The 126,647-nt window shown below is 40.2% G+C and overlaps 7 protein-coding genes across 7 annotated transcripts; 3 read left to right on the top strand and 4 right to left on the bottom strand.

The window, feature by feature from the left end:
• The first annotated feature begins 5,231 nt into the window (after positions 1-5,231).
• On the top strand, positions 5,232-12,114 carry hopx (HOP homeobox). The gene is made up of 2 exons (XM_085366782.1): positions 5,232-5,437; positions 11,878-12,114. Exons 1-2 carry the CDS (start codon positions 5,288-5,290, stop codon positions 11,953-11,955), a joined length of 228 nt encoding a protein of 75 aa, XP_085222908.1. The 5' UTR covers positions 5,232-5,287; the 3' UTR covers positions 11,956-12,114.
• A 10,574-nt stretch (positions 12,115-22,688) lies between these two features.
• Positions 22,689-31,630, bottom strand: spmap2l (sperm microtubule associated protein 2 like). The gene is made up of 8 exons (XM_085366779.1): positions 31,612-31,630; positions 31,490-31,520; positions 29,909-29,965; positions 29,330-29,464; positions 27,304-27,432; positions 24,142-24,283; positions 23,513-23,647; positions 22,689-22,820 (listed from the first exon to the last, which is right to left on the bottom strand). Exons 1-8 carry the CDS (start codon positions 31,628-31,630, stop codon positions 22,689-22,691), a joined length of 780 nt encoding a protein of 259 aa, XP_085222905.1.
• A 1,882-nt stretch (positions 31,631-33,512) lies between these two features.
• arl9 (ADP-ribosylation factor-like 9) lies at positions 33,513-37,452 on the bottom strand. The gene is made up of 4 exons (XM_085366775.1): positions 37,041-37,452; positions 35,336-35,513; positions 35,013-35,188; positions 33,513-33,999 (listed from the first exon to the last, which is right to left on the bottom strand). The coding sequence occupies exons 1-4, from the start codon at positions 37,326-37,328 to the stop codon at positions 33,823-33,825; spliced, it is 819 nt and encodes a 272-aa protein (XP_085222901.1). The 5' UTR covers positions 37,329-37,452; the 3' UTR covers positions 33,513-33,822.
• Positions 37,453-38,944: 1,492 nt separating this feature from the next.
• Positions 38,945-40,042, bottom strand: LOC146638184 (snRNA-activating protein complex subunit 1-like). The gene has a single exon (XM_085366771.1). The coding sequence runs from the start codon at positions 40,040-40,042 to the stop codon at positions 38,945-38,947; it is 1,098 nt and encodes a 365-aa protein (XP_085222897.1).
• Positions 40,043-41,415: 1,373 nt separating this feature from the next.
• On the bottom strand, positions 41,416-50,370 carry srp72 (signal recognition particle 72). Its single transcript, XM_085366760.1, has 19 exons — positions 50,254-50,370; positions 49,679-49,799; positions 49,345-49,465; positions 47,628-47,771; positions 47,358-47,469; positions 47,228-47,259; positions 46,800-46,924; positions 46,600-46,657; positions 46,363-46,494; positions 46,149-46,277; positions 45,571-45,643; positions 45,241-45,305; positions 44,997-45,092; positions 44,723-44,826; positions 44,500-44,577; positions 43,973-44,110; positions 43,763-43,800; positions 43,292-43,451; positions 41,416-42,439 (listed from the first exon to the last, which is right to left on the bottom strand). Exons 1-19 carry the CDS (start codon positions 50,351-50,353, stop codon positions 42,259-42,261), a joined length of 2,007 nt encoding a protein of 668 aa, XP_085222886.1. The 5' UTR covers positions 50,354-50,370; the 3' UTR covers positions 41,416-42,258.
• A 508-nt stretch (positions 50,371-50,878) lies between these two features.
• LOC146638182 (leptin receptor overlapping transcript-like 1) lies at positions 50,879-57,917 on the top strand. The gene is made up of 4 exons (XM_085366748.1): positions 50,879-50,934; positions 51,574-51,649; positions 53,591-53,777; positions 55,920-57,917. Exons 1-4 carry the CDS (start codon positions 50,919-50,921, stop codon positions 56,034-56,036), a joined length of 396 nt encoding a protein of 131 aa, XP_085222874.1. The 5' UTR covers positions 50,879-50,918; the 3' UTR covers positions 56,037-57,917.
• A 2,754-nt stretch (positions 57,918-60,671) lies between these two features.
• LOC146638181 (uncharacterized) lies at positions 60,672-78,457 on the top strand. The gene is made up of 8 exons (XM_085366736.1): positions 60,672-60,768; positions 63,074-63,231; positions 64,425-64,681; positions 66,209-66,296; positions 68,774-68,886; positions 71,457-71,606; positions 71,715-71,805; positions 77,410-78,457. Exons 1-8 carry the CDS (start codon positions 60,672-60,674, stop codon positions 77,446-77,448), a joined length of 993 nt encoding a protein of 330 aa, XP_085222862.1. The 3' UTR covers positions 77,449-78,457.
• Positions 78,458-126,647: the final 48,190 nt, after the last annotated feature.

The following is a 126,647-nucleotide window of genomic DNA, read 5'->3' as shown; positions in this document are numbered from 1 at the left end:
CAACGGCAAAACTGAATGCAACCACACACAGATGGGTGGCTGAACTCGCTGACTTCCAGTTCTCCATCAAGTATCGACCTGGTAGAGCTAACAGGGATGCAGATGGTCTCTCACGAATGCCCTTGGATATGGAACACTACATACAAACGTGTACAGAAGCAGTGACACCTGAGGTCCTAAACAGCGTGACTCAGGCTCTGGCTGTTCAGCTGCAGGGAAGTGAACCCTGGCTCTGCCCGTTAAACATCTCAACTGTGGTAGCAGAGCAAAGTGAGGAGGTAGGGATGTCAGGTCTGGAAATCCCTAAGGCAAACTTAAGAGATGCACAAAAAGAGGATTCTGTGATCGGGGAAGTCCTGAAGTATGTCATCTCTAATCGGTGGCCAAAAGGCAGAAAACAGGCAGGCAACAAGGAGATCGCTGCTCTGGCAAGGGAAAAACAGAAACTGCACCTTGATAATGATGGTTTACTGTACAGGAAAACACTCAGCCGAACACAGCTACTTCTGCCTAAGAAGTTCCATTCGCTCATTTATAAAGAACTACATGAAGACATGGGTCACTTGGGGGTGGAGAGAGTTTTGGCCCTCATTCGGGATCGCTTTTACTGGCCTCACATGCAGAAGGACGTGGAGCACTACATAACACAGGTGTGTAGTTGTCTAAAAAACAAGCGTCCCCACAAGCCCACCAGAGCCCCACTGATCAATATCACTACAACGTACCCGTTTGAGCTGGTCTCCATTGATTTTCTACATTTGGAGAAATGTAAGGGAGGGTATGAGTATATCCTCGTGGCCATGGACCACTTTACACGATTTGCTCAGGCTTATCCCTGCAGAGATAAAAGTGCCAAAACAGCGGCAGAGAAAATATTTGGAGACTTTGTGTTGAAGTTTGGTTTTCCCACACGGCTCCATCATGACCAGGGAAGAGAGTTCGAAAACAAACTCTTTGCCAAGCTGGAGGGATACAGTGGAGTCAAGGGGTCCAGAACCACACCATACCACCCCCAGGGAAATGGTCAGGTAGAAAGGTTCAATAGGACACTGCTGGCCATGCTTCGGAACCTCCCAGAGGGGGCAAAAGCAGACTGGAAGGCATCCCTGGCAAAGGTGGTCCATGCGTACAACTGTACGCGCAGCGAGGCTACTGGATATGCACCTTATTTCCTCTTGTTTGGGAGAAACCCCAGACTCCCCATTGATATGATTTTTGGTCTCACAGCTAATGACCAAAGCCCTTCTCATCAAGACTATGCTGAGAAGTGGAAGATTCGCATGAAGGACGCTTACAAACTGGCCTCAGCGACAGCCTGTAAGGAGAGTCGACGGGGAAAAGTGCTCTATGACAGAAAAACACATGGTGCAGAGCTGTACCCAGGGTGCAGAGTACTGGTCCGGAATTTTGGTGAGAAGGGAGGACCAGGGAAACTGAGATCCTTCTGGGAGGACCAGGTGTTTCAGGTGACACAAAGGAAACATAAGGAGAGCCCAGTATATGAGATTAAGCCAGAAAATGGCAAGGGACGTGTCAGAGTCGTCCACAGGAACCTCCTGCTGCCGTGTGACTTCTTACCAGCCGGAAAAGTCAACTCACATGCAGAACTGGGAAAGCAAAAACAGAAAAACAACAAGGACAGACATGAGCGGCATGAGCAAGAGCACAGTTCGGAGGATGAAGATGACTGGAGGGCAATCAGAGGACTGGCAACAGAACAAGGGGAACGTGGTAGACTGTCCTGGTGGACAGAAGCATCAGAGTTCAATGCAGAAAGTGGAGCAGGCAGTAGGGAGGATCTCTGTGATGACAATGACAGGGAACACCAGGAGGATTGCGAAGAAGAGAATCTGGGCGTGAATGATATAGAACACCAACGCGACCAGCATGACGAGGATACAGAGGCACAAGAGGACATTAAAGACACAGAGCAGACGCACCAGCTCGAGATGGAGTGCAGTGACCAAGAGGACACTGACCAGTCACCTGCCAGTGTGAAAAAGTATCCTTTCAGAATGAGAAAACAAAAGCTAATGTTTACTTACCACAAGTTAGGACAGCCAACGTTAGCACTTGAATAAATACCTCAGACACAGTCATATGTTACATATTGCAGTAAAGCAGTTATAACAGTTACATTTTCGGGTTTTTATTAATGCTTATTAGAAGGATAGAAATGTTAATTCTGTTTTGTTAGCTATAAAGAAGACAGTGGAATGACCTGTAATGAGAATGGCACCCATGTCATGTAGCGAGGTTATGTCCAGGTGAGAGCACCTTACTCAGTAAAGATGCAGATACCCGTGATATGGATGGAAAAGCAGTGGACTGTTATCGTGCACAATAACACCTGCTGCGACATATGACATGAAGGGGAGATACATGTCATGTGTTTCACTGTGGCTAGCAGTGATGCTGAACTCTGACTCCTAAAGGGATGTAGCCTCCTACGAGCAATGTATAGTTGCCACATAAGGACTGATATTGGTAGAATGTCGGGACGCCATTAACTTTTTGAGGGGAGAGTGTAAGGACAAGAAAGACATTGTGGACAAAACAAGACACCCCCCATAATCTTTAGTGACAATATTGTAGTTAGTTAAATGGTCTGATTGTTCACATCTGTATTTTCTTTGATTGTGGTAAAATAATGTGTGCCCCAGTCTCCAAAAATGACATAGTGCAGGAAGCGTAGTTATTCCTCCGTTACACCACAAGAGGGAGTATCCCCTAAAATGAGCAGCTCTAGCGGGAGTAAAGAAGCCAGCCACTACCCATAAGGCAGTGCGCCTATAAGCGTTATGTGAGACTGCAAAAGTGTGTAACGCTGTGCTATGTCCATGTATATATTTGCAGGTAAGCAGATACAAGATGGTAAATAACTTAAAATGTGTCTACAGATGAGTCCACGGGGTTGCAGAGAATGTGGGAAAGTTGGCCGTTAATCCCCACTATGTGTCATTAGTGTATAAGTTATTGGTAGCGATGTGAATTAGCTGTGATGCTAACGATTAGCAGCTAGATCTGATTCATTAGTTTGTGTGGAAACCTCGTGGCACTTTTGTGGATTTATACCTGTACCGGGCTGTAATCACAGCAGATGTAGACTGGTGGATCACACTACCTTGTGTTTATGTATATTTCATTGTTCCACTGTAAGAAATATTAGTGATTTGAGTTTAAACACTACCCATAAGGCAGTGCGCCTATAAGCGTTATGTGAGACTGCAAAAGTGTGTAACGCTGTGCTATGTCCATGTATATATTTGCAGATGCAGTAAAGGCGAACTCACAAAGCCACACTGGTTTCAATTCATTTTAATTCAAGTGTGCAACAAAATGAACTTAGGAACCTGAAGGGCTTACATAAACTAAAACATCAAAAATGAACTAAAACTCAAAACACTGGGTCATAAGACCCAGGATCGTGACACTCAGAAAAGTCAAAAATAGTGAGATATCTTGCAGAGGGATGCAGCAGTCTCAAAATTGCAAAGCTTCTGAAGCGTGATCATCGAACAATCAAGCGTTTCATTCAAAATAGTCAACAGGGTCGCAAGAAGTGTGTGGAAAAACCAAGGCGCAAAATAATTGCCCATGAACTGAGAAAAGTCAAGCGTGCAGCTGTCAAGATGCCACTTGCCACCAGTTTGGCCATATTTCAGAGCTGCAACATCACTGGAGTGCCCAAAAGCACAAGGTGTGCAATACTCAGAGACATGGCCAAGGTAAGAAAGGCTGAAAGACGACCACCACTGAACAAGACACACAAGCTGAAACGTCAAGACTGGGCCAAGAAATATCTCAAGACTGGTTTTTCTAAGGTTTTATGGACCGATGAAATGAGAGTGAGTCTTGATGGGCCAGATGGATGGGCCCGTGGCTGGATTGGTAAAGGGCAGAGAGCTCCAGTCCGACTCAGACGCCAGCAAGGTGGAGGTGGAGTACTGGTTTGGGCTGGTATCATCAAAGATGAGCTTGTGGGGCCTTTTCGGGTTGAGGATGGAGTCAAGCTCAACTCCCAGTCCTACTGCCAGTTTCTGGAAGACACCTTCTTCAAGCAGTGGTACAGGAAGAAGTCTGCATCCTTCAAGAAAAACATGATTTTCATGCAGGACAATGCTCCATCACACGCGTCCAAGTACTCCACAGCGTGGCTGGCAAGAAAGGGTATAAAAGAAGAAAAACTAATGACATGGCCTCCTTGTTCACCTGATCTGAACCCCATTGAGAACCTGTGGTCCATCATCAAATGTGAGATTTACAAGGAGGGAAAACAGTACACCTCTCTGAACAGTGTCTGGGAGGCTGTGATTGCTGCTGCACGCAATGTTGATGGTGAACAGATCAAAACACTGACAGAATCCATGGATGGCAGGCTTTTGAGTGTCCTTGCAAAGAAAGGTGGCTATATTGGTCGCTGATTTGTTTTTGTTTTGTTTTTGAATGTCAGAAATGTAGATTTGTGAATGTGGAGATGTTATATTGGTTTCACTGGTAAAAATAAATAATTGAAATGGGTATATATTTGTTTTTTGTTAAGTTGCCTAATAATTATGCACAGTAATAGTCACCTGCACACACAGATATCCCCCTAAAATAGCTAAAACTAAAAAAACATTCAGCTTTGATATTAATGAGTTTTTTGGGTTCATTGAGAACATGGTTGTTGTTCAATAATAAAATTATTCCTCAAAAATACAACTTGCCTAATAATTCTGCACTCCCTGTATGATTGTTGGGAGCAGTTCTGATTGTACAGTCAGACAGTTGCAGGGAGGAAGGACCTGCCGAAACGCTCCTTCATGCATCGAGGATGCAGCAGTCTGTCACTGAAGGAGCTCTGCGGTTCAGCAGCAATCACATGCATGGGGTGGGAGACTCTGTCTATCAGAGATGTTATTTTGGCCAGGGAAGAGTTATAATCCAGAACTGTGTTGTTTGCACAATATTCTGAAAAAGCTTTTTGTTTTTCCTGGTGTTGACATGTTGCAAAGCCCATTCAGTGGGCCGGTAGGCGGGTTCTAGCCCGTGGGCCTCATGTTTGACACCCCTGGTGTAACATTTGTATTTCTCCGCCTCCCTTGTTCAGGGAAGGGCTCTGCTCTGTTGACAGTTGTAAACCCAGCGCTCACATACTCACACACCCACACTGCTCACAGACTCCCGCCGAGCTGTAAGTACGCGCTGCTTCATCTCTGCGTCCTCTGCGCGCACATCTGAGCTCCAAATCAGGACCGAAGCAAGAACCCGCCGGAACCACTGGCGAGCAGGAGGAGACTGGAATATGGGTTCTAACGCAATGGACAGTATGAACCTGTCTCAGGATCAGATTGCTATCCTGGAGGAGAATTTCAACAAAGTCAGCAAGCATCCGGACGGCACGACGCTCATGCTGATCGCGGCGGAGTGCGGACTGTCAGAGGAGGAAACACAAGTGAGTAAAACCGAAAAAACTCCCGCAGCCTCTCTTTACTGTCGTTGTGAGCGGGAATGCTTTAAAACAGTGTGGAGTTCAGTTTTCCCGATGTTACTGATCTGGGAGGCTTATCGATAAGGAGCTGTTTAAACGATAGTGTTGAGCAAACATAGGACACCTTTAAGTTATTATCTCCATGGAGATCACCGTGACAGGCCTGTGGAGACTGACAGTGGTGATTATTGTTATTCACGCATTTAATAATAGTCATTATCTTATAACATAAACTGGAAACATTTTAATAGGAAAAAGTATAAAAAATACCTGCATTCCAACTTCTACTAAAAATGTACTTTTAATATTTAAATACTGTTCAAGGCTGAAAAACGCCCGTTGATAAAAAGCATTAGTCTTTTATCATAATACTTTTTCCTATAGTAGGAAGTACTTTGTTTCATTCTGAGATGTATTAAAGTCGTACTTTATTGAATGTACTTTCCGTTTGTGCGGTTTTCAGAAGTTTAACTTTACTCAGAGATGTTGAGTCTGTAAATCTGACTTCCTTTACAGCTTTAGTGTTTGAGTAAATCCTATCAGAGGCTCAGTCAGGTGACCTTTGAGGAAATAATCATGCAGTGTCTAAGAAATAAGACTTTGAATTTGTGGGGCAGCTCCGCTGACACCGAACAGAGCGCTCAGTGTTTCTGTTTACATCACAGTGTGATGAAATAATCCTCATCTGAGTGTAAACCAACAGTGACCACAGCTGATCAGCAGTGGAGCAACTCCAAGTTGTCTTTCCTGATGAAGTCACCCCAGAGTCAGGGGGGTCAGCTATTGTTAACACTCATAACACTGATTCATCTGCGCAGGGTGACTTTCAGAGGAGCCCTGGGCTCAAACAGTGAGGGCGGGACTGCTGCGTCTGTTTCAGATGATATCATTTCTGGTGATGTGGTCGCTGCTCATACCTGTGCCAGAGTAGCGTGTGTGTTCAGATGTTAGAAATGCGTCTTCTCTGGCTTACATTTCAGATATCAGCACAAAATACATTTAAAATCAATGCTTCAACGTCAATAAATGCTTTTTATAATATAAATCTTCTTTAATCATAATCAGTTAGCTTTTCAAACAAAAATGCAAACCATTTCCTGGTTTTTGCTACTTTTAATTTGTTTCTGCTGTGTAGAAAAACCCCCTGAATATCATAGTGGCTATGGGTGTTTCACAGGAATGTTTGACACCTCACTGACAAAACAAATGCGTTATTTAAGGGATAATTACTAAAGCCTGACTGATATTGAATTTTTAAGACCTATACTGATATTTTTGGTTAAAAAAACCCCCCTGATATTCTGATGTATCGCCTGATAATTTTTTCTTATAGAGACATAGAGTTATAGAGCTTTTCTTTTATTTAACTATCACTCTGCATAAATCTGTTCACTGCCCTCTGGTGAGCAAACTATGCAACATCAGCACTGATAACATGGTTGAAGGGTGTTTCTCCCGTCTGTTCTTTACTTTTTAAATGTTCATTATAAACATCAATACTAACAATAGCTAATATTGGCCCACAGTATTGGCCCATTGATAAATCAAGTTGGGCTTTAATAATGCCTAACCCATCAATTATACATTTCTTTGCAGTATAACTTACTGTCTAATATTTTTATGATCTTTTAATTTCATCTTCAGGTACCCCAAATTTGAGCTAGACCTTGTTACTTACAACATTTTTAATAATTTTGCCAATACATACCCCTCACCGGTCTATAGAGCTCAGTGTAACGGTACCAAATCTCTTATTTATAGCCAGAAAATCCAAAGTTAAAATCTACTTTTTGCTTAATTATGTTAAGAATAGAAAACACACACCGTTTTTGTTTTTCATATTCAAGCAGCTTAATAAAGAGAATATTTGAATGAATTCTTGAAAATTTCCTTTTAGTACTGCCTCCATTCGGTCTCTGTCTCTGCTCCTTTCCACATGTACGCACTCCCGCCTTGACTGTATCTGAGGAATGCCGTAGCCTACTGTAAAGTCTGAGCATCTGTCACATCTGCAGCCAGATGTGAAGCTTCAGTGCTCTGATAACAACACAAAGTGCACTAAAGTAATGCAGGCACCTCCTCTTTGCAAGCAGCACTCTGAAGCTGCTATCCATGATGATGTTTTAACTTTGCAAACGGTGGGATGTTTCCTTTTAGAACAAGTTTCTTGTTCGTGATTTGGCTGGCAAATGACCTGGCTGTTTGCTTAGCTGTACTCAGCAGGAGGCGAGGCCCAACCTGTGGCTCTGTCATCTGAGCTGATGCAGCATCAGTTTCGTTTTGTAGGCAAATTTCTGCCCGTGTTTGTGTTTGTGTTTGTCAGGAGTGATAAAGCTGAAGACATGGCATGTACATTAACAGTTCATGTATGACAGATTTGTGCATCCTGCCATTTTTTCTGCTGTAACCCAACAAACCAGTCCCAGAAGATTTTTCTGGACTGCAGTAACACAAGCGCAGCAAAAAAATGAAACAAAAACCCCCAAACTGAACTCAAGTGATTTGAAACAGCTTTTTAAACCAAGGATCATTCTCACTCCCACCTCATCACAACTCAGTTTTAGGTTTAAACACAATTTGACAAAAACAAATAGCCAAAGCAACAATCAGTGATGCCAGAAGATGCTGTCATTTAATGTCTCTGTTACTTGCTGTGCCGAAAAAAAGTAAAACAAATATGAAGAGGCAAGAAAAATAATATTAGTCAATTATTTAATCACACACAAAGAAAACATTCCCATGGGCCCTTTTTATAAAATAAACTAACTTAAAATGTTGGCACGACAATCAGTTTGGTCTTTCCTGCTTTTTAAATAATGTTGTTTATAAAGCCGTACTCATGTTGTTGCTGTGACATCAAGCAGAAACATGGAGCCATCAGGGTAGACTAATAAGCATTCATAGTCCTTTGAATCAAATGCTAAAAGCCAGTAAATATCTTTGGATAATGCACCAGGTGAGCAATCTTCATGAAAGATCTTGACAATCTCTGTTTGACTGTAAGCAGAGAAGAGTGTTATGAGTAATCAAATAGCTTGGAGGTGTGCAGGATGATTGGTAACAGTGTAGAAGCAGAAGACAATAGCCGTGTAAGTGGTTTTGTGTGTGTAATCCAGAAAAGCCAATGTGTTTTTGCCCCAGGATGGAATATAATGATCCCACCTGCGTCCTCCTGTTACATACAGGGGGTAATTTTTATTTAGCATAGGCCACATGAGGAGGTGATGATAGTGGGAAGAGTAGCGGGTTTGTCAGGAGGAGACTAGGAGGTTTTTTTCTTTTTACCTTTTTTTCACCTGCTGGTTGGATTTAGGTTCTGCAAACTACTCAGTTAGGTTAGAGCACCCTAGACTCATCAGGTAAATTTAGGAAAACATTGTGGTTTGGATTAAAATCCACCTCTTCACATCATTAATGACATGTTGGGAGAGACACACTCCACCTCCACCTTGTATGTAAATGAACCACAACAGCTTTGGAAAAAATGGCATTGACCCACATCCCCAGCCTGGAGAAACAGACACTCCAGGAATCTATGCAAGTGCAAAGGTCGAAATGTCCTCCTACCTTTTAAATCCCAGATATGAATCTTTTTTTCCGAGTATGCAGAGAAAAGGCAAACACAGGTCTTCCTTTGTAACCAACTTCCACTTTAAAGGATTAGGTTTTGCACATTTAAAGGATTATTGCTAACAGTAGTAATTCAAGGATCCAGAAGTCTGCGAGAAAGTTTATTACAAACATCAAAACTAAAGAGTAACTCGAACCATCGCTTCATCCTGCAAGATGTGGACGATTTATGGCCTACGTTTCACTTTGGCAGTAGATCCTTGTGCATCTATTAGGAGATGTCCTTTATGGAAATAAAGTGAAGGAATTATAACCAAGAAAAGGTTGAACTACAGCAAACACATGTTGCTGCCAAGGCTAATAATCAGGCTATTCTGTATTTCCATTCAGTGCACACAAAGGTGCTTGGCCAACCTGACAGGGAAGCCCAGTCCAGGCAGGGTAATGTAAAGGTCTGGCCTCTCATCAAAAAGTACTGACTCAGTCTCCAGCTGATCTTTTTTTTGTGTCTGCCTTTCTTTCTCTTCCTGTCGACCCTCCTAAGCGTTTTGTATTTGTTAACAAAGCTTTCATTGGAGAAGGTTTAACTGAATGAACTCACCCCGGCTACCACTCCCTGTTCCACATTAACCTTTACAATGTTATGGGCTCCGTGCTGCATGTTTGAGCTCCTTTCAGTGAACTCTTTCTTTGTTTTCACTGCTGCAGGGCCAAGAGTCAAGTGTGAAAGACCGTCTTACGTAATCCACTTAAAGTCAACAGGAAAAAATGACATAAGCACCATTGTGTGGTTCAGCAGGATTACAAAAAGTGACAGCTTCCATTGAAAAGTGGGTGAAGAAAATTGCATTGTAATGGACTGGCTTTACAGACGGGATAGAGCGCGTACAGCCGAGTTCAGAGAATAGTTCTTGAATTTATTTAGTCTGATCATGTTTAAGTGCAATCCCAGATGACTCCAAATGGGAATCTTGTGTGTTTTCAGTACAAAATGAGGAAACCATCCCTCTCGCCAGGCACACGGCTCAAACATCCACCCTAAGGCCCATGTTAGAGGGTCTGCATCCCTCCCCAGATTACATCAGCACTCTTGTGAATCCCAAGACAACATGAATTTTAAAACAGCAATGCAATGGGTCACGGGTGTGTGCGTGTGTGTGAAAGCACTCCGTGCAATCATCTTCTGGTCAGAGTTTTAGTGTAGCAGTTTTTGGCAGAGGGGTCAGAGAAACGGGCCATGACTACATGCTGTTAAAATTAGATGGAAACATTCGTTTTGTGCGGTTGCCCTGAAAAAACTTTGCTGTGGGGTCACTGCTCTGCCACGATGAGTCAGCGACCACATTAACATGCACTGAAAAGATGTGACTGTAGTGTGATTGTGAAGATAATGAGAGTCAGATGGAAAGGGGCTTTTGTTTAGTTCGGTGTTGGTTAATCATATTTCCATGTGGGGATTCTGTATGATGATTATGCTTTGGTCGCAAATAACAATTAATATTTACCTCTGATAATTTGAGTTAAGTTGCTTCCTGTGATGCTGTCCATAGACTGTATATAAAAGATGTCTGCAACAACCAGCTTCCTTATCATACACTTGTTAGTTATATCCTTTTTAAAGCTGTGAGTTTTGAAACTGGACATGACTGAGCAATGTCTTAATTTGACTGTGAGACCAAAGACAACATGTATATGCTGCCTAGCTTACAAATTTTAATTAAAGTCCCTTCTTTTAATTAAATAAGAGCCACAAGCTAATATTAGCACACTGAAATGATATATTTTTTATTATGCTAACTTGGAAAACGTTACCAGGTCAATGTTAGCGTGATAAAATTTTAGATGGTAAATATTATTATTATTATTATTTATTTATTTATTTTTAAATTTACTTTTGCAAATGCTGTGATGGTAAAAAAAAAAAAAAAAATAAGAATTTCGACCAGAATCGGGCTAGCCAGTTTTAGCTGAAGCGATAAATATTAAAATATTGATTTTATTACAATTTATTAAATTTATTGATTGTTAAAGATATATTAGGCTAACATTAACATGTACAAATGTTAAATATCAGCATGTTTTACTTTAGATTTTTTTTTGTCACTTAATCTTAGGCTTTATGTCTGGCTAGGCTAGCTTGAGAGTCTGATGTAATATTCTGCACCATGTGGCAACACATAAAAATGTTGGCATGCTGAAATGATGAATACTGAACATTATATTAGGCTAAATTTAATAAGTGTTATTAAAAATGTAAATAGGCTAGATAGTAAACATTGACAGTTTAAGTTTCTATGCTAAGCCAGGCTAACTATATCTTTATGGTAAGCTAGGCTAGTCACGTCCAGACTCTAATGCCTTACTAAATCCACAGATAGGAGCTCAGTAGATTTAGGTGGTAGTGTCTCATGAGAAAAAAACAATTATTCTCTAAAGATATTAAATTATGTGATCCACCACTATATTTTTAACAGTCAAGTTTAAGTTTCACATACATATCATATTTCTTTAGCTCATGTGTCTTACTTGAACACACACAATGATAATAATACACACAAACTGGGTGATTAGATTACCAGTTTAAGAGACCCATAGAGTAATGTGCTCTAGTTGGTATTAGTAGTGGTTAGGTTATTGTCTACATGTAGGCTTGTAACCAGTAGCCTCAGGCTGAAAATGCATTTAAAGAAGCCTGTATTTAATTCTTGGAAATATGAGAAGTCCAAGAGTTACATCATCAATCTTGTGTTCAGGCTTTACATTAGTGAACAAAACCCCCTGCCACCTGTTCTAACCCCACCCATGGGTGTGTTTGTCCTGTTTGTTTCTTACAGAAATGGTTCACGCTACGTAACGCACAGTGGAGGCAGTCAGAGGGTCTTCCAGCTAAACAGGGATCTGTGCTGGACTGAGATTTTCCAACCACCTCTTTGGATGCAGGGAGCTACTTCCTTCTGGACGAACTGACTTCCCCTCCTATTCCTCACGTTTCCCTCTCTGTTCGTTTTTGTATCTTTGAAGCTGTTTTATCTTACAGAATGTGAAGGTTTTTGTGTGTTGCTGCCAATATATCTGCCATGGTTACAGAAATAAACATATTATTATTGTAAGTTAAAATGACTTGGAGTGTGTTTTGCAACTATTGTACATTTGGGAGTCACATTCACTGAGGGAGCCAGGTTATATAATGGTGGGCTGTGGTTTGAAAAGGATGGGGGCATTGTTTGGTTAGTGTACATGCAATTCTGTCAGCAGGGACCGGAGCTGGACGCAGAGCTGTTTATTCGACTATAAAAGATGTAAGGAAGCGCTGGGTTTACAATAGATGCTGCTGGCATCAGCTGCCACTATCCAGGAACTTCTGTGGACAAACATGGAACATTTCCATTAGTGAAAGAGGAGAAAAGAGGAGGGGGCAGGACATGACTGAAACAAGTCACACGGTGGGCTAAACAAATGCAGGTGATGTAATTTCATTGTTCAACCTCCTCCGCATAACTAAATGCAGTAAAAAGGATGTAAACTCACCAGAAAGTTGGAGCTTTAATCCTCAAAAAGGGTCCAAGCTGCCAGTAGTATATAATTTCACTTACTGTAAACAAGTCCCATTATAAAAAAACAAATCCAGTGCGGTTGGCATCACTGCCAAAAAAAACCCCCATCAGTGTTGTTGTACTACACACTTACGTTTAATTTACCTGAAAAAATATAAATTTTTAATTTGTTCTTCTCTGTAGAGCCTGTTATACATAGATTTCACAAAGTCTTTTTGCTTTGTTTTTGTTTTGCTGAATAAATTTTTACAATTAAAATAATTATCATGATCTTTAGTCTTTATTTTTAGTGAAATCTGGTATTGCTTTTTAGAATGTTATATAAAAAAAAGGATCACCCTGCAGATTTTTAGTTTAAAAAACCTTTGAATTCAAATTCACTTCTTTTCTGTCAGTCATTTACTTTTATGGGCATCTTTTTGGTTGTTGTTCTCAGACATCATGACAGAAATAATTACGGACATTCCTAATCCTAAATATCTTACAAGACACAGGACTTAAGCTCTTTACGACTCTTGTTTACAAAATGAATGATTTTTAGGTAAAGTATCTATTCATATAAGTGAAGACAGTCATGAAGCATCGTCTCCCAGGCTCCTCCATACAACAGAAAGCAGACCTGTATTTCTGTCAGCTTTCCTCAGATTTTTTTTTGTCAGACTAAGCGACTGAGCCCGCACTCATGTCACACACAGACATACCTTGACTCCATCGCTTTGCAGGGCAAAATCTAGCCACAAGCAGTGATATGTGATATATCGCTGGCTGTTGCTCATAAATAGATCGTTTCTCTTGGAAGGGGTGGTTGGGATTTTTAAGTGCCTCTTTAGCTTGCTTGGCATAGACTCAGCAACACCCAACCTCTCCTGACTGATGATGCACTTAAGGTGAGGGAGGCTGGTGTGCCTATTGCAACTGAAAGAACTGGACAGGGAACTTTTGTGATCCTGCCTTCAGAAAGCATCTTTTTTTCTCCTTTCTTGGGTGTTGGGTCATTTGCACTGGTATTTAATTATGATTAGACAACTAATTAACCTTCTTGCTGTCAAACAGAGCCCTTGATGCTCCCTTAGTTCACATTCCATCTTATTTACCGTCATCCAGCAAACTGTGCAAACAGACTTCAGTTCCCTTTAACAGAAGGGTTTAACTTAAAGGGAATTTAATCTGTAAAGTAAGCAGCAGTAAATTAGTAAATTTTTAAGCAGTTATATAATGCATTAATATCCAAAATATCCTGTGACACACCTGGCTTTGTCTCAAGGTACACCATTTGGGGGCCACAGCTCTGCAGTAGCCTGTAGTTAAGCTTAATATAGTGATGCCATGCAACCACGTTAACCTTTTCTCGTCATCGTATGAAAGCGCGTTAAAGTTATGAGATGACGCGAGTGAAAATGCACTATGCTACTGTATGAACAAATGCTGAGGAAAAACAACAGAGAAATCTCACGTCAGCTCCTTCTACATGATCAGGAGATGAGCAACCAAAACTGGTGCCCATTAGGTCCCCGAAGGTTCTTATCTATATCAGATGCTATGATGTCATTGTGTTGCCTAGCAAGCTCCTACAAACAAGTTAAAATCGCCTGTTTGTTGCAAAAAAACCTTTTAAAGACACTATCTCTACTTTTAAGATTAGGCTTAAAACTTTCCTTTTTGCTAAAGCATATAGTTAGGGCTGGACCAGGTGACCCTGAATCCTCCCTTAGTTATGCTGCAATAGACGTAGGCTGCCGGGGGATTCCCATGATGCACTGAGTTTTTCCTTTCCAGTCACCTTTCTCACTCACTATGTATTAATAGACCTCTCTGCATTGAATCATATCTGTTATTAACCTCTGTCTCTCTTCCACAGCATGTCTTTTATCCTGTCTTCCTTCTCTCACCCCAACCGGTCGCAGCAGATGGCCGCCCCTCCCTGAGCCTGGTTCTGCCGGAGGTTTCTTCCTGTTAAAAGGGAGTTTTTCCTTCCCACTGTTGCCAAAGTGCTTGCTCATAGGGGGTCATATGATTGTTGGGTTTTTCTCTGTATCTATGAAGCGCCTTGAGGCGACTTTTGTTGTGATTTGGCGCTATATAAATAAAATTGAATTGAAAGGCATCTTATCATTTTCATCTCATGACAATAACTTCTATCAATTATATACACAAAACTTTCATTATACGTAAACTAAATTATGACATCATCATGTTGCCCAGCAACCACATAACAATGTAATAAAAAGCACAGGAAAAACAATACAGCAGCATGAGCATGTATTAGTACAATGACAATGAAAAAAATTAAATTTAAAGTCTACTCTGAGCATTAACTTACTTATGCTGCTGACGTTTTAGATATGAAAATGTGTTCTGAACTTATCTGAACTGAAAATTTGGTGTGAGAGAAAAGGAAAGGTCGTCTCCTGCCAAGAGGCCAGGAGCAAAAACCCTGATCGTGGGAACTTTCTGCAGAAACCAACACCGACCCAACAGGTAGTTCCACTGCTCATTAACACAGCTGCTTTTCATAGTTGATGTTTTAACTGGCACACTCGTGAATTATGACCTATTAGCGTTTACATTCACAATTATTGAGAGGCTTTAGAGGACTTGTCTAGAAATACAAAGCACACACACACACACGCACACACACACACACACAGTGGTGGTGTCTGTTTCCTGAGCCTGGGGGTGTTTTCCTCTGTTCAACCAAGCGTAAAAAGAAAGAGAAAAAAGTCACACCCACCAAAGAAAAAACAAGCGCATTTTTTATAGTCCCTGTAGAAAACACACATTGTATCACAGACCCTGCTCCTCTTCGCCTCCTCATAAATCTCCATCTTATCTCACAGTTTGGATTGCTTAAAATTGTAAATTGGTTTCAGGAGATATATGTGGTTGACTTTTCTTTTCTTTACTGCCTATAACAGTACAAAAGTTCAGCAGGTTTGTTAGAAGATTCACCAGGTTTAAAGGGTTAATATGAGTAGTTAACCATAGTTACCTCATAGGGTTTGCTCTTGAAACTAAGCTGTGTAATTGGCCTGTCTGTGTTTCAATTTAGACGTGTTTAAAGCTACACTTTATTTACACGTTGGTGGCACCATGTGAACAAGGTGTATGGTGCATGTTGTAGGATATTTTCTCCATGTTCATTTTAGCACATGTTCAGTTTCCAACATCAGTTTGTGTTCCTTTAGTCTCTAATCTTCACTCTCTTCTTGTCTTTTCTCTAAAAAAAACATTGTGATGGTTTGAAAATAGGACACTTGCACCTGTTTCTATTCACACCGTGGCTGTGCAGAACAGTCGGTTTGTGGGTGACAATACTTTAGAACAGGGGTGTCAAACTCAAATACACAGTGGGCCAAAATTCGAAATGGAACAAAGTCGCGGGCTAACATTAATATTTATTGAAAAAAAAATCTTCCTTCAGATATAAGAATGAATCTTTTCTTATGGACTCAAACAAGTTTAGCTGAAAAACTGAATATGGAACAAGCAAAGCTTAATACTAAACAATATATATATTAGCTGTATAATACCAGTAGGCCTGCTCTAATAGTAATTTGGTATGGCTTCGCGGGCCAAATGTAATTAGGCTGCGGGCCAAATTTGGCCCGCGGGCCAGAGTTTGACACCTATGCTTTAGAACTACTCAGCCAGCATGAGCAAGTGTTTGAGGTTATTCGTAACAGCAAACCAAAGATAATAAATAGACACAATCAGGCAGATCATAGACAATAATATAGTTTGTGTAGTTTTATAAAGTTGCGATTGTGAGAATCAGTTTGAGGTTTTTTCTCATACCCCATCACAGGACTCGATTTAGACATAAAGTTTTTTGGGTTCTGGGTTTCAGTTATGATGGTTGTAAGATGCTTGGGTATGTACTTGAACGTCCTCACATAGCCAAACAAGCATGCCTGTGTGTGCATGCACACAGGGTGGAGCAGGCAGCAGTCACTGTTGGTGTAACAGTGGCAATTTACAGCCATAATGTGAGAACTGCTCATCCAAATGGCTTGAAATTCATCACTATAATCACTTGTGTGACCAGTAATGCACAGGCAGACTTTATCTAAGGGAAATACCCACAGTGCATAGTGTTGTGATGTAAAACAGAGAGTTGTAGTGTGAGCTAAAAGTATCCGGTTGTTCAGTCTGACGTCACTAGCCGTGTCTGGGTCTAAACTCCGCTGCAGGTCCATATATCAAACGATCACTATGGCATTACTGAGAGTTGAAAAACTGTCTAAAGTCTTTCATCTTTAATAAAATGATCAGTGTTCTGCTCTACCAGGTGTAACAATTGAGTTTAACATCCAGGCATCCATGAAAACGGAATTTATGACATTTAACGGAGTTAGAAGTTAGCAGGGAGTTAGCTCGCTAGCTTCTATCTAAATACAATATAGCATGTCCTGACTGCGGGGTTTTGGAAACAAATTAAAACGTACAGCTCTGTTATCACTTCCAACATAAATGAAGACAGAAAACTAAACAGCAGTGACGTTTGTAGGGTTACTGAAGTTGGGCTAGCTGGTATATAATGATGTGCTACGTGATCGCTAGTGACACAGCTATGTTAGCATAATATAAACAAGCTAACTTTATTTCCACTCGATAAATGTTAACGTGAGTGTTCTCGGTCAGGAACAAATGTAATCGCATGGCAGGATGCTGTAAAAGGACCAAACTTCAACCAGGAGAACAACTGAGATAATCCATCCACAATACGAGGTTAGTCATTCATATACTGCTGCATGGGCTGGGCTGTAGTTACATCCTAAGGTTTTAAAAACTGAGCTTAAATAAATGATTAGTGGTAATAAAAGCCGAGCGAGGTCAACAGTGATCACTGACTGTTTTAGGAGCTTTTTGAGATTAAACAGAAGAAAATACATAACATTGAACATGTTAACAACACAAAAGCCATATTAAACGCCGACTACTTTAGGCCCGGAAGTAGGATTCGTCACGTCATCACTTAACGACCGGATTTGCAGATCATAATAAGGAAAGCCAAAGGAATGCTGCACATTAGATAGAAATCACTTAGGTGAAAAAAAGGCATGAGGCATGTTGTGCAAAGCGCTTTGAGTGCTCAAGTAGAGTAAAAAAGTGTTATATGAGAAGTAAGGTAAAAGGCTGGTGGATGCTCGGATCACCCATAACCAGTGTTATACCAGGGGAGTAACAGAATACATGCACCGTCATGACGTATTTAGAATACAAAATATGAGTAACTGTATTCCGTTATCGTTACCGTTTAAAAAGGTGGTATGTAGAATACAGTTACTTTGTTGAAATAAAGGGATTACACGGCGGTCTTTTCCTGTTTCATATGTTCGACTATGCCCTCTCTATTTTTGGTAATTCCATACCGGTGGAAACCCAAACAAAACACGCATTAAGAGGCTCAAATCCCTGCAATCTCGCATCTCATAATGACGTGAAGAAATATTTTTTAAATTATTTAATATGAAGGCAATAGGCAGAGTGTTACAGGCATTGCTCAAAAGAATGTAGCCTCATGGGCCTCACTTAAGTAATCCAAAGTATTCAGAATACGTTACTCTCATTGAGTAACGTAACGGAATACGTTACAAAATACATTTTGAGGCATGTATTTTGTAATCTGTAGTGGAATACATTTGAAAAGTAACCTTCCCAACAATGCCCATAGGTTCCTTGGCATTAAAATACTCACAATACTAAGAAATATGTTTTGGTGCTGTAACACCAAACATATGTTCGAACACTTCATGAAGTCTCACATTCAGGATTCACCGCTGTGTACACAGGTAAAGTAATTTAAGTGTTTGAGGGCCGAGTGCTCAGGTTTGCTGGTCTGGGCCAAACACTTGCAGAAATAAACATGAAGACTTCGGCTGATGTTGTAAAGGGTCAAAGGTCATGGAGCTGTGGAAGTGAGGCTGATGTTCTTGCTCTCATCATGTTTGGCAGAGGAAATGTTTGCGCCTGTCCTCGAGTCACTCCAGCGAAAGGATGTTCTGCCTCCCCGATGAGCGTGTGAGCAGAATTTGAATGGAGTCTGGTTTTGTGTGTTGCTAAGAGGACTCTGCAGAGCTGCGAGGAATCTGCACTGCTCAGTTTGCAACTCACTTTTTTTTGGTCCAGTAAAAGGGCAACTGTTCTGATCATTTTAACCACCAGGACAGAAAAACAAAATAGATAATCTCTTTTAGCTTCCTGAACTCTGACTGAGACTTCCTGTGTGTTTTAATCTTTCTGGTTGAGTTGTTTTCTGTATCTTAAAGGCCCAACTTGACGTTTTATTAGTTTAACAGCAGTTAGTTTTAGACTGAACTGATTTCAAATTTTACAGATAACTGAAAATTCATTTTTGGATCATTTGCATTATAAAAACTAACAAAACTGAACATCACTTGATGTTATTCAAAAGCCAAACAGAAGAAAAAACACAGGTAGCCATAATCTGTCATCAATCCAAGAATCGACACCTTGTATAAAAAGCTTTAACTGAAGATAATCATTGAAATTAAGAGTCAGCTTGGTGATCCTGTGCACACAGAAGCATGGGATACTTAGTCTCAAGCGCACACAGTGATGCTTTAAAGACCTTCAGCAGGGTGTCAGACTTAATGCATGTCATTGTTTATGTGCTATTAATAGCAAAGTTCTTTCTGAAAGAACACTCCTCATTTTCTAATAGGTCCAGCACCACTCACTTACTCAGAAATTTCACCCACATATTAAAAGTCAACACATCACAGAGAGATCAGCACTTATATTTGTAAAGATTTGTCCTTTTAAATGGCTATAAAACTAAAAAACAACAACAACACTGAGTACAGATATTTAAAATGCATTTTGCAGTGCTGACCAATGTTACATGATTGCGAAAAGACATCTACACTAACGGCAAACCACCTCTGAACTACTTGGGGATATTAACCCTTGTGTGGTGTTCGTATTTTTGTTACTCAGCCAGTGTTCATGGGTCTGGTGGACCCGCTAGAGTTTTGGCTTTCCAAATTAACACTATCAAACAATTTTATGTTAAATTACTCAACAGATGTTTACTTCATCCCAATTACAAGACATATGAACAGCAAACATGGTTAATTTTTTCCCTTTACCTTTGTTAGATCACATTTATGAATTAATGTGCTTCTCATTTTTCTTTTATATAAAATGTTATAAATAAATCAGTTATAATCAAGTGGAGTGAGTGGAAAGACACAACACATTTACACGTGAAAAAATAATTAATTGTTTAATTTTTCTTTTGAAAAAAACTGAACACGGGTCTCACAGACCCGAACACCATACAAGGGTTAAAGGAAGTACACAATCCTGTTTAGACACTTGTAGGCCCGCAGACAGACCTCTAACCCGCTTTCCAAACTAAAATTTGAACATCCTTGGACTTATGACACACTTTCAGGCACTTGGGATTTACACTCTGGCATCCTTTCCTCCTCCTGACCATTTTTCACTTATCTGTTTTGTCTGGTTCTGGAACATTTACTCAAAAGAAATAACCCAAAGTGAACTCATATAGAAGTTCTGCTTTTACCTCAACTTATATGCATATAAATGGTGGTTGATTAAAAGAGTTTGCAGACTGAAGTCCAGCAGATGTATTAGTTCAAAACCACAGAAGCAGCAGGCAGAGCTGCTGCTGTGGTTGCCAGGTTCTCACTGCTCTGGGAAATATTTACCAAAGGGATTTTGTTTGTAGAAAGTCCCTGTAACTCCACCCTGACACAGTTGTTTGCAGAGCAATGCCATGCAAACAGGAATGAAAGAGATAAATGAATTCTTAAATACTACGATTTATCTGTGGTAATTCTGAAGGATCTTCATAACCGGACTGGTAAATATTAGTTTTAAACTCGGGTCTAAAACAGGACGGTTTTATAACATGAACATTGTGCCATGAGTGACTGCATCATCACCCTAAGAACATCTCACTTTAACTGCTTCCTGTATTTAGCAGAAGGTGTGGACTAACCATACAGCAGCAAAACATCCTGTGTCAGGCTGCTGGCAAAACACACATGTGAGAGATAAAAGTGAAGTGAAACGCAAAGACAGCAAAGACACAGAAACAAAGTCCCGGCGGCAAAACAAACGTGGGCGTGGACATAAAATAAATGGACTCATCATTTTATTTAAAACGGCTCCGTTTATAAGCTGTAAAAAAAGAGGAGTAAAGAAATGCTCACACCCTTCAGGACCTGACGTGCTATCAATATTTCTTGTTTAGTCTCAAAGATTTGCATATTTACACTTGCTACTTTGAGCACACTATTGTTAACCTGGAATCACGGTACAACTCGCATGATAGTTCAACTCAGGAGAGCAAAATGTACCCGCCTCAGCCAGTTGCTGTCTTTTTACTGAAGCTTTTGCTGCTACTTTTTCAGAAAGTGTTTTTCTCTGGCTTTTGCTGTTTTATCCCACCCATTTTCAGGTCAGTCCTGGGATCCTTCAGTTGATTCATCTACTGTTCACTGAAGCCTCAGCAGAAATAGTTTCAGGGTGAGGGTTAAAGCCTGAAAGAAGACATCCTTATGGGAGGGAAACAGGGAGAAAAGGTTTTTGCCAAATTACACAAGAGCTGGAATGAAATCAGGACTCATGGAGTCCAGATTAAAAGTTTTTGATTTAAATCATCAGCAGTATTTCCTTGCACGGAGGAGGTCAGGAGGAGAGGTACAACAGTGAGTCTCTACAGCCATCTGTAAAACATGGTGGTGGCTCTATTGTGGTTTGGGCTGCATTTCAGCCAGTGGTGTTGGGATTCATGTCAAAAGCGATTGAATTGTAAATGCGGAAAATTATCACCGTGCAATATCGTCTGGAAAGCATCCGATTGACTACAGCTTCATTTTTCAGCACGATCCCAAAGACTGTCTTTGGGTGTCTAATATGACAAAATGATAAAGCAAGTCCTTTTTGTATCTGAAATGTCAAAGGTCATATCAGGACAGATGTGGATCTAAACAACAATGTAAACAGTTGCAGAGGTGGAAATTCTTATTTTTTGCTTTACTCTCATGAATAAATGTTTAAGGTAAATTAAGGGGGAACTGTTTAAAATCATGTTAAATGCAAAGCATAAATGGAGAAACTAAACGATTTTTTGACTCCTCTTGCATCTCAGTCAAATTCCCACCTCTGAGAACGTTTTCTCAGCTAACAGGATTTCTACTTTTTATTATTTGCTTTGCCTCCATCCTCGCCACCTCCTCTGCCTTCTTTACACCTCACGGTTGGATGTCGTGATTGCAGCCGGCTAATCCCTGATTAGCCTCACAGTGGGTTGTAGGTTCACTCTAGAATAATGGATGAGCAATTTTTTACAAAGCGCTTAGTTACAGCAGCCAGTGTTGTAAATAAGATAACAGCAGGATTTTCACGATGATGTCCCGGCACCCTATGTCAAAGTCATGACCTTTGACATAGGAGCAGCTTCTGAATAGCTTCTACTTTACCCTGAAAGAAAAAATCCAGAGATTTGTGACATGACTCTGAGAGTGTTTATAGATTCATACACACATGGTTGTAATAAAATGCAGAATCCTGCTCGGCTGCAAAGGCAAAAACCACGTGGATCGCAGTATCGTGCCAAGGCTCAGACAAAAGCTGCAGACTGTAGACAGAGAGAGCCACAGACATGTTTTTATTCTTAACATTACTCCCTCAATCTGCCAAGGCATCAGAGATTTAAACCAGCAATATATCATGTCAGCCATATCCAGTCCAACGCTAACTCATTTAAGATTTCATAGACATGCTGATGATGATGACGACAGAGCTACACAGAGACAGACACTCCAGTGTTTCCCTGTTGGATCTCTCTGGCTCGTCATTAATTTCACAGTAAGTCGGGGGTTCATTCTTGGTACTACTTTTTCTGTTCACAAGCTGTGATAACTCGCTCGAAATAACTGTCATAATTACCATTAAAGAGGCTGTGAATGTAAATAAAGCACAGAAACACGAATACAGGATCTGAATTTCGACCTTTAAATGTTTCTGCTTTAGTCTGGGGTGGAAAACACAAAGAGTTCAGTCTGGTGAAACACCGACTCGATGGCGACGCGCACTCAGATGGACTGGACGTTTTTCCGGCTCCACTCTGGGTCTCGTGGTGGGATGTAGTCCTTGGAAAGCTGCTTTGGTTCTGCCAGCATCTCAATGCGAGCGCTCGCTGTGGCTCTCCTCGCTGCTCTTGAAACCTTATTATTGAGATTCAAACATTAAATTCCATTAATCACAGCCACTTGGAAAAAAAGAATAAGTGAGCAATAAAAATTTAAACTCTAGTGGTAAAAGCTGGTAATTATGCTGCATTTTTATGACCTTCATCAAAACATAAAAGGCATCCTGCAAAACAACAAGTCCCAGAATTTCTCCATCGGCAGAACGACATTAAGTATTCATTTGCCTGATTATAATTATTGGAAAGTGTCACAGTTCATTAAAACAAGGTTTTTATGATGTAAAACAACTGGTTCACACAGCTGGAAAATATTTGAATTGACAGTGTGATGTTGAATACACAACCCTAACAAACAGTTTTAATTTATGCTTTGCTGAAAGACTTTTCTAGTGTTCCTTAAAAGCCGCACATTACTGGTCTTTGAGCCTCCTGATGGTATTTATTTGGCATCATAAACTTGGGGTTAGACTAATGTTGGTGTTATACTATCTGTAACAGAGTATGTGAGGGTTTGCTGGGGAAATTTCAGAGGTTGCAAAGGTGTAAAATAAGGCCACCAGCAACACCGGCTCTTTTAAGTGGCCTCCAAGAGGATGAAGAAATGATAAAATAAGAACACACTTCTTGTTCTTGGAGTCTGCATGCTAGACTAAAAGTAGTACAGTATTTAGTGACATGGGGTGATGCTGTATTAGTGAGAGCACTTACAGTCCAGATGGATTCCTCTGGACGTCCAAGTGTGCAGCAGATGTTGCTCTCCTTCAGTCTGGGCAGCGACAGCTGGACGAGTCTCTGCGAGATGCGAGCTTTTCTGGATGAGAGAGAGACGATGGAAGCAACGCTCTGCAGACGAACAGAAGGTATTAGTTTCTACTTTCACAACACATCCCTGCAGAGACAGAGGAAGGCTGATTTGTTTATAAATCTGCTCGACCACTTCACATTTAGGTGCAAAAAATTTAAGAGCCCGAGGTTTAAAACATTTAGTTTAGATCAAAGTGGCTGCTAACGATTACGTGGAAGAAAAGTTCCTAATTACCCGAACCTCAAAAGATTTTATCTTTTAAGCTACAAATATGTGGCTTTTATTTCTTTTTTTCCTATTACAGCTAATTCAATGCAGTGTAAACCCCATTAAACAAATTCTTTCACCACCAAAAAAACAACAATTTTCAAGCTGAATCTATGCCAATAAAATATTGAAAGCATATTTCACAAAAGCGTGTGTGATTAAGCCTCCCTGTGATTACACAAGAAGCCATGAGGCACCAAACTGAAAAAGAGCATGGATGTTTGCACGGATTTGTTTCTGAAATGATCTGCTCTGCTCCTCTTACCTCCCTGCTCCTCTGGAAGTCCGGATGTGCGAGTTTGGGTTTGGAAAGCTGCAGCAGTCGAGGTGTGATCACGGCACTTTTCACCCTGGGATCGGTGTGCCACACAGGACAGTTTTTTTCACACTGAGGCGTGTGAGGAGGCCTGTGGGACAAGCAGACGGCATCTTATACCGTGAGAAATAAACCCCTGATAATGCAGAGCTTCGTAATTCTCACATTCTTCTTACATTAGGCCTCGCACAATCGTGTTCCTCAAATAATCCTCAAAATCTTTATCATTCTTGTCAGTACCAGCAGCTCTCTGCCACGCAGCTTCAAAAAATATGCAAATACATGTTAAAGATAAGCTGATAAGTATTCTAAACACTATGGTATGGTGAAACTTTCATTCCCATTGAAGGCACGGATAAGGCCAAAAGCTAGAAAACAAACAGACAAAGCTAAATGAGTAAACCTTACTGGGAAAGTGACTAAGATGTGCGTCATGTAAGTACAACAAAACTCTGTCACAGCCTAATAAAGGAAAAATGTAAAAAAAAAAAGAGAATATTTACAACATTTAAGCTTTTTTGGGTAGTTTATTGCCTGATCGTGTGTCCAGTTTGCTTGTTATTATTCAGTCTTTGTGTGCTTCCATTTATGTATAATTATTGCCTCAGTAGTTCAGCTTATCTTCACTACAGGATCAGATACAGAAATGCTCCCAAATCATTTTGGCTTACTCTGCGCTTTTTTTCTTCACAATCTCCTTTTTGAGTTTGATTTTATCTGCTTTGTTTTGTCTCACTCATTTATCCGTCTGTATCTCTTAGAGCAACAAGATGAGAGTCTGGCAATTGTTACTTCTTATACAGGACATTAAAACAGCAATCACTGTGATATTTGTAGCCTAAAAAATGCAGACATCAACTTGTACTGATTTGAAACAAACAAACAAAACAAACAAAACCTGGGATGCATCTCACTCCATCCAACTACATGTTCAGCTGCTGCCGCTGGGCTCGGGATTTATAAAAAGACTTCCGCGGCAGTCTACGAGGGTCCCAGAGGTGCTGAGCCTTGGACAATAAGCTCTATTGTCTCGTCTCCTCGCTCTTCCACAGTCTGTCACTGAAATAACAGATGTACGAACGCTGGCTTCCTCACACTGCACAGTGTTGGGCCTGATCCTCTGCTCGGCCTTCTCAGATTTAACTTTATGATTTGTTACATTCTGCTGGAATTAAACTTGAGACTTTGGTTTGCATGTGAGCTCCTGCAGGGAGAATAAAGGCTTTGGAGTTTGACATGTGATGGGGGGCCGTGGAAATATCGTTTAAAACAGACAGCTCAAAGAGTTTGTCTGGCTGCTGCTTATATGCTTCTCAACGCCGAAGCAGTAACGAGCAGTTTGACATAATGGCAAATGGGGGAAATATATAAATATACCATGTAAAATTTCAAATCCACCAAACCAAACTGAGTCACATAAGCTTTTACTTAATGAAAATGCATTTATTTATAAACTTCTTACTACACAATTGATTTAGTGTTTAGTCTTAAAAAGCTCAGAGTTGCCAAAGTATTGCAACAAAATAAAAGACTCGTGATTTTATTTGCATCAATGCAGGACTAATCTACGGTAAGTAAGCTCCATGTTAAGACACCTCACATCTGGAAAACTGGTAGACGGTAGGTCCTTAATTGTGTGATATATGATAAATTGTATTACTGATCATGTTAATCTCTAAAACAGCAGCATGGCTCATATAACAGGCAAAGAAAGATTCCCTCCGCAAAAAGAAAATCTTTCAGCTTGTCTGCTGCCCCTTTGAGGCCCTCTCCTTGAGCACCTCTGGACAGCTTCCAGTGGTGACCAAGGAAAGATATTTTAACAGTGCTGTGCACAGTTACGGCCATTTTTTGTTGAATGTCTTCTCTCAGACTCGTCAGGATGTTATAGCCCAAACGATTTGGGGAGAAAAGGTTTTTTAAAATGTTTCATTTGGATGAGTCTTGGTATTTAACCTGTGGTGGGGTTATCACCTTCGAGGTGGTCCTGAGGGTCGTCATGTGCAAAGATGTCTACCTCACTAGAGGTTAAATACCTGGGAGTTGCAATCGGACATCTAGCTCTCTGTTAATCTCTGAAAAGAAAAATTATGGTGTTTGTTTCCCAGACTAGGATTAAGCCTAGTCCTAGACTAAAAAGATTATCAGTGGTGATCTTTGTGGCATTTTTCCTTATAGTCTGGGACTTAAACCATGACTGGGAAAGTTGATCATGGTCGCTCATTGTGTTTGATACAGTGGTTGATGTTTGCCCTCTGTGCTAATTTGATGTTGCAGATGACGCAAAAACACCAGGGACCTTCAAACACCTTCAAACCGTTTGAAGCACTTGAGGGGAGATCAAGAATAGAATAGCCCTTTATTGCCATTCTACATGTAACATGAAATTATGGGTGCTCCACGCCAACTGTGCAGGAGTAAAAAATTTTTTATGAATAGTAAAAACATCAGGAAAAAAATAGCAAACAGAAGAGATATATACAGTCTAGAGGAATACATATAAACTGGAGGAATATATACAAAACAATGGAAAGGCACACATTGGAGAGCAAAGTGCTTGGAGGTAGTGCAAAGAAAAGACTTGGTCTGAATGGAGTCTGTATGTGAGTGACATGAGTGATGAGATGAGTGCTGTGAGTCTGGAGGTGTGGGACCTGACTGCCCTGAGGCACTGACCAGGGTCAGTGGTGGGTGGGGTGCGAGGCGTCACCTGTGATGGACCTGGTATTCCTGAAACAGGACGATCTGGCGATAGCCTCCAAGGAGACAACCGTGAAGGAGAAGGTTTTGTGTTTTCATTTTTTATGACCAGAAACAAAAAACGTTTCCATCCCATCTTGTGTTGCATAAAAACATTTAAACCAAGCACGGGTTTGATGCTTCTTATGCCTAGACGTCAGAGGAAATAGTATCCCTTGAGTGTCACTGATTGACCTGTAGGTTACATGTAACAGCTGTTTCAGACAGATCATTTGGAAATGGTTCACATTGAAATAGAGAAGTAGAAGTAGAAGATGCTTATTGTGCAGGGCTCTCCAGCTGCAAAGATAATATGTTTGCATGTAACATGAACACACATGGATTAAGTTTAGCATGCACTGAGGCTTTTACCCTGCATCCTGGGAGCTTCGAGTCCTGGTTCTGGGTGTCGACAAACGCAGGGTGTTTTCGTACTGGGACGTCTTGGAGGAAGGTCGCTGGGTCTTCCTGAAGAGGCTCACCGTCGCCTCCTCCTCCTTCCTGCAGGAAAATGGAAGCCATTAGCGTGCCCATTATGTGCTGTGTTGTGTGTCTGGAACAAAACATTGTCTTGAGCCAGAAAGAAGAAAGTAGGAGGAGGGGATGATGATGAAGGGGCAATTCAGAACAATGGTTAAGTGTCAGTGTTCAGCTGATGACGGGGGAATGAGTGGAAAATGCAGCCGGAAAAACATTTAAATTTCATTACGCAGCCGAGACTGCGGAGTGACACTCGAGGTTAAATGCTCGCTTCGCATTGTTTTGCTCCTCGACGGTGTGTCACCGATGCAGAATCCTTCCTGATTCAAATAACGAGGAAAAAATCTGATCAAACTTTTTATATCAATAAAAAAGACGAATGGCACATAGAAAGATTAACAAATTGGTTTTGGACTTTTCATGGCATTTGTTGACACTAGCAATAAAAAATACAAAATCTTACTCTTTTGTTGTTAATGCCGTTATCTTGAACTAACGATCCACTCCTCTAATCTAAAAAAGCTGAGTAAAAAGTACAAAATTGCCACCACAAACAATTTATCCACACAACAGTTCAAATTTGAGCAATTTTCTCTTAAAAAGCAGAAATCAGAAAATATTTAATTGTTAAAGGTAACTATTGTAAATTCCTGAGCTTAAAATAGTTATAGTTGTCACTATAATGTGAAGAACCAACTGCTATGACTTCATGTCCATAGTGTCTATGTATTATGTATTATGCTGGAGAGACGTTTGCTGAAGTTGAAATGGGGCTGGACTGTATTTTTGTGCAATACCAATTTATACCACAAGATGGTGTATTTAAGTAATGTAGTCTTTTTTCAGAAAGGTATCTTAACTTAAATGGTGACCCGGAAAAGGCAAAAAACTGAGGGCGAGCAAAAAGAAGCTGCACATTTCAACACTGCCCCTTGTGGTGAAACCTTTAATTAAAGGGTAATTAAAGAACATACCTTTGATTAATGATTTTACATGTTAACATATTAATTTTCCAATACATCTGAAAAGATTTTCAGTGATTACCTATCATCTTTTTAGGCTGTTTTTCTTTACAGATGCCAAAAAAGCTTCTCAAATATATGGATTTGTTGATTTTCTTTGTTTTATATTAACACTGACATCATCTGTCTGGATTTAGGGATCATCAAGTCAAATAGTGATTATAATAATAATAAATAATAATAATTAGCTGCACACCTAATTGGCCTGAAAAATTCAAAAGTTCCAGCTGCCAAGTAAAATAATTAACGTGACACTATTGATAAAGAAACCTTGACCACAGAGCCAAATAATCAGATTAGAAATGAACAAAGCGGACTAGACATCTTGCCTGCACTCTCATTAAATTAGGCATTGAGGCTAATTATCAGATACAATAGCCCTGTAAATACATTTAACTGATGTAGCTTACAGCAAATCAGAGGCAGGGAAAAAAGGATCAGTATGTATGCAGTGAGCATCGGGAATCAAGCTCCTCTATAGCTGATGGTCTGCACCAAACCAGCAGGTGATCAGTGTCATCTTCCGTTACAGTGAATTATTACTGCAGTTCAGTGAGCTGCACTTCCTGCGCGTGGGTTTCTGATTGAGTTACACTGAACATCGTTGCTCCTCTCATCCGACAGCTGATGCAGGAGAAACAACAAACAGAAGAGCTGTGGACCTGTAGCTAGCACTAATCGAGCCTGACCGCTCTCGAGGGTGATCACCTGGCATCAGTCCCGAACATCACTTTACTCTGTGCTAAAGAGCTCTGCGAAGATTTCCACACAAATATGTTGATGCATCACAACATAAAAAGCTTGTGTACACTGCTCTGATCACAAACAGCCCTCCCTCTCATGTCTTTTTGATAGAGTCATCAATAATGTTGGAGGAACAGCCGGGCTACAGTTACCTCCGGTGGTCCTCCCTTGCTGAGAAATCTCTTTTGTGCCTGGATAGGTATTGGATTCTTGCACTTGGAGCGGCTCCGAGCGCTGAAGCGGAGATGGGCCATACAGGCCCCTGGTTGCCCCAGCTCAGCTTCTCACTGATCAATGGAAAGGTTTCCAAAAAGGAGCTGTGATGATAAGCATCTTTGTGCAGAGGCAGAATAAATATTTTCCCAAAGAAAAAAAAAAAGATCCATTCAATCAACAAACCATAAATTCTTCTCATTTCTCTATTGTTTTTCTCTTTTAAACACACATTCGGTGGGTGCCAGACATCTGTCTTTAATTATGCACTTTGGAGAAATTGCACTCAAAAGAAGGAAACACTGACCACATAGGCTCCTGAATTCTTGGGAGTCAGTTTTAAGTCAATTTTCAAATGATGTAACAGCTGGAAGAGAACTAAGTATGCTCAAAATGTTTAGGGCTTTAAAAACAGACGTGTGATGAATAGTGGCCATTGTGGCGTTACAAAAAGTCTGTGTGCAGAAAGAATTCGGTTTTAATCAAGGGGAAGATGCTCGTGTGAGTCAGCTACTCACCAAGGAGTCGTGGCCCAGACTGTTTTTGAGGTTTTGTGTTGAGCCAACTCCAAGATTCTGTCAAACGACACAGCATTCACAAAACAGCAAAAACTAACAATAAATACGAGTGTATTTCAGGGACTGTGGGCCCAAAGCGGGGCTGTGCAATCGCTCAGCGAGTTTCCCTTCTCTGTTTAGGGTTTTCCATATTTTGGCTCCCAAACAGTCTCGCTCATTTTTTTAAAATCTCTGTTTCAACTTTAAATCTTTACCACCAATCAAAAAGCAAAGACGCGAATGCCAGAGTTTGACTGTGAGTCATTCATTTTCATGACAGTGGTTTCCTATTTTGCACCACCACCTCCATTTAACCCCTTTAATATCTGCAATGTTCCAAAAATACTCCCTACTAGAGGTTACTGATTATATAAAACATGGATTTTTACAACATAGCTTTGAATTTTCAGGTGTTGGTTTTAAGCTTGCATCAGTATTAGCATCAAAAGCTTAATCTAAAACTGTAGGCAAACTATTTCCCCCATTTATTCATTATGTTGGTTTCAGCTGGTTACACTTTTAGCTCCTTTAAATGGTTTAATCCTGACTTTTAGCTTAATGTTTCTATTCTTTCTTAATGACTTTATGTTAATTAGATGGTTTTATCATGATTTTACCTAACCTGTTAAGAGTTTTGGTGTTTTAACTGTTTATTGCTGACATTTAAGTTTCAAATTTCTTTGCCAGACTTTAAGCTAAATTTTTCTTCCAGACTTTTTATTACTTTTAACTTCATTCCTGCCTTAAGCCTTTTTATTCTCAACACTGAGTTTTTTTAAAACTGTTAGCTACTATTGAGGTTTTGTACTCACATGAGCACTCGCCATGTTTAGAATAAGGCCCCAACTACACAGGCCTTGACTGGTCCACGAGTAACATTTTAGCAGTCGCCCACAGTTTGTATGGAACACACCAACTTTACCTGCAACTACTCTCAGAGTGTTAGTGATACACCCCAGAAACTGGAAACAGAGACCTTTCTACTTCATAAAAAACTTTAACTTTTATTTTGCAGTAAAGTTGCGCCACTGCTCAGTTTGCAGACAAGTTTGTATCTTCTATGAAAATTATAGGCAACTGCAGCAATCTGCAAGCAACCAATGCAATTACAAAGAGATTTTTTTTTTGGAAAAGTATCGTCTCTGCAACCGATTTCCCTTCGCCAACCTATCGGGGGATATTTTTTCCCCCTCACAACCTACATTTTGTTACACCCGATATGGTGGAAAACTCTTGAGCAAGAAAATGCTGTTTCAGCTGTTTATTCCTGAGTTTATAGTTAAATGGCCTGTATTTGTATAGCGCTTTTACTAGTCCCCCCTAGGGACCCCAAAGCGCTTTACACACCCACTCATCCACCCATTCACACACTGGTGGAGGCAAGCTACAGTTGTAGCCACAGCTGCCCTGGGGCAGACTGTTGGTAGGAATGTTGCAACGCACAATATCTCCTTATAGTGGTCAATATTTTACACAAACACACCAAATCTATTGAGAATGATTAACTTTCTGAGAAAGGCATAAAGATCAAAACCATTTCACCTCTGTGATGGACCAAATGTGGACTGAACAGCTGCAAGAATAAAAAACAAAAGCAAAAAATGAGTTAAGGCTACCCCCCAATATTTGATGACTATTTTGCATGTATAAAGTGATAAATTTACCTTGTTTTCCAGACACCATCTCCCCTTGCGGCTGCTGTGAGCTGGATGCGTCAGCTTGATGTCACATTACTCTCTCCATAGCCACAGCAGGAGTCCTTAGCAACCAGCTCCACACCTGAGGACGCCCTGAAACTGGAGTCTGTGTGGTTAACTCAACCATCCGGCCCACTCAAGACTTCAGAAGCTGAACGTTATAAGGAAAGTGGACACTTCTAGGTCAGTTGGGAGGCCTACTGTTGCTGTGGCATTCTGGAGAGCTCGATTCAAAATATAAATGTGCTCCAATGGTGTGTCAAGCTAAATGTCAAGCGCTATGTTTGTGATGAGGCTTTGTGCTCACATGAGCAACGACACAGAGCTGTGCTGTTGTAAACAAAACTATGTGAAAGGTCAGTGGTTCAAAACACTAAAGATTTAATGCAAAAGAATAATTCAGTGGAAACTGTTTATTTAAATGTGAAATAATGGCCAATAAGACATCATCAAACTGTTTACACATTACTGTAAAATGCATGTTTTGGTTTTGGAAAAATAGGAGTCACAAAAAACAAAAAGTAATGCGCCCTTTTAAATCACCAAAGTGTTACATATGAAGGTGTTTCGTTTTATTCAGTTCTTAAGATAAAAAACCAAACTCCTTTTTAAAGCATTAAGACGACACACAATGAATAAGATAACAATGAACGCGTTACATACGTGTGTTTTTAAAGCTGTAACACTCCTGAGCGATAATAAACTCAAAATAAAGCAGCAGTATTGCAGCAAAGAGCCATGTCTTTTAGTTTTTTTCCGTTATGCTTAAATGTTTCAAGATTTTGATATTAACGGCAGAACAGAGTCAAAGTTTGCACTTTAGCGGCCCCACATGGCAAAATGGTGTCACTTTCAGACATTTTAACAGTTGAACCTTTCATGAATTTTTTGTTGTTGTAATTTTGCCTTTTCCCATACACCACCACAGAGGATTTTAAATCAAACAGTCCAGATGTGTTTGAAGAACAGACTTTTATCTTAAATTTAAGGGCTTCAACAAAAAATGTCAACTGTTTAGGAATTACAGCCTTTTAATACACAGTCCAGTCTCAAAAGTAATTGGACAGTTGATGAACAATTCCCTGCTCGTTTTTCAATAGAAAGCAGATAAATGATTTGAAGTTGCTTCCAAGTGTTAAACTTGCATCTGATAGCCGTTCACTGGATTTCTCAATATGAGGTCCAAAGAAGTGTCGATTAAAGCGGAGAAGGTCTTCATTGATCTGAAAACCAAACTACACCTATCAGAGAGACAGCAAACACTTGAGGAGAGGCCAAATCAATAATGCGGTATCGGCCAGCTCAGCAAAACCTAAAGGCCTGGAAGACCGGGGAGGAAAAATCAGTGAGAATGATCCCAGAGTTCTTTCCATGGTTACGAAACAGCATTACTATCTAACCAGTCAAGACTGCTCTCAGGGAGGTGGGCAAATCACTGTTAGTGTACAATCCAGGAAAGCCCGATCATACTTTGTCAAAAATCATATAAATATATATACGTTTGAACAGATTAAACCAAGACTAACTAACAGAATAATGGGTAGAGAAATGTATGGAGAAGGAGGGGTGTGTATAAAAATGGCTGTAATTCCTCAACAGTTTATGCAGCACTTCTATTAAAACCCACGAATTAATACTGAAAGTCTGGACTTGATGTTCACTGTGGTGGTGTACAGTCCAAAAGCACAAAATTTTATGTTTTAATTTGAGATCTCAGTCAGTAAAAGTTAGTTTGGGCCACTTGTCTCAGCTGATATGACGAATTTAAGCAGCTTGAGATTTGTATGCAAGTATGAAATACGCTGACACATTTAAATCATTAAGATCGATTTGAAAACTACTGCAACTGCAGCTCCAAACAACATTAGAAGGAATTAAAAATTTAAAACACAGTAACAGTCTTGTAAATGTTAACATTTGTGGCTCCACACATCACCTGCTGGGACAAAAATAGAGATAATGGTTTTGTGTTCTCCCAGTTTGACACAAATCAATAAAAAAAAATTTAACAGGCCAACAAACAGTGAGGGTTTTTTTTCCTCCTCACAAACGTGAAATACCAACAGAAATAAATACCAGAGGTTTAGCCTACAAAACGTAGTGAAAACAGTAAAGTTAAAAAAAAAAGTGCAAAGAGCTCACTGAATGTGATTAAGTGACAGGAGTTAACAGTGCGTTTCATAAACCGTCACAAACCAACTGGGAGATCAGGGCCTGAGCGTCCTGCACGCCAGAGCTCAGCTCCGTCTCGCCCTCCTTCACGTGGGTAGCGATGAGGAACAAGCGCCGGTCGCCGAGCTCGGACAGAGACAGAGCGTCGTGGAGGTCAGTGATGCCGCAGGAACCTGGAAGGTCCTGGAGAAAGAAAAAAACATTGAGCATTAAGTAAGATAAGGATGATATACTCCTATATTATATAAAAAAAATATAAAGATGAACTTATTTGAAGGGCGTAATGTCTGAGAAATCTTTGCTGACATTTTATCCACCACCAAATTACTGCAGAATAAAATTTGCAGGGTTTGCTGCTTCAGTGATTTTAACCCAAAATATGAAAATGAGAAAAGGATGGAAGCCATCTTTCAGATTTTATTTTGTGACATCTAAATCGACATACGTGCTTTTCAGATGGACAGAAACACCTGTCTGTGAAGGTTCTCAGTCATCCAGGTCATCGTAGTGAAAGGAGCTTGCAAAGAAAAGCGTCTGGACTTCTTTAAGTTGCTTGAAGACGTTTCACCTCTCATCCGAGAAGCTTCTTCAGAGAAGGATCAAAGAAGAAGCTTCTCGGATGAGAGGTGAAATGTCTTCAAGCAACTTAAAGAAGCCCAGACGCTTTTCTTTGCAAGTGTCTGGGCAAGTTGCTCTCATGGCTAATCGGTGCATGGAGTCTGTTGACATCACATTTTCAGATCAACTTAGCTCGCTTTGAACCCTGGCCAAGGTGTTCTATCCTTTAGATCGCTATCCACAGCTCGTGCAGAGGGAAGGAGCACACATCTACCAGTAACATCACTGGTGCATGTTAAAATGTTTATGTGGCACAGACATGCCTTTTATTAAAAAGCTGAACATGTCGTACAGAGGAGCTTAGTGAGAGTGATCACAAGACTGTGATGAGGTGTGTTCATCGAAGCCTAATGCAGCCTTCTCCAAACTTCAGGCAGCTGCAGCTTAGCTTGATATCTGAAAATCTCTATTTTGTTGTTTCCTGCTGTTGACATGTTACAAGATAGGAGTTCAGGATAGAAAATAAATAAATAAATGCAATTCTTCACATTAAAAGCCAGTTCTATTTTGTGTTTACTTTAGTTGCATCAGTTGCAAGTCTGAAACAAATCAATTGAACTTGTTTCTTTCACGCCCACCTGTTTGTTGGCCAGCACCATTAAAGGCAGGCTTGGACGAGAGGCCAGCAGCTCGTGTAGGTGTTTCTTTGCCACTGGAAAGAGCTGCGGGTTGGACGAGTCGACTACAAATACCAGCAGCAGTGCTTTAGGGATATATTTCTGCCAATATGGCCGCAGATCCTCTTTACCTCCAACTGTCAAAAGAGAGAGACAACACACACTGTTCAAATACAACTCCCGTGTTTATTTCTGTTACATTTTATGCATTATACAGCAACACATATGTGATTTTCAACTGGATCATATGAGACAGAGCATACTAAAGATGGGCTCAGGCTTACTTTCCAGAAACTCGATATAGCAGTCATCTTTGTTGATGGAGACGGCGTTGAAGCCCTGTGTCGGCTGTATGTCCTGCTCCAGGCGGCCGATGGACAAAGACTGCAGCAGGCTGGTCTTTCCGGATCCATCGAGACCCAGAACCAGAACCTGTGTTCCCTTTGACTCCACAGGCTGGGACTGGAACACAGACCACACTGGATCAGAGCCTGATATTCACACCAATATTAAAAAGGATTATTTCCTCTATGATGTCATTGGTTCAGGAAATGTAAATGTAAAAATTGAGTTTTATTTAAAAAAATTATTTAAGTCAAAAAAAGATGTTTAATTATTATCTTAAGAAGAAAATCAGATGTTAGCTGACAGAACTGATATTGCAGGTTAGTAATTAAAAATAAATCTCAGGCTAGAAGTACTGTAGACAGTTTCTCAATCTCAAAGAAACGCCAAAATGTATATAATTCTTTAGAAAAATATTATTTAGGAACAGCTAATATTGATAATATATACCAAACAACTGTCTTAATGTTTCAGATTTTGTTTAGTATTTAAAAATACTGTGAATAGGTCTAATATACGACATAGTGTAGAACTGTGCAGAAATAAGCAGTTTTTCCTGTTTCTCATGTTAAATCTTGGAAGGAAGGTCCTTTTTACTCTTTATTCATAATCATGCCAAATAGTGTCTCTTAACTTGTTCCAGGCCGAGTTATCATAGTTTTGTATTTTCTTGATTAGTTTTTATATTTATTTCACTTTGACTTTTGTTTTTATTTCAGTTTAGTTTCAGTTAATTTCCAGAGTGTGATTGCTCATTTTAGTTTATTTTTATTGTCTGAAAAATTATTAGTTTTAGTTTAGTTTTTGTAAGTTTCAGGGCCAGAGTTTTAGTCTTTTAAAGTATTATTGTATTTGGGGTACATGCCAGATGCAGGATTTAGGAAATTGACTATAGATGTTACAATATAAACACAAAACTTTTTGAAAGCAGTTGATTCCAGTCTTAACCAAAATAACAAAACTTAGCACATTTAATTGGTCTTTTTTTTAAAAAATACTTAGTTTTTCAAATTTTTTTCTTATTATTTTTATATTCGTTAAATACAATTAGACAGATTTTTTTTAAGTTAACTATAATAAGCTTCCGTCCAGTAGGTCGAGCTCAGACATTATTTTAGTTTAGTTAGTAAAATGTAATATGCACTAATAATAATAATAACCTAAAAGAAAAAAAAATCTCTTTTTTGGTTTACACATCCCATATTTTATTTTAGATATTTCAAAATGTCCATTTACTCAGTGAAATTTTTTTTAACTTTTGTATTTATTTAATTATTTTATTTAATAACTTCTCTTGGGATGTAAATAAAAAAAAAAATGAATTAATATATAAAATGTGCAGATTAATCCAGCCGCTGCCTCACTAAACTGTCCCGAAAACCGCCTTTGAGTTGAATGGAACAGCCTACATTTCCCAGAACACCACGTGGGAACCCCAAAGAACGTGCCTATGCATTTGCCGCTGAAATATGTACAACTTTACGCAACATGTAAAATAAGTTATTTTACCGAAACGCTTCTTCGTCTCGTCTTAAGTGTAAAACCCGGGGGGGGGGGGGGGGCAGCTGGGGTGAAGGCACAGATGTAGTGTTTTAGGAGCAGCAGTCTGAACATTTCCACACAGGTGTGTCCGGTGAACGTTACCTGTGATGTGTTCCGAACTTCAGCAGCTGCTACAGGTTCAACCACGGCCGTTGTGGGCTCAGCACACTGTGTCTGCTGCTGCTGAGCTTTAATCACCGGAGTCTCTTCCTCTCTTATTTCATCCTTCTCTCCTTCCCGCTGCTCTCTGTCACTTTCACCGACCTCTCCCAGGCGTGTTTCGGGCTTCTCCTCCCCGGAGGAGGACGCATAGTTCCAGATAAGAAAAGCGACTCCTCCCGCCACAGCGACGGAGGCGCCGACGATACCAGCTCTGCTCAAACTCAACATGGTGCTCAACTGCCGGCTTTGCTGCTCTGTCTGGGCGCCGTTTACCCGTTTGCCTGCGACATGATTGGAGTTCTGGTGAAAATGTAAGTCCGTAAGCGCTTCCCCGCCCCTCTCCTCTGCTCAACAAGTGGATTAACAGACCGGAAGCTCCGGAGGAACTTCTCAAAACGATATTTCCGGATAAAGTGCGCGGAGGTGTTGATGCAGTTCTGAGACCGGCCGCCAGATGGCGCAAAATAATCTTGAAATGTTTTAATGCAACCATTTCTTTAACGCTGTTATTCGCACTCTGACCGCTAGGGTGTCCAACTACTGTATAATACACTTGCATTTAAAATATATAAATTACTAGTAGCCAATATAAAGTTTAAATTTTAAGAACAATTACTGCAGTAAAAAAAGAAGCGGTAACTGTTCTAATTATCCTGCTTAGTCAAAGTATAATTTTTTATTTAATTTGCGATATTTGATGGTTTTATGTATTTTTATTTTTACCCCATATTTTTTCATTGTTTTGTCATTATTCCATGTTATTTTATTGATCACTTATTTGAGCTAAGTGCTAATATTAGTTTAACTGTAATTTTACCCAATGTCACACCTTCTTTATTTTTAATGTTGGAAAAAGTAAATATTTATTTTCAAGAATAAAAAAAATTGTGAAAATGTTGAAGGAGGGATAGCAAGCTGGGGATCAAATTGGCTACAAAAGGGTTGAATCCAGACCGCTAGGTGGCTTTAACCCAAGTGTCATTAATAAAATGAACTACTATTCCTGCAGTGGAGATACCTGAACTCATACACAAGAAAAAAAAAACTGAAATTAAAATGTTTAACATTTTAATTGCTTAAATAACAGCGCATACATAAAATCCTTCCCTTCTTATTTAACATCTAAGCATTTTGTGATTTAAAGACTGGGATCCATACATTTTAATTAAATATATATTTAAAAAAAAAACACTCTTAGTCCCCCCCCCTTTCTTTTGCAAATGGATAGGGCATTAGATGCATTCTCAGAATTTATTTTATATTGTTCTTGTTATACAAATCAAAGGAGAAAACTCCAGAGGTAATTCAGACTTTATATTAAATTAAACTCAAAAAGGTTACAATGTGGTCCTTAAAAATGTAAATAAATCTCGCTTAGTAACACAAAGACAGGCTAAATCAAATAAATAAGACGAAATTTATTTCATTTTACAATTCTTATAGCCTAATTTTAACTATGATAAAAGTTTCCTCCTCATTTATTTTTTTTCCCCATTGCAAAGGTGGTACCTATTATATTATTCTTTCTTTCTATTTCCACCCGTGGTATTAAAATACACTTCTGGGTGATTTCAGAGGCTTTAAAGCATGTAAGTGATTCATTAAGGATTACAAAAGGATTCAGACCTGCAACAGTTTAACATGAAATTAACACAAAACACAGTTAACTGGTTTCTAATGTTAGATTCGAAAATGTATAGAAAAATTATTTTAGATATATTGAAGCCTTTCAAATTATGATTTTTATAACAAAAACATTTATTTATAGTTTCTTAACTTATTCCAGTTGAACAGTGACAAACATAGTAGATTAAATTATTTTAATGATCTTCTCTCCTCCTCCTTCACATCCTGTAGGGCTCCGCCTGGTTGGTCCTCCTCACTGGCACCCCGTCCTCCAGCTCAGGAGCACTCAGCAGCCAGGGTGGCAGGTTGCTGTCCTGTTGTTTCACCCCGAGGTTCTTCCAGGTCCGGGCCCGGAGAGAAGGTGGTCTTTTTTTCTGTGGGACCCGCTGGACCTGCTCAGTCCCCAAACTGGACAAGTCCGCTGGCTCACCCTGCCGGTGCCTCCTGGACTTGGGCGCCTTCTGAACATTGCTGTAGCTCTTCTGCTTGATGGAGGACAGAAGCCTCGCTCTTTTGCTGCAGGACTCCTTCTCATCTTCTTCCTCCTCTTCTTCTTCTTCCTCCTCCTCTTCATCTCTTTCCTTCTTGTCTTTGAGTAGCTGTGAGGTGAACGTTTTGTTCTGCCAGGTGATGAACTCTGACATGCAGTCTCTCAGGCGTGAGGTGAAGTCTCTGTGGGTCATTGTGATCTGGGAACCCACATCCTTGGTGGTCTCCTTCAGCTTCTCGTACAGGCCCTGGAGGTTGGCTATCTCTTCCAGGGTGTCTGCACTGATGAGCTCACGCACCGCGGTTGTCCTGCTCAGAAACTCAGGGCACACATGGTCCTTCTTTGGCTTCTGCTGCTTCTGGAAGGTCAGAAAATGCGGCATGGCCGTGTAGTGGATGGCTTTGGATGCCACAAGCTTCTTGTAGATATAAACTACATCAAGATGGCCGGATTCTACAGATTCCTTGAGAAAGGCTTGCACGTGGGTCCAGTCCTTCAGAGCGAGCCGGATCATCACAGGTGGTTCGGCGAGCTGCGTGTGGTAGAAACCAAACATCAGGTACAAGCCCCCCACTCGGATCTGGTAGCTGTATGGAGGTAGGAAGTACTTTACAGCTGTGGCCAGAGTCACCCTGCAGAACCGCTTCAGTTCACCCGCATTGATGGTGCCAATGAAGAGATCAGAGAAGCCCATCTCCCTCCAGAGGGCTGAAAAATCCTCATACCTGACCGAGTCTATCTGCTGGAAGCGCCCCAGTAGCTCCTCCACATCTTCAGTCAGAGGGCCATAGAAGAAGTCTGAGTAAACACACGGCAAACGAGGCATCGTTTCATCCAAAACCCACAGAGATTCACTCAGGCTGGCTGCTCCACAAGTGAGCTGTGGTCAAAGCAGGTGTAGTGCGTTGATGGCAAATTACCAAGCAAGAGCGCCCAGTAGTGGCAGGATGTACCAAGTAAAAACCATTTAAACCAGGTGCATCAAACATACTGGGCCCTAACTTAGCCCAGGGGATGACTTTGCACAATGAGAGGCTGGGTTTTTCTTAATAACAGCTTATTTTGACAAACTTAACATTTCCTTTTTTATGACATTTTGTAAGAGTAAAGCAGTGCTATGGCAACCTCATGCCATACAGGTAGGTAGGCAGGAATAGGACCAGCATGGAGTTGTACTGGCAAAAAGACAGGAGGGTGAGCTGGACATGGCAGAACTGAAAATAAGACTGGGAGTAACCAGGGTGGACAAGATTAGACAGAAGCTTATCAGAGGGACTGCTCAGATTTAGTGGATTTGGACCAACGTTAGAGAGGCGAGGCAGAGTCCAGGCAAGAGCATCAGGAAGTGAACCAGCTGGTTGGTAAATTGACATTTGTTGCTGTTAATCACTTAGAAATGATGCACCAGTGACCTTTAGATTATGTGCTACTACAGCAAGTGAAATCCATGTTTATTCTGTTGTTTTTTTTCAAAAATGCTGGATTAAAATATTACAAGCACACCACGGTAATCTGATTTTCAGTATAATAGAAGTTCCTCCTATAATAACAAGCAAAAAAGGGATTTTTGGAGATTTTAAATAAATGGCTACACATGTAATTTTTCTCTGTGACCACATGATGGCTTCATATCTCACAGAGCAACAGAGATTATTAAGTATGAGAAAATTTAAGGTGCAGTTTAACTTCCTTTACTTAAATTATAAAAAATGACCTGCGTTAACCATTAAAAAACCCCCCCAAATATTACATTAACAGGACATTTTAAAGCATTGCATAATTTAATTTCAGCTACATTTAGTCTTAAATGTCAAAGTTATGATCTTTTTCTTCATCATGATCTGGATCATTTGGCTCCATCTCACATTCATAGCTGTGGTCTTCCTCTTTTCCAGCACATCCACTATTCTCCATACACGTTCAGTGTATGCTCTAATGACCCCAGGAGGTATGTTGTCATGGAAAATTTGCCCCTGAAAAAAAGCCTCTAAGGTGAAATTTTTTTTCTAATGTGTGAGAGTAAGAACTTTGGAGTGATGGATAAAATTTAAACAGCAACCCATCTTTAAGAAGACCAGCAGAGAATTTTCAGTAAACATAAACAAATACATCCAGTCTCTTCTATAAACATCTCCATTCATGCACAAAGCCTCAAAATGAGCCATACTAGGAAAAAAACTCACAGCAGGAGCATCGCTGTTCAGTTTTATTTAGACTTAACAAAATGAAAACCTGTTTGGCCAAAATAGTGTCTTTCTGAACACATGCATGTGACAGAATCAAAATCCTTTTGCTTGAATTCAGACAAATAAATTCAAAAATAAATATCTGTTACTTTACTGTAGCTAACTGAAAATACATTGAAATATTAAAGAAAGGTGAAACTATCAGGTGGAGCTGGACACGCTAATACTGAAACTCAACAGGTTTAAGCACCATTACCCTAAATTCTGAACTTTGAGTTACTCTGCAAAAGCAGTTTTATAACTCCCCTAATTCTAATGAAGGATACTCGCTGTTTTAAGAGTACTTAACAATGCTTAAAATGCAATAAAGACATGACTGAGCTCCTTAATGCATACATGATTTAAACACTTAATTCATTTTTGATTGATCAGAATTTGTTTTTGCTTAAAAATAAAGAAAAATGCTAAATACAGTGCAACTGTTAAGGTGTAGAAATATGCAGCCAAGAAGACAATTCAATGGACATTTAATGAGAATATGGATATCTGTGGTGTTATTGATTCAGTGAAAACAAACGCTGGTTTTGCAGAGCAACAAAAAGTCAATTTCAGTGGAACTGTCCTTTCAATCGTCAACTCTTTTTTTTCTCCTTTACTTTGTAAAAAAAAGTCAGATTCATGGTGTCGATGAGCAGCGGGGAGGATTTTGGTTTGATCAAATGACCTGAACAGAAAAAATAAAAGAAAAAAAAAAACAAAACTGAATTTTAAAAAAACGAAGGGAAAAAAAAAAAGCTTCTAAATTCTCTGCTGCTCAGATGCCAACAGCCTTCTTCCTCACATTGCTTCCCACTGTCTACCAGCCTCCTTTGCCTCCTTTCTTCTTCTTTTGCGGTGCTTTCTTGCGAGTGGCGCCTGAGGACGACGGTTTCTGCTGTCGTGGGGGAACTACGCCGCTGGCGGGGGCAGTAGAAGAGCCGGACGCAGACCCTGGTCTCGGTGAGGTAGGGGGGCTGCTGGCAGTCTTACTGGCATCCCTGAAGAGAGAAAAGAGCCACAGTGCAGTTAGAAGGGCCGGAAAATTATAGCGCTGAGTTTGTTTATTCAGGATCTGAGTTTCCTTCTGTGACGTGGATGAGTGAAATAAACGTTTGATTAGCAACAAAGCTTTTGTTGGACAGTGTCTCCCACCACCTCCACTTTTCATGTATTTATAAATTCAGGTAGCAGCATGATGTTTGATAAGTTTATCATCCATGTTTGAATAACTGACTTTCAACAGTGACCTGCTCAGCCTGCCATTAGGGTCCAAGTCCAGCTGGTTAACGGCGACTGAACTTTCAAAATAAGAGCAATAAGTTGCATCTGCATCTTCAGACATCCTTGGGTGGTGCAACAACAGCACAAACTTTGTTAGGATTATTAATAAATAATTTTAGCTTCTGTAAAAGAGAAACTGGAGGGCATCAAAGAGTAACCTGCTCAGTTGCTAATAGGGAAACTCAAGCTCAAGGGCTGTAAGTAGCTGGTTAATAGCAATTGAAATTTCAAAGTAAAAGTGAGGGTATGTGCAGAAAAATCTGTTGTAGATGGAGTCGTTCTCTCCCCTGTTCTGTTTTGGAGCTGCGGTAGTTCAGATGAATGGTGGCAGATGGATTTCTCCTTTAGGAGAGACTGAGAATAATTTTGTTCTCAACAACAGATGAGCCCTTCCTCCCGCAAAGCAGCTGCGGCTCTGATCTGATTTCAGAGTTCATTGGCATGAAAACAAAAGAACAATCTCAGTTGCTTTTCCTCCATTAGTGCCGTTAATAACTGGGTTTACAATTACAGGAAATTGCACCCAGGCGCCTCGGCTGGTTGTGCGTGTGACTGCGGAGTTTACTCACAGCTCTGCTGAAGCTCCTGCCGTCGCTCCCTGTGTGCCTTTTCCTATTTGATCCTTCTTCTTGCCCTTCTTCTTCCCTCTGTAGTAGGAGCGCTCCTTCATAGGAAGCCACCTCTCGGGGTCAGGGGTCACTTTGGGGTCATAGTTCTTGGGCAATTTTCCTAAAAGGAAGATGGTATGGTGTGAGTACTTTATGAGCAATAACTAGACAAAATATCTTCAACAGAGAAAACAAAAAAAAATCAGAATTATTCTCTTTTCCTAACAGTGGTTTTAATGTTTTGGCCGCTCAGTGTGCATTTGAATTTCCTACATCATTAATCAAACTCTTTTTCTCTAAGGAGAACAAAAAAGATACAATTAGATGTTTTTGCTCATTTAGAAGAAATAATTTCATGGCCTTTTGTATGTGTAAATAAAAACTTCCAGAACAGATTCAATCTAAATCTTAGCAAGTGATTGAAAGACATACCTTTCTTTTTCTTCTTCTTCTTTTTGATTTCACCATGGCTTTTAAAGAAAATAAAGGAGAAAAAAAACAAAGAAACTTGTCAATGTGTCCCTCGTTCTTTTGAATGTTTTGTTTACAACCCCCCCCCCAAAAAAAACACAACAAAACACAAAAACACAAAAACAAAAAAAATAACAAAAGTAGCCACAGAAGAGAGTAACAGACATTTACCCTTGTTCTTTGGGAGGGTTTTCTCCCACGACTTTAGCGGCTTTTTTCCTGACGTATGTGGCTCCGTGGGAATTCTCCAGCTCGTCAACGTCCACGTTGAAAGACATGGTGTCTGCAGACGGTAGGTGTTTGCTGAGCCTGTAGAAAAAAGCTAAGGATGCAACAACTGCTGACATCCAGATTACATCCTGGTCTTCCTGGGTTACATTTACTTCAATAAGGTATGGATCATTTGTAAAATTAATAAACTATTTTGTCAACATAATACCAAGCTTTGTTGAAAATGAGCTAAAGAAGGTCTTTTTTATCTTTTTTGTTTTCTCTCTGACTTCCAAGCACAAAAACATTAGTTTCCCACAGAGAAAAATAACAAATCCTCAAATTGAAGGAGCTAAAATCAGAATATATTTGATATTTTTCACAAAACAAATGTTATTTGAGAATCCAAATATGTTCCAGTTAGTAAAAAAAACAAAACAAAACCGTTTAAGCGTCCATAAGTTGTATTTAATAATATGAAAGGATACGATTTGGCTTTATCCGTGTCCACTAGAGAATATGCAGAGATGAGTTGTGCCAATGTGTGGACGTCCTTGGTGTTTTGTCTGTTTTGAGAAAAGTGATTTTTATGAAAACTGTTTGATGACATTTGAGGTATATTTTATAAAGAAATAAAACCAGCATCTGTGAGATTTAAAAAGACTTGACACATGTTGAACCAGCCGAGTGTTTAGCAGGGATTTAACTCACTTCCACAGCTGCTCCAGATCACTAATGGCTTCTTTTTTCCGTCCATACTTCAGCTTGAAATTGGCAGCTTCTCTTACAAGAGCCAAATGTGTAGCAGATCCAGGCTGTGTAGGAGAAAAGACACAGTGGGAACACGTTCACACGTCTAAAATGAAAGCTAACTGAAATCAAAATGCACACTTAAAAAGTGTTTGACCTATACACAACAGAAATTAAAGTGTAAAACAGTGGTTCAGACTTGCACAACACGAACCACCATCCGTGACACACAAACCTGTTCAGACTGGTAATGCTCAATAGCTTGTTTGAAAACATCGATGGCGCTGTCGATGTCTTCTTCATGGGAGTACATTGTTACCAGAGCTGAAACCTGAAGAGACGATGACATGGTCAAAATAAATATATGAGAGAACAAAAAACATAAAAGTCAACAATTTTGACATTAACGGGGCATTTTAATTAAGAAAAACAACAATTTAAGAAGAAAAAAAAAGTCAAAGTAGCATCTTTAGTCTTACCATCCCTGGTTTGTGCTTGAACTCTTCAATGGACCTCAGGACATCACAGGCTTTTGTCACATGACCTGAAGACCAAACCATTCATTGGATTATAACACCTAATGAGGAGCATGTATCAAAATTAAACTGCTCAAAGTTTAAAGGTAAAAAACCTTTTGAAGTTGTACTCGTTTGTTTCTTTATTAATTATTGTTGTTTCAGTACTCAGGCGATAATAATCAATGTGCGTGTTTGTTTTAGGAAGCTAGAAATATGAAATACTATCACGTCCACAGAGAAAAAAAACAGTAAGACAGAGCGGGGTGTGTGTGTTCGAATGCAGATCACTACCTTGTACTAAATAGAGTTGTGCCATTGTCAGTTTGATGCCAGACGCACTCTCTGGATTCTGATCGGAGAATTGCTGCAAAATAAAAAAAAAGAAAAGAAAAAGATCAGTTAACAGAATTAATGAAACTATTAATTACTGAAGGACAAAATACGAACATTTTCATCCAAACCCAATAGTGTTGTAAGTGTTTTAGGGCATCTTTTTTTTGTATCCCTTTTTGTATTCCCGTCTTCACAGTTAAGCATCACTTTTAACTGTGAAGACATTTTTCAGTATTTTTAAAAACCACACAACCACAGTGAAAACATTTCGTAGATGAATTCTTTTAAAAAACAAACAACAAAAAAAAAAAACTGAAAAAAGCAAATCTTTCAGTACTTTTTTCTGCTTCTATACTTTTTAACATTTTCATTGAAGGATTTTTAAAGTGCGATATTAACTATATATTCAATCAGCTTTCACCACTGTGATTTTTTAGGTTAACTGGTGCATCATTTGATCATTTTCTCATAATCAGACAAAAGGAGGAGAATGTGTATCGGTTCTCATAATAAGGAGCAGTGTGCATCATTAATACCTGGAGCAGCTCTATGGCCCTGCTGTGCTGCTTCTCTCTGCACAGCTGAGCCACCTGGATAAGGACCGGCCGTGGATGTCCTGGATTTTGAGCCTGAAGACTGGATGACAGCTTCCTGCACTGGTCAGCCTGTTAACGGGCAAAAGCACCATCGGTGTGAAAATAATTACCTATTATTAATTATTTTTCATTCCTCCTCCAATCACACCCGTACCTGATTAGTGTACATGGCCAGCAAGGCTTTGTTGAAGTCAATGGCCTGCAGCTGTTTCTTTGCCAGCTTGTACTCAACACCTTCAGCATTTGTCAGCTTCACCTTTTTCTTTGAGTCAAACACGTTTTGGTCCTGAGGAAAGAGACCGAGCCTTAGCACCAGCGTCGTGGCTGAAATTTTAGTTTTATGATCCCTGTTTAGCGTCTGAAAGTGGATTTCAGGGAGGTTCAAACCCACCTTGTTTATGGTGATGATATTGTTGGCAGTCACAGCAAGCAGCCCCACGTCAGATGGCCTGAAATTAAATCAAAGAATTAGAGCAAGCTGAAAATCTATTTAACAACTTAATGCCTGCCTCTAGATGCTTCTGAACTGTCTAAATGCATCCCCATCATCTTTTTTGAGACTAAATTTGATGCGATGATGCCACAACTCACTTGAGCTTGATGACCTGGTTGTAGAGCTGCAGAGCCTCATCTGTGCGACCCTGCAACTGCATGACGTACGCCATCTGAGAATGGATGACGGCCAGCTCCGACTGGATGTCCTCCTCAGTCATATCCTGAAAGGGACAAACAAGAAATGATGGTGATTAGCTGGAAAACGGTGAAAACTAAGTGTTACAAATACAAGATAATTATGAACAAGCTTAGCATATCAATATACATATATGGCCAAAATATGATTACAGCAAGGTTATTCCCATACAATTTTTATGTAAATAATGCATAAATGTAGAATATTTTAAGACTTAAAAGTATGTTAAGAGTGGACTAAATTTCACTAGACTTGTGACATACTTCTGGACCATCGTTTAGGTGAAATTACTAGAAGTGAAATTGAAATAGGTCTCAAAAACACTTACAGAATCATCTGCCAGCGAGACTCTGCAAAGCTCTGTCAGAAGAAATGATCAGTTTATGTCTGAGGTCATTACATCATTTTAAAAATACATCAAACACCAGCTTGATAGCAGAGACTGAATATAAACTGACCTTCTGCTTGCTGTAGTTTATTGAGGGCCTCTGTAAGCTTTCCTTGGCCAATCAGAGAACAGGTAGCATTGTAGCAGAGCTCATACGTTGACTCAGGCAGACCCAGATCTTCCTGCAAAAGGAAAACATAACATGTTCAAACATGAGTTTATTCTAGTTCTACTCAAACAGTCCGACTCCAGTTCTGTGCAACAAAGTGGAGGGAGTAAGTTTTTGATTTAAAAACTCAAATGAAAAGCTGACTGATGAACTGTGCCAATGAATGCTTACCATTGGAGCCTTCTCCCACTGACTCATTGCAGCCACCACAGCGGCGAGGTTGGTCTTCCTCTCCTCTTCGTACTCGTCCTGGGAGTTCCTGATCAGATCCGTGTAGACAGACTTGCACTCATCGTAGCGCTCCAGTCTGTACAACTGCACAAAGAAAAGAGCTGGTTCAGATTAGCAGACGTCGTCACTCTTCTCACAACAAGACGAAAATAATATCCTGTTAGAAATACACAGAAATTGCCAAGCTGACCATTTATTACAAATCTCTCATTCTCACTCACCAACCAACAAAACCCAAAACACTTGTGTTCTCAAAAGAATGTCTCACTGTAATAAATAATAATAGTAAATCATACAGACTGCATAAAGATTGTAACAAGCTGATATTCACAAATATTGGGGATAGTTTTAACAACACTGAAGTTACTTTAAGACAAACATAAATAGAGCAGTGGCGTTAAGAGGTGAAAATGCTTCGCTCTACAACCCTGATGTCTCCGTTTCAGAGAAAAATTGCTCAATTACACTTTTGCTATCTGCTTTTTTACAATGTTACTTAACAACATTTAAATGTTTTTACAATCATGTTTCAAATACAGAAGCCACATATTCAAACAGCAAGCTGTTTGCATTTATTGTATACCGTTTAATTTGAATATGATTTGTTTGCAGTTCTGATGCTAGATGATCAGATTTTAAAATGCCACATATTAACAATCAGCAGCTTTAAAGGCCTCAACACTTTCTTTTCTTCTAACTTTGCTGCTCTTTTCAACAAGTAGATGACCAATGACTGACTTCTTTAGCACAAACAGTAAATATACACTAAACTGTATAAAAAAAATGTAAAATAAATAAATAAATAAATACAGTAATATAATCTACTTCTATCAACAGCTCCCTTTAGGGATCATCTGCTTCCATCTCACCATATTCCAGCATACTCTACTGTCAGATCAACCCTCTGCATGCCCTCCTTCACTACCATCCATGAAACTTCTCTGTGGTCTTTCTCTTTTCCTCCTGCCTGGCAGCTTCTTGTTCATCATTCTTTGTCCAATATATCCACTATCCCTGCTCTGCACATGTCCACACCATCTCAGCCTTGCCTCTCTAACTCCTATCTTGGTCACTCCCAATGAAAATTTTAACATCTTCGGCTCGCTCTCCGTTCTTTTGGTCAGTGTCGCCAACATCTTCAAACCATACATCATAGAAGTCCCCACCATCTTGTGAACCTTCCCCTTCCCTCTTGCTGCTATCTTTCTGTCACAAATCACTGCAAACACTAACTCCACCCTGCCTACACTCTCTTATAAAGCTCTCTGGTGTACTGTGTGTTGCTTTGGATGACTGACAAATATTTAAACTACTCAAGATACACCTCTGCTCCTTGCGTCTTCACTGTTACATCATATATTCCGTTTTGCTTCTCTGTCTTGCTGTATTTCTGTCTTACTACAAATCAGTCTTATTTGTGAACATCAGTCCACTGAGGCTCCTGCCTGACCTCATCTGTCGACCTGCAAGTCTCTATTGCCACCTCCTTACTGTCCTCATACATGTACTACACTACCCTCACATATTTCTCTGCCGCTCTTAAAGCAAAATTCTATAGTGCCTTAAGGTCTTAACCTAGCTTCATCAACTCTTTCCTACAGCTTCCATCAACTGCATGACTACAAACAGTAATAATATAATATAATATAAGCCTCACCACTTGACCGTAAAGCTCCTTCAGCTTGTCTGTCTGCTCAGGAGCACTCTCGATGGTCTTCAGGGAGCTCTCCACTCTGTTCAGCCGGTACTCGCAGTATGCCTTCTCAAACACCACCTCACTGAGTGGAAAAAAGACCCCCATCCACCCCCGAAAAAGGGTTTAAATGTGCAACACACCATAAAGAACAAACCTTACAAGACTTTTGTACGTTTTTCTTAGAGCATGGCAGAATTGCTGTGAAACTATACACCGTTAGACACTTAAATGTCAACAGTGAACTACAGGAGTAATTTATACGTCAAGCACAGGTGAGTGACAGCGTGCCGCTTACCTGCCGAGCACCTTTGAGTGGGTGTTCATCACATTTAGCGCCTCTTTGAAGCTCCCATTCTGGATATGGCAAACCACTTTACAGTGCAGTGCCGTCACATCGTCTCTGTTTTCGTGTAAAACTGCGACAGGACAGAAAGAAAACAGCAGTGAACATCACTCGCTACGAACAAAAAAAAGATTTTGCCCTGACGCTGATGTGATTGTGCAAGGACAGAGGAGTGTAAAGCAGCCGCTTAACGTTTCCAGGACAGCCGCCTGGCTAATCATGGGTTAGCTGTCGTGGTTGGCTAGGGACACGTCAGTCATGAGACAGTGGATTTAGGGGGCTAAATATTATTTAACGATGGCTCAAAGTCACACAACAAATAGCTAATTCAGCAGGTATATATATATGTTTATTACACATCGTTAATCAGAGCTTAATACACGAAGCTCCACGGGTGTATTTAACACCCTGACTGCCGTTAGCTCAGACACATGCTAACAGCTGGTACTGCTCTGCGGGAGCAGAGGGGAAAATCCGCCGCGTGTCCGCTCTCTGGTTCCGTTTTCAGAGTCAGCCTGTATACCTACTTTTAGTAAGGGCTTTGAGGGCTCTGGTGTAGTCTCCATTCTGTCCGCAGCGGTTGACTTCGGTCCAAAGAGAAGCCACAGATACTCCTCCACTCGCCATCTCCGCTGAGTGGACGCTCTCGGTGCCGGAAACAGAATGTGTTTACATCCGGGACAGCAACAAATACGTTTATTAATTTTTAAATAATTTCTGTGCGGAATAAATGAAACGTAGTCATAAATTGGGACGCTCTTCCAATGTTAATAAAAGCCTACTATTTGGGGGGCATGTAGTTTTTAATTTCAAAATGACGCATGCAACTGACGCATTCACGGCTAACCCTACTACACGTTAAATTGAAGTGCAAACATAGTACTTTATATTAAACTACATTTATTAGCCTACACATTAAGGAAATTATATTTATGAATACTTTTGGAGGAGTTTATAGAATTCTAAAACGAACAGTTCTGCGGTGTCAGTGCTTTTAATTTGGGTGCTTTTAGGATCGTAGTGGTAATTATCGGAATTCCTACATTTGTGTCAGCATATGAAAGCAGCACGGTGGGCAGGGTAGGAGCTACGGGGAGACTCGGTTGGCTTCGGTCGGACTCGGCTACCGAGCAAAGGAGGGGGGACTGTTGTCATTCGTCCGGGCTGTGTGGCGAGCTTTTGTCCAGCAGAGATGGCCGGGATTAAAGGTAAGCAGCAGGGGATTTTCATTCCCTTCAGAAAGCTTCTGAACTCAGCCTCTGTTTATATAATTTCAACAAAATGTGCACAAGGCACGTTTGTCACGCTCAGATAAGTAACGATAGAAGGAGTTAGCGCAGGGCCAGTACTGACAGACGTTAGCATTAGCTCGGTGATGAACCTGCACTGTTTCGGTAGAGGCAACCGCAACCGCAACATAACAAAAATAACCAAACCAACTTCTGCGTTTCGTAATGAAAACAATGTAGCAGTGCAGCGTGCTGCATTCTTGCGCCACAGTTAACGCCATTCTTGTTTAATACTACAACAACGCAGAAATAACCGTAACGCTAATGCTAGCTGCGCCTTAACTTCCCACAGCCGCTGACTGATTCCAGGCAGCCGCTGGGATTTTAATAGAATTTAACCAGTGGCCGCACGGACTATGGCTGTCTGGGTTTAACGTGGACCCATGTTAGCAGGGTTTATGCTGCTAACGTAGCTGTCACACACGTGAAATCAGCTGATTCATCACATGGTAGCCCCAAATCTCCAGGGGCCCTGCAGCCACCATGAGATTAGTGATTTCCTGTGGATAATACCCTGTGCTAACACTGGGGTCCCCCTATCCTCTGCTTCTCTTGCAGCTCTCATCAGCCTTTCCTTTGGAGGGGCCATCGGCCTCATGTTCCTCATGCTTGGATGTGCCCTCCCTGTGTATGAGTAAGTATAACCATCACAGACCATGTGAGCCTAGTACTTCCTGGCACCTTTGATGATCCCGTCACAGCTTCACAGCTTTAACTATAGCTGCATTCATGACCAGATTAGCGTTCTTAGAACATCTAGAGCATAAGGACACCATATAAAACCAGGGAAGTGTGACAGAACCTGACCACTTTTAGTGGAGGAAAGCAGGATTGCATTAAATTAAGCAATTATCAGAGTTACAGGCTCTTGAAGTACATAAATGTGGGCTGGAATTTGGTACTTTTAAATTTACTTTATTTTCTCATGCCTTTTTGAACAATCATAACTTTAGGTTAAATGTGACTCACATCATCTTCACGTGTCACCCCCCTCCTAAAAAACAGAATAACAAAAAAATAGAGGTAAATTCAACATACCCAGGATATCTTTACCTTTTGTGGCTTAATTCATCCTAACATTGCCAATCAGATGTAGTGGTCATATGAAGCTGTTTGATGATTAAATAATCCTGGTTTTTCAGGTCTATGAATGTACACTGGCAACAAACAGAGAAAATGATCCTAGTGGAGAAGAGTGAAGAGGTTAAACATATGATGTATGTGATAGGAAAAGTGCTGTGTTAATGTGTTCATGTGGCTTTTAGTGTAAGTGCAGTTAGTGGTTTGTTAGACTGGAGAAACTCTACACATGCAGTCTGTGTAAAGATAAGAAGGTAAACTGGAAAAAAAAAATGTTGCACAATTGTTTCGGGATGGGAAGATGTTGTAATAAAACTGTATCATTTTCATTAAATTGATGTGCTGCTTAGATGTTTCCCGATGGTGTTCAGGACAGTTTTAGTCTTATTCTTGAAGCTGGAATCTTGATGGTATTAAATGTTCGAAAGGTGCGATTTAAACCAGTAAGTAGGCTGATTTACTGATGCTTTTATAAAAGTAAGGCTGTTCAGTTTTGAAATCACATTTAGTTTGGCCATTAATGAGAAATGGTTATTTGTTAGAATTACTCACACTCTGGAAAAACAGTGGCTTTATTTAAAAGTACAAGCTTACTTTTTGCCATCAACGTTAATTATAATTCACCTTAATAAGATAAATAATTAATTAAATATATGTGAACTGAACTAAACCTGTAGAAAAAAATAAATAAGCATCTATCTCAGCTATATTGTTATAATAATCTGTGTATTATAATTTTAAGTGATGTGTAATTGCACAGCCATAGTACAAAGCCTGTTTTAGAATTATAGCACTTTATATACACTTTTAGGTTAATAGAAGTTCTTGCAGTTTGCAGGATAATTATACTCTTTACTTACAAGACAACCTGATCAGTTTTGTGTGTGTGCACACCATCACACCTCTTGGTTATTATTCTAATGAGTGCAGACAGTTTCTCGTTTGCTGTATGTGGGATGAGCAACAGCAACATATTTGGCCTTTTTTCATCTAATTTGCATTTCAGCCATTGTATTTACAGTAAATAACAGCTTCACTTCAGCATAATGCGTATTTATCAGCCTATAAGTGACAAGAAAATGCGTAATTCCTTGGATATATATATATATATAGCACAATGTTTTCCACACAGTTTTATTTTTACAGTTTTATTTTTTTTGTTCGTTTTTCATCAGTGAAATATCTCCCCAGGTACAGAGCTTTCACGCAACTGTATAATAATCTAGCTCTTTGAGATTCTTGTCAAATTACATGCTAGTGTTAAAAACAATATAGATGGATATGTTTTTTGCAGGCCTGCATCTGATCTGTATTCAAATCTAGAGGTTACAGAAACGTAGCTCCTGCCTTATGAAAGAAACCCCTTAAGTTGGCGTGTGGAGTGCTCAGCAGCGATTCCTTCTTTATCCTTCGATTCACTTCACTGCATCCTTTGTCATCATAGCATGTGGGTGTTTATGCCCCCTGTTTCTCTCGCTTTTTCGCCTCTCTGCAGCAAATACTGGCCTTTGTTCCTGCTCTTTTTCTACATCCTCTCTCCCATCCCTTACTGCATCTCGCGGAGAGTGGTCGATGACACAGACTCGGCCAGTAACGCCTGCAAAGAGCTGGCCATCTTCCTCACGACGGGCATCGTCATCTCAGCTTTCGGCCTGCCAATCGTCTTTGCAAGAGCTGAAGTAGTAAGTAACTGAAACCTGTTAATTCAGCGTGTACTGCATGGTTATTTAAGCAGTGGTTCCCAAACCAAGGGTCTGGATCCTCTGCGTTGGGCTTACTTTAAATGTTCTGACTTTTGTCTATATAAAGTACACACAACTATATAAGGGCTTAGTTTTAAGATAAGCTAAAAGCAACAGCAACCAAAACATGAAAAAAAAGTGCCTTGCTCAATAAAATAAATACAATGACATAAAACAAGATGGCTAAAAAAAGCTATACAAAAGTATCACAGAAGTATGGAAAAATGGCGAAAGCAGAAGAGCTCAGTTAATCAAAAATCTAAGTGTAAAACAATAAAGAGCTAAACTCTGACAGATAACTGCAAGTATAGTGTTGTGAGGTCATAGACTTCCTGTATCTTTCAGTATTTACGCCCAATGAAAGTGACAGTTTCATTGTGTGGTCAGCCAGCAGGGCCAATTATAAACAGATTATATTCACCACCAGCAAGTGATAAATGACTGCAAAGGTGCTGTAAACAGCATCCAGTGTTTCAAATGATTATCAGTTGTGCAGATAAATGCAGAGGTTCTGCATTTCTCTATGAGCGACATGCATGCAAGCACATCATTTCTTAGGACATTTTAGGTAGAGTGCTGGAGCTCAGTCATTAGTTTGAGGAAGTCTGATTTGACTTTCTGGTCCTTAGCAGTCTCTGTAGTTTCTCCAGCCATCCAAAAAAAAGATAGTAGACTATATTATATGCAGTTTGCTTTAAAGCATTCATGACACAGCTTGTTGCAAAGAAAGAAAAAAAGATTATAACCATTTTTGGGTTATTTTGGTTTTAAACTGGCTGAAAGCAGCCAGCAAAGGGGCCTAAATAACATAATCAGTTGAATTAATTAAAAGAACAGTAACGTATGCTATGAAATGATCAGGGTGCACAACAGCATATATAGTCTTTAATCTGATTTTTAAATATGATTTCTTAGTTAATGTTAAGGGGCGATCGTGGCTCTAAGAGTTGGCAGTTCGTCTTGTAACTGGAAGGTTGCTGGTTCGAGCCCCGACGTTGTGTCCTTGGGCAAGACACTTCACCTACCGCCTACTGGTGATGGCCAGAGGGGCCGATGGCGCGATATGGCAGCCTCACTTCTGTCAGTCTGCCCCAGGGAAGCTGTGGCTACAACCATAGCTTGCCTCCACCAGTGTGTGAATGTGAGAGTGAATGAATAGTGGAACTGTATAGCGCTTTGAGGGCCCTGAAAGCGCTATATAAATGCAATCCATTATTATTATTATTATTATTATTATTACTGCACCAACTGATAGGACAATTTAGCAACTGCTAAATACTGCTTGTCAACGAGTCACCGCCTTGTTTCGTAAAAGGTGGAAAAAAGTGCAACAAGGGTGTGTGAACGATTGTCTAACTTTTTTTTTTTTTTTTTTTTTTTTTTTTTTTTTTTTTTCTAAATGACATCAGAAACAGCAGTATGCGACATTACGTGATGGCAGAGCTTCAGTTCATCCTTTGTCATTTTTTTTTTTTTTTTTTTTTTTTTTTTAATAAATAGGACAGGGGGAATGAATGAGAGAAAGAGGGGGAGAGAAAGAAAGAAAACCAAAGGGGAGAAGAGACGGTGAGAAGGGGGGGGAAGAGAGAGAAAAAAAAAAAAGAACTCCTGGGTCACCTGTATGGAGAAAAAAAAAAAAACAAACAAAAAAAACAAACAGAGGAGACAGCAAACAACAAAGAGCAACATAATAATAGAGAAAACAAAGCACCATCACAATAAACTAGCTAGTCATAGATATCAATATTTACTAAATAATACACGATATTGTGCAGCACGCAAGATAGACAGCGCACAGTGTGCTTTGAGGCAGCAGCCAAGAAAGCTTTAGTCCGCGTCTGTGAATACCCATGTGTGCATACCTGTGTGGATCAGCATGCTTGCATTCCAAAGGTTTCTCCATGTAACTTTAACTGTCAGTTCCTTTTTGTCCAACTCTGAAAAAGTACTTTGCATGTTAATGATTTAGAGCTGAATTCTACAAAAAGCAGGTCTTTAAATCAGCAAAATAAAATGTCTCAGTTACCCAAATAAGCTCTGTAGCATTCAGCATTCACCTGAATTTCCTTTATCACTTTACAGATTGCCTGGGGAGCATGTGCGCTTGTGCTAACAGGTAACGTAGTCATCTTTGGAACGATCCTGGGCTTCTTCCTGGTCTTTGGATCCAACGATGACTTCAGTTGGCAGCAGTGGTAAAACGGCAGCTGGAGGGGACCTTAGTCTGAACTGTTTTTATTAGCGTTACAATTATTATTATTATTATTATTATTATTATTATTACTACTACTGTTATGGTATTACCGTTCTTGGTTCTTGTTGTTATTTATATGATGACCGCCCATCCATAGACTCACATCAAACCAGTGCAATACTTTTTTTTTGTTTTGTTTTTTTTACCACTCACATCATGCTGAACTGACACAAGTGAGATGGAAAATGCTGACTTTCAGTTGGATTTTTTCCCATTTTTAAGTTTCACTCTTTCTGACTTTGTGCTGTGAGTCTTTGTTTTCCATCTTTTTGTATGTGTCCACTTTTATTTAAAGGATTACAAGCTGGTGAACAACTTTTACAGTGTAGTATCTTTGAAGATGTGTTAAAAAGATTTCAAAATGAATGACCAAAAGGATACGGTCAGTAATGTCTGGCCTTCTTTTTGCAATTAAAAACACTGGAAGGAGCTTCTTCTTTGTGAAATTAATGTAAGTCAGCTGGAAATTGAGGAAAAATCTGCACAATATGAGCCAAAATTTCATCAGACACGTCTCTGTTTCATACAGGTCTTACTGGATTTGAGTGTCAACAGTTCAGCTGATATAATGCAGGCTTTTCTCAGCTTTCAGTCAGTAAAATGTGAACAACACTAAGCTTGAGTGTTCTTGTGAAAGCAGCAGGCTGTTATTGCCACCAACAGTACCTAACATGTGAACTCCATTATGTGTAAATGTGATATAAATTTTTCTCATGACACAAAGTGAGGAGGTGGTGTTCAGGAGCAGTGTGCAAGGATTCATTTTAAACTCCCTCTCTATCACACCAGAGATCAAATTAAACTGACTTAGTGATTTCCCAGGTGCAAACATGGCGGGCTGCTTATTCACCAGGTTTTTCTGCATCCAATTGGCTCGTATTCCAGTTTGTGTGAGTTAGCGTTTTTCTGTTAGGTCAAGAAAGCATGCAAAGCCAGTAGCAGCCGCCAGCTAGCATTGGATTAGCTCAAGGACAGCAGCCTTGTTGGAAACTCGGCCAAGCTACCCTAAGAGCCAGGCTACTTATAACTGAGGCCCAGTCAGTCATTTAACAGCCTTTAAGCTTTTGAACGCGACTCCCTCAAAGTGAAAGAATCCAGTGACTTTGCTCTGCATTCCAGCTCTGGCACATACTGTATTTCCTCACACCAGCAAAACAAAAAAAGAACAAAAAAACACACCGTATGATTAAAGTTTGAAAGTACTGGGTCGTGTAAAAAAAGTCTGCATGCTGGTTTATGTAATCTGCTGCAGCTTCTTGATAATCAGGGCCTGCAGTCAGTCAGGTGCAGCGCCTCAGACTGCTGTTACATTTAAACTGCATTAGTAGTGACTAAACAAAGAGTAAAGCAAATGCTACCCTGTAAAGAACTGCAGTGACTAATGGAGCTTCAGGTGTGTTTTGTTGCTTTCTTTGGGTTTTTTCTTTTTGGTTTTTTTGTTGTTTTTTTGTAGATGGCACTGTTTGAAAATCTCTGAGTTTCTCCAGCCATTACAAGAATCCAATGTTTTGTTTCCATGCAAATTTCCAGTGGACATCTTCACACGTTTTGGCCGTCAATCAGTTTAATTTCCATATTTAAATCGTATTTTTAGGGTTTTAGAAGCACACATCCAGCAAATAAAACAGAAACAGTCCTACAGGAATTGTTTAGCATTTTGGTGAACTCGCTCACATGTCTTGCATATGAAGCTAGACGTGATTGATTGCTTATCATAAGAACTTTCACAGGAGGACATCTGGGCTCTGAAAGAAAACCAAGCCTGTCAACAAGTCCAAAGTTCAACATTAATCAGAATTTACTGAATTTGTTTTAATCCATACAACTAAAGTTTAAAGCTATTTGTGATTTTAGAGTTAGTTTTTGAGCTCTAACTACTCTTTGTTAAGAAATATTGGTAATTTTGTATTTTAGTTTAATTTCCCTTTACTTACAATTTAAAAAGTAAACTTTAGGTATTTTAGCAGAGCTGTATTATAGCTGTGTACCCCTTTGTTCCAGTCTTTAATGGTCAATTAATTAGATCTGTATTTGAGCTTTGTCAAATCAGACTTCGAGTATGACTCTTACAGTATTTCCTGCATTAGTCAAAGACCATCCAAGAAAATCATTAGGAACCATTTGAGTGACCCTCTGGCTGAAATATATGGGCTGACTGACCTTTGCTGGGTTAATTTGAACTTGTGATCACAGAGCTCATATTTCCGGCCTTCGTTCAGCCCTACGAAAGATACAAATATTTTTAAAAGCAACACATTGACGGCAGATTTTTGTTTTATGTTAAAAACATGCTTTAAAATGTACTACTGACATGATTTGTGCGTATCACGATGTAATCCCATGAACGAATCCTCTGGTGGTAGTCTGTGAGCCTGTCTGTGGTTCAGACAAGCAGGGTAACTCTGCGTGGTGTTTCTGGGACGTGCGCATCTGTATGACACGTTTAGCTAAACGTGTTCTAAATGTTCTCAGATTTTCTGTTTTGTAGTCTGCCGTTAATTCTGAACTGTCAGTCTGGCGTGAAGATGTGGGATTATTCTTAGGTTTCTCTCACAGATCTTTGAAGGATGTTGTATTTATTTATTTGACTGAATGCTTTGTGTCAAGGTTCAACGCCATTTTCTATCTCAATTGTTATGTTGAAGATGAGGAAGTCAGCATGGTGGTTTCTTTTTTTTTAATAAACGCCATTTTTGAAAGTCTTCTTCATTTGAATGACTACAGATGCACTTAGCACAACTGTATCAGGTGGAGAGATGCTGATTTGTCTTCAGAGGGAATAACTGAGTGAGTTAGTGATGCTGTTAAGAGACGCTCATGAGTGTGAGAGGGAAAAAAACAGCGAAAACGTCTCATAAACCCTCTGTAGGTTGCAAGAATAGTATTCTGATATGCTTAACATTTCCATAGTTATTTTTTAAAGACACAGAAACACGGACTCCGATGTCTTCCAGTGTCTTATTTTTGTCTAACCTACTGCACAAAATCCCCCAAATATCCAGTTCACTCTTGTGTAAAATAATAAAAAGAAGAAAGGTGTCACTCCTCAGAAGTTTGGTAAATATCTCCTGCTTGCTTTAATAACTTATCAAAAAAAATCTCCCAGTTAATTTTCTAGCTCTGCAGTTATGAACACAAATTTTGATAGTGGCAGAACTTTTTGTTTCACTTTCACTTTTTATTCAGATGCATTCAGATAATCAAATCCTGATTGATGGCGATCCATGCGTGGTTATCAGTGCTCCACATTGATCACTTTGTTCTTCTCCTGCCTTTTTAGGCCTGATTGTAGATCCAAAATGGAGATCTCTGAGCCTCATAGCTATCTGCTACATTTGCTTTGGGACATGGTTCTCCATTATGGTGGAAAATGTGCAGATTGTCACCAGAAAAAGCAAACTAAATAAATAATAGTACCAGTTAATTAATTAAAATATCAACTTATTTTGATTATGTTTTTTAAAATAATTTCAATATTTTATTATTTATTATTTTCGTGTTCCTTTGCTGGGCTTGTAACAAGCTTTGCGGCTGTCTTCATTTTAAATATCCATGAATGTAAACCTAATCCAAAAAATGTCTTCGATTGTACACACAGGGGAGTGGCTCTTAGAGGCAGTGTGTCCCCCTCTGGTGGCAGAAAAACTGGACCACAGGTTCGAGAGCGAACCACAGTCCCCTCTCGAGGTGTCCAGCTCTATTATATAAAGCAGGAGAAAGGATTTAGGAAAATAAAGACAAAGCGTCTCCTTTATGAGCACCAATGCGCCGTGGCCTCACACCGCTGAAGGTAAATTTGTCCTAAAAAGTTCAAGACTTCCTGTACATGACCTCAAATAAATGGAAAAGCTGTGTATCACTTACAGAGAAGGCTTTTCCATGTTGTTTGTAAAGTAAATAACAGTCAGTGACCTGAACACGCTCACCTTCACCAAGGCTGCACAGTCCTCTGGATTTTTTTACTTGCTAGCAACAAAATACTGAAAACATAGTGAGCTCATCTCCATGGCAATATATCAAACCTAAACCAACACATAGACACTTTAACAGAATACATTTGATAAAGTTCTAGATTTTAATGCACATTCATGGGATTTTCCTTTATTAAACCTCTTATGCAGTCATATATAATAAAGCACTAACCTGAGGCTGCTGCCATAAAGACTCCTGTCTGCTAGATACAACATGCCCAACCTCTTCAGCTCAGCCACTGCCTCGGGGGAGAACTTCACAACACAATTTGCATATAAAATAAGATCAGCCTTTTACTTTGTGCATGATGCAAACTTTAGTTTTCCCTCTTTATTCAAGTAGCAGGCCAGATGGCAAGAAAATCCACAGAGAGACACCGCAGCAGCACTCGCTTCCATGTTGTGACAACAGCAGCTTGTTTTAATGCTGAAACCTGCCCCTTGTAGGTGTGCACCAGGTAGGAGTCCTCTTTAAGACCTTCAGGTAAGGTTAAATATTGCGGGAAATGTGCACGCTATGTCCTCTCAGACCATGTGGGACACACCCGCCCTGCCCCGAGGATCATGGGAAGGCGGTTTTAGGTCTTTCAGGGAGCAGATGAGACACAGATGATCATGAGGCGGTTTTTCCGAGCACACCGGGACGAGGACTTCAGTCAGATCCAGTATCTGACGGCCAAGTGCACCCGCCTAGCTCATGACAAAGGTAAGTCACAAAGGTCAAGACGGGTTCAGCTGACTGTTAATCTCTTATCTACATGAAAACTGCTAGTTTACTACAAGGGAAAAAAAACCCTCTTCTCCCTTCAGGAAGGTTATAATGTTGAGTCCACTGAGGCGTTCAGATTATAGTCAAGTAGTAGATCAGATGAGCACCACACAATGTCTATACAGCTAACAGTTTAAATAAGATGGAAATTAATATTTAAAATGTCATCAGAACTGCAGAAAGTGCTCCCATCCTTTTCTTTAGTCAAAGTATTGCTGGCTTTATTATCATGCTTTGCTACAAGTCAAAGTCCTGCACAGAAAAAGTTGCTTAGTATAATTATGTGACTGTTGAAAATGGAAGTGCTGCTGCTTACTTATAGATTCATGAGTTTTTAAAGATTGCTTTGTTTGTAAAAATAGTAAAGGTAATAAACAAATGCCCGTCACAAATGTCCATAGTTAGACTTTACTAATAAATCTGAAAAATAAAGTAATAATAATTTGAAAAATGTCTTGGAAAAAAAGAAAGAAAAACTACATGAAACATGGCAAACATGTTTCAAAATATAAATTGATTAGCTTCAGTTTAGCTTAATTTCTAAACTTAATTTAGCTCAGTTTATAAAATGTATTAATTTTATTTTACACTATGATAAAGAGCATATGCTGAATGCATATTAATACATTCTGCATTCCATGTATAGGAACAGTCTGACCTGCTGTTTCATCTATTTATATGTAAATATCTCTTTATGTGCTGTTGCATTGTGTGTGTGCATTGGAATCCACTTGACCCAGGGTCAAATTTCCTGAATGGAAAAACACGCTTGCCAAATAAACATCAAATTCAATCGAAGGTCACAGGTTTGTTAGAAGAACCACACATGTTTTGCGTGAAAAGAAATACTTTCATCTTTACGCTGTCAAGTAAAATGTGACGAACTAAAACACTGATCTTTAATGAAAACAGGCTTTATTGCAGGGTCGCTGCATTAGTTTGAGCCCGGTGTTCTTAATAAACAGAAAACAAAGTGCATGTTTCCTGCAGCAGATTACACTTTAACAGAATCAACTTTATAGTCATTGTGCAACAGTTTCCAAGTCAATGCAGTCACAGTTACAGGGTATCTGACTAGAGCAAAGTTTATTTACAGAAATTTCTGGTAGTTTTTTTTAACATGTAATATAACTACAGTTTGTATTATCTGTTTTTATTGCAATCTGGGTCAGTGTTGATCTACTTAAAGCCCATACTGAGTTACAATGCACATTTACCTCTGTAATAAGATGTAAGAGTAGCGAGTGGTGACAGTGGTGTTATCTACTTTTTTAATTCAATTAAATTCCATGTTTAATTAAAATTTTATTCCATGTTATAAAATTAAAAAATATTGTAACAGGCTAAATCCTACATTAGTACTGATGTTAGTACTTGAGAGCCTTTCTGGTTGTGTGTTTATTGTTTTGGTATCATAAGGATTTAGAGCTGTACTGACATAAAAACTTAACAATGTAACTAAGTATATTTACTCAAGTACTGTATTATAGAAAAATATACTATAGAAAAAAATCAGAATGTAAGTATTATACTCTACAAAATTGTGCTACATTACAACTTTTTACTCCTTAATTAAACATATCACACACAAAAATAAGTACAAGCAAAACTAAAACAATCAGTGGTTAAAGTTCACATCTTAACTTTGTTTTTAAATTTTATTTATTTATATTCATTTATTCTTTAAGAAAATGTTAATCCTGAATAAAAAATAATTTGTTGCAGCAAAAACAATTATTGAGCAGCTACATCAATAAAACTACAACAATTCAGAGTTTACTTACTTAATGGTTTAAATATAGAACTTTTAAATAACTGAGCTAATTAAGTATAACTGACGGAATCGGTATTTTTAAGTATCAAAAGTAGTCTATGCAGTAGATTTTCTGCTTGGTAAAACTGATGTATCAGTTTTTAAGCAGAATTTATTTATTACATTAAGTGCATTAAGTATTATAATAGACATACTGGCAACTGTTATACAAACTACAGAGAAGTTCTGATACACTGTTCATATTTTATTTTTAAAATATGATTTATTTTTTAGTTAACTTACTTTTTTATTTTTTTCCCGCACTAATCAGTTAATGAAATGAAACCATCAGTGATTAATGTCTTTGGAGTGATAAATGTCTGCAGTACAAAATTGACTGTTTAACATTAAGTATTTAAGTAAAGTCAGCCACACAGTTACATCTAATGTGCTCAGTTTAACTAACTCTTCTTGGTTTTGTGGCCTCAGCGGTGTTGGACAGAGAGTTTCTGGTGTCCCGAGAGAGGGAGAGAAGGCTGCAGAATGATCTGGAAGCTGTGACCGCCCAACTCCTCAAGCAAGACCAGCTCAATATGGACCTCAGGATGAACCAGACCCAACTCATCAGCAGGATCCAGCAGCAGCAGGTGGACCGATTATGACTTATCTTTTACATGTAGACAGAACAAGGCTGTCTGCTATAAATGTTACATTTATATATTCAACATAGATCAAATAGAGTAAGTTGCTAATAATTTACTAATAAATACACCGTAAAGTTTTACCTTCACATCTTACTTGCACAAAGCTCTGAGGTATTCGCTTTTAGTTGAATCTGTAATCACTGCCACTTCCCAATAGTTCTTGCTCATTCATACGCTACTCATTTTACAGTAGAAGTGGAAATAAATTACATTTTGCAGGATGTAAGTATTTGTTGGATTGTATTTGTTACTTGGTTGAAATTTAAACTGTCACTGAGTGTTGCTGCTGAGTGACATCTGTGTATATCTATAGATTTTCTTATTGGTTGGTTTCTGTACAGAAATCTCTCTCTTTTAAATATATTGCTTCTAGTTTAAGTCTAGTTTAAATCATTTAAACTAGACTTAAACTAGTTTAAATATTCTTAAGAAGTAGTGGATAAATACAGCTTATGAAATGAATAGGAAACTTTCCATTTATCCACATAATCTGTACCTCTGACATCAACAAATCAGCTCATCTTTGCTGTCTGTTAGTTACAGTGGAATTAAGTTTACAGTAAATGTGTTTGCACATGGAAAATGCTGATGTTTTGGCATTGGTTACTTACAAACTGCATAAGTATGAGCTACAAGAAGTAAGAGTTTTGAACCACAGAGACATTTCACTGAACTAAAGAAATCTAATGAGCATCAAAACAGCTTTCTTGTCATATTAATTTCCCTGGAACTTCTAAAATTAGGTTAAAGTTGTTTCAGCAGCTTATCAAAGTGGTCAGAAGGATTATTTTTCATGCTTTTAGAGACACAAGTCATTTTTCAGCAGGGCACAGCTCAGCATTTATCCTGTGTCCTACTTTAAGGTTGCACAGTAACAAATTATCAGGCCTCTTAGAGACATCAGTGGTATTTATTACAGTTTTGGAGAGCTTGACTCCTTCACTTTCCCCTCAAAGACAGTATCAGGTTTAGGCTTGTCCCAAACTCTTTGACCTAAAGGTGTGTCTGATATCACTTATGCAGACTGTATTGGAGCATAGCATGTCTCCAGTGAGATTTGAAAAGGATAGGAAGTGCTGAAGTGTTCACGTGAGCACATCTGCAGTATTCTCAGTATGTCCGTATCTTCCCCGCAGGACCTGGTGAACTTGCTTCGGCAGCGCGTGGTCCTGCTAGTGGAGGCGAGCTCCTGGGATGCAGAGCTACTGCGGCAGGTCGGCGCAGAGCTGCTTTGCCTGCAGAGCTCTGAGGTGAAGCTGGAGAGCCTGGTGGAGGAGCTGCAGGCTGAGGCCCAACACAGAACTGAGGTGGCAGAAAATCTCCAGACAGAGCTGTACGCTGAGGCCCAGCACAGAGCTACACTCACTGAGAGCCTCCACGCAGAGCTGCGCAGGTAAATCTTCAGTCTCTCCAGTATGACAAAACACGGAATCATGTTTTCTTTCTTTACTTTACACAGCACAATTTGGTTTACGTTTACTTAGAAAAACTTGCAGAGGTAAGCCGCAAAACACACAATGAGTTCATGTAATATAGGAATACATTTTTTTAACTTTAAGTTAATACTCTGACATGCTCCAAAACAGACGCACATTTAGACAGTGGAGGGGTTCGGAGACATGAAAGCATCTCCTTATGTTTGATGAAGACAGTAGTTTTGCATCTTTTTCACGTTGTTACATTTTCTTTGTGCCATTTTTATATTATATTAAGGTATCTTTGTATTAACTTTTAAATCTCTTTGTGGCCAGTTTGCATCTCCTGTGGTAGTTTTGCATCTCTCTGTAACTGACACCAGCTAGTTCTGAAACAATTTATACGTTTTGTGTCTCTTTGTGGTCATTTTGTTGCTCTTTGTAATTGTTTCAAAACTCTTTGTTGTTATTTTTAATAGAAATCTTGGATTACTTTTTAACTTTATTTTCTTTTTGTGGTTGTCTGGAGTCATTTTTGCCATTTTTAACATACTAACATTTGACTTTAGATGTAAGAGGCTCAGGACCTCTACTCTGGGCTTTAAAGCCGTCATTATAATGCTGTGTTCTTACTTCGTATTCTACACAAAAAAAATGGACTAATCCACTAATTACTGTGGGTGGCACAGTGGTACAGTGGTTAGCACTGTCACCTCACAGCAAGAAGAGTTTTAAACCCCGTCTGGGACCTTTCTGTGTACAGTTTCCATTTTTTAAAAATTGCATAGCTCTGGAGAAACTAAAATAGCCGCCTGTCCTCTGTATTGCTGAATTGTTAATGACTTGATTAAAACCTTATCGACATTAAAACATACACAATGAACATTAACCCAGATAAGGCTGCAGACAGAAAAAGAAAAAACATTAAAACGGTTGACTTTTGATTACCATCTTGTGGAAACTGAAGCCAAGTAAAGCTGTCACGGGCTGCCCGGCACAGAGAAGAAAATTGTCTCAGACTGTTGTTTCAAGGCTGAACAAAAACATCGAGTCTGGACCCGCGACTTTAAATCAGCTGAAAAGTCCTCCGAGCAGCGGCGAGCTTCAGTCTGCTGACGTTAAATCCCTGCAGAGTGTCGGCTTAGTGTCAGAGTTTGTTATCACATTATGACTCCAGAAATGCAGATGAAAGAAATTTGGGCGTTCGCAGAGAGCAAAATATTTACCCTAAAACTTTTATCAAGACCAACATGTTTCCTTATCTGATGGCTACAAAGAAATGAATAAATGGAGTGTGAAAAAACAAAATACATCTAAGCACACTACGATAAGAGTGAGTATTTTAGTTACTTTAGTAATGTAAATTTTAAGTATGAGTGTTTATCTTACAGTAAACTTTACATTGATGAAAGATCAAATAAAGATACTAAAATTAAACTGGCTACAAGCAGAGTTTAATGAGCTGACACAGGTAAATAAGACATTTTTCTAATTGTCATCAACAGTAAGACAGTGGAGCTGGAAAGGCTAGAAGAAACTAACAGGATGCTGACAGAAGAGCTGACAGATCTCCGCAGAACTTATCAGAAGGAGGTGAGAAGGAAGAGTTTAGGAGTGACGTGGGTCAAAGCTCAGAGTTTACTGCATATAAATTCGAAACAAAAGGCTGAAGGTGTAATATTTGTGGTGCAAAGACTCTGAAAAGTGTCTCTGAAAAGTCATGCAGAGACTGTATACAAAGGATGGACACAGCCACTGTGTTGTGAGGTCCTGTTTTGAACCATCGACTTTTTCAGGGTGGTCATCTTCATTCTTTGAAAGTAGATATCACAGGTGAGGGGGCAGTGAGGGGAAGCTGCACACTCATGACGTTAGTAACACTCAACAAGCTACTCATACTTTCCAAAACCTTCCATACTTTTAGTTCTCTTTATTGTGTAGCAGTTTACACATTTGCCAAATCTCTTTGGGGTTTGCGTCAGGAGGGGAATCTGCTGTAAGAAATCTGGATACAGTACGTTTTATTGAAATCGCTGGTAAATGTGCAGGTCTATATTTTGAATGTAAAACTATTTTAAAAGTAGTCGGCACCAGCCTGAGCTCCTTTGGTAATTTGTTCCACATTTGAGCAGCTTCACCATGTTTTTGATGAGTAGTTCAGGATGAGCCAAGCGGAGAGAGCTGCAGTGTTTGCACTGCGTCTGGAGATCTGATACGCGTCCTTACTGATGATTAGGATTTATGGAAAAAGCAAAAGTATTTTAAAATGATTCTCTGCTGTGATCTGAGAACTGTTAGATAAACACTGCTGAAGAAACAAACTCATATCAGGCCTCTGAAGCAATAAAGTAAATACTGCTGTCGGTAAAAGCAAACTGTCCATAGCATCATAACAAAAAGTACACAGTGCTTTATTAAACTGATTGAATTTAAATAAAATAATAAAGGAGGCAAGAAGTTTCCTGTGTGAAACTGTCCATGTGTTTGGACATTGTTGAGTGTGATCTTGCTTGGTATGCGCAAAGCCACAGGTTCAAATCGTGAATAAGCTCACTCTGATGTTATAAAGATGCTGGACCCACGCGGCAAGAATTTTAATTACGTTAACATTTATTTAACAAAGTCAAACATTTCTGGCTTAAACAAGAAACTGCAAGACAATAAAAAAAGAACGTTGAGAGGCTCATGGGTTTTGTCAGTTATGTTGATTGTTTGTTTTTAATGATCTTCAGATAGTGTGTCACTTCGACTTATGAGATAGCCTTACTGCATTTCCTTTCATAAAGGATGAGCCAGTGTGTCTTGTGGTAAAGCAGGTAATAAAGGAAGCATCAGAGCAACATTCCTTAGTATGTATATACTCTGACCAGCTCTTATTATGGCTGCTACGCAGATACTCATGGGTCACTTCATTCAATTAGGAAAATTCATAAGCAAAATTGACTATAAACTGCACATCGAGCAAGTAAAGTAATTTCCTTATTGAGGTAAGAGCAGTCAAGCATTTGTACCTGAAAGGTGCAGCATGCAGGCAAAACAAGGAGGGCTCAGGACTATCACATATAACATCAAAATCCTCTATTCTTGGACCCTGAAAAGAACCACCCTCTAAAACAACCTATTAGCTGTACATGATGGGAGAAATCTCAGCAGAAGCACCGGGGGAGACATCCCTTCATCAAGACAAATGCTGCTGGAAAAGAAAAAAAGTGTAAAATGCAAGACTTTGGCTAATGAGGAGGTTCAATAAAATCATCAGTTTAGTGATTGCAGTGCTGATTTTGTCCAGCAGATGTCAGGATCAGACACTTATTTAAACACTGCTTTGGCCTTTTTTTGGGGTTGAAACACAAATAAAACTGTTGATGAGTGACAGAGCTTTAATGAATTTGCCGTGAACGGGGATTATTTCTCTGTAGCCGGCTCCTCCAATCAGAAGTAATGGATTAACACTGTTTGTGCGGTCTCAGGTTAGTTCAGGTCAGTGTGGCAGAGTGCCAGCTGTGAATAATGATCTGCCGCTGGATTCCGAAAACCTCACGGTTCAAATTTATGTACTGTGTCCAAATTTTAAAAACTACAACCACCCAAGTGAGAGCACTAATTCAGATGTTGCATTAGGTCTGCATTGGTGTGTGTCGGTGTGTTGGGTCCAGGCATTAGCGGAACATTCCTCATTTATTTACACTCGGCTTCAAAGACTCACTCCCGCATTGGCGTCTGCTTCATCCAGTCCATCAAACAGCAAACAATCCAGGTCTACAATTATCTTTCCTTTGAGACATCTCCACAAGGCCAAGAGAAGAGAACAACAGACTGCAGAGTCAGTGAGAAACTTCATGAGAACAATTATTTGCAGGGGATAAGGCCTGTAAATTATTGTGAAAGGCCTGGGAGCAGAAGATTAAGTCTGACTCCACTGGACCCGCTCATCTTTCCACATGACATGTCGTCTTTTCCTGATTTATATTTACACGCCCACATCATAATTTTCTAATTTTGTTGTCTTGGTCACATCCTGGTTTTGGGAGAAATATATTTATTTATTTGTATTTTTTTTTTTTTTTGAGGTGAGGGAACTGCAGCAGGAAAATGAGGGAAGCCTGAGGAAACTTCAGGAGACAGCAGAGCAGTTCGAGTGGCTTTGTCAGCAACAGCGTTACTGGATGTCTTGTGTGAAGAGGTGAGTAGGGTTCTTTTTTTGTTTTGCTTTGTTTTTAAATATATCTCAGCTGTGTGTACCAAAAAACATAACAGGATCAGATTTTAAAGTCTTTATTGTCTGCACACATGCTCAAAGTTGATGTAAACGAAACCCTGAAAACCCCTTCTTAATATAAATAATGTGGTTCTGCATAGAAAATACATTTGTAAATGATTATTGGAAAGGAGACTTATCTACTTGCGTTTTTATCTAGCTGGAAGTGAGTAAAGTTCTGATTTCTTATAATATACAAAGCATCTACCAGAGTTAATGCATGTCAAATGTGATTAAAATAAACAAGCAAACTATTCCAGTTGTTTAACTGACTGTCATTTACTCAAACACAATTATTTTTTATTTGTATAGAAATACTTGATTTATTCTAAACAGTGATTAAAGGTACTATTTGCAATTACCTTCTGCAAATGTCATTAAACATTTCACCACAAGATGGCAGTGTTTTACCAGAAGGTTCTAGTGTAGTTGTCCACCTAAAACACAACAAAAGTGTGATAGTAACAAGAATTCTTTAAAATGTTGCGTGAATACTGCTGTAATGGGTGTTTTTGGACTTAAATCAGATTAGACCATAGGTGTCAAACTCTGGCCCGCGGGCCACTTTTGGCCCGCAGCCTAATGACATTTGGCCCGCGAAGCCATACCAAATTACTATTAGAGCGGCCTACTGGTATTATACAGCTAATATATATATTGTTTAGTATTAAGCTTTGCTTGTTCCATATTCAGTTTTTCAGCAAAACGTGTTTGAGTCCATAAGAAAAGATTCATTCTTATATCTGGAGGAATAAATATATTTCAATAAATATTAACGTTAGCCCGCGAATTTGTTCCAGTTTTGAATTTTGGCCCACTGTGTATTTGAGTTTGACACCCCTGGATTAGACACTCAGTGCACCATCATGTGGATCAAAGTGGTATTACAAGAGAGCACAGTCCATCCTGATTTCTTGATATCACTGCAACACAATACAAAGACATCAATAGATGTAACATCATAGCTGTTTTTGAGAGATTTGGATGAATTTAAAAAGTTTTTAAACTATTTTTTAAGCATTAACATCTTTGATCTGTCTGTTTCTTTGTGGCAGAACTACAAAGCTACCTAAAATTCCCATGGTATGATTTGGCCTTGTTATGATGTTACTGGTAGCACTGTGTTAGTATGAGCTACACATACTCACAATAAGCAGACACAGAGGGACCTAATTGACTTTGTAGTCTGCTTTCTACCCATCTTATTTACTTTAACTCCGTCTTCACCATCTTCTCTGGGGAAAAAAACTTCAAAATTCAATTCCCAACAAGCCTCTGACTGCATCTTTGTGCTGCCATGCAGGTTGGTTTGTCACAGCTGAAAACAGCTGTCTGCACCAGCTGGAAACAGCAGTGAGGGTGCACCACAGCACATAAGCTGCTACAGGTCGTAAAACTGAAACAACATGCTTAAAGGTGCTAAAATGTTACGGACAAGAGATCTGGAAAGAGTGTTGTAGCTTCCAAAAATGTCACAAAAACCTATTTTTAATACTTTTATATGTCTCTTGTAATTAAAGAAAGACCAATAAGTTGAGATAGAGGTCTGACAGCTGAGTTTGCTAGAAATTAACTAAGTACTATAGTGTATGTGGGTAGGATACCACTCATCATCATGCATTTAGGTCACAGAAGTAACCATAAGTTTCTTTAAAACTAACCAGCAATGTTTTTTCATCAGTCAGAAAGCTCTGCTAGAATCCCCGAGGCCCTTCTAACACACTGGATGATATTTTTAAAGCACCTCCCATGTTTCGCCTTTATAACTGAAACAAGAAACATTGCAGCCTTAAGGAATCACTTAAAATCTGTTTTCGTGAGTCACTAGATCAACTTTATACAAAAAAATAGAGATTGATGATTCTTGAAGAAAGTTAAGTGCTTTCAAACATCTCCCCTCTGTGACCCAAATGTTTCCTGTTAGTGTCCCAGCCTTAGGCCCCAGAATTCCTCACATTAAACTTTCCAAAAGATTAATACAGATTTCATGTTTAGGATAAGTTGGATCGTATGACAGTCTGTCAAGGACAGGGTAAGAAACTAAATTGTATTGTTCTGTTGGTCTGGTGTTTACATCAGAGGAATTTTGACTGAGAGCGTAAATGTGCATTTTCCCCCCCTATCTTTTCACTTCAAATTGATACATTGATATATTACAAGCCCCGCTCCAGAAATTTCTAATGCAATCAGTACAGGTAGTGCACATAATTCATATTCTGGGCCCTGCTTATGCACATTGCATTAGACACATTGGCAAACTCGTATCCAAAGCAGCTAAAATTTAGAAAGCACACGGGGGTTCAACATCTTGCTTTAGGACATTTTTACATGTGGATAGGAAGGTCTGGAAATCAACCCTACAATTTATAACCCCCTCCTCCAGCCAGGCTACATGCTGCTGCTGCTTCCTTTATAGATTAATTAGCAAATATTTAGAAACTCGTGAGATTATGTACGCTGTGCTCGAAGAGTTGCTGAGTTATCATATTCTACAGGTTCAAAGACTGCCTCATGGAGGAGAGAGAAGCTCTGCTGCGACAGGTCAGCAGGTTGGAAAAGAAAGCTGAGAAACTAAAGCGTTCACACGACGGCAGTCCAACACGGAGACTTGTCTGCCCCCTTCAGGACGCCGAGGGCTGTGACAGGTAGTGATAGATGAACAGATTTAATGAGGAACTAGTTCATTATTATCTGAGTGTCTTTTTCAACTTTTACTCACCTTATAACACATTTAAACTTCCTGTCTCTTAAAGCAGTATAATATCATGGGAGGCAGACACAGTGACCAACCTGGAGTCTCAGGTGGAGAAGTCAAACATGCTGTGCGAAGAGCTCCTCGACCAGGTATCACTTTAATTTTTTCTTCCTGAATGGTTTTCTTATCGAAATTTGCTGCAGAAGAAATCTTCTCACGGCAGCTTAAAGGTTACTCAAAATGTCTCCACGCCTGTTCGGTCTCGTGAAATCTCTGATGACACGTGGAAACCTTGGACGTGAAACATTAGACCTTCATTACAGTGCCAATATTCATTCGAGTATGGTTGCCAGTCCCCAGAGGAGCTGCCGTGCTGTCAGTTCTTCCAGAAATTACAAGTGTGCTTTGGATAAACGTGTCTAACATCTCTGCTGTGGATCGTCTAAAGGGCACACTTTAAGGTACCTGTGTGGCTCTGTTACTTCTCATGTGTGGAGCACGGCGGTGATTATTTTCTGTAATAATGTTATGAGAAACTGAAGTTTCGTGGCAGCTCGAAGTTTCGAATGCTTGCTGGCTCTCTTCGCGTGTCACTGCAGCCCTCAGATGAACCTTTATTTTAAGAAATCTGGTGGTGATCTCAGGACTGAAATAGAAGACATGAAAAAAGAGAGCTAACATTCATCTGGATGTGACTGCCAGTCCCTGAAGGAATTGTCAAATATCCAGGAGACTCACAGTCTAATAATTGTTTTTTTCTTTTTTACTTTTTATGGTTGAGTAGTCTTCAAGTATTCAGTGAGTAACTGCTGCGCGTTCCCCAAATAACCAAGTTTACATACATACAGTTCTAGTGTCCTCTTCATGAAGAAACTGTGACAGTTGGCATAATATGTGCATGTAAATGTGTGCTTGTATTGTCACTTTTACTGACCTTTCTAATCTAATAATACACTGTAACTCAGCGTATTTCAACCCAAAGCACCATCCTTCATTGAATCCTTGTATTGGGACCCTTGTGGGGGCAGTCAGATGTACTGCCTCCTAGGTCAACAATCTCTGCTTTAACACTTCTGTATGGAACTACAGAAAAAGGTCCAATTTAATCATATAGATGGAGTTCTTGTTGGCTGCTAAACGTAAAAGTAGGCTGTTTGAACAATCGGCTCGTGCTGTGCTTTCTTTGGGACACCTGAAACATCGGCTGTTTCCTTTGGCCTTAGAATTCACGAACCAGTCTGTAGTTCCCCCCCTTTTCCCCCCTCCAATGTCACCTCTATCTCTACAGCCATCTTTTCAGTGTTTCGAAATATTTGGATCAAAAACAAGAGCAGACTCGTGTTGAAATATTAGAAATCCAAACCATATTCATCTGGTCACAGCTGCCAGTCCGCTGTGGGCTCATTGCAGTGCCAGAGAGTTTTCCAAAAGACTCTGAACATTCATGTGCACTGAAGTATCATCAGTGTTTTTAAACATGGACACACGAGTCTGTACAGCAGACTGCATGCATATAGGAGGACTAAATAAGCCAAAAAACAGAACATTGAAAAAATAACAATCTGGGTAAAAACTGGATTTACAAATATCCACTCAGCACATAAAGTGGAACCATTCAAAGTTTTAGAAAGTCACCCTGCAGGACTGCTTCCAATAATAACTGATGACAGTCGTTGACTTTTTAGGTCTTTGGAGAATCCAATAGTGAAACACATCTGAAAAAGTTGGGGTAGCATAACCAATGTAACAGATGAAAACAGATAGAAATAAATTAGTTATGATTATAGGCGGTATCTAAAAGATGGTGTAGGCACAGTGACCTCACCCACTGACTTCTGGATTTTTCCATTTTGAACCATCAGCTTTAGTGTTTTTGGTCACTGCCATGTTGTTTTTGTTTAAATGATGTTGTTGAACCATCTAAGCTATCTCCTTGTAACTTGCTCTTAAGATGGGAACCAGGTGTGCAACCACTTGCAATCAGTTGTTATCGTCAAACCGACTTTGAATGTAAATAGTTGGCAGCAGACTGTCTCACTGGTGTTTTATCACTGTCTTAACACACCGGAGTCCAGTAAGACCTCATAGATTTTGAAACAGAAATTCCTCCACAAATAGTGACATAGTTGATGCAGAGCGGCAATTTAACTGCAACACGGCACAGGTGCTTGGTACCCTTGTATTTATACAGGAATATAACCACAAACTGGTTACCAGTTGGTAATATTGCAGACAAGTTGCATTCATTGACACAAACTCACTCAAACCTTCACCAGTCTGTCTCAGAGTGATTGTAGTCAGTCTGAGACAGACTGCAATTGCCTCCCACCAGGCAACCCATGCAGTCGCCTTGCTATCGACAATAGTCACCTAGAGTCTGAAGATGATGCATTTCAACCTCTGGGCGATCAGTTATTTGCCACATCTGCTTGAAAACTGGTCACAAAATGTGAAAAAATGCAATGCAATCACCAAACCAGTTGTTGGAAGGGAGTTCTTCTTTCCCACTACCTAATTTTTATGCACTGAAAGTTGCAGCTTAGTTTATGACATGTTCATTGCATATTGGATTTAATCAAAGTACCAGTTTAGATTGTGTTAGTAGTTTTTAATTCTTTGTATAACTGGGGCTTTTATTATTTTATTTATACACATCCATAGTATGCTACACTCAGAACTGAGTACACACAGTTTTCTGTTGTTGTTGCTGTGATGGCATTGATAGGGGCATCACATTTGCTGAATTTTCTGAAATGTCTTTGATGCAAATCGCTGAAAAGCTGAATTGAAAGAGGAAACTTGTTCAGGAGGATTCATATGTCTGACGTGTTGTGTTTGTTAAAGTTTAACATTTTGAGAGATAAGCTTAATGGGTTTATTTTCAAGGGTTAGTTGAAAGCATTGAAGCCTCTTTCTATTGAATATGAAGCTGGAGCGAGCAACTAGTTAGCTTAGCTTAGCATTCAGAACCGAAATACAAGGAAACAGTCTAGTTTTGTGCGCAGGTAGCATAATCTACCACTGGCTTTTCAGCTTACTTAGTATTGTGTTTTATATTGGTTGTTTAATCTATAAAATAAACAGTGTGAAAACAACAAATATGTCATTACTGGGATGTTTTCCATCACTCAGCAGATTCACCAGTGAGTCACTGCTCCAAGCCAAGAAAAGTCCTCTGCTTAATGCCCATAAAACCAGAACGTTATGTTTTTCCAGTTTAGTTTTTCCAGTCTTTATGCTAAGCTAAACTAACCATATTTCTCCTGAGTGTATTCATTTGAAGAGCAGTGTGCAGATAGTAGCAGCCTTGGGATTGTTTGAAAGGATTCTGTAAGAGTGACCAGTGTAATGTTTTAAAATCTTTGGATAAAAGAAGAATGCACAACTCAAGAGCAAAACAGACATTCAAAACAGCGATAGTCATGCGAGGATGGCTGCCAGTCCCCTGTGGACTTGCAGAACAGCCAGAGCATTCATATAACTGATACTTCATGGGTACCAGAGTCTAATCAGTGTTTTGTTTTTCTGTCTGCAGCATGCTTTAAAAAGTTAGAGGGCTTTGAGGAACTTGAGGTTTCAAAGCCATTTTGCAATCAAATAGGAACCCCACGATGTCTCACAAAGAAGTCCTTCAGGAAGAGCTCACAAATCCTGACAGGACCTCAAACACTTCATCCTCCTGCAGGATTTTTATAGTGGAAGGTGTCTGCCTGGCCACTTTGGGGATTTTTCAAAGCCCTCACATCTTCAGAATGACAAGTTCAGTGTTTTAAAAAATGGGGATAAGAGGAAGCCTGACAGACAGAACATAAGGCTAATAATCGTGTGCGGATGGCTGCCAGTCCCCCAGATGAGCTGCCAGGCTGCCAGAGACTTCAGAGGTGGCTGATATTTTTTGGGCTCCGGATTCACATCAGACCTTTTCACTGTCTGTCTGTCTGTCGGCTGCACATGGCTTCCTCCCAAGCCATTCGAGTCCTTTTCCAAAGCAGCAAAGAGATGACTAATAATGACTGGAGGGAGGTGATTGCCAATAGCCTCTGTGCTTCATTCCCCTCACCTCTCACAGACTCTGCAGTGCATTTCTTGGGATAATTATTCTGATTGAGTGCAGATGATGCAGAGTGGGTTTTTTTTGCAGTCCTTGCTGAGCTGAGAGAGGGAAGAAATTTAGCTGGAGGAGCAGGGAGCACCGGAGTCATAGAGGACACAGCCATGAAAAAACACATTACCAGCTCTGACATGATTTATACAAATGGGAGATTCACATTGTGTAGACATAAGTATTGTTAGATGACAGAAAGAGAAAAGGAGGACGCTTACTGTTCATTGGGCTGACATCTGCAGAGATAGAGAGATGTGCTATTTCAGACAGAGTGGTGCTGCTGAAGTACAGGTGAATAAAAAAGTCTCAAATTCTTGGCTAAATATCAGTGTGAATCTTCTTCTAGTGTTTAGATTAAGTAACTTATTGAGAGACCAATAAGTCTAACTCTGGTTCTCTGGGTAGTTTTGGAAATATAGGAGAAGATACTCTGCCTTTAAAAAAAGAAACCCTTTTAAATCAGAGTATGGCATCAACTCAGTTAAAATTCTGGGATATTGATCTGTTCAGTTGAATAACAGAGAGGATTGTTAAATAAATTCTGGTTCTTTTATGTTAATTAAATTTACAACAGGTCCACTAGATGTGGAACAATGAGACAACCCCAAAACAGGAATGGTTTTACAGGTGGAGGCCACCGACCATTTTTTCCGATTGCTCAGTATCAATACGTCAATACATGCCATTGCAAGGTTTGCTGTGTCTCCCAGCACAGTCTCAAGATCACAGAATATACCTGATACCATGTAGTCTGATTGGCATTTGCCACAGAATACCATAATTGGCAGGTCCACCACTAGTGCCCTGTGCTTTTCACAAATGAGGGCAGCTTCACCTTGAAGACATGTGACAGATTTGAAAGGACCTGGAGAAGCTGTGGAGAACGTTATGCTGCCTGTATCATCGTTCAGGGAGGGACCACGGAGGGATGCACTGACCTCTACAGACTCAGCAAGTGGCATCCTGACTGCCATTAAATATCGGGGTGAAATCCTTGGCCCCACTATCAGACCATACACTGGTGCAGTGGGCCCTGGGCTTCCTCCCGATGTATGACAAAGCCCGACCTCATGAGGCAAAACTTTACAAGCAGATCCTGGAAGATGAAGGAATTGATAACACTGACCCCCACGCACATCTGACCTAAATCTAATAGAATGCCTCTGGGACATTATGCTTGTCCATCTGACGCACCAGATTGCACCTCAGACTTTCAGGAGCTCAGTGATGCCCTGTCTAGATCTGGGAGGAGATCCCCTAGGACACCATAGGAACAAGTGCTGAGTGCCATTTTGAGTTTTGAATTAAATTACAAAGCAGACTAACCTGTTATATGTACAATTGCGTGTTTTGGAAAGCTGCAGAGAGCTTGCACTTTTTGCTATAATATATGCTGCTTGGAAGTAGATTTGCTTTTTACAATCGGTGTGGAGAATACACAGAGTTACGACAGTCACATTAACAGGAAAATACAGCTGGTTAAAATAGAAATATCCCTCAATCTCACTTGTAGCATTCATTTCCAGCCATCCTTTGACCTGTACTTACTTTCTTTGAGGTTTTTTCTCACTCTCAATTCCCTTCTTGTGCACTCTTATGTTTATTGTCTTTGGTCATCTTCACTTACATTTTATTTTTCTGCCCTCAGGCAGGGAGCCCTATCGACGGATACCAAAAACCTCCATGAGGACAGAAGCCTGGATGTCTTTGCTTTCTTTTCTCACTTTCTGCAAGCCAGGAGATGCAATGTTTTATGTGTTTGTGGTTAGCTTACCTTCCAGTCATTGTTTTGAAAAACCAAACACCCTTGGAAAAACACACCCGTGAAACCACACACGCATTGTTTTGTTTCCACTATTGTTCATCGTGATATATGACCGAATTAAAATACAATGTGCTCCTGTCCCGCTTTTGGTGTCACACATGCACATCACATGTGCCTCGACTCTGTCTGGTCACATTTTTCAGTAATTGTCCATTGTTCAAACCTTGTAATCAACACCACTAACAAGAGCACAAGCACCTGCAAATGTTCTCTTTTGTTGTTTTGCCAATGAAACGTTGCAGGACAACCAGCAGCTGGCGTGCAGAGGAAGCAACAAATGTTCTTTCAACCAAAATGAAGCAATACTGATTATCCCCCCACTGGTACTGCTTGACTCTGATGAGCAGATCGCTTCATTCATCAATTTGCATGTGGCTCAGATTAAACACGGTGACTCAGACGCTTTATCATATGTGAACCATATGATACATGCTTATTGCAAACGCAGTTTACACACGGTGAGCCAAGACATTTAAAGTATGCATTCTGTCACACCACAAACATTACACTGCAATCAACATGAGGAGCTACACGTTTATTCAGGACTACAGCAAACTTTCAACATGCATAAAAAAATCTTAACAACACTAAACCATTAATGATACAGGAAGCATCATTATATTTCATCGGCGGTGCTGGGACAACATTTTTTGTTAGCATGACAGGGGTTCGTTTGACAAACAGCGGACAAGATGTGTGATTTAAGTTTTGACTCCATGTTCAACAGGCTTTACACAAACTACACCACAGTCTCATAGCTTTAATGGCACGACCACCAAGCTCCTGCACTCAGTCCGATGATGCTGAATAGCAAACATTTGTTTGCAAATATCAAACATATAACTAAAACTTTGGGTATATTGCTACACATTTTATGTTTAAAGCTCACAACCAAAAACCTGCTGACTTCATGATGAGTGAACCATTAAAGTACTTACTGGTTTCAGGGCTTGATCCAGTATTTGAGGTAATCAATTTTTAGCCTGGAAATATCACTAATTCTCTATGTGAAATAAAAATTATATATATATATATATATATATATATATATATATATATATATATATATATATATATATATATATATATCGCCTAGCTTGGGAGTCACCACTAGGTGCGGTGACTCCCAAGCTAGGCGAGTGGCTCCAGCAGATCCCGGGAACAACATCGGAGATCTCTGTCCAGAAGAGCGCAGTCCTGGGAACAGCTAAGATACTGCGCAGGACCCTCAAGCTCCCAGGCCTCTGGTAGAGGACCCGAGCTTGAAGGATAAACCGCCCGCAGGGGCGTGCTGGGTGTGTGTATATATACACTTTATATATATATATATATATATATATATATATATATATAAAGTAGTAAACTTTGTTTTTGTGGTAGAGTTTGAACTATATCCAGAAATCCTACCAGTGGCTGGACAAAGCTGGACTGAAAGACAGCACAGAGGCACTAATCATGGCAGCACAAGAACAAGCTCTGAGCACAAGATCCATAGAGGCTGGGGTCTATCACACCAGGCAAGACCCCAGGTGCAGGCTGTGTAAAGATGCCCCAGAGACAATCCAGCACATAACAGCAGGGTGCAAGATGCTAGCAGGCAAGGCATACATGGAACGCCATAACCAAGTGGCCGGCATAGTGTACAGGAACATCTGTGCCGAGTATAACCTGGAAGTCCCGAGGTCAAAATGGGAGATGCCCCCAAGGGTGGTGGAGAATGACCGAGCTAAGATCCTGTGGGACTTCCAGATACAGACGGACAAAATGGTGGTGGCTAACCAACCGGACATAGTGGTGGTAGACAAACAGAAGAAGATGGCCGTAGTGATCGATGTAGCGGTTCCGAATGACAGCAATATCAGGAAGAAGGAACACGAGAAGCTGGAGAAATACCAAGGGCTCAGAGAAGAGCTCGAGAGGATGTGGAGGGTGAAGGTAACGGTGGTCCCCGTGGTAATCGGAGCACTAGGTGCGGTGACTCCCAAGCTAGGCGAGTGGCTCCAGCAGATCCCAGGAACAACATCGGAGATCTCTGTCCAGAAGAGCGCAGTCCTGGGAACAGCTAAGATACTGCGCAGGACCCTCAAGCTCCCAGGCCTCTGGTAGAGGACCCGAGCTTGAAGGATAAACCGCCCGCAGGGGCGTGCTGGGTGTTTTATATATTATATATATATATATATATATATATATATATATATATATATATATATATATATATATATATATATATATATATATATATATATATATATATATATATATATATGTATGTTCATAACTTACATGATTAAGTTATGATTAACTTACATGATTAAGTTATGTTGGCCCATAGCCTATCAGACCATAAATTTTACATGGTGTACTACAGAGGAGAGATAGTTGGGCATTAACCTATAAATTGTGTTATAAAAATGAAATTCTATATTTCAGAACTGGAGGACATATTCAACTAAATCACACCAGGACCACATCCATCTTGGAGCTCTGCCTTTGCTTAATTGTAAACCCACAAATTGAAAGGTTTCTTGACTCTTTTGCTTAGTTGTTATGGTAACAAACTGACAGAAAAGGAAGTGACTTATTTGGTAGTTTATGCTATTATAGAATTCTTCCTTTTGCCAAATGAACTTATGCTCTTTAAAAATGAATTTATAACAGGTTACAAGCCTGTCTGACAGCAAATAAACCTCTGAACATCCACCTCAGTACTACGAAGCAGGACTTTCTTTTGTCCAGGTAACTTTAGGGAACCCTGGGTTTTCTGGTTCACTTCTTTCCAGGGTGGTAACTTATTCTGCGACCATAACCTATTCCAAAGCAGGTTATGTATGTAGGGATGTTAAGAGGTTAAAATCTACACTGAAATGTGTGTATTCAACATAAGAGTAGAAACAATTTAAGGTTTCACGTAAACATTGCCACTAAAATTTTAGCTACTGACATAATGATATTGATAACATCAGTGTCAATTAGAAACTTACGAAAAGGTTAGCTTTATGGAAATAAATAAATCACAAATACTTTTGCTAACATTCAATTACATTTTTTTTTTTACATATTTGTGAGATATATATTATGTAATCTTTTTGGATGTACTTGTTTGAATTTGAAAGGACCAAGACACACCTGGCAGATAACTAAAGACAGTACCATATATAAGTAAGATCTATATTAATGCTTAAGGGTGTGTGTGAATAATGGATAACACTTTGTACCTTTTCAGGGGATGTAATACGATTAACCTTCGAGGCCGACCAAAACTTTTTAAGCAAATACTTTCTACTGACTCTTTATTTTTCAGTCTGAAGATTAGTTCAGCATCTTAGTCATCAACCAAAACACTGAATTTCATCACCTCTTCCTGTGTGATAATTAGACCACACACCAAAGTTAATCCTGCATATTGAGGTCGATGTACACTGAGGCTGACTTTGCATGAAGTTGAATCACAATCATTGTGTTCTTCATTTACTCTCCAACTGATGCCAGATGGGTCACACATCTATTAAGCACCCAACAGCAGGGGAATGTGAGGATTTAAAGAGGAGTTTGATGGGTCACAAAAGTGTAAATATCTTCGAAGAAGTACCTTGAAAAAAATGAAAAGCAAACCAGAGAAAAGGAAAAGAATCAACTCCTAACAAAGTGGCAGATTTTTTTGTGAAAACACATTTACACAAAGTGGAGATACTGGAGTGAATACTGACGATGGATACTCATTGCTCAGGCATTAAAGTCTTTTTGTCATTTTAAATGATGAAAGAATATTTATGAACACTTCAGCCAAGTCTGTCTTTTTTTTCTATTATCCATGTGATAATTAGGCAGATTTCCATTTGAGGATCTTATATGGTGGCATTCAAGGTCAAAGTTTCCCTTCATCCACTGGATGGCTTATAAATTTTGGACTTTTAACTGTGTACATGCAGCTATTCCTACTAATAAAAACTCCTCCGATGGCCATTAATACTACACCAAAGTAACTAAGTAATAGAAACAATAATATGAGAGAAAGGTTTGAAATTTCTACAGTAGATAGTGAAAAGTTTTTCAATTTCAGGCTGTTTTTTAAAAGGCCATTTGACTTCAGTAACACAGGTTTAGAGACAGGTCAGTCACCCTCCTACCACCAGTTGCTAGGTAAAAATGTGGATTCCCTCAATGGTTGGCCAGTGGGTGCTGACAGTCACAAGGGGAAATTAGTAGCAAAGCGATATACAGTGATTGCTTTGGTCACTAGCAGATTGCAGTGGTCACCTGCTTTTTGTTGTTTCCAAGTGTTGCAGACGAGTCAGAGTGTTAGAGGCAAACTGCAGCAATGTGCAAGTGAACTCTCACGATTTCGTGTAGGGCAGATAGTGTGGAGAGAATGAATTGGACCCAAATGCAGAAAACAGAGAGATGAAGGTGGATGTCTAACAGAAAGTGAGCCTTTATTGTTGGCTGCACAAAACACTACAAAACATAAGGCGACGGGGAACTAAGATAAACAAACAAACAAAAAAAAAACCTAAATGAGAAAAACTAAACAAGAAACCTGAGACATAGAAATAGATAGAAAAAAACCTGGAAACGCAGAGGCAACACGGAGGAAGACATGCAGATGACAAGGAACACAGGAAAAACGCACTACAGGGAGTGCAGAATTATTAGGCAAATGAGTATTTTGTCCACATCATCCTCTTCATGCATGTTGTCTTACTCCAAGCTGTATAGGCTCGAAAGCCTACTACCAATTAAGCATATTAGGTGATGTGCATCTCTGTAATGAGAAGGGGTGTGGTCTAATGACATCAACACCCTATATCAGGTGTGCATAATTATTAGGCAACGTCCTTTCCTTTGGCAAAATGGGTCAAAAGAAGGACTTGACAGGCTCAGAAAAGTCAAAAATAGTGAGATATCTTGCAGAGGGATGCAGCAGTCTCAAAATTGCAAAGCTTCTGAAGCGTGATCATCGAACAATCAAGCGTTTCATTCAAAATAGTCAACAGGGTCGCAAGAAGCGTGTGGAAAAACCAAGGCGCAAAATAACTGCCCATGAACTGAGAAAAGTCAAGCGTGCAGCTGCCAAGATGCCACTTGCCACCAGTTTGGCCATATTTCAGAGCTGCAACATCACTGGAGTGCCCAAAAGCACAAGGCGTGCAATACTCAGAGACATGGCCAAAGTAAGAAAGGCTGAAAGACGACCACCACTGAACAAGACACACAAGCTGAAAAGTCAAGACTGGGCCAAGAAATATCTCAAGACTGGTTTTTCTAAGGTTTTATGGACTGATGAAATGAGAGTGAGTCTTGATGGGCCAGATGGATGGGCCCGTGGCTGGATTGGTAAAGGGCAGAGAGCTCCAGTCCGACTCAGACGCCAGCAAGGTGGAGGTGGAGTACTGGTTTGGGCTGGTATCATCAAAGATGAGCTTGTGGGGCCTTTTCGGGTTGAGGATGGAGTCAAGCTCAACTCCCAGTCCTACTGCCAGTTTCTGGAAGACACCTTCTTCAAGCAGTGGTACAGGAAGAAGTCTGCATCCTGCAGGAAAAACATGATTGTCATGCAGGACAATGCTCCATCACACGCGTCCAAGTACTCCACAGCGTGGCTGGCAAGAAAGGGTATAAAAGAAGAAAAACTAATGACATGGCCTCCTTGTTCACCTGATCTGAACCCCATTGAGAACCTGTGGTCCATCATCAAATGTGAGATTTACAAGGAGGGAAAACAGTACACCTCTCTGAACAGTGTCTGGGAGGCTGTGATTGCTGCTGCACGCAATGTTGATGGTGAACAGATCAAAACACTGACAGAATCCATGGATGGCAGGCTTTTGAGTGTCCTTGCAAAGAAAGGTGGCTATATTGGTCACTGATTTGTTTTTGTTTTGTTTTTGCCTAATAATTCTGCACTCCCTGTATAAACGCAGAGGGCAATGGTAACAGGAGGGAGACACAGCTGAATCTAACTAGATGAGACGAGACAGGGAGGAAGCAAAACAGAATACACTGACACAGGACACGAGACTGTCAAACTAAATCAGGAAATACACGAACATCAAAACCAGGAGCACTAGACGTAACACAAGGAAAGGGAGGGAGGCACAGTGACAAAACCTAAGGGCTGGAAAATCACTAAAGTACTAAAGAATAACTAAGGAATCTAGAAGTGCAAAAGACATATTCATGAAGAATCACTAAATAACAGAACACTAAATAAACAAAACATAAACACGAGGTCACCAGACCATGACAGTGAACAAACAACCAGTCAGGGAATACAGATTTTTACCTAGCAACTGGTGGATGCTGGGGTCGTTGATTGGTCTTTGGGCTTTTGTAACTGAGATGGACATTTATTCAGTTTGTTTCTTTTTTGATTAAGAAATTGTGAATTATGAATCTTACTACAGGTTGTGATTAATTATGGCAGGTTTTTGGAAAGATCCTTTGCCATTACAGGATCTCCAACACTGGACACATTGTGCCAACTTCACAAATATTAAAATGAAATGAGAGAAATTGGAAGACATCATCTTCATTATTATCAAGAAATGAAGTAATCTTGCTCTCAACCGTCTGGTTTGTGGGAATTTTTAGCCTTGGCGGCGATATGTGGTCTTGGACTGCTCTTGTTTTACTTAAGCTTATTTATGTGTAATCATGCAACAAATTCACACATGTTCTCGTGATTGACAAAGATGCTAATGAGCATGCTCTGGCTCAAAACTGGGAAACTCCAATCTCTCTTCATCATCATGTACCTGAATGTTTTTTGCAAACTTTTTTGGCCTGTGCACCACTCAGCAGTTTTTTTTTTTTTTTACTGAAATTAATGAGTAGCCATCTTGTAACTGGAATTCAGTTCTCCCTAATACATCTATCCCAATCCATTCAGGATAGTTGCCGGCAGTATACACAGGCCAGCTCTCAAGCTTAATAAACAAACCTATTGGGTCATACATTAATAATCCAATTACATCCCTGCTGTCTGTAGGTCAGAGCCAATTGCAGGCAGCTTGTGAAACTACTGTCTGTGTGGCTCACAGCACAAACCTTCAAGCAGTCATTTATAATAAAAACATGCATAGAAAAAGACTAGTACTCTTCAGCCTGATTTTAAACACTCGATAACTTCTCCTGAAAACCAAAAATTCTTAACACATTCTTACATTTCAACTGTGTCGAGTACCAGTACAGGTGGTCCATGTGCGCCCCTGCCACTTAAACCATGTGCATGTCACTGGAAAGCAATGTGCGCACATCGGAGGGTTTTGTAATACCGAAACCTGAGGGCATAGGTAACTCCGGCGAGGTGATGCTGTTCTCAATTTATCGTACGTCTCGTCAGAAAGGTGTGGCCCCGGATTTGCGGTGGCGCCCTTTACCACGAGGGACATCAGTGGCAGCGGCAGCAGCCTGCCCTCTGACTGCAAAGCGCTAAAAGAGTCTGACCCAAATGGGCTGTGAACGGCCGAGGTGTAGCCAGAGATTAACAACGTGTGGCAGCTGGAAACGGGTCGCCTTTGCACACAGTAAATACTCTTGCACCCTTCCATGCAGAACGAGACTCAGACGTTATACGTGTTATTAATAGAACAATTATAGGTGCGGCAAGAATAGCATGTTTATGTCCGAGCGTCGTCACAGCCAGGGAAAACACATTACAGACATTTAACACCGGGATATACCCATTAAAAAGTGAGGCTTGTTAAAACGCAGAACGGGAGACTTGTATTTCCACGTGTGACTTTTGTCTGTGCACTTGCTTGTACAAACACAGATTATTGGGAACAAGCATGTGGTGTCCATAGCTTATGTGGATTATAAAGAGCACCACATGGGCTTGGAAATGGTTCGGTTATTGCAAATAGAAAAGTGTTTATTAAACATTTATGAGTGCTGGGGTCCATTTGGAGAAATGTCTCCACTCACAAAACACACAAAAGTTGTTTGCGGTTTGGAGCATAAACTAAAATACAAAGAGTTGGTTCAACACGGAGTCACGACTTTGTCGTTTCTCATGGAGATGAGACTCGAGTCCAGCGGCGTTAGAAGTTGTTTACCCCTGTATCCTCTGTGTATATAGCTGTTTGGTTTCTTCAGATTGATTACTATGGATGCTTTGGGACTCCTTTTTGGAGGAAGAGTCAAACTGCTTGGTCGCATGCTAATGCAAAACAGAGCGAGATGATTCGGCTCTCCCGCTGACACTGTTTGGACGAGTATGTAAATGTTTAATAGTGGCGTGAGTAAACGCACATGAAGGTTAGGTGTCGGGATTTGAGAAGGCCTTGTTTGGCAGCTGTTGACAACCAATGCCGAGTACTTGCGAGCAACCTCGCAGCACAAAGCGTCATGTAAACACGAAGCTATCGTTGCCTTAAAGAAACACTGATGTCACATGGAGAGGAATCCTCAAAGACCAAACAAATACCTAAGATGCAAAGCTGGCAGTGTAACAAACAGGCAGTCTTTACTTAGCAGTTTGGCAGCAAAAGAAAAGCAAACAGCACACTTTAGGCATTTATGACCAGTGTACTTTGTGTTTTCAAATATGGATGCAAAGAAGAGGCATAATAGAAGTTCTCTACAGACACAGACAGCCTTGACTAGATGGCAATAGTCAAGGATGTCTGTGTCTTGATTGTAGATTTAATCTTGAAATTACTTTTTTTTGGCCACCTGGGAGCAGTAGAAATCTGGCATATTTTAAACATAGACTGTAAATAAATGACTGATGTCACCTTGTGCTTTCTGGACTGGGCATCTTTAAATCTTATTGCTAACACTCTGGTTTTTTAAAGCGAGAACTGACCATAGAGCAGAACACAATGAGGAAAAACCAACAAAAATAGAGACACAGCTCACAGAGAGAGCACAGATCATTGTAATGGTCTCTACCTCACAGCAGGCTGTGTTATGTGTGATATATATTAAAGACGACCCAAAAGGCATCAACAAACAAACATGACCAAGAGGTCCAGTTCAGCAACTCCAATTAGCTAAAGTCTATTTAGTAGCTGCCTGTGTCAACATGCCTTGACGAATTCCAGATGGATGACTAATAAAACTTTAAATGTTTTATAAAATAATCATTAAAAAAGTTATACAGACCACATCTGTCTTTGTACCAGAGAATAAACATGTTTTTCATATTTATAGTCAGGTATTTTTAAAATTGAAAAATATGGGCAATGAGGAAACCCCAACTGGCCATTAAAGGAACTACACCCTACTTTTTAGAACCTCCACTTGTTTTTTCAGTCTTCGACAATGCCGCTTGATATTAAAAGTTGACGTCTAAACTTTTAGCTTTAACCTTAAACCAAGTCTATGGTTATGAGCACGTACCAGACTGTAAAGCAGGGCTTTTGGACATCTAATTCATTTCACTTTAAAATCTGAGAGTAGATTTAAATTCAGCTGATATTTCTCTGCTTACTCACCACTGTGACATTGTTCATATGAAAACAACTAGCCACTTACGTTAGGCATATACTGAAATCACATGATCCGTAAAGTCTATTCATATTTTTTATACAGTTTTTTTTATAAAACCACATTTATATTTACCACAGTGGTATATAGATACATTTTACATATAGTTTAAAATGATACAAAACCTAAAATTGTAATTTTAATCAAAAGGGGCTTGAGTTTCGTAACAGCTAGCCCTACTAAGCTTTTACTTATTTTATTATCAAATGTATACTGTTACAGTGTATATTCATTCATATTAAACACAAATAATGAGGTCAGCGTATTAGCAAGTCCCAGTAAACCAAAAACTCAACTTTAGGCGCTGTATGATATCAAGGAGAACAAATATTCGTAATATGGTCAACTGAGACACAGAAGCCCCGCCCACCAGCTATTCAAACAATCTGTTTGGGAGGGGCAGCCAATCACAAGAAAGATGACTTAAAAGGAAGGTAGTCTTACCAAAAATCACTTGTTCAACATTTTAGGCAACGTTGACTAGGGGCCTGCAGTAGGACCACTATAACTAAAAGAACATATATATTCTTTAGATTTCTTAACAGGGAAAACTGCTCTAGTAATCTCTCTCTCTCTCTACCATAGCATGTCTTTTATCCTGTCTTCCTTCTCTCACCCCAACCGGTCACGGCAGATGGCCGCCCCTCCCTGAGCCTGGTTCTGCTGGAGGTTTCTTCCTGTTGAAAGGGAGTTTTTCCTTCCCACTGTCGCCAAAGTGCTTGCTCATAGGGGGTCATTTGATTGTTGGGTTTTTCTCTGTATGTATTATTGTAGGATCTACCTTACAATATAAAGCGCCTTGAGATGACTGTTGTTGTGATTTGACCCTGTATAAATAAAACTGAATTGAATTGAATTAAATAATAGAGCTTAAGAATTTAAAAAAGACAATGATAGTCCTTTAAATTTAGCATACCTGAGATGGCAATGCTACCCTGCGAAATGTACAGGAAGACACCCTCTGCTCTTTGATAAATGAGCTGAAGATTTCTTGATGTGGTGACAGGATGGTAGAAATATGGTATGAAATATCAAAGATATCAAATGAGTGAAGTATCTGAGGTTTCTGACAAGGTAGGGGTTTCTTTAACAGGAGAAGGAAACTATCTCACTCAATGCCCCTTTGTATTGAGTCTCTGCACACGAATTATGGGTGACGTCAGGTGTAACAGTGTCTGAGTTGGTGTTTTTTTCCCCTCCTTGGTGAGGTCTTTGTGGTTCTTCAAGTAGCATTTACAGGTTTGGACTTGGGTTAGATTTAAGGTAAAAGTTGTGGTTTTGCATGTAGAGCTGGAAGGAAACTGGTTTGACGTTAGTGTAGTAATATAAGCATGTGTAGCTGCGTCTTCTTGCTTGACAGAGGCAAGACGCTGACATGCAGTTGACCCCTATCTGGCATGTGGCAGTGGCTTATTTTACACCCCGTGAACTGACTGAAAGGTGACTCTGTGTGTATGCGTGTGTGGAGGCAGCGATGAGCACCAGATGGATGGCAAAGCCACTGGGACCATCGAGTGCACAGGTGAACCACAGCGACGAGGTCGATCAGGAACAGCCTCCCTTCGCTGTCGTATGAGACTAAATATCAGTGGTCTGGAGGACAGATGTATTTTATGTTGAGAAATGTTCTTTCCACTCTATTGAGTGTTTACACTGGCAAGACTGTTTGACTGACATTATGGTGGCTGTTTCTCATTGTTATTGCTCTGTTGATATTGCCAGAGTTCTTGCTAGATTTTAATAAATGGCTTTTAGGGAGATTTTCAGGATGACCCGTTGACCAGATGGATGGAGGCTAAAGCTTTAATTTGATTTTCAGCTATTAAATCAACTTTTCATGATCTCATTCACACACAGATGATGTAGATAAAGTTTTTCTTCAGCCCCTTAGCGACATAAATTGTGAAAACAAGGGTAAAGGTTCAGCTATTGAGTCCACGTGATTATTGAATGATTCCCATTCAGCCGTTTATTTTGTTATTCTTGACATGCGACTATACAAATCTGGAGAAGTTGTGATTCTTTGTAGAGGAATAGTTTTGGGAAGTAGGCTTATCTAATTTCTTACTGAGAGTCAGATGAGAAGATTGGTCCCACTTTTACATCCGTTTCATACATTTCATCTATGCTGAAATTTAAGTGTTGTTTAACAAACTTTATGGGTGTTAGTTGACAGATTTTTCTTCTGGACTTGAGCAGCGAAAAACATGGGATTCTCTGTCAATTTGCATATCTACGTAATAATTAAAGTACGGTCATGGAAACTGAAGACAGGAAATAGTTTTCCATTTCGGTCTGCAGGGAGCACTGCCTGCTCCCCACAGTACTTACTGAGGGGCAAAAAAGAAAAATAAGTTGTCAGCAAATAATTTTCAGATTTTACATGTGGTCAGTCACATATTTCAGATCATACTCAATAAAAATTTTAATTAAGTAGTACATTTAGAATAAAATAGAATTTTATTAACCCCTTGGGGAGGTCCCCTCAGGGAAATTATGATTCCAGCTGCGTAACACCAATTCACATTACTGGTGTGAACTGGTGTTGTGCTTGGATCATTCTAAGTCTAAGAAAGTGGGATTATCCATGATATGCTAATTAGCTAACAACCTGTCGATCACCTATCAGCCAGTGTCTAAAGTGCTTGAACTGGAGGCAGCTGGACTCGTTCTGGACTCCTGAAGATGTTTTAAGTCACTGGAGAAATCTTGATGGGCAAATTCAGGTATATAACCTTAAGGAGACGAGTCATCCTGGTGGTATTTTGACATGCCATCAACTTTCAGAAATTAAGAAGCATTTCGAACAAGTGATAAAACATCTCAAGAACCTAAAAGACAATTTACCTTCAACTCAAACTACTATGACCTGGATAACTGAAAATCTATACAGACATCTTTAGCTGATGAGAGTGCAGATTATCACAGTTTGTGAGGCAAAGCATGTGGAGATGATGGAGAGTGGACCCAAACACAGACAAACGGAGGTTAAACTGTAAGTGGGTGTTTATTTACAGATACAACAAAAAACATTACAAAGCAACAACAACAACATGAGGAACTGAAAACACTAACAAAGCCTAGACTGGGAACAGCTAAACAAAGGAACAAGTGAAATGTAGAAAACATAGCAAAACCCGACAACCAGGAATGAGGAGCCTGAGACATGAAAATATCAAGGATGATTCACAAAGGTATGCAGGGGATGAATCACAGAGGCAATATGGATGAAAACACGCAGGAGAAAACACAGACGATCCAACACTAAACAAAGGAAAGCACAAACTGTATACACACCAGGTAACGAGGCAGGAATGCACAACAGGAGGGAGACACGGCTAGGATTAATCGGACATAACGAGACACAGGAAGTAAAGCAGACTACACTGACAAAGGACCAGGACTATCAAAGTAAAACAGGAAACACACAGGCTGAACTCAAGACACGTAAGATAACACAATGACCGAGGAGACACAGAGAACATAGAGACCTGAAACGTGGGACAGGAAGACAAAGAGCAAACACAACACGGAACACAGGGAAGGCACATAACAAAACCGGAAAACTAGAAATAAGGAAATACAAAAGAACTATGGAGCTAGAAATACTGAGACAGAAACTAGCAGTGGTAAATCATGAACTCAAAAACTATTTAATAAATAAAAAAATACAAAACACTGGGTTACTGACCCAGGACCGTGACACAGATTCATAGTCAGATCCTTGTTATTGTCACAACAAGATGGTGATGGTGCTCAGCCTGAAGCTTAGAGTTCATCAACCAGTGGGTGATGTCACAGTGGCTACATCTGTCTTTTGTACTACACTGTCAAGAGAACTAAATCATGAAGAGTTGTCTATAAAAACCTTTGACAGGACGTTTCCAAACTTGTCTTCCAGCACTCACCAGTGAGTTACAGTTTAGTTGCCTCATGGAGACCACGAGTGCTGCAGGAACCTGCGAACAAAGCAAATCTCGAGAAGCCTGAAGACTTGGCTCATGCAGCCGGGGAGCAATTTGAATTATCCAAGGTACAACCAGTCAGGAAACACAAACAACAAGCGCACATACTGTATCTTTATTAGCTGACTTTCCTACTGGATCTGTAGAGAAAATAATAATAACGAGCCCTCTTTAAAAGTAGAATAACAGACAAAAAACGAATAGAAAAATATCCTAATAACAAGAAACAGCGTCTTAATTCCATGAAAAAAACTGAATCTCATTGTTGTCAGTCACACTATTATTTATGTTTAACTTATTCTTATTCTCTTGTATATTATATTCTTAGTCTTTTGCCAATTTTTTCCCAATTTATTGGGGAATGAAATCCATACAGTATTTCTTGCAAAATGTTGAGTGAATTAAATACATAAATATTAAGTTACAGAAGGATAAACTACAGGACTGTATTTTTTTAAAAACATGCTTGAGGGTGACAGCCTCGCATGTAGCGCAGATCTTTGCTTGCTTGTTTAGAACATTAAGTTCTGAAAAACATGATGTTTCAATCACAGTTTAGCTTTCCTGTATTTTGCTGGAAGCAAAACGTGAAATAATAAAAATAATAAAGACATTTTATTTTTTGGCCACATTGCAGAGACCTGATTTGTACAGAGTCAGACTTGTTTCCCCGTTTCCAGTCTCTATGTGGTAAACTAACTGTCTGTTGCCCTTGGCATTGTATTTACCACAAAAAACATGAGAACGGTATCTGTCATGTCGGTGAAAAAGCAAATAAACACATGTCGAAGCAAATGTCAAACCGTTCCTTTCAGGAATGCAGAGTGTGATTTAGATCTGATGTCATGAGAAAATGACGCCATAGAGGAGAGAAATGGCCTCTGTCACGTTTTTGGACAATTGTTTGGGCCGACTTTCTCCTTCAGTGTAAAACCAGCAAGACTTTGAGTCCTGTTGCTGGCACCGACGTGCTATACAAGGTGTACCGAGGTTGTAAACATTTCCTCTTCAGGTTTTGGCTCCAACAGCTGCAATCTATTTTCCCTCAGACCTGAAATGGCTTTTGTGTGCCAGGGCAGGAGTATTTTTACTTTTCTTCCAAACTCAATCTATTTCTTCTTTTTCTCCCATTTTAACGTCACCAATTCTTGTATTTCCTTCATTTGGCACCTTAAAAGACAAGAAGTCATAGACCCTGGCAAGAAACTCAGAGCTTTGTGTCAGACATCATTAGTGAAGGAACGACGTCTTACTTCGGCCATTGTTTGTTTAGCCTTTAAAGCAACAGTTTTACTCCTGCTGGGTGTGTGTCATGTTGTCTGTGTCGGGACTCTTTTAATCAGGATGAACCTGAATACCTGATGAAACCTGTTTTAAACTTGATGTCTAAAACTGAGAAGAAAATGTTGGCGCAGCAACACAGATCCAGAATCAGCAGTTTTACACATATTTGTTTGGTCCACGTTCTGGTTCATTCCTTCAGATTACGTATTTTTCAAAACATTTTTTCAAAACTAAATCAAAAAAAGCATTTTGTACAAAAACAGATCCATTGTAACGTAATGATTGCATTTAAAGTACATCTTTTTAAACAGAAGAACTGCAAACTAAATTCACAAAGTGCTTTAGCTGTAAAAACATTCACTGAAAGGTAAAAAGTATCACATTCTGATAAATTATTAATAAACAGATCCAAACATTTTACTGAAACAATCCGAACAGTTACTGTACGTGTTCATCTGCTCGATCTTTTGTGAACTCCACTCAATCATAATTGTCATTTCTACATCGTATTTGATACTTTGACAGGCAGCAGTATATCATTTGTGAGTGCCACAGCCACTGGAGGTCTCTCTTGCACCAGGATTGCAAGACAGTGAAAGCTTATTCAGCCTGCAATGCAACATCTTTCAAATGTGTCTTCAATTAGCGATCTGCAGTCAACACCATCCTCCGACTTGGAATGTCAGCTGAGTTGGAGATAACCTCCTCGGTTTTCTTTTATCTCACCATAAAAACCCCAGCGAGGGACAGCTCAGTCATAGATGTCCTGCACACATTTGTAAAGCAGATCCAGAGTCACAGATAACAAAAAAAGCCACTTCTAAGAGCTTTTCATTTTTCACTTCAGTTTCGATGATATGACTCATGTTGGCACGATTGTGTAATCTTGCATGTGAAGTTTTCCTTTCAGTGTGTGCAGGCTGGCGGGTGCTGCAATACTTGTGCACAGGCTGCTTGGCTGTCATGTAATGAGGGAGTAAGATAAAATGATGAACTCGGTCCACAGGTGAGGATTCTTTAGCAGCAGGGAGTATGGATAAAACACATGCATGTTTTACGGTTCGACCAGCAGTGACTTTGAAGACAGTTACGGATATTAGGTCCTGATATTCAATATCCACACATTTGACAAATTAAATCCACAAATATTACAAGAATTCAGTGTTCACATTACTGTGGGAAAGCCATAGGACACAAAACCAGTCACCGAGATCCAGACCAATAAACTATTTTAGGATGAACAAAAAAGCAACTTGTTTTAAAACTAAACAAAAAATGTTTTGGGTTTTTTTTTTGAGGGGGATATAAAATATAATGGATATTGTTCTTTTTTAATTAAAAAAAAAACTTGTAGAAATTGTAGTAGTAAAAAGTGTGGTATTTTAGTGGCATTCAGCATGAGCAGTAACTTCAATAGTGTGTCCTGCAGCTGTATGGAAATGTATCCCATTAACTGTAATGTCATGTGCTAATGATGTTAGACAGAGGAGGAGAGATACACAGTGAAAAGAGCTGGACATCCCAACTGATACTAAAGATAATCCAAATGGCAAAGTTTACCTCTGGATGGTGAGATAATTAAATAAAAATGCAAAAGTAAACAACAGCACAAACACTTAGATTAGTTGGTTGAGGCCTAGCAGACATCAGTGAAGCAGCCAGGCCTCAAAGGCTTCCAGTAACCAAACGGATGAGTGGGTTACAATCAAAAAGAAATATCAATAAAAGCCAAAACCTTTTACTTAGATGAGCCAATAACATGCTTTTTGATTCAGTTTTAGTGGGTACTTTAATATTGGAGTGACACTTTTGAAGTCTGCCTCAAGTGACCAATAGAAGAACTGCAGTTACAGGTACTTCATTTGTTTTTTGTCTCCAGATGTTGCTACTTGGTTTTGCAGATCACCATTTTAAAAAGGATTTTCTAGTTTTGTCAAGGATGAAGACAGCCCTGATGAGGAAGACTACTGCATTCCAGATACCTTGGAAGTTGAAACTCAGATGTGACGTTGAGTCCGTTCTAGTAGCAAAGTTGGAAAAGCAAAGATATACAGGATTTGTTTTGCTACTTTGTCACTAACAACAGTGCAATACTTTTGTGTGTGTGCCTGGTCAATATTCTACGTATGGATTATTTAGCGATTCTCAAATACACAACAGTGGCCGAACAGATTCAAAGTTTAAGTTTTATTACTGTTTACATTCACTGCCGCCATCTCAGATTGTTAACTAGCGGTTGGCGGGGCTGCTCCGACTTTCCAAGATGAGGGGGTGTTGTAGAAAATTTGAACTGGAAACTTGAAAATTCCAGTTTGCAGCTTAATCTGGAACGCACTATATGGTAGGGTAAGTTGGGTCAGACATGTGATGCCAACCAATCAGCTAGCTTCCTGCGTTTTACCCCTACATGTAAAAATGCAGAAGCAAACAGCAGCTTCAAAATTGCAAAAAAAAAATGTGAGGCAGATTTTATCATTTCTGATATCCGCTCATTTTATCATATTAGATATTAGATGAGTAGATATCAGCTGAAACTAGCTGAATTCAGTCTGACACTGTCGTTCAATGTGAAAATGCGAACGGAGCACGTATGCACTCATTTCCTCACAAACACCCATTCCCTTAACTCTAATGTGATATTATTGCAAGGTTTCCCACCTGTCTGCAGCTGTCAGCAGGACCTTCTTGCTACAGATACAGCACAGTTAACCCGCACAGTCACACAGAGCAACAGTCATCTCCTACCCAGCCGGAGATGGACCTTGATGAGCACAAAGGCTGAGTCGCACACCGCTGGAATGCTGATGGCCTTTCTACCAAAATTAGGTATGACAACAAAAAAACTACTCAATTGAACTTTTTGTACAAACAAGCCAAAAAGAAAAAGAGAGAAGACGAAGTTATTCAAGTAGAAAACGACACCTTTGAAGCTCTTTTTCGCTCTGGGGCTTTTTCAGAGTATCGCTCCCAGGCAGCCACATCACCGCCAACAGTATGTTTTGAATAAAGTGCAAGTGTGGCGCGTGGCACACTCATGTTGTAGCAACGTGAAAAATATGATTGTGGTGAGGTAAATATTAATATGACTGGGAGTGCATGATGTTTTTTGTGTATTTGTGTAAACAGTAAGCCCGCTCATGTTCTAGTTGTGTAGGAAAGTGAGTGGAGGAGTTGATTTTCTGATTTTGCTTTCATCTGATGAAGATGAATTTTTCTTCCACTTTTTCCACAGTATCACAGTTTCTTTCAGATATTTCTCACATTTACAAAACTGTTACTAGAAAATGTATATTTTCTGCAAAATATGGAAAAATGTGAAGGTTGAACACAACACAGCAAACGTGCAGATGATCATTTAAAAAAGGTCCAACCGAAAACAGATGTGCATTGGTGTAAGTGTGTGTGCATGTACTGTTTTTTTCACTTGATGTGTGGCTTTGCTTATTATAAGGCTACATCCACCCTACAATACTCTCATTAAAAAGCAAACAATAAAAAACAGTGTTAATAACAGTTTATAACAGGTTTAGAGGTAAGGGTTACATGACCTTTCAGCTACACTGGGCATGCCCATGCTGGTGAACACACAAAGTAGAGGGTTGGGTACTTTATCAGTTAGCTGTCAGACCAAAACAGGAAGTGGCCATGAGGTTCAGAATATTTTCACCTTTAAGTTTTGAAACTGCACATTTAAACAAACAAACAAAAGTACATTTTGGGATAACCTGTGAAGCAAGTAAATGGATTTTCAGGATCAGGAATACATTTCTGGAGTCTTCAGCCACACTGTATTGATTCTGAATCTGCTGCAAATTTGGGCAAAGGTGCAGGTGTTAACTTAAAACTCCTAAAAATATGACCAGGACGATCCAGATGTTTCATTTCTAAAGCTAAAGGGATATAACAGACAAAAGTCTGGTGACTTTGACCCAAAATAAGGGTTAAAAGATCTTTTTGTCCTTGAACTCCTTTGCAGTTTCAGAGCAATTATGCATTAATTAGCATCTCAATACAGCATGCTGACACAGTCTCACTGCTCATGCTATCAGAGCATAGAACAAAGGCTTTGCTTATTCATTTAATAGATACAGATAAAATAAGGCAAGAAAAAATGTAAAATAATTGTTTCCTACATCTTTACCTCAATAACAAGAAGTGTACTCCATCTAAAATGGTGGTTGACACCTCCTGTGTAAACTGAAAGCTCTGAAAAATTTCCAGTAGCTACGAGTTTTTTTTTTCAACTGTTGGTCCATTTTGGTTTCATGGCGTAGTTGTTAACACTGATTCGAGATCAGGAGGAGACACAAACCCAGCTTCAGGCGGTCTCAAGCTAGTGTAGTCGTAGTGCCAGTCCCAAGCCGGGATAAATATTGGGGCTGTATCAGGAAGGGCATCCGATGTAAAAGCTGTGCCAAATCACACATGCTGATCCATCTGCTGTGGCAACCCCTTGGGAAACAATCAAGCAGCCGAAAGTCCCTATTTTCAAAGTCAACAACGAACCTTCAAGTTCAACAACTGAATTAATTCATCAGTATATGAGGGTTGACTGACTGCTAATAACCTTGGGAATAACAAATAAGACAAAAAATAACCAATATGAATATGAAAATGCCAAACACTCACCCAGCTCCCTAAATAATTAAAAATGACACATTTGCAGGGACTGAATATTTGGACTGCAGCTTAAAGACAGCATGATTGGTAGCATCATGGAATCATCATTTTATAACATCTTATCAACAAAACTTTTCATAAAGTTAGAAAATAGCTAGCAGTAAATGAAAACTATTCTTTTTTAGCAATCCATCTGCAAGTATTCCTTGTTTTGTTTTTTTGTCTGGCTTTTCACCTCAAGTACAGAACTGTTAGAATAAACATTTGGGACCACTCCACCAGTTTTTGTATGTTTGTGATGTCCTGCGTGGCTGTTATTGCTCTGAGTCATTTTCTTTTTCTCATTTTGATGGCTTAAACTGCAGCTCGGTTAAAGTGTCTCTGGATGAGAGCGTCAAGGAAAAGCCTCCAATGTAAATGGAAAAAATGTGTGCGAAAGCTCTCAACACATACATGCGTGACCGCGTATGCATTGAATCCTATTTGTGTGTGCATCTGTATGCATGTATATACAGTATATGTTCAGTATGTGTGAGTAAATCCTTCTCCACTTGCTCCTCGACATCTCTGCCAAGCAGACGGGGTGACATGAGAATTGAACCATCTGCTTCTCCCCCGCTGGCCCGATTGCCAAACAGCCAGTAACTCGCTCCAGCTGTCTGGGAATGGAAAAGACGATCCCGAGACGTTCCGTAGGAATGGCAACCGCGATACAAAAGAATGAAGGACGAACAAAAAAACAAGAACGACATGAGACGAGGCAGATGTAAGATGCTGCTTTCTTTAAGCTACCCATCTTAACTTCTTTTCAGTGACTCGTCTCCAGAAACTCAACCAAAAGAAAACCTCACCAGAAGCCTCTGCAGAGCAGGACAGGACTGCAGGTTTAACGCGTGTTCGCATGATGTCTCCATGTCAGTACTGTCAGAAACACAGCAGGCCTACAATAGCTGGGGAACATGAAGAGTGAAATGAGCTAAAGGCAATAAAATTGAAGTTACACATGTCACTGTCACAGCGGCTGGGCTCTATCGTTTGGCGCTGGACAGCAAGGACTTGGAAAAATTAAAAACAGTCTTTCCCTCTGCAACTGAGTACAGCAACACTTACTCATAAGACTCACAAATACTTAACATTACAGCTAACCCATATGCAAAGGATGCTTCTGTGGTTTAGCCTTAAATTTGAATCAGTTCTTGTTGTTCAAGGCATGTACTTGTTTCTCTTCATCTATGCAGCAGTGTTTTTCAGACATGGACCTTTCACTTGCCTGGGTTTTTTCATATATTTGTGTTTTTCTTTCTATGTCCATCCAAAACAACAGAGTTGATCTCAGTCTTTTCTAACCAGCTTTTCATCTAGTTTTATCTTGAGGGCAGGGACACCAAGTTGCAGTTTTAGCGATGCTGGATGTCGTTCAGCTGTCTTGAATCCAGCTACTAGACAGACACCAGCGCCACCTTTTTGAACTCCAACTGGGAACGATAGTCCTTGTTCCACTCTGGAGATCCACAGCAAGCCGGAGGGCTGCTTTAAGCAGAATCTGCAGCAGGTGGAGAACTGCTGCTGCTGTGCAGAGTGCAAAAAGGCACGTTCATATAAAGATGGCTTTATTGTTGATTACTATTCTGTTATGACATAAAGTTAAAACAAATCTCCAAAAACCCATGTAAAACTTTTATATATGCTCTGTGAACCGAATGAATGGAACTGTAATGCACATGCAATAAGACATGCAACCACACCTGATATTCTTTTAAATGTACTTCTTTACATTCAAAAACGTTGGGTGTTGTGCAGCTGTAACAGGTCTCTGCATATTGAGGCCAAATTGGGCTGCAAGAACTGGTGAAAGTATGAAAACCAAAATATTTCCAACCATGGCCTGCCTGTAGTCCGTTGAGGTGAACGTGAAATCTGCCTTATTTTCTTTTCTCCTGCACTGAACTGTAGATATCTGTGATAACTCTAAAATCATTGTTTGAACAGACTGCATTCCAGTCTTATTTGCAGTACACTAACAAGTAGGCAGATTTTGTTGCTGAATGATCTAATGGACATAAAGCCAACTGAATGGAGCTTCTGAACCCTCATAAGTCCTAGAGCGCTCTCGACTGAGTAAATGCTTACCTGATGTTCACTCAGGTTGTCCTTCTGGTTTCTATCACAAACCCTCTTCATGTTCTTTGTGTCCTCAGACTATGGGACTCTTTGTTTTGCTGAATAGAGATTTCACATTTAAAGCAGCTCTTCAAGGTATTTCAGGACATCGAGGAACTCTACCAAACAAAAACTTTATACCCTGTGGAGTGGAGTGAAAAAATGGCTTTTGAGTAATTGAGTTTAACACCTATAGTATTATTATTTAACAGACACTATGAAGTGCAATGAACATAAGTTGAAGCAAAAAACTTGTGCTGAGAGTTCAAACGTGTCATGTTTAGGGTTTCTGGAGCTGCCCGTGTGCTCTAAAATTTAAATGATAAAGATACGTGTGTGTTTGTTGTGTGATGAGCAGCACAGAGACATTAGCAAATGGCTAAAAAAGAGCTGAATGGTTGAAAAGTTTAACTGAGCTGAGCTGCTGTCAAAACAGTTGATGTAAGGCTGTCAAAACAAGCAGCTGTGAGTAAATCCTTGATTACAGAGGAAGTGATGCGTCTCTGCAGTATTGTTATGGATACAAAGACCGGCGTGCTGCTGTATGGTCGCTTTAATGGGGGGAATGGGGACTGCGCATGACGTGCGGTGGCCCGTGCATCTCCAGTGGCCCTCCATCCAACCACCCAGTCGTCGGACGAAGTGGGGAGGGATCATTGCGTTTTCTTTATTAAAAATTAAAAATTAAAGCCCAGATAGGCATTAATTAATTACTGTTATTTTATTTAGTTGATGACACACTCCAAGGCGTGATCAACCTTGGGAGGGCCTTCCTTGGAAGAGGGTGTCTAGTGATAATGGCCGAAACACCCAATGATTCCAAGGTCCACTACTGATGATGTGTCCTTAAATATTACCTTAAAAAATTAAAATACACAATAATGTCAAATTAATGAGACAATAAAAAGATAATACAATAAAATAAATAAAAAGAAAACGTAACAATAAATAATAAAGGATTGAAAAGAACATGGATTCAGACTAAGAAAAGTATTTAAACAATAGGTTAAGTGTGTAAATGAAGGGCACCATATAAATGGGGAGTGGCCAAAAGTGCTGTCTCAGGGTCTCCTGGGGGCAAGCTGGTCACTTCTCAAGGACAGAAGGAGGAGGACTGAGACGGGGAAGGGGAATGGGGACTGCGCATGACGTGCGGTGGCCCGTGCATCTCCAGTGGCCCTCCATCCAACCACCCAGTCGTCGGACGAAGTGGGGAGGGATCATTGCGTTTTCTTTCACAAACCCCTTTCACAAGTCCCCATTTAATGTATGGTCGCTAGCTCTGTGGTCGGCATGAAGCTGGACACTCTGGTGACAGTGGCAGAGAAAAGGACATTAAAGAAACTGATGGACATTATGGACAATGCCAGACATCCTCTGCACACGGCCATTAACAACCAGAAGAGTCTGTTCAGTGACAGGTTGCTTCTCCCAAAGACAAGAACTAACAGACTTAAAAACTCCTTTGTCCCACACGCCATCAGACTGTTTAACTCCTCCCTGGAGGGGAGAGGGAGGGGAAACAGGAGGACAAAGGAGGGGGGAACAACTAAGGTGTAGTGCCTCTTCACCTCACTGTGCAATACCTTTTGTGCAATACTTTTGTAATAGTCAACGGTGCAATAGACTCAATACTTGAAATGTGCAATTCACTTGTATTTTTATTTTTATTCCTATTTATTCTATTTATCCCCTTCGTATATTTTATTTATATTGTCTCTGTATTTATATATATATGTGTGTGTGTGTGTGTGTGTGTGTGTGTGTGTGTGTGTGTGTGTGTGTGTGTGTGTATTATATATATATAAAAACACCCAGCACGCCCCTGCGGGCGGTTTATCCTTCAAGCTCGGGTCCTCTACCAGAGGCCTGGGAGCTTGAGGGTCCTGCGCAGTATCTTAGCTGTTCCCAGGACTGCGCTCTTCTGGACAGAGATCTCCGATGTTATTCCCGGGATCTGCTGGAGCCACTCGCCTAGCTTGGGAGTCACCGCACCTAGTGCTCCGATTACCACGGGGACCACCGTTACCTTCACCCTCCACATCCTCTCGAGCTCTTCTCTGAGCCCTTGGTATTTCTCCAGCTTCTCGTGTTCCTTCTTCCTGATATTGCTGTCATTCGGAACCGCTACATCGATCACTACGGCCGTCTTCTTCTGTTTGTCTACCACCACTATGTCCGGTTGGTTAGCCACCACCATTTTGTCCGTCTGTATCTGGAAGTCCCACAGGATCTTAGCTCGGTCATTCTCCACCACCCTTGGGGGCATCTCCCATTTTGACCTCGGGACTTCTAGGTTATACTCGGCACAGATGTTCCTGTACACTATGCCGGCCACTTGGTTATGGCGTTCCATGTATGCCTTGCCTGCTAGCATCTTGCACCCTGCTGTTATGTGCTGGATTGTCTCTGGGGCATCTTTACACAGCCTGCACCTGGGGTCTTGCCTGGTGTGATAGACCCCAGCCTCTATGGATCTTGTACTCAGAGCTTGTTCTTGTGCTGCCATGATTAGTGCCTCTGTGCTGTCTTTCAGTCCAGCTTTGTCCAGCCACTGGTAGGATTTCTGGATATCAGCCACCTCCTCTATCTGCCGGTGGTACATACCGTGCAGGGGCCTGTCCTTCCATGATGGTTCCTCGTCTCCCTCCTCTTTCTTGGGTTTCTGCTGCCTGAGGTATTCACTGAGCACTCGGTCAGTTGGGGCCATCTTCCCAATGTATTCTTGGATGTTCCTTGTCTCATCCTGGACTGTGGTGCTGACACTCACCAGTCCCCGGCCCCCTTCCTTCCGCTTAGCGTACAGCCTCAGGGTGCTGGACTTGGGGTGAAACCCTCCATGCATGGTCAGGAGCTTTCTTGTCTTTATGTCAGTGGCTTCTATCTCCTCCTTTGGCCAGCCTATTACCCCAGCAGGGTACCTGATCACGGGCAGGGCGTATGTGTTGATGGCCCGGATCTTGTTCTTACCATTCAGCTGACTCCTCAGGACTTGCCTGACCCTCTGCAGGTACTTGGTGGTTGCAGCCTTTCTAGCGGCCTCTTCATGGTTCCCATTTGCCTGCGGGATCCCCAGGTACTTGTAACTGTCCTCTATGTCTATATATATATATATATATATATATATATATATATATATATATATATATATATATATATATATATATAATATTCTGTAACTCTGTAACTTCTGTCGGTGCTGTGCTTTTTTGGAAATCGAATTTCCCAGAGGAACCCACCCGAGGGATTAATAAAGTTCTATCTAATCTAATCTAATCTAATCTAATAGACAGTTCATGTTTAACCCTTTTGGTGATGTTTGATATACTGTTTGTGTATACGCTTAACATGATAGTGGTGTAGTGTCATTCACCAGTTTGTGACACTGAAGAATCTCATGACAGCGAATAGATGTGATTTAGTGACATATTTAGATTGTGTTTATCCATCTTCTAAAAGATGGGTTCAGATGAGTAAGAAGAGAATAAACACAAGTTTAGTTTGTCTTTCTTTTTCTACATCACTTTATGGGTGTGTCTGTGGGTGTGTTAGGTTTGTCAGTTTCATCCATGAACACAGTGTTAATCTGTAAAAAGGTAAAGCTTCAGCCTTCAGTGATTTGCTGTCCTTTATTTATGGAATTTGATTTATTTGCAGTACTGAAATCAGACATAAATTAAAGTTAGCAGTTACCTTACGTGTATTACACATGCTGCCTGAGTAAAATAAATAAAGCAGTGATTTATGCAAGGTAATGATGGCGTCTCTCTGCTACCCCGGTCACAGCAAGGTTGGTGCTGTGGATGTATATAGATGGATGGATGTAGCCACTGTGTAGCCACCAAAACCATTGGTTTTGGACTCTGCTCAAAATGACTGATTTCACCTCTGCCAGTTTGGGATTTTTTTTTGTTAATAGTAGTGGTATTGGGCGACACCTGTTAATCTTTGAATTCGGCTCTTTTTTTAGTCCTATTGGCACAAATGCATAAAACAAAACACCAGTCTGCCTTTACAAACATTTATCAGAGACTGAGTCATTCTAAAGAGCTCTCACTACTGTAAGAGGATGCCACTGTTGCAATAAGTTAGTCCATGAAATATCTTCCCTCCTTAATATTCCACAATCAACATTGGTATTACTGCAAATCGGAAGTATTTTGGAGCAACAGCAAGTAAGCCATGTAAATTTACAGAATCCCCAGGTGCTGAGGTGAATAGTTTGTAAAAGTTGCGAGTGCTCCTTGCATCCTCTGGTATTAACATCAGCACAAAACTGTGTGCCAGGAGCTTCATGGCAAGGGAGTCCCATGGCCAAGCAACTCCTGTAGGTGTAATGTTGGTTTGGCCCAGTGTTTTGGTTGACATAGGGTATATCTACAAACTATATATGTACACAGATAGCTAGTAACTACCTGTCAATTAAAGTGGGGATGAATAAGAAAAGGTCCTCGTCTGCAGAGGTGTCATGAACAGGGAAAGTATCATACTATGTCATACTATCATACTGCATAATACTAGGCATTTAAAAATTGGTTGGTTGAGCTCTGGATCTGGTAAAATCACATCTTGATGCACTCATAAGTTTGTAAGAAACAGATGAAATATTCTTGATACAGTCACCTTAAGTGCATGTAGACCTTTCTTAGATAGTCTATAAAACAGTTTTGAATATATTCATCATTTTGATATATGTATGCCCATTCTCACTACTGGTCCAAGTGCTTGGCTCCCATTTTCCACATTGCTGTGGACAAATAGGCTGCCCTGCATGCCACTGTAACAGTTAAGTTTAATGCCAGTTAAATACGTGCACCAGTCTAAAGTCTGAATTTGGTATCAAAACATAAGGAACATATTTTAATACTCTTTTCTGCACAGTGCTGCTGCTGTACATCCATTAAATTGCCTCCGAGTTGAGGTCCAAAGCACTTCAGGACCGCAAGCTCCCCAAAGAAAAACAGCACATTGGAAAAGAAGAAAGAATACCTATTCATCTGCAGACCAAGGTATTTTTCTTTGCGGCATGCTTGTGCCTTTTTTTAAATAATCCTATATGGTGAGGTTTAAATCTTGATTTGGAAAAAAAAGTCGGTTCCCCCCTCCTAGATATTTTCATTGTCAATTAACCCGTATGGATTGGTGTCAAGGGGTGGTGGTTGACTTCTGCACCCCAGACAGGTTGCAGAATGTCTGGCTGTAAAAGAGAGGAAGAGGCGTCTGGGTGTAGAGCTGGGACTTTCTGGGTTTTGAAAAGTGAGTTTACAGCTGCTTTTATACCGTCCTTCTTTTTTCAGAGGCAGTACGTTAAAGCAGCGGTCCCCAACCTTTTTTGCGCCACGGAACGGTTTATGCCCGACAATATTTTCACGGACCGGCCTTTAAGGTGTCGCGGATAAATACAACAAAATAAAACTAGTACCGGTACCGAAAAAAAGAAGATTTATTCATAACACACATGAAAAGACCCAGGAAAACCGAGTTAACGATAAAAACGATAACAAAATAACGCTGAAAACCGATAAAAACCATACATTTCATACCTGAGCCTCAACTCTCGCGGCCTGGTACCAAACGACTCACGGACCGGTACCGGTCCGAGGTCGGGGGGTTGGGGACCGCTGCTTTAAAGGTTTTTTTTTTTTAATTTTGAGGTATTTTTGCAGACCTAAAAGAAATAAACAGCAGTGTAAACTTTTATTTCAGCACAGGAAAACAAAAACAAACAAAAAATGCAGATAAAGTACATTGTTCTTTCATGGTAACCATGATAGCTCTGCTTTCATGTTCTTAGATGTGCAGGACTTTATAATCTGTGTTTCATCGTGAGATTCTGTGAGAACTGTACTGATAACATTAATATTCTCATTCTGGCAATGAACTCCAATTGTACTCCACTTGGACTCCTTCCAAAACCCTTCAAGGAGCATTTTTGCTGAAAAAACACACTGAACTGAACTCAAATCAGATTACAAAGCCATAAGCACAGAATGCAATTTCCACAATCTCTCCTACAATCTGTAATCTACAGTTGTTCATCGATCAGTGGGTTGTGTGTAGTTTATTTTAGCACACCATACATTGCTTACACAGTTGCCAAAGAAACAAGTGTTTTCAAACAACAGACCATCCCCACTAAGTTAATTAGTGAGGTAATTATTGGGGTTTGAATAAAGGCCAGCACATACTGCAGCATACTGTACACTGGTGAGAGGGAGAGGACATGCTGCTTTGATGCAACTTGGATTGGAGGGGATTTAGGCATGACAGCACTCCAAAATATGATGTGACCTCTATGACGAGCACATCTGCGTTGTTGGTTTCACAAACCTATACCATGCTAGAACAGGAATAAAAAAAACAGAAAATGTTTTGATTATAGTTGGACTACAGGAACAGAAGGCTGGTAGGACAATGTAAAGTAGCTGAAGATCATTAGTTCAAATCTAAAAGTCAGTGGGAAAAATCAAATGACACAGGAATGTTTTGGCACAAATGCTTGGAGATGATGCAGCACTCACATTTGATATCTATGTTATATTTATATTTTTGGGTCCAAATCATTCATTTGCAACTAATATCTCTCTCTGTATATGTATCTGACCAATTCTACTCCTCTGCTTTTAACAGGTCCGATGTGTCGGGAGCACGTTGAACCCAATGAACTCAATAAAGATGTTTTCAAACATGTAGAGCAGCCCTGAACTTTTCGAGACATTACCTAACAGAGCAACCTGTGAGAACGCAAATGTCCAGTGCAGTCAGATTGGACACCAGCCAGTCTTTTACCTGCTAGTGAGAAAGTCCAAACACCAAGTGATAGCTGACTGGGGTGATGTGCAAATAGCACAGTTAATATTCTGATGCATGTACTGCTAGTGAGTGGCTGTGATGTGTCCTGGCAGCTACTTCACCTGAACCACAAAGAGTATTACCAGAAGTGCTAACACGCCTAAAGAGGGCCATTTCCTGCTGTGTGCTACATGTGAGAATGAATCACTGCTGAATTTGAACAGATTCATATTTATACTCTGCAAAAGTGACACAAAGGAAAATAAAGTAAAAAAAGGAACTCTATTTAAACTAAAGTCATACAAAATAAGAGACCACAGCATTGTATTACGGAATTTTTAAAGGCTTACTATTAATTGTTCTCATGATTTTTAAAACCTTTTTACTGTGGATCCTATGCACTTACCTTTGTAGTGTGTACATTTTGACAAGTTAATAAGTTGTACACTTGCCAGATGTGATGCTAGCAGCTGCATTTTGCAAATATTTATAATTTGTTGAGTTTCTAGCAGGACAAAATACAACAGTTTTTATACAGTGAAGACAACACCTTACCACACATAAACGTCAAACCTGTATCAAAATACTCTGTTAGCTAATTAGCATCATGTGGTGCCGACAATTTACCGGCCTCCTGCCAGGTGAAAATTTGCTAACAATACCGCCTCTTCTGTGTACAGAGCTCCAATAGAGATGATGTATGAGAGCTGTTCCACTTCGCTTTAATTTCAGTGAAATTAGCTAAAATTTAACTGGTGCACAGCAGGAGTGCACTCAAGACAGTCCTCAATGAATAGGCATGAATGGCACTAAATGGTTAAAATGATTGTTTGCAACTTTTTTCCAGAGAAAAAAACCCTACATTTTTTTTGTTTTTAACAAAAAATGTTTTTAACAAATGCAGTTTTGATAATATGTCACAAGTGAGCTAAAATGGCAGGGAAAGGGTTTGTAAAAAAAAATTATATTAAAGCAGCTGGTGTTGGTAGTTGAAGACGACCGCTACAAAATAGCTGCTACTAACTTTATACTTGAAATCACAATGTGGAAGACACACCCTCTAGCAGATCATTACATGAAGGAACCTTTTAAAAAACAAAACAAAAAAAACAAACAAAAAAAAAACAAGCGCGTCCATGCTCACAGGTGTACACACGGGTGATCACACCCACAAACTACACCCTTTTTGGCTCCTACCTCAAAGCACACTGTGTTCTGTTGATCTTATGTGCTGCACAATAATGTTTAATATTTAGTATTTACTGTCATATTCCCATATATCATTGTGATGTTGTTTATTCTATTACTCTTGTTCTCTTCTGCTTGTTTTCTTTTTTCTTTCTCAGCAGGTGATCCAGGTGATTGATATATGCATTTTTTTTCTGCCCGTTCTGTTGGTTTTTGTTTTTTGCCCTTCTCCCCCGTCCCTCTTCTCAGCTGTTTCTCTTTCCCTCTTTCTTTCTCCCCTTCTTTCCCCCAGTCAAGTCTGTCCCGTATTCAGTAAGTGAAAATAAAATAAACAATAAAAGGTGAATCAAATGGACCATTACGGCAAGGCTGGGATGGTCAGTTTGGTAAAGTAAATCCGTTGGGCATCTTTCTTTGCCTTTAGACAACAATTCTGATGGCAAAAGAGCCAAACAGGACAGGCAAAAAAAAAGAAAAAAAGAAAAAAAAAAAGAGATGATGTATGAGAGCTGTTCCACTTCCCTTTAATTTCAGTGAAATTAGCTAAAATTTAGCTGGTGCACAGCAGGAGTGCACTCAAGACAGTCCTCAATGAATAGGCATGAATGGCACTAAATGGTTAAAATGATTGTTTGCAACTTTTTTCCAGAGAAAAAAACCCTACATTTTTTTTGTTTTTAACAAAAAATGTTTTTAACAAATGCAGTTTTGATAATATGTCACAAGTGAGCTAAAATGGCAGGGAAAGGGATTGTAAAAAAAAAATTATATTAAAGCAGCTGGTGTTGGTAGTTGAAGACGACCGCTACAAAATAGCTGCTACTAACTTTATGCTTGAAATCACAATGTGGAAGACATAAAGTTTCTCCTGGCGCACAAGTCCTTAATACTTACAGAAAGATATTTTACTACACCAAAAAACAATTAAAAGTCTTAAATGAAACTCTCTATTCAATTCAATTCAATTCAATTTTATTTATATAGCGCCAAATCACAACAAAAGTCGCCTCAAGGCGCTTCATGATACAGAGAAAAACCCAACAATCATATGACCCCTATGAGCAAGCACTTTGGCGACAGCGGGAAGGAAAAACTCCCTTTTAACAGGAAGAAACCTCCGGCAGAACCAGGGTCAGGGAGGGTGGAGCCATCTGCTGCAACCGGTTGGGGTGAGAGAAGGAAGACAGTGTAAGGACAAGAAAGACATTGTGGACAAAACAAGACACCCCCCATAATCTTTAGTGACAATATTGTAGTTAGTTAAATGGTCTGATTGTTCACATCTGTATTTTCTTTGATTGTGGTAAAATAATGTGTGCCCCAGTCTCCAAAAATGACATAGTGCAGGAAGCGTAGTTATTCCTCCGTTACACCACAAGAGGGAGTATCCCCTAAAATGAGCAGCTCTAGCGGGAGTAAAGAAGCCAGCCACTACCCATAAGGCAGTGCACCTATAAGCGTTATGTGAGACTGCAAAAGTGTGTAACGCTGTGCTATGTCCATGTATATATTTGCAGATGCAGTAAAGGCGAACTCACAAAGCCACACTGGTTTCAATTCATTTTAATTCAAGTGTGCAACAAAATTTGGTGGCAGCGGTGGGATCAGCGGTGCTACTGAGAAGCAGTGTGAGATTACAGAATCGTCACCCACAGTATGGAGTTGGAGCAACTGCAAGACCAGCTAAGTGAGAGCTTGCTACAGTTAAGGTCAGATCAACTACAAGAAGTGTGTTTACAAGCTAAAATCTCAATCGGAAAACAGACAAAGAAGCACACGCTGATCAGAACAATAAGTGAAGCAGTTGAAACAATTATTGAAGTGGAGGAAGAGGAAGTAGCACACACATTCCTGGACAGATTAATTAAAACTGTTAAAGAATTAAAGGAAAGAGATGACCCTACACAGGAACGTGAAGAGAGTGTCAGTAGGGATGCGGTTGCATTGGCCAGTCTACAAGAACAATATGCAGCATTGCAACTAAGTTTTCAAACCTCAACAAAAAGGTTAGAGGAAGAAATGGCAAGATTGACAGACAGAATGGCCTCCCAAGAAACTAGTCAGGGTCTGGCTGCACAGTTACCTACTCGTCCATCACCGTTACCTGCTTCACCAGCAACACAGCCCCCTGAAGTGACTATACGCAGGGAATTTAGAATCAGTGGCCAAATTGGGGAACGGGGTCAGAAAGACAAACTGTCATACTCCAACCTGATTCATCAAATCGAAATGGGACTTAAAAAGAATCACAGCGAAGCTGAAATTATTGAAGCTGTTGTTAGGGCCATAAGCCCAGGCCTAAGTCTCCGTGATATGTTGGAGATTAAAACAGACCTCACCCTCATGCAGCTTCGTACCATACTGAGGGGACACTACAAGGAGGATAGCTCTACTGACCTCTATCATCGGCTGATAAATATCACTCAAGGAAGTAATGAGTCCCCACAGAACTTTCTATTTAGGGCAATCGAGCTGAAAGAAAGACTCCTAGCATCATCAAGGGAGCCAGGGACAGATGAACAATACAGTGTCGAACTGATTCAGAAAAAGTTTCTGCGAGCCGTTGGCACAGGTCTGATTAGCGACAATGTGAAATACCAGATCAAACCCTACCTGGATGATCCAGCAGTCACTGACGATGTGCTGATTGCAAAGACAAATGAAGCGGCCAGCCTTGAGTGGGAGAGGCAACAAAAATTCAGAAAGACCACCCGAGAAATGAAAGTAAGAGAGATAAAAGCAGAGGCACAGTCAGTGCAAGAGGCAGCAGTTGGTGCAGTGGGTGGGCAAGACCAGCCATTCTCCACCTCGACAAAAGGTAAAGCTGCTAAAGCACCAGCAACAGTGACACGCAAGGAAACTGAGCTGTTTGATATCATCAATCAACTAAAAGGGGAAATAGCTGAAATAAAAGGAGTGATTCGTGAGTCGCACCGACCTTCTCCCTCACACCGCCCAAGCTTCAAACGTGGCTGCAGGGATTGTCAGGACAGCAATAGAGGAGAAAACTGCGACCACTGCTTCAAATGTGGACAAAGTGGGCATTTGTCAAGGGGATGCCGCACCCCGAGAAAACTTCCAGACAGGGCAGAGCAGATTGGTATGTCAGCTAGCACGGTGAACCCACGCCCGTCACCCTCTTTTCAGCTACTAAACCAAGGTGAGCAACAACAAGATGTTCACAAACTCTTGACGGACAGTATAAAACATTTGGAGACAAAAGCAGCAGCCGCCACACCAGATAAGAGGAATGAAGCGGTCTCCGTCAGCCTCCTCTCCCCAAAACGAAGAGCCCAGCTCCTCAATCTTATAGGGAGGAAGCACCTGATCACCTGCCTGCTTGAGGGAGTAAAAACCGCAGCGTTGTGGGACACGGGATCACAGGTTTGTCTCATAAATGAAAAATGGAGACAACAGAACATCCCACACCTCAAAGTTAGGAGTTTAACTGAAATCATTGGGCCTGGTATATTAGATGGGAGGGCAGTAAACCAGACACCAATCCCATTTTCCGGGTGGGTTGAAATCAAATTCAGGTTGCCCACAGAAGAGGCTGCGCAGTTAGAACTTCTCGTGCCAGTATTAGTAGCTCAGGAAGACGGGGTGGCGGAGGAGCCAATAATTGGCTTCAACGTGATTGAATACATGCTAGAGAGGGGAATAGAGCCACCTCGTGCTGTAACAGAAGCTGTTAGCACAGCATTCTCCATTGACTGTAAGAAAGCTGAGGTCTTTATAAAGGTGATGAAGAGTGGAGACGATGGGCTAGGTGAGGGCAGAGTGAAAACTGGGAGAGAATTAATGAGTATCCCACCTGGTCAGACAAGAGTGGTCAAGTGTAGTGTGAGAGCAGGCCCACTCCCAGCAGGTCAGGATGTACTGTTCGAGCCCAGCCCCTACCCTCAGATGCCAGAGGGATTGGAGGTGCAAGAGGGCGTTGTCCATTTACAGCAAGGCAGCTGGTCCCGTATGAGCCTCCCAGTCACTAATACCAAAGCTTATGAGATCATACTGCCTCCGAGAACTGTTTTGGGACAAACTCAGAGGGTTCGAACTATTTACCCAGCAAACACAATGACAGTGGAAATAGAACAAATGGGAACAACAAGATCTACTGTAGAAGCAACAGCTACACCTCCAGCTAGCCAAATTGGGGAACAGGAAAACAGAACAAGAAGCAACAGTGAAGGTGTTTGGGACCCCCCAGTTCCCCTCGACCATCTCTCTCCGGCACAGCAGCTGAAGATCAGGCAGCTATTAAGGGAGGAGAGTAATGCCTTTGCTCGTGATGAACACGATGTTGGCAATATCCCCTCACTGCAGCTTAAGATCCGCCTCAGCGACCCCACACCTGTTCGCCGAACATATACATCAGTGCCTAAGCCACTTCATAAAGAAGTAAAAGAATATTTGGAAGACTTGCTGAATAGAGGGTGGATAAAGAAATCAAAATCCCCCTACTCCAGCCCCATCGTATGTGTGCGAAAAAAGGTTGGCGGCCTCCGCTTGTGCTGCGACTATAGGGAGCTAAATACGAAGTCAATCCCGGACCGCCATCCCATACCACGCATACAGGATATGCTCAACACATTGAAAGGAAGCTCCTGGTTCTCGGTCTTAGACCAAGGGAAGGCTTATCACCAGGGCTTCCTGGAAGAGTCAAGTCGCCCTCTCACAGCATTCATCACACCCTGGGGATTGTATGAATGGGTAAGAATTCCTTTTGGGCTGTCGTCTGCACTGGCAGAGTTTCAGAGGTCGATGGAAGAATGCCTTGCAGGGCTGCGGGACGACACATGTCTGCCTTACTTGGATGACAACCTTGTTCATTCAAAAACATTTGAGGACCACTTAAATGATCTAAAGCAGGTCCTGCAGCGTTATCAGAGCCATGGAGTGAAATTAACACCCAGGAAATGTGAACTGTTCAAAAATCAGGTGAGATTCCTGGGGAGGTTGGTAACTCAAGATGGTCACACCATGGACCCCGCTGACATTGCGCCTGTCCAAGCCTTAAAACAAAGGAACCCCACCACCATTGGGGAAGTGAGGAAGCTGTTGGGATTCATCTCATACTATCGCAACTATATTCCTAACTTTTCGCGCATTGCAAAGCCACTCTATGACCTGCTCTCCTCAGAAAAGCCAGGGGAAGGGAGAGTCAGGGCGTCAAAAGACAACAAAAAGACAAAGAATCAAGGGGGTCAGCTACCATCCTCTCACCCAGTGGTATGGTCAGCTGAGCATCATCAGGTGGTCTGTCAGCTCGTCAACTTCCTCATTCAGCCCCCCGTTTTAGGTTATCCTGACTTTGAGCAACCATTCATCTTACACTGTGATGCATCACAGGAGGGACTTGGAGCTGTGCTTTACCAAAGACAAAATGGGAAGCTAGTGGTTATAGCATATGGGTCTAGGACCCTTACTGCCCCAGAGAAGAACTACCACCTCCATTCAGGGAAGCTGGAATTTCTTGCCATGAAGTGGGCCATATGTGAGAGGTTTAGAGATTATCTCTACTATTCACCACCCTTCATTGTCTACACTGACAATAACCCCCTCACATATGTGCTGACAACGGCAAAACTGAATGCAACCACACACAGATGGGTGGCTGAACTCGCTGACTTCCAGTTCTCCATCAAGTATCGACCTGGTAGAGCTAACAGGGATGCAGATGGTCTCTCACGAATGCCCTTGGATATGGAACACTACATACAAACGTGTACAGAAGCAGTGACACCTGAGGTCCTAAACAGCGTGACTCAGGCTCTGGCTGTTCAGCTGCAGGGAAGTGAACCCTGGCTCTGCCCGTTAAACATCTCAACTGTGGTAGCAGAGCAAAGTGAGGAGGTAGGGATGTCAGGTCTGGAAATCCCTAAGGCAAACTTAAGAGATGCACAAAAAGAGGATTCTGTGATCGGGGAAGTCCTGAAGTATGTCATCTCTAATCGGTGGCCAAAAGGCAGAAAACAGGCAGGCAACAAGGAGATCGCTGCTCTGGCAAGGGAAAAACAGAAACTGCACCTTGATAATGATGGTTTACTGTACAGGAAAACACTCAGCCGAACACAGCTACTTCTGCCTAAGAAGTTCCATTCGCTCATTTATAAAGAACTACATGAAGACATGGGTCACTTGGGGGTGGAGAGAGTTTTGGCCCTCATTCGGGATCGCTTTTACTGGCCTCACATGCAGAAGGACGTGGAGCACTACATAACACAGGTGTGTAGTTGTCTAAAAAACAAGCGTCCCCACAAGCCCACCAGAGCCCCACTGATCAATATCACTACAACGTACCCGTTTGAGCTGGTCTCCATTGATTTTCTACATTTGGAGAAATGTAAGGGAGGGTATGAGTATATCCTCGTGGCCATGGACCACTTTACACGATTTGCTCAGGCTTATCCCTGCAGAGATAAAAGTGCCAAAACAGCGGCAGAGAAAATATTTGGAGACTTTGTGTTGAAGTTTGGTTTTCCCACACGGCTCCATCATGACCAGGGAAGAGAGTTCGAAAACAAACTCTTTGCCAAGCTGGAGGGATACAGTGGAGTCAAGGGGTCCAGAACCACACCATACCACCCCCAGGGAAATGGTCAGGTAGAAAGGTTCAATAGGACACTGCTGGCCATGCTTCGGAACCTCCCAGAGGGGGCAAAAGCAGACTGGAAGGCATCCCTGCCAAAGGTGGTCCATGCGTACAACTGTACGCGCAGCGAGGCTACTGGATATGCACCTTATTTCCTCTTGTTTGGGAGAAACCCCAGACTCCCCATTGATATGATTTTTGGTCTCACAGCTAATGACCAAAGCCCTTCTCATCAAGACTATGCTGAGAAGTGGAAGATTCGCATGCAGGACGCTTACAAACTGGCCTCAGCGACAGCCTGTAAGGAGAGTCGACGGGGAAAAGTGCTCTATGACAGAAAAACACATGGTGCAGAGCTGTACCCAGGGTGCAGAGTACTGGTCCGGAATTTTGGTGAGAAGGGAGGACCAGGGAAACTGAGATCCTTCTGGGAGGACCAGGTGTTTCAGGTGACACAAAGGAAACATAAGGAGAGCCCAGTATATGAGATTAAGCCAGAAAATGGCAAGGGACGTGTCAGAGTCATCCACAGGAACCTCCTGCTGCCGTGTGACTTCTTACCAACCGGAAAAGTCAACTCACATGCAGAACTGGGAAAGCAAAAACAGAAAAACAACAAGGACAGACATGAGCGGCATGAGCAAGAGCACAGTTCGGAGGATGAAGATGACTGGAGGGCAATCAGAGGACTGGCAACAGAACAAGGGGAACGTGGTAGACTGTCCTGGTGGACAGAAGCATCAGCGTTCAATGCAGAAAGTGGAGCAGGCAGTAGGGAGGATCTCTGTGATGACAATGACAGGGAACACCAGGAGGATTGCGAAGAAGAGAATCTGGGCGTGAATGATATAGAACACCAACGCGACCAGCATGACGAGGATACAGAGGCACAAGAGGACATTAAAGACACAGAGCAGACGCACCAGCTCGAGATGGAGTGCAGTGACCAAGAGGACACTGACCAGTCACCTGCCAGTGTGAAAAAGTATCCTTTCAGAATGAGAAAACAAAAGCTAATGTTTACTTACCACAAGTTAGGACAGCCAACGTTAGCACTTGAATAAATACCTCAGACACAGTCATATGTTACATATTGCAGTAAAGCAGTTATAACAGTTACATTTTCGGGTTTTTATTAATGCTTATTAGAAGGATAGAAATGTTAATTCTGTTTTGTTAGCTATAAAGAAGACAGTGGAATGACCTGTAATGAGAATGGCACCCATGTCATGTAGCGAGGTTATGTCCAGGTGAGAGCACCTTACTCAGTAAAGATGCAGATACCCGTGATATGGATGGAAAAGCAGTGGACTGTTATCGTGCACAATAACACCTGCTGCGACATATGACATGAAGGGGAGATACATGTCATGTGTTTCACTGTGGCTAGCAGTGATGCTGAACTCTGACTCCTAAAGGGATGTAGCCTCCTACGAGCAATGTATAGTTGCCACATAAGGACTGATATTGGTAGAATGTCGGGACGCCATTAACTTTTTGAGGGGAGAGTGTAAGGACAAGAAAGACATTGTGGACAAAACAAGACACCCCCCATAATCTTTAGTGACAATATTGTAGTTAGTTAAATGGTCTGATTGTTCACATCTGTATTTTCTTTGATTGTGGTAAAATAATGTGTGCCCCAGTCTCCAAAAATGACATAGTGCAGGAAGCGTAGTTATTCCTCCGTTACACCACAAGAGGGAGTATCCCCTAAAATGAGCAGCTCTAGCGGGAGTAAAGAAGCCAGCCACTACCCATAAGGCAGTGCGCCTATAAGCGTTATGTGAGACTGCAAAAGTGTGTAACGCTGTGCTATGTCCATGTATATATTTGCAGATGCAGTAAAGGCGAACTCACAAAGCCACACTGGTTTCAATTCATTTTAATTCAAGTGTGCAACAACAGGATAAAAGACATGCTGTGGAAGAGAGACAGAGGTTAATAACAGATATGATTCAATGCAGAGAGGTCTATCAACACATAGTGAGTGTCTCAATCCTTTCTATCTAAAGTTGCTGGGAAAAAAATGGGTCTATAGCTTCATTCACCAGATTCATTCTATACTGCCTCATGATTCCAGAGAGTCGACTAGGTGCACATAGTGCATATTGCCTTAATTGTCAGTGGGAAGACACTTATGCATCACTTATGTAAGTATGGAAGAATATAATTTGAGACATGGTGAAAGAGGCAATGACAATGCTAACATACCAATGTTTAGCAGAAAGAAAATGATTAGATTCACTATGTTAGTTTGCCGTTTTACCACAGGTATAACAGATGCTAATTAACTTCAAGTGGAAAGTCCAGCTGAAGCTAAACCAAAGCGTTGTACAAATTAAAGTGGTGACATGACGATACCTTTAAATGAAATGAAAATATATCCTCAGGGAACATGAATTTCACAGTAATCTATTCAACAAATGACTCATCTGGACATGCCACAAGTACTATATCACAATTTGATTTGATTTTTTTTTAATTCCAAAGGGTCTGCTTTGCTTGTGCCAAATAAAAACATTGGAGGTGATAATGGAATATAAACACGAAGACAAAATGATAATATTGCATCAGATTACATTCATTTGGCAGACACGGTTGTCCAACTTAGAATGATCTATTGATTGTTTTGTTCCAAAAATGTACATCATACACCACAGGACCAGAACAAATGAAACAACTGCATTTCTGATTTTTGCAGAAAAGAACTGCAACACAAAGTTCAGGAGACTGGGCCAGACACTGAGCATGTGTGTGTGTTGTGAGTGAATATGGGAATACAGGCAGTTCAGATTTCAGGAGAAATAAGTGAATGATTGCAGATGAATGTTATATATTATGACATTTTCAAATAAATATGTAGATATATAGCTACTCTCTGATTGCTATAACACTCATTGTGACTCAAAATACAGCAAGTTCACGGGAGCTTTTTTATTGTTGCCGTTCCAAACACACAATGTTTGATTGGCTTCTCTCATGAAAAATGCACTGGCTGACAGACAGTGATGTGATTAACATTTCCAGTCTATTTGCACTGAACAGAAAAATGACCTGTGATAGTCAACGGTGCTGCCTACGGGATTTTTTACATTTCTTTTTTTTTTTTTTTTTTTATCAACATAAGGTTTTAAGACTATTGGCAGTCCTGTTTGATTGGCAGGTGCAGTGCGGAAACGTCCTGTCAACGAGTGTGGAGAAGGATGAAAAACAGTGGAAAATTTGTCCTCCACTTTCTATTGTAAGGCGAGTGATCAGATGGAATTTTAATACTCACCCCATACAATGACTTACTGACAAGGGCAGCAAAATCTCCAAATGTTCCCCTTCAAATCTGTTTTTGTTAATAGCGTTTCCTGCGCTGTTGCCTTTTCAGACTGGTTGGTATGTTTCCTGGCATGAAATCCAAACTGGTGTTGTGATATTTCTTGGGTAAACTCAGTCTGAAATTACTTCCTTGTTACTCGTTCTCTGTTAGAAGGCTTTGTTTTAACCACAGTGACACTGAGGCAGCATTAACAAGTGTTGCCGTAGTTAGCATAAGTCAAGGATAATTTATGCATTTGTGGCAGAATGTCAGCCGAATGAGAAGATGCGACTCCTTGTTTGACAGCGCAAAAAGAACAAAAGATCGTGATTTTCCATTAGGTCCTGACTAAGCCTGAATAATAGATATGAATTATTAATAAAGTTACCAACTGTTAGGCTTCGGATTCTATGGATCCAAAAATGTTGAAGGTTTTTAATAAAGTCAAACAGCTGTAGTTAAAAAATGTAAAATTTGTGAGTTTTCCATGCCAATTTTGTCCATGACAGCATCTCAATGTATTTAGGCATGAAGACATGGGAAAGATGACCTGCTGAAGTTCAAATGAAACAGGATGAGGCAGAAAGGCGATTTAAGAGATTCTGAATGTGTCATGGTTGTTGGTGTCTGAAAATTTCAGAAATTGCAAATCTACTCGGATTTTCCCACTCAGTTATCTCTAGAAAAATGTGTGAAGCTCTCAAGTGAGCGACATTGACGCCAGAGGTCAAAGGAGAATGGCCAGACTGGTTTGAGCTGTTGGGACAGCAGCAGTAACTCAAATCATTAAAGCCAAGAATTGCAGAAGAGCATCTCTGAATGCAAAGGGATTGAACTTGGAGCAGGTGGACTACAGCAGCAGCAAACCACACTGGGTGCCACTGCTGCCACCTAAGAACAGGAAACTAATGCTTTAGTGGGCACAATAGAGCACCAGTCTTTTAATTGCTACATTCCAGTTGTTTATAGAGAAGCTAAATGTAACCATTTAGCTAGCTCCACTCCCTCCCATTCATTGAATAATATTAAATAAGATTTCAGGATAACATCGATATATAAGCTCGATTGTTTCTCCAGGTACATAATGACATCTTTGCAGTTGTTAAGCAACACTTGCATGAAATGTATCTAAACTCTGACTCGCAGCTTTTTACAAAGCAAAACAGTAAGTCAGCTGTACAAGACTAAACAAAGGCAGGTATTTCTGGTAGTTTCACCACTGCAAGTTTTGTTCTTGGTGTGTGTATACACACTCTCAACAATGAAAAAAGGCTGACAGTGTTACCAAATCTGAGACGTTTGTCATATGTTAAACATTTCTGAAAAAGTCTGTAATTAAAAAAGAAAAACTCCTCTTTAGGTGATGCAATTGCAAAACCAGTTATATATAAAGGCTCCCTGGACAAAAGGCAGGAGCCCGGAAGCAATTAAATGAGCTGAACCACCAGACCATAATGAGAAAAGCAGTGCTATGCTAATCTAAAGACTAATTCAGCTGTGCTGTAAAGCAGCTAGTGAGCAGCAGTGGTGAACATGCTTCCACTGTTTTCTGAGCAAAAGTATCGACTTGTGTGCCGACCAGAGTGAGCTGAGGTGTGCAATAAGGAAGAGAGAATTCAAGAACGAGAGAATGAAATAAAGCCAGAGTGAGAATTCATCTAGGGTGGCCTTGTCCTTCTCTTTAAAAATTTTCCCCCATTAGAGACAATGTGTATGAAACCGGTATAAGATTTTCCATTTAAAGGCCCTGGAATACAAACTGGAGAGCAGATAAATTTAACCGTGATTATTGAATTAATTTTAGCTCATGTGTGGTGAACTTAAAGAAAAATGAAGTCAGATAATATCCCAACTTTCAGCAGGTCTGATGAAAAATAAAAATGCTTGAAGCTGGGAGAGATGACAGCTTATGGGTTTTCCATTTTTTAACCTTGAATTCATAACTCTATAACTCTACTTTTGTATAGTACTTGATGAATGTCGCAAATCAAATTTTGGTTTTTGGGGTTTCTGGCGCTCTCAGACATGTGTGATGTCTCTGTTATAGTTAGGAAAGAGCTCAATGGGGTGAACCTCTAAGTGAGAATAAAAACTTTTGGCTGAGGTTAACATAGAGATGTAGACACTGAAAAACATTTGAAATGCATTTTTGTTCATTTTCTGTGGCACTTGGGTTCGTCCTCCAAGAGGACAAAAGGCTGGGTCGCAATCGAATTTGTTTCCAAGTTCATGAACAAGTCTTCTTTAGCCCTTTGTTATTTGTTTCTACTGCAGCGTAAAGCCCCCAAAGATTTGTGATTGCTATTTTACAGAATTCTTGCTCACAATACCAAACAATACTAATTATTTTTAACTTGTGTGTTGTGTGTTGTGTTGTGTGACCAGTAAGTGAAGTAAGGCTCTGCTCTGAACCTTCAGAAAGGGAATTATTAATATGAAGGTAGAATAATTCCTTCTGGATCCCCATGTAAACCTTGATACCTCAAACGAGCCAGAATCCAACAGAGTTATTGGAGCACAGGGATTCGCAAAAGACGGATAGTTTTTGTAGTTGGAGAGAGAAGTTTTTTGAAAAAAAAAAATATATATATATATTATGGCTCAGTCACACTAGAGTAAAAATAGGAAGGCACTCTCCATGTGACCAGGAAAAAATCATTGGTTATCCAGTGACTGCCCGGATTTTTTGTACTGCTACCAACTGATTGCAAGTACTTGTGGTGATGATTGCCCAGAGGTTTAGCACAGGTCACCCGGTTGGAGGCAACTCGACTCCAAACAATCGCAACTCTCAGACAGATTGCAGAAAATTTGGAAATAATCACAATCTAATGTTTAAATGTAAACAGATTAGTGACATGTTGCAATCAGAGTCAGCAACACTGATCAGCTGCAAATGAATCCACAACTTAAGGGTGGTGATCATGAAACTTTGTTAATAATGAGTGCCAGCTGTTAGCAAGAATTCATGTTACAAAGTATAATTTCAATTTCAATTTTATTCATATTGTGACAAATCTCAACAGCAGTTGCCTTATGGCTCTTGTTGTAAGATAAAAACCCTACAATAATTCAGAGAAAACCCCAATAGTGAGATGACCCATCATGAGAAAGCACTTTGGCGACAGTGGGAAGGAAAAACTCCCTTTTAACAGAAAGAAACCTTCAGCAGAACCAGGGTCAGGGAGGGGCGGGAATCAACGACATCTGGTTGCCGACAAATATGAAAATATAAATATCAAATCATGGTGCATATTTGAGTTACAGATGCCTCCAAAATATTTAAGAAAAAATTATAATTTGTAATATTATATATATTTTTGCAAATTAAAGACTTTTTATGATCTAGATGAATTTGTGTAAGCAACCAAATTCTTTTACAGAAATACATTTTGATACTTTTTTCATGTACTGTTTGTAGTTTGTGCACCAGAGTAAGTACTTAACACACAAAACCCCCTCAAAACTAGCAAATATAAGAACAGATTGTCCTGTGCACTAGACAGCTCCCATGCAAGCACAAGCACAAGACTTCAGACTTTGTTTTTTCTTTTGCATGGTAGAATTTTAGAAGGATTTTCTCCATCAAGCATTTAAGTTAAGAGAAGAACCTTTCGTGTTTTGCATGTGCAATTGCTGACAAGTTCACTTAAATCTGGCCTTCAGTAGGTCTTTAGTGGAAATTCCAGGCTTGTCATATTTTAGTCAGTAATATCCGTAACTCTCACTTCAGCTCACTTCACCTGGCCAAACGCCACATTACTGCTTCAGAATACAGTAAAATCTATTTTTAGGGTATTTTTTACTATTGTGCTTAAGAAGCTATGGTTGACTGGAATCCGGTTGTTCAGTCTGACGTCACTAGCCGTGTCTGGGTCTAAACTCTGCTGCAGGTCCATATATCAAACGATCACTATGGCATTACTGAGAGTTGAAAAACTGTCTAAAGTCGTTCATCTTTAATAAAATGATCAGCGTTCTGCTCTACCAGGTGTAACAATTGAGTTTAACATCCAGGCATCCATGAAAACGGACATTTATGACATTTAACGGAGTTAGAAGTTAGCAGGAAGTTAGCTTGCTAGCTTCTATCTAAATACAATATATCATGTCCTGACTGCGGGTTTTGGAAACAAATTAAAACGTACAGCTCTGTTATCACTTCCAACATATATGAAGACAGAAAACGAAACAGCAGTGACGTTTGTAAGGTCACTGAAGTTTGGCTAGCTGGTATATAATGATGTGGTACGTGACCGCTAGCGACACAGCTATGTTAGCATAATATGAACAAGCTAACTTTTTTTCCACTCGATAAAAGTTAACATGAGTGTTTTCGGTGGTCAGGAACAAATGTAATCGCATGGCAGGATGCTGTAAAAGGACCAAACTTCAGCCAGGAGAATAACTGAGATAATGCAGCCACAATACGAGGTTAGTCATTCATATACTGCTGCATGGGCTGGGCTGTAGTTACATCCTAAGGTTTTAAAAACTGAGCTTAAATAAATGATTAGCGGTAATAAAAGCCGAGGGAGGTCAACAGTGATCACTGACTGTTTTAGGAGCTTTTTGAGATTAAATATAAGAAAATACATAACATTAAACATGTTAACAACACAAAAGCCATATTAAACGCAGACTACTTTAGACCCGGAAGTAGGATTCGTCGCGTCATCACTGAACAACCGGATTATTGCAGCCATAATGTGAGGGAGTAACATAATGTGGTACAGTGGGCAAATATTATACATCCTGCAACTGCTCTTTCTTTACTGGAAACATGTGAATGCAGACAAACAGCTGCAACCTGCTTTAGCAAGACATGTAAAAAAAATCTGCTGCTTATTTACAAACTTTAAACATCCAAACGTATTGAAACGGCTCATCGTAGAATATTTCAGTCTTTTGTGTGTATCCAGCGTTAGTGTGCTAAAAGTCAGATCCTGTATTGTTTTTGTTATAAATTAGTGCTTTTCGGGAGACAGCATTTACAGCTTTGATTAAAAAAAAAAATCTATGAACTTTCACATTTCAGCTTCCATCCAATCAACCACCCCATGTTAGTCTGTAACAAGACAGCAAATACATCATGGAAAAAGAAAAACAAGTGGTAATGAAGGAAAATATGAGCTCTTGTTTCATGCACAGGCTTTTGAGCACTGAAATCAATTTGAGTGTCCAAAAAGTCACTTCAAATGAGGCAGAACATTCATAAAAGCCGTAATACTGAACATTAACTTAAAAATGCTACAATTCTGCAGCTCTGAGGTTTCATTAATGCCTGCCAATATATACCATTTTATCCTGAAATGTCCAAGATCTAGTGAACTATTTTTACTCTCCTCTGAGAGTGGAGACCTCCAGACCAACATAATTGGGCACTTTTTTTCCTGTTGAGGATATTATTCACCCTCAGTCTTTCTGCTCTCTCTTAAAAATTGGCCTCTTTTTTGCATTTATTTAGTTATACTGACCCGTGTGGTTGTGAATCAAAGTTTTGTGATCCATTCATTTCTATCAGGACTTCCTGCAAAAATACACAGTAGGGTCTTCCTAAATATCCTCTTCTCTTTACTGAGGGAGAGTTAAGCAGAAAGCAGCCAGACTCACCGCAGCATTAACCTAAATGCATTCATAGAATTCTCTCAAATTGCACAGTGAGACAGGTTTGATGGCTGTGTGGTCTATGTCGAGCGTCTCGTCGCGACTCTTTCTGGCCCTCTGACCAGTGACGTTTGTGTATTCTGGGCCACAATGCAGTCCCGGGTCCAGCCGATGTCAAAGCTTGGCCAGACGAAGCACACAAAACTGGTTTAGGCTCCAAAGGAGAAGCACGACCAAGGTCAACAAACAGACCTAAATACACAGGAGGAAGGCAAAATAAGCAGGACACGGACCGCGCTCGCTGCCTGTCGCAGGAGGCTTGGATCAGCCTTGGAGATAATCCCGGGCTGCCGCCTAGGAAATTGATTGGCTAAGAAAAACAGGTCTGCTGCGGGTGAAGCATTTTGGTGATAGTTTATCTAAGAAGTGGCTATAAGTCAAGATTATGATAATTAGATTCGCCTGGCTTTGATTATTGCAGTGAAACGAGATACCTCGTATGAAGGCCCCACAGTCGAATCACGATGAAGCCAGATCCTTGTCTTTTTCAAACATGCGACACACAAAAGGGTCAAGTTTCTAAACCACTGCTTCCAAACCTCGGGTGGCTTTTGGCTCTTCATAGCCAAGCGAGGCCTTTCTAAGTCCAAGTGACACACTGTGCGATGTAAGCACTTCAAGAGAAAAAATATGTTCCCATTGTTTTATTTACACTCAGGATTTGAGAACAGTGACATAAATCAAGAGATTATGAGTCTCCAGAGATGGCAGTGTGGGCCAGTACTGCACTTTGGACGGGGCTGAAATATCTCAATAACTTCTCGATGGATTGCCTTTTATGACTGAATTCAGTGGATGACTCCCACTGATTTTGGTGAACCTCTGACTTTTCCTGTACTGCCACCAACAAGTTAAAGTTTGCAGATAAAAAGTGTCAGGATCTGCTATCAAAATCTTTCAACAGTGTTTGCAGGATGTTTAATATCCTCCTTGGGATGAACTGTAAAGCCCAGCTCCACGTTATGCTTTGTGCTAATTGAAAAATACTAGAATTCCCACCGTGGGCTTGTAAGCATGCTGATGTTATCACTGCAGTTCATTGCAACAGAGCTAAATAATACTGCTTGCTTTAAACCACTCCTGAGCCGACGTTAAAAATAGAGACTCATCCACTGCCACTGTGTAATTTTGAAGGTATATCATTCAGAGGAAAAAGGATGCCCAGAGGATTTAGACACAGAAACCCTTTTCGGATGCAAGTTTCATTTCTGTAAATAGTTTGTAGAGTGTGTGGTTTCAGGATCTTTATGGTGCAGGAGGCCAAGGATAACCTGCATAAAAATAAACAGCAAACAGAAGAGAGAAAAGGGCTTCTCTGTCTCTGTACTGTAAAGAAATCATGCTCTGTGGTTTTGCGAGACATACAGTAGAGCAGCAGATCGAGCGCTACCGTGGCATTTATCAAAACCGGCCAAAAAAAATGAGGTCACAATATGATTAAATATGTGGTATTTTCTACCACATACTCTTTGTCTAATTTTCTCTTCCTCTCCACCAGGATATGATGCAAAAAGAAACTGTTGCAGCTTTTGAACCAACACTTTTCCTCTCCACTGCTATGCAGCCTCTTCAGCAACAGTGACCTTTGACTGTTCCAGGAAGAGGGGCATAGTTGAGCTATGGCTCTAGTAACTTAGTAGGTCCATTTCAGTGCAGTTCAACCCTAAACAAATAACTCAAGGCGTGTATGCTTTGAACCTCACAGCTCCCCAGATTTCCAAGGTTAACACCACTCCTGCTTCGGAGAGTGATCTATAGTTACATGCTTTGTCGTTTTTATCGAGTCCTTTGCCCCTGCGGTCACGTGGGGTCATTTCAGTCAACCAGATGAAACCTTCAGCAGTAACAACAGTGTAATTCCCCTCATTGAAAGCCTAATGGTTGCGCGCACTCAATAAAAAGGATACTCAAATAGCGCTTTGGCTGGAAAGTAGGCCTGGCATAAGTATCAAGTCAAATAGGAGGTCAAGGTCTGGATTTCTTGAAAGCGATCTTTCACAATTTAGCCGTTACAAATGTTAAATAAATGGGAGTCACGGTGGCAGCTGTGACATGTCTCATAACTCTTGGAAATGTCACCGTCAATCAGCTTCAATCAGCAGGACTTTGCTTCATGGTAAATGATGAGGTTTTTGAACTCGTGTCAGTGTTACCAATCTGAAGAGCCTCCATATGTTGAATATGTTGAAGTGTAATTTGGACTCTGCCGAATTCTGGCAGGAAATATCCTCAAAAGAGCCATGAACGTGTAGATGACTTGTGAAGACGGCGTACCTGCACAGCCTGCACCGTGTCACTGCTTTCCCAAGCTCATTTATAATTTTTATTGGCTACTTCAGTACGCCGCTTTACAAATGAAAGGTTTCAATCCAAAAATACAAATCCAAAACATTTCTGCAAGTGTGTTATTAAATATCTTGTGAATGAGAAGTTTGAGGTTTTGAACCAAGAAATGAAGTTACAGAATAATTGGTTTTAGTTTCTCGCCAGCTATGATTCAATAAAAGGTGTCAGTTACTTGAAACTATGGCTGTTTCATTTTAAACCAGATTATTGTCAGTGTTTTTCTTTGGTATTTAAAGCCCATAGTCAGTCAACATAGAGCCGTCGGTTTGACCTGGCAGATAATACAGTTTCAGGTTTTTTTGGTTAAATATACTCACATCTAAAAATGGGTCTGTTGTGCCCACTGAGGTGTGTTTGCAGTTTGTGGTGCTATAACACACATGGACAGAATAAAGCCTGGGGGCTGGAGTGGTTAATGGACCGTCTTAATCTAGATCCTGATTTCCTTAAAGAAAAATGTGACAACCCACCCAAAAACCAATAAAAGCTGTAGTTGTATAAGCAGCCAGGGTATCTGGTTTGCTCAGTGTTTGTCATTCCCTCCCTCTTGCGTTGTGCTAGAATTGGGAGAGCACCTGTAGGTGTAATTACCAGGTGGCATTTCCCCAGGATATAATCAGGCATGTCTCCCTTTTGCTCATTAAATCCTTTGTCTTCTTCTGTAGCTTGGTGAAGCGCCCACTGGTGTAATTCAGCACAATTTTAGGTAGTTCAGGTCTTTTGAAATGACTTCAACTGTGGCTACTCTACTTTTGGCCATTGTTGAGGAAGCACGTTTTTCTCTGAGGTCAATGTTTGCTGCTACAGCAGCGCCTTGGTCAGCGGCTGGAGTCTCCGTGTTTATTGATGCTCTCCGGCTTGTGGTTACACCTAACCAACCCAGCTGGGCTTTGGTGATGTCCCACATTTTAACACTTTGTTATGGTTGTTATTTTTATTTTGACATGAATACTGTGTACACGTGTACCTTTCTCTCATCGCTGTAGAGTTGTAAAGTGTGTTTATTCATTACGCCTTGAATATACTTGTAGCAGTTTATCTGGAGTGTGTGATCCCTGCAGTGTTAAGCACCAGGAATCTTAGGCTGAGTTGCTATTAACCATTGAATCTAGTTAATAGTGATTTTTACTGATTGCTAATGGTATTCTTTCCTTCTCCCCACTGTGGGAAAATACAGAGGGTTTTCCCTCAAAATTCATCTTATTATACAAGACTTTGGGTGTTAAGTTTAGTGTGTAGTGTGCATTACTGTTTCTTTGTCCTCCTTCTTCTGTGAACCATACACAGCTGGTATACACCCACCTTAATCTTCTTTTTAGTCTTCATAATGCTGTTTTGTTTTAGGGCAACATTTAGGCCTGCAGACAGGTCTTATTTAAACTGTTTCTTGTTGTGTTAATATATATATAATATTTTTCAGTAAAGTTATGTTTACATTTAAAACCACATTTCTCATCTAGAACTTTTAAACCTGCGAAGCCTGCCACACTCGGGTAGGTGGAGGAATCCAGTGTAGTGAAGTTCACCAGTCTGCTCCTAAATCAATTGTGTTGTCAAAGATGGATGAATAAACTGCAAAATATACTGGAGCACTCACTGGTAATATACCTCAGCAGCCTACCCAGTTAAGTCTATGTGTGGGATA

The sequence above is a fragment of the Diplotaxodon limnothrissa genome, linkage group LG2, assembly GCF_057381915.1.
Source record: "Diplotaxodon limnothrissa isolate DT_005_m linkage group LG2, D_limnothrissa_male_GT1.1, whole genome shotgun sequence".
NCBI classification, from domain to species: domain Eukaryota; kingdom Metazoa; phylum Chordata; class Actinopteri; order Cichliformes; family Cichlidae; genus Diplotaxodon; species Diplotaxodon limnothrissa.
The sequence above is the reverse complement of the archived record's forward strand: the minus strand, read 5'-3'. Positions and strand labels throughout refer to the sequence as shown.

Bases quoted from the DNA above. Each gene is read 5' to 3' on its own strand.
- hopx (XM_085366782.1), top strand. From the start codon at position 5,288: ATGGGTTCTAACGCAATGGACAGTATGAACCTGTCTCAGGATCAGATT. The intron at 5,438-11,877 runs GTGAGTAAAACC...TGTTTCTTACAG, and splicing joins TGTCAGAGGAGGAAACACAA to AAATGGTTCACGCTACGTAA.
- spmap2l (XM_085366779.1), bottom strand. The intron at 27,433-29,329 runs GTAACTGTAGCC...ATTTTCCTGCAG, and splicing joins GCAAGGGAGGACCACCGGAG to GAAGGAGGAGGAGGCGACGG. The intron at 22,821-23,512 runs GTAAGTGCTCTC...CTCAATAATAAG, and splicing joins CAGAGGAATCCATCTGGACT to GTTTCAAGAGCAGCGAGGAG.
- arl9 (XM_085366775.1), bottom strand. From the start codon at position 37,328: ATGTTGAGTTTGAGCAGAGCTGGTATCGTCGGCGCCTCCGTCGCTGTG. The intron at 35,514-37,040 runs GTAACGTTCACC...TCTGTGTTCCAG, and splicing joins AAGTTCGGAACACATCACAG to TCCCAGCCTGTGGAGTCAAA. The intron at 34,000-35,012 runs GTGGGCGTGAAA...TTCTTTCTCCAG, and splicing joins TGGTGCTGGCCAACAAACAG to GACCTTCCAGGTTCCTGCGG.
- LOC146638184 (XM_085366771.1), bottom strand. From the start codon at position 40,042: ATGCCTCGTTTGCCGTGTGTTTACTCAGACTTCTTCTATGGCCCTCTG.
- srp72 (XM_085366760.1), bottom strand. From the start codon at position 50,353: ATGGCGAGTGGAGGAGTATCTGTGGCTTCTCTTTGGACCGAAGTCAAC. The intron at 47,260-47,357 runs GTCAGTTTATAT...TTCTTCTGACAG, and splicing joins TAAACTACAGCAAGCAGAAG to AGCTTTGCAGAGTCTCGCTG. The intron at 44,111-44,499 runs GTATCCTTTCAT...TTTTTTCTACAG, and splicing joins GACACGGATAAAGCCAAATC to GCTCAGCAAACACCTACCGT.
- LOC146638182 (XM_085366748.1), top strand. The intron at 51,650-53,590 runs GTAAGTATAACC...GCCTCTCTGCAG, and splicing joins TGTGCCCTCCCTGTGTATGA to CAAATACTGGCCTTTGTTCC. The intron at 53,778-55,919 runs GTAAGTAACTGA...ATCACTTTACAG, and splicing joins TCTTTGCAAGAGCTGAAGTA to ATTGCCTGGGGAGCATGTGC.
- LOC146638181 (XM_085366736.1), top strand. From the start codon at position 60,672: ATGATCATGAGGCGGTTTTTCCGAGCACACCGGGACGAGGACTTCAGT. The intron at 60,769-63,073 runs GTAAGTCACAAA...TTGTGGCCTCAG, and splicing joins CCGCCTAGCTCATGACAAAG to CGGTGTTGGACAGAGAGTTT. The intron at 71,806-77,409 runs GTATCACTTTAA...TTCTGCCCTCAG, and splicing joins GCGAAGAGCTCCTCGACCAG to GCAGGGAGCCCTATCGACGG.